The sequence below is a fragment of the Metopolophium dirhodum genome, chromosome 5 (genome assembly GCF_019925205.1).
Source record: "Metopolophium dirhodum isolate CAU chromosome 5, ASM1992520v1, whole genome shotgun sequence".
Classification (NCBI taxonomy): domain Eukaryota; kingdom Metazoa; phylum Arthropoda; class Insecta; order Hemiptera; family Aphididae; genus Metopolophium; species Metopolophium dirhodum.
In genome coordinates, this window is record NC_083564.1 from 494,465 (window position 1) to 638,643 (window position 144,179).

Sequence of the window (144,179 nt, forward strand, 5' to 3'; positions counted from 1 at the left end):
GTTTAAATTAAATTTAAATTGTGACGATAAAAACAAATACCCGAACAAAGCAATATTCGTATAGGAGCTCAAAAAAATATATTCTTTCAGTTTTTTTCATTTTATACTATAATGTTATTTCTTTTAGATTCTGATCGAAGCGATGAATGTATTGATTTTACAATGATGTGTGTTTTTTTTATTTTTTTTTTTGTGTCTATAATCACCTTTTAGGACAGTAAAAGGGCTTGGATTTTGGATTTTGCTCCTGGGTTATAGTTTCAAAGGCAGATGAAAAAAATTAAAAATCCTTAGTCATAGTTTTTATTTATAAGCATTTAAAGTTCAAATATTGACAAAAATACGGAAAAATCACGAAAATTAGCAAATTATTTTGAGTTGAGAATTCATAAAAATTTTTCTTTTTAAATCTAAGATTTTAAAATGTAATACAAGATTATCCATAAGTTTGTCTACAAAAAAAAAATGTCCACAAGAAAGTCAAATTAAATTTTTATGAGCGTTTGAAATTCATATTTTTACAACATTTTATATTCACTCGATATCTCATGTAACGATTTTCTTATTTTGTTGTAATTAAAAAACATATTACTGTAGATACTTGAAACCTTCACTGAATGTTTGTATTAGAATTTTCTAGGCCAAGAACCAAGCCACTCCAGGCACCCATAAAATTATTTCTGATGGACAAGTTCATCCGAATAACAACACTATACCAAACTGATTCAAATATTACTATAGGTATACGAATACATGGTAATGTACACCACAATGTTTTCTTTTAAAATTCAATACTTCGTGTATATGTAGTTTTTTACAGATTTTTGTTTAGGTTTGTATATCAATACATCGTTCTATTATAATGTCAATTTTTCAATTTTTCACTCTAATTTTTTCCAGAAATATTAAGTTTTTTGTCTCTGCCGAACGATTTATGAAATGTGGACATGTGCCCTTTTAGCATTTAGTGATTCAAATATAGAACGCGAAGGGACAGATAAACTTAATATACCACACTATCGTACAACGAAATATCAATCCCGTTTTCATAACTATATTATAGTATAATAAAACATAACACATAGATGCATTATTACTATAGACTGTATATTTTTTTGTTGATAATATGATCCCAATGAAAACAACATATCTATGATGGAAACAAAATGGAGGCCTAAAATAAAGGGACACTTATCAATGCACGAATTAAATATAGGTAGGAATAGGTACAACGCACGTTTCAAATTTACAGTTTGGTGGTCAGAGTATTATATATGGCTGATAAATGGTGGCAAATGTTGTCAACTGTTTCGTTGAATTATAGTTTCACAGTAAATCCACATTTTTATAGCGTTCGTCCTTCGTTTTACAGAACATATCATAATATTATAACAATAATATTGAATGCGAAACGGCAGTGGTTATAGTTGTAACGTTTTTGCAACCAATATTAGTGTACCTACATTAAAATCATACGCGCATATACTGCGTTCACATTTCAATTTAGTTTTACTACGGAAACCACCAAAAGTCAACAACTAATACTTAACAATAAAGGCGTAATGCGACCGAATAAATAAATTCAAAAAGTAAAGTACTTGAGAATTTAAATTCTTTATAAGTTCCAAATGCGTAAGTATTAAATTACATAGAATATAGACGTTTTTAGTGAACTTTTCACAAAATTGTTCATATTTTTGAGTTATGTTCCAAAAACGCAATTATTTGTTCATACTATTAATCTATATTCATATAATCATGACATATTATATTATTGTTAAATTCACCATATCAAACTTTAAAGACACTTATAAATTATAATATATGTAGGGTTTTAAATGAAGTAACAAACAAACAAGTCTAAGTGTAGGAAAATTCATGGTTTATTTTGCGGTGTCAATTACGTTCATTATATGTATAAATTATATATTTGTTACACATTATAATTTGCGTATTGTTTGGACTATGGCATTTTTGAGTTTGAGATCAATGGACTACATGGACTAACAGTTCTGAAACAAAACAAAGAAACAAGTCAATATAAGTAAATATATATTATTTGTAATGCAAACAATCGTATACAATTGTATTTCTAGCTTAATTAGTTTAGTGAGTATGTCTAGCTAAAGTCAATACTATATTTTTTATAATGGCAATCACGTAATTCGATAGTTATCCGTGGGTTATACCTATATTTATTTGTTTCTCAACTCTTGGCTTCGATTGCCGAAGTAATATTAATAGTGAACAATTAAATTGAATAAAAAATGCACTACCCTCACATTAAGGTCGTACAAAGAACAACAATTTTGAGTGATAAATATAGTTGAAATAAATGGCGTAAAACGCATGCGTACTGTTTTTACATAAAAAAAAAAGAAACCATTCGACAACGGAACGCGACCGGGATAGATTATAACGTTATTTACTCACCATCAATTGGCTGGTGGCTGGGGCGGCCTTGGCGACGGTCTTGATGGCTTTGGCAGACTGGACTTGTCCGACGACGACGATGTTCATGGATACCTTTTCAGCGCCCATTTTTGGTTTTTGGTTGGTTTTTGAGGAATAAAGTAGAGAACTGCAAACGAAAAAAAAAAACATCAGTCTCGACCGTTGAGAGGATAAAAAGCCTTTCACGTGTAGGTGTACTCACCGAAGAATAGATTTGCACAAAAAGATGTGTTATGCCGGAATCGAGATCTCCGACGTCTTATATACGCGCCGATCGTCCCGCGAAAATCGACAAAAGTGGGAGCGGAAGTGGCGTGATCGTCAGAAACTGCGCATTTTATCATCGGGCGATGCTAATGCAATGACTGTGTGTGTAATCGAACCGCATAATGGTATTATTGTTTTACTTTTTGTCGTTTTGTCTGTCATACACACAAGACGCATCATAAACCAATCGATATTAAGCGACGTTATTCACTATTTTTCGTCGAGGTATACGAAATCGGTTATTGTTTTCGATTTTTTGGATTTGGCGTGTACGTCTTATGATTAACCATCGGGTTCCGGGAGACAAATAAATCATGTTATCGAACACAATATTAATATTAGGTATTTCTGGTCAGATTCGTAAAATTATGTTTAAATGGTTGCATTTGAGAATAATATTATATTCCAACAAACCACGTACCTGCTTAAAACGCTTTATTGTTGGTATTTGAAAAGTTTTTATTTAAATGCTATTGGTTCCCATTGATGGCTAAATATACACGTCTTACGATCATTTTGTTGTATCGTTTATTGTATGATCATTGATCACACTCGTACAAAAATGTGTGTATAACTTTTAATTACCTACAATTAGCACATGTTATTAGCGGTGTATAATAATGGTGAATAATATAGTAAATAACACTTTGTTAATAACGACCATGATCTAATATATAATATATTATAATAATAATATCTAATAATAATATCGATCAAAACTAAGCATTATAAATAGGTAAATCCTATTACTTCGAGACCTTCTCTAGTAATAATAGGTCCTTTTAGACTTTTATACGCTTACAGTATATTATATTTTTTACTTGTGCGTAAATCTATCGGTAAATTATAATATTTTAACGATATTAGAAAAATTTCGTTTGCGTAGAAAGTTGTCTTCTTTTCCCTGCGGTCTACCCAACAGAAAACAAAACAAAACTATATCAATTATATCATTGTTCCTGTCGATTATTAGTAGTTATTGCCTACGTGTATTCCCAAACTAGCTTCTATTGTAATACCAGTAATCAATTTAAAGAAAATACACTCGAAATATTTTTTCTCGAATTTACGAACATTTGCACTTGACGATTAGTTTAAAACGATACAGACTTCAAACCATCGGTGTACCTAATCCCATTAAAATTTCAGCGCGGGTTTAAGACTTTCAGTAGGTATATTCCAAAAATTAAATGATATTTGAAGCCAATCGCTTTGCCCTCGTACACTATCATTTTATACTTGATTAGTGATTATATACAAATAATATCAAAACGGCTGTATAATTTATTATTATAATACAATATTTACAATATTTATATCAAATAAAAAATATTATTTTGTTAAAATTTATTCTATGGTCTATATTATGATAATGACACTGATATAATTGATAAGTAATGACAAAGTTATTACATAACTTTATTTTATTATTTTTTCAGTTGTGTATCAACACTTAACAAAAAATTCCGCAAAACCAACCAAATAGTATTATATTTTAATAGGGTTAAAGTTCAGCATCAGAAGGTGAAAAATAATATCTTTGTACTATATACTCTGTTTCAATAATCTATACTTTAATTTAGAAATTAATTAATATATTTTTCACTGTTAATAGTTAAATTCGTGTTAAAATTAATTACTATTATCAAATAATTCTATTTAATCTTCAAATTATACCAGTATATTATAATCAACAGAATATGCTATATTAACATTTTATTTACTTACGATTATATATATATATTATATAGGCTATAGCCTTTATAATGCAACTACTAATTGTTCTTTATCCTTTCTTTTATTGTCTTTCTTGTGCATACTCTACCTATTTATTTTGTTCTATTTTTTGCTTTATTAATTGTCAATAACGATCATAATCAATAATATCTAAATCTGTATCACAACTTCCTCTTTTCAGCACAAGCTCAGCTTTTGAAAAGAGAACCAATATATTTTAATGTAATTTTTTTTTTTTTTGTTTTGTTTTGTTACTTATAAATTGTTTGTAATTGTTATAATTTGGTGACAATAAATATTATTATTATTATTATTATTATACCTACTACCAGGGGGTGCAAGTATACCATCGAGCACCCTCGCAATTAAGTCACTGCTTCAAACACTAGAACATAATATTTATGTATACTATAACCACTATAATCTAATCTAACATATTATGTCGATTAGCTATAATTTCGCATATTATTTTAGAAGGCATTTAAACTTTCCTGTCAATAGTATTGTGTCATTTTTGGCAGTCCCGTCTGTGGCGTGCACATTATTGTGTACCTAATTATTATTTAGCGGGTCTACTTAATCATCGACTTTGGCCGTTTGCGCCTGTTGTTACCCATCATAAGACTTAATGACGATAACAAAACACCGTTTGTCGGCTGCGCAGCACAAATTCATAATAATATTTATTGTTTATCATGTCGGGCGGCGTGGCGTGATCGCAGGTGCCTCGGCGTCTGCTACCGTATTGGTCGACGCCAGAGTGGTGCCACCAGCTGATTACGCTCGTCGTACAGTACCATAACATGTTATTATTTTGATAGTGATTTGTTTTCGCCGAGACTCGAATAACAATAAAAATGATATAATCCAACTTGAAAGTTAATTTTTCTTATCTCGCCGGGCACACAATAATCATATAATTACCATTGTAAGCCATCATAATATTATACCTATACACGAATGATAATATTGTACACCGTGTGGAGTGTTGTGTTTGTTTTTGTCGAATATTTCACAAATGTATATTATTTGCCGTTTTAGATCCATTCGAATAGTATTCATGTTCTTGATTCGGTGAATAATCGAAAATTTACTTTCATTCCGCCCATAATAGGTATAGTTTTAACAGTGCCTCAAATGCAAAATAAAAATAATAAAATATAGTAATTTTATTTTTCAAATCATACAGCGTGATTGATTTAAGACGTCAACAAAACACATAATCACCGATATACACGCGGACGAAAAATAAAAATAAATAGGCTCTCGTAAACTCTTATAAAATATCAAATTAAAACATAAAATACATTTATTGTTTTTTTTTTGTTTTACAAAGGCTGTAATGTATTATATAATACCTATAATAGGTACCTATATATATATTTATATATTGAATATAAATCCTTAGCCGGTACCTGTACAAAAATGAAACATACTTACATATTATACTACACAGAATACGGATTTCTAGTGAATCGCTTATGCATCAATTCGTAAATGTAATAATATCTTATTAAAGACACATTTCCTAGTATTTTTTTTATTCAAAATATATTACAAATATTATTACAATTTTAAACAACCGTTTTACTCAATACTTCGTATGACTAGATTATTTTTTTATTAGACGATATATCAGTGTTTGGAAGGAACGAGTTCCAAAAGGAACGGATTCCTGGAACGAATTCCTTTTTATAAAAAAAGAACGATGAAATGAACTAGTTCTTTTTTTCAAGGAAAAATAACAAAATTATTCGTTTCTTTCTAGTTCCAATAATTTACACAGATAATTATGTGAATAATTGAAATTAAGATTTTTTTTTAATGTGTATAATGTACCTATATTGCTAATTAGTGATGGTTATCGAGTATCGACGTTAAGACAATCGACATACGTTAGCCAACGATTTAATTTTGGAGAAAATCTCAAAATAGAATTATAAAATATGTACCTACCTATACTTGCAGTTATATATTATAATTAAAAATTAAAGAAGTATGCATAATATGAAAAAAAAAACATAAGTGGTTAATTAATAAGAATTTTTATTTTATTTGGAACTAAAAAAGGAACTCGTTAATTGTCCAAAGGAACGACAAAGGAACGAATTCTTTTTTTTTTTAAGGAACAAGGAACGGGACGGATTCCTTTTTATAAGGAACTTGCCAAACACTGCGATATATTATATAATATACAATCGTGATATGGTTCTCCGGAATTTTCGAAATGTTTATTTATTGTATAAATCTGTCCGCTGTGGCGCTATTTACACATAATATGAGTTATAAAATATGAAATATTTGTGCGTTTTAAGCAGTTTTTTAATATTATACGTTCAGTTCAGAAGAAGTGTAGCTGTCATAACAGTTTAGTCGTTCACTTGTACTACACACTACAATAATACATTTACTGAATACATAAACTATATAGTACTTATTTTTCGGTTCGGTTTCCAATGTAAATATGATGTAACAGAAAAAGCAGACGAATATAAAATTAACTAAACATGTAATAACTAATAACTAATACATTTTGTTCTTATGAATATCAGAGTGTGTTAATATATTTTAAGTATATATAACTAACTTAATAATTTAGACCATACGCCGTATAAATAACTAAATAACTTAAATGATTGATTATTAAGAAAATAATTTAGATTCTGAGCGAAGCGATGAATGCATTGATTTTACAATAATGTGTGTTTTTTTTTTAATTTTTAATTTTTTTTTTTTTTTAATTTTTTAATTTTTGTGTCTGTCATCACCTTTAAGGACAGTAAAAGTGCTTGGATTTTCTTTGACAGTAACTTTTCTGATAGGAAAGTGAATCTAGTTGGTACTTTGGGGGGGGTCAAAAGTAAAAAATTTCCAGTAGTTTTCAAAAGCGACGTGAAAAACAAAAGAAAAATTAAGATAAAACGGGAATTTTTACGCAAAATCTGTTTTCGAGTAAATCGATTTTGGTTTTTGTTGTAACTCTAAAACAAATGACCGTAGGGACATGAAATTTTGATTGAATGTTTATATTAGCATTTTCTATACACCATAACATTTTTAAAATAATTTGACTCTTTTTGAACTGTTTACAGACATAGTCAGTTTTCAATTTTTTTAGTTTTTTTTTCTATAAATATAAATAAAATTTTATTTGTTCTGTAAAAAAGCGTGAAAGTTTAATGAAAGGCTCCTGATATAAAATTTCAATTGCAGTTGAAAAATATTAAAAATACATATGCACAATTTTTTTTTATAAGCATTTAAATTTTAAATTTTGACAACATTTATCAAATTTATAATTTATTAATTATTTTGTAGTTAAACATGTATAAAATGTTTAACTTTTATGGCTAAGGATTGAAAATTTAAAACAAGGCTCCACGTAAATAGGTTATAATATATAAATTACTTTATTCACAATAATATCATCAAATATACTTGGCAATATCATAGGCTGACTGACCGTTTTCGCTCAGAATCGTTTTTCTTATACAATGATATTATATCATTGAATTCAAATTTAACACCATCCATTACAGTGACCCACTTGTAACCTACTGTACAGCAGAGCGACATCCACTTATCCACCTTTTTTTAATCGATAATACTAAAAGTCATGGCATATAATCTAGTTAAATATAATTTACATCTATCATGTCTTTCTGTCAGACAATGTGGACCTATGTCATTATAATATGTACGTCAAGTCCGGAAAAAAAACACTGGCTTTAGTGTTAGGCAAAAACTAGTGTACAACGGTCGTACATCTATCTATACGACCAGGATTAATCATAATAACCAAAATAATTATTAATCAAATATGAAATCAAATAAAACCCTAGTAGTAAAATTTGGGTCTTAAAAGTCAAAACTCATTGTACACATAAATTCTTAAAAAAATTCTATTGTCACGAATAATAATTAATACATTTGTTTTTTAAAATAATATTATATGTTATTAATTCATAACGATGGTTTGCTTGCTTATTATAGTAGTTGGCATTAAATCATATCAAATCGTAATAATTAATTCTGTACCTGAGAGGCTAAAGGGTCTAAGTCCATTATTGTACATTTTCAGGAGAGCCAAAAAACCGTTTTTCAACTATTTTTATTTTACTTAAATGGCTGGTGTAAATTCAATTTAATGATTATACCAACAAGGTTTGTTTTAAATAATAAGCTGTAATATTCTCAATAAGATGAATATTTTTTCTTTTAATTATAACTTACCTATAATTGTTTATTTTACGATTTAAATGAAATGTTTTGGACTTAGATCATTTTGCTCAATCACACAGTGGACTCTATTAATCTCCATGTTAATTTTGATAATTTTGAAAATATTATATCATTGAGTGTAGTAAATACTAAATTTTAATATAGATAAAAATATTATAATACAATATTGAATAATTTACAATTTTTATGAATTTTATTAAGGTATTAGTAAAGTTATATTGTATTCCAGTTAAATATAAAAATATTTTATCCCTATAAAAGGTCTTATTAGACCAATAAACAAAATTTAATTAAACAGTGTTGATAAAATTCAAAATAAGAACAAAACATATTATAAAAACAAATCTTTATTAATCAAAACATAATAAATAAAAATGCATAACCATCTTGGTTTGATATTATAATCCAGGTTAGGTTATTATTAACTAGGTACCTAACTACATACAATATTAGAATACAATATAAACTAAAATATAATATAACTTATATCATAATATCTATAATACCTATTATATTACATATTTTAATATAATTTTAAATCCATAATACTATCTAATTATAATATTATTTGGACTAACCTTTGTTAGAATTTGCAAGTGTTGAATTGCCATTTGCAAGGCTTACAAGTTTTCTCCCTCTGTTCATATTATTTAGTATATATTTTATATAATTTTTATAATATTATATTCTACACCTTGTGTATCACGTCATTATATTTTATAACATTCAAATTAATATGCTAATTTACTAACAAGTAACAATTAACAACTTTGGTTCTCTTCATAAAACAATAAAATAAAATAAATGATGATGATAATAATAACGTTATCAATTAGATCTAAGTCACTGCAAATCCTAGCAAGAAGAGCCAAGTCCAAAAATAAAATGTTATCAATTGGGTCCAAGTCCTTACAAGAATTTTCCAAAATGATCCAAGTCCTAATCATGGACTTGGATCATAATTCATATATCAAAATAAATATTTGGACTTAGTTCTTTTTGTTATTTCCCAATATCTCGGTAAATATTCGTTATTGGACTAAAATGAAGATAGCTAAAATGACGCGCGTCAAAATTTCACATAAGAAAAAACCATAACCTCAATTTTGATAAAAGTGGACTTGGACCCTTTAGCCTCTCAGGTACAGAATTATTCACATGTGTGCGTAAGGAGGACGTGCGTGGAGGTGTGTGTAGGTGTAAAGGTGTTGATAGGTGTAAGTATGAGGTACCTACCTAAGTTCATTAGGTATTCCAAACAGAAATGACCCGGTAACTATTCATTGTTGATAACGATTGTCTCTGAAATACAATAATGTTGATCAAACGAAACCAAAATTAAATCTAACACAGTACACGTAAAACCGTAATATTTTTCCATACCTACTCATATTATATTATAATAATAATTTATTATCATCGTAGTTGGAAACTTTTAACTCCCCTTGCGGCCCCTGGCATTGTCTTTAATAAATACTTAGATATCTATGCTATGCTAGATAGCGAACATTTTTAAATTTTACATGAAAAAAGTGAAGCCAGTTTGAATCTCATAGTATGGATATCTGTGAATAAATGTAATAAAGTTTTTTAATATATCAGTTATCATGGACCAAATGATTTATTATTATCAAACAATACTGTACGTCTCTACTATCCACTATATTAGCTAGTAGACTATTTTTTTTTTTTATCACAGTGTAATCTATCAACTACTTTATTTATATACTTACGTTATTTCACGGTTGTAACTTGTAGATAATATTACATACCACATAGATTAGTTAAAATAATAATTACAAATAACGAATATTTTAGACCTAAAAAAACAGAATATTCTTATTTAGTAGGTATCTACATTAAACTTTTACATATTATACATAACTTGTAAATAAAATACTATTATAGTGAGTGAAAAGAAGATCATATAGCAGAAGAATAATCATTAAGGTCATTAAAGTTCACCCTTTTTTTTAAAAGTTGAATTTTGTCCGGAGTGACCCGTAAAATGGAGTGACTTCGGACACGTACCTATTAGATTTCATTAAAAACTAATGTTATAATTACAATGGGTTAGATTTAATGAATTGAAATAAACCCATACATTTATCGTAAATACAAAATAATTTATTAAATATTCTAAAAAAAAAATTATTTACTTTTCTATAAACATGTCAACTTAAAATGTATTTTTTACTTTTCTGTTTTTACTTATTGTGATGTCACTTTTTTGTAACTAACACCATCAACGACATTTTAAATAACATTAGGATTATAATTCTTATATACGGACGACCTCCTACATGATCTGGACATAGTTAATGTGTTGTCCGAAGTCATCCACGTTTGGTAATAATTAAGACGATTTAACACTACAGTGTGAGATCAAGTTACTTAACAATTTGCACATATAGATTACCATTGATTTTATAGTATATTATAAAATCAATGCAATTTCCAATTAACACAGACAAGTGAACAGGTATAGGTAACCGAAAACTGCAATCAAATATTTCTATTTGCTGTTGTGCTACAATGTAGTTATGTAATTTAAAAATACAAAAATATACTACTTTGTATTTACCTCCATAACATGTACTATATGTCATCAATAAATATTATTTTCTATGGAGGTTATAATAGATATTGACATTTGACGTAGAGTATCAGTTTTCAACTTTTATTAAGCGTGTATTCTAAAAATATAAGATAACTAAAAAAATATGGTGTTGTCCGAATTCACCCCACATGTCCGAAGTCACCCCTTTTTACGGTAGTCATTAGTACAAGAATCTTTGGTTCGGACATTTTTAAGGGGCCCCCTCTGCGGACAAAGTCTGTGCACGCCTATGTTACAGATGTAGGTGAATATAGTATCAATTTACAAATTATTTGTTTACAGTAATTAATAATTTAATAGAAATAAAAATTGAATTGATATTCGATTGAAATATTCGAGAAACTAACAGTTTAATATAGATTGAGGTGTATATAAGCTTCAATAATATACAATTTGCTTTAGGCTTGAAAATAGTACCAATGTTAAGTTATAAAATAGGTTTTTACATTTCCAAAATTAAAACTTTTGTGGTCCTATTCTAGGAAAATGTCTTAAGTTTTTTTTAAAACTATTTTATTAAATGTATAATAATAAGATATTATGATGATAATATTATGCAACTAAAACTGATTTTGACATAAATATTCAAAATTTAACTGAAGCATTAGAATCTACATATAATTATGGAACGAAAAAGATTTTATAAAAATTATATTGTAAAGTATATAAAAATATGTATTTACGATATGCGTAGAAATCCATACTCGATATTATAATAATAATAATAATAATAACATATAATTTCCCTTTTGTAAATTTAATATGAATTCATAACAATATAGTTTCACTCACATTATATTATATTATTATAACATGTTTGATGCTTCTAATTATTTTAAAGGTAAACGATAGACTAATACTTTCTCCGAGAGTATTATTAATTTTAGAAATATTTTTTTGGTGAAATTTGAATGAATTCATTACCAAAGAAAGTATATTTATCGTTATAGTTTTTCAAGATTTTTATTTTTTTTATTTAAAATTCAGCATGCAAACATTTCTAACTTCATATTACAAATATTTATGTCAAATAATAATGATTTTCTGAGAATTTTGATACATGTAAATCAAATTTCAAACGAGAAGTTAATTAGTTATAACGTCTCATAAGTTATAATTATTCAAAATATAGGTGAGCACGGTGAAGTGGCACAGGAGTTGTACGCAAAATGTTGGTACACCACTTCGCTCGTCTAAACTTTAATTATTAATATTATGTACTTAGAAAGTTAGAACTAATCAACTACTAGTTTGAAATTTGATTTTCAAACAAAGTAAAAAAAAATGTCCGTAAGCGTAGTCATTAGTCAATGCTTAGCGACGAAATGAGTGCAACTCAAATGTATGTGATTTAAAACAATCACATTTCATATTATATAAAATTTAATATTTATATACGAACACGCATTAAGTGCGTTAGATGATTTCCGAATTATTTTTTTGTATTTTATACACCTCGGTCAAAAAAACTTATAATTATTCGACATGGTGTGATAAAATACTATGGTTTTCAACAAAATATGAGCGTTGTCTAACGAAATAAAATCGACGATAATAAAAATAATAATAATAACACGATCACGCCACCGCCCCACTCCAATCTGGCCAACGGTAGTGTACCTAGGTATATAAAGACGTCCGAGATCTCGATTCCGGCATAACACATCTTTTTGTGCCGATCTATTCTTTGGTGAGTACGAAACAATAAGACTAATACATTTCTATTTGTTTCAAATAGATAAAACATTTTTTTTTTCTATACTTTCAGTTTTCACTCTAACCCTCAAAAACCAACCAACAAAACAAAAATGGGCGCTGAAAAGGTATCCATGAACATCGTTGTCGTCGGACAAGTCCAATCTGCCAAGGCCATCAAGACCGTCGCCAAGGCCACGCCAGCCACCAGCCAACTGATTGTGAGTATATTATTATAAATGCTCTCTATATATTTTTATAGTTTTAAAATACAGTTTGATATGTATTTTTACTACTTCGGTATGTCAATCTTTTTTTACCAAAATCCCTTTTGAATTATAAAGACAATAATCATATTCTGTCTTTTCATAACATTCAAATGAAGTTAGATAGGTGATTTTGTTCAATTTAAATTATACTTATATGTTTCAAATAACTTTCGGGGAAATAAAAACAATACGCCACATATATAATTTGTTTTATATAAAAATCTTACTATACAATTTATCGTTTAAATCTTACAAATATTATAAACATTATTACTCTATAATTTATATTAGCTATACATACTCTAAAGACGATGACCAAAAAATAATACATAATATAAACATTTTAATAACAGTTTTTTTTTTTTTTGACGACTGTCGTTTTTTATTTTCTAATCTTTAATATTTTAAGTTTTTAACCTTGGGTGAGGTAATGCCCATTGATTATAATATAGGGTTCAATACATCTTGTATTTGCATGTTTTGATTTGTAGTGTTTGTGCAATAAATATTCTAGTTAGTATAATATTTTTTCTTGTGAAACTAAATATGAAATTTGACTTGTAAAATAATATTTTTCAATATTTTGATTGGTAACAATCGTTATATTTGACAAAATAGTCGTGTCAAAACATATTCTGGACAATTATTCATAATATCATTCAAGTGATTGTGTTTTCATATAAATACAACTTTTTACAATTTTTTTTCTCTATACTTCTCTATATTTTAGCTATACATATTAGAATATTTTTCAACATAACATTATGCACCTAATTTATATTTGAAACCTTTGTACATACGAAATTTCTTCATGGATACCAATACTGTAGTATTTTGCATATAGCATTTTGTACACTTATATATTAAAATAAGCTATAAGCCTATAACTCATGATAAACCATACATTATTTTTATTAATATCCATTTTAATCTAATTGTTTATTTTTTTTTTTGTTTCAGAACTGTTAATTCATGTAGTCCATGCATTGCAAAACTCAAAAATGCCATAGTCCAAACAGTACAATAATATGTAATTCATAATATTAGTATTGACACCGAAAAATAAATCAGTAATTTCCGATGTACATATAATTATTTGGTCTTATTTATTCATTATTACCTGTTCCGATGTACATATTAACATTCTGTAATATTTTAATTACGAGGTACTGTCATATAATTTATTTAAAATAATTTTTCATAATACTTAGTATTATGTTACCACGTGATCACAAATATTACTTAAATATATCACACAGTAACATATTTAAATATTTTGTTGTAGAAATATTATTATATAGTCATACAAAAAGTGCCTATAGTAATAAATATAACAATTTTAAATTTTTCTATTATAGCGTATAACTGCAGTGTTGGGAATTATCTAGATAAAATTATCTTTTAAAGTATCTAAATAATTATAGTTACGATTTATCTAATGTTTAGCTTAGATAAAAAATGGGCTTATCTAGATAAATATTATAGTGCCCCTGCAAAATTATAAAACCAATGTTACTAAAATTCTAATATAATATAAATTATTCATAAAATTAGAAGAATATATTTCATTTTATTATTGCCAACGACAATATTACGATAATACGAGAACCTGCATGCGGGCTTGCACAATACATCGTTCTCTAATAGCCATAGGTAATAAGCATATTAAAATTAATTAGGTAAAGGTTTATTTCCCAATCCATTTTAAAAATAAATTAAAATTAACTTCGTAGAACTGTATTTTAAAGGCTCAATTCTATAATAAATACAAAAAATGTATTGTTGTATTTATCTTTATCTAGATAAATTACATTTATGTTATCTTTATTTTTATCTAGATAATATTTTGTTAAAATTATCTTATCTTATCTAGATAATTTTTTAGTTATCTGTTCCCAACACTTCGTATAAGTAACCTAAATGTTAAAAGGTAATATTATGAAGGACTTCAACTATAGGTTAAATTATTATTACGTATAATATTACAGGATCGAGATCGATGAACTAAATTATCTTGCTAATTAGACTTAGTAAGTTAGTCAGTGTTGAAATGTGAAAAAACATGGCATCTTGATTTTCGTTATCATGCCAATCATTATTATTGTAATAATTTCTTTGGACATTGTTTTCTACTGAGATTGATGATTGAACTTGAGTTATATTCTAAGATTAACAATGTGTTATTTTTCTTTGAAACATACAAATTTGGTACCTAACATAAGGCATCTATTTTGGTTACAGTAATTTTGGTCTGATTAACAGAATGTTAACAAACTACAAGTAATTCAATAAGACATTTTGATTTTTTCAATGATGATTCAATGATGATGATGATTGCTCTACATCATGAATCGACAAAAATAACATATTTTATATTGTATTATTATTAATTGTATATATTAATTATATATAATAATATTAGCTAATAAGTATTACACTGTATGGACTGTACTGAGCCGTAATAAAGCTTATAATCTATTATTAGGTATCAATAAATAAATAAATAATACAGTTTTGGACGTATTTAAATATTCGTTATCTTAACATGAGTGATGGTTAACTAAAAAAAATTCTAAAATATTTACATACTTTTCTTTATTAATAGAGTTGATCTATACAATTGTTTTCATATGGGTATTATAATGTTGCAATTATTGCAAAATAAAAAAATCGTATTATTACAAATTAGTTTGCAGGTTTCGTGTAAAAATTACCATTTTTTCGTAATTTGTTTTTTTTTCCTGATGCTTTTGAGAACTACTGGACAATTTTAGTTTTGACCCCCAATTTACTAAAACAACATATTATTGCTAAATCAATAATCGCTCCGTTCAGAAGCAAAATTGTTTAAATGTACAAACTCAAAATCATCTACAACTTGCTAAAAAAAAAAGCAAAAAAAAGTGTACGGTACATTTTTCAGTATCTACCACATAAATCGAACTAACCACGTGGATTTCACTGATCAAGAACACTAAAAAAAATTACAAATTGCATCTGGGACGCATCTATATTATTCATAAGTAGGTACCTATTTATGATTAATTATTGATAATGTATTTATTCATTAGCTTAATTCATGGTAAAATCATTGAACCGGTATTGTTGTAATAAAAATCACAATATTAATTTAAACTAAACTTTAGTTCTTTGAAATTTAAGCATTAAGATCTACACATTTTAAAACGTATATAATATTCTATAAGTCTTATATTATTTAGAAAAAAAATTATGTATTTTTATTAACATTCGTAATTTATTAACTAAACCAGATTGATGAGTGTTCCACAAAACCGATCTATATTCAAGCAAAGATCTTACCAGTGCATAGTACAAAACATTCATACAAAGTGCATCATTGAAATAATTAGAGCTGGTGCGTTTAATGAACCCTAAAACACGAAGACTTTTACCATAAATTGAATTAAAATGGGCATTAAAGGACAAATCGGCTGATAGGATTATGCCGAGTTCCCGAACTTAATTGACAGAGTTGAGAGCCGTACCATTAATAAAATATTGACAATTTATATGAGATTTAGAACGGTTAAAAGAAATGCAAACACATTTAGAGGTATTCAAAGCCATGCCATTCAATGAGCACCAACAAGAAAACAGATGCAAATCATGTTGTAGGGAAGTCGTATCATTGGGGGAAAGGATTGGCATGTATAATTTCATATCGTCTGCAAATAGCAAAAATCTTACATGATTTAAAACATTTATTTAGGTAATTAATGAACAAAATAAAAAGCAATGGAGATAAATGAACGCCTTGTGGAACTCCCGATATGAATTTAATTGTTTTTGAAAAGGTGTTGTGGATCTTCACTAGTTGAGAGCGACCACTTAAATATGATGAAAACTATGATAAAAGTGGATGTCTTACACCTAATTTGCCTAATTTTGTTGCATTAAACTATTATTATTATTTATTATCAGATATTAATCTCATGTCCCTATCCTAGAAATAAACGTAAACAATGCATATTTTGAATAATATGTTATAAAATATTACTTGTAGTGTTATAAATATTCACGACTTTTTTATACTGGATGTTTGTCATACACTCGACGTCCATATTTTTGAGGAAAATATACATTTTTGCAACAGTATTGAGGAAATATAAAACCATTTTCACGTTAATATACAATGTATATGTATAACTTAAGCTGGCTGGTATAATTGTGGTTAAATTATTGAAATATGTACATACCAATTATAGCGCAATAAGTTTAAGAAATACTTCACACTTACCGCGACATATGAACTATGTGGAGAACTTAGAAAGGCATAAATAAATAATATAAACAAGTAGATTGACGGAAGATACTGATTTATTTTTAAATGTCAATACACATTTTTATAATTAGGAACAAATTATAATATTATTGTACTGTTTGGGCTATGGCATTTTTCGGTTTGAGATTGATGTGAACATCATGTATTAACATTTCTGGAACAAAACAAAAAAATATTCGATTAACACAATACACTATAGTATGAAAGTAAAGAATATTGGTAAAATAAAATAAGAAACCATGATAACATGGTTTTGAATACAATTATTAAAGCTTTTTATTAGCTATAATTAAAAAAAAAAAAAAATGAGAAATTTTTTAATTGTTTAGATAACAAGTTAGTAGGTGCTATTATAGCCAGTAGTATGAACAAAAAATTAATAATATAGCTGGATTAAAAAATTGTATTTCTTTAGACAAATAATTAGTCCGTCTAAAATGTTTTTAATGTAGGTATTCTGGACAATTTTGAAAATTCCAACAGAGAAAAAAATGTATATTTGTAATATAGGTTATCTTTGCATCAGGATTTTTTTTTAAATAAAGGTTATCTGCAATATCGAATCGACCTACATGTTATTTTACAAATAATGAAAAAATAACATTTTCAAAAAAGATATATACTTATATTATTAAGACGAAAACATTGAAATATTGTACACTATATATTAATTTTACGATACACGTGAACCAATAAAATTATGATGCATAGTATTATTGTACTAATTATTTCATTCATCGACCTTGCAAAAACCAAATAAATATTAAACATCGGTCTACGCAACAAGAAAATAAAATCGAAACATAACAACAATACGAATTATTAAAGACCATCCCGCATTCAATTCAAATTCAAATCATTGAACAATTATTATGAAACTCGCCATCAATATTGGCTTATTGTTCAACTGAATGATCGGGATAGACTAACTCGTGTTATATTATAATGTTATTAACTCACCATCAATTGGCTGGTGGCTGGGGTGGCTTTGGCGACCGATTTGACGACCTTGGCAGATTGGACTTGTCCGACGACGACGATGTTCATGTTTACTTTTTCGGCGCCCATTTTTGGTTTTTGCAGGTTGGTTTTTCGAGGAATGAAGACGTGAAAACTGCAAGTAGACAAAAAAAAAAAAAAAAATATAAAAAATGAATAATTTAAACCGAGTCAAAGAAATATTGTGTCCCGCCAGGTAAATACTCACTGAAGTTTGGATTTGCACAAAAATTGCGTTATGCCCGAACGAAGCACCGGCACGTTATTTTATACACTTTGGCGATTTTCGCTTAACGTGGAGCGGCGTGGTGGCGTGATTGTAACAAGTGTTCGTCGTTGGTTGTTCCCCGTTGGCCGATAGAGCGCTTAGTGTCCCTCGCGTTATCGTACGCCAGACGATTTCGAGATCGTAACAACTATAATATGATGATATTGTCACTTTTTGAATCCAAAAGACAATAATAATAATAATATGTTCCGATCGATCACTGCGTATATACAATCATAATAATACGTCTTCGAGTATAATATTATATCACGAAAACGACAGCTTAAATCCAACTCTAAAATATGATATAATATATTATACCAAATTCTTGATAAATATATTATAATCAATGACAATAATATTGAGTAGTGACTGTTCTAGCAAATAATTTCGGTTATTAATGCGACGTTTTATTAAATACCTGGTATTTTATCGTTTAATAATAAAGTTGTTAAAATTGTGATTTTTTTGTACCTATTTTAAGCAGGTATCTACTTATATTAATTAAAAGACTAAATTTCCAAAAACTTAGATGTTTATACTATTTAAAGAGTAGACACAAACTCCCTTTTTTAAATTCGAACCACCATTTTGTATCTTACATAATTAAGAACATGATTTTTTGATGATAAATGTCTATAAATTTGATCGTTAAGTTTAATTAAACATTTCGAAGATCAGAATTTGAACCTATGCATAATTACCTATATCATTGAGGTAATGTGGAGGGAGGAGTTCATATATAGTATATATATACAGTATATACCCTCCACTGGAAAGTCCTTTAACTAAATAGGAATCTAAGTATTTTATTAGGTATTGAATGTAATATTTTTGTATATAAATATAATTATAAGACTTATTATTCCTAGTAAAAAAATTTCATCAATTCAAATATACGTAAATCTGGTTGCTACACGATAAATTAATATTAATTAATTTTAATTATATAAATTCGATAAAGTTTGTATTTTAATCCAATTATTTTTGATGATAATTTATAGATCACATTTTGGGACCACTTTTATAATAGTCGTTACCGTTTTTAATATAAGTGGTGATAAAATATTGTCTAAACATTGACACCGCGAACCACAGATATTCTTCCCACTTAAAATCGACATTTGAAAACCACTAAATAATGACAAATTGGTTTTTACTAATATCAGATTGTTTTAGTATTTTCGTTATTTTCTTATGTAGGATACAAAAAATTTCTGTGGGTGAAATTAAGGTTACATAATATATCTAAAGATTTTGATACGACAGACATGTTCTATGATATACATGTCGTATCGACATAATTGACGTTTTAGTATATAATATGTTACCGGCAAAGACGTAAATGAAAGAATGAACGTTTATGACTAGTCAATAACGATATTTCAGATCAAATTAGACAGTGTACGATATTGACTAGGAAATAACGCGAATGTCCATTATTTTCAGGCAATGATGCATTTAGAAATATTTCCTAGGTAATGACGTTAACTCAGGGCTTTTTCAGACATAATTTATAAAAATGTTAAATCAATTCAAATCAAAAATCAATTGTAAACTGGTTGTTAGGTGAACTCTAATTTTAGGTATTTATTATAAGTTGTAAACAGTAGCTATGTATGTAAAAGTTTAAAAATGAATTATATATGTTGTTATAAATCTGTATATACCAACAACGATTTAAAGACACATATGATAATAATATAAGCCAAATAGGTATATTATATACAAATAAATAAAATTATTAGATTGACACACAAACTGACGTAATAAAATGTAAAAATATGTAAAAATATGTGGCAAAAGATTCAAAATTGTGTGTTTTTACAAAGTCTACTAATATTTTTTTTACCGTTCTACGCGTTGGGTACAATTTAATTATCCGATTATTTTTTTTTTTTTTGATATATAGTTCTTATAGTATAGTTTATATTACGTACCAGGGTAGACTACATATTTTGAAGTTTACAAAATGTCAATTCTACAAATTCTGTGAATTTTGATAACATAATATGTGCGTCATTATTTTTAAATAAACAGTTATCGCAATACCTATTACTGCAATGATCGATCACGCTATCACCCCTTCCCCTTCCACTTAATCAGTCAGCGGGAGTGTATATAAAGATGCCCGAGATCTCGATTCCGGCATAACACATTTTTTTGTGCAGATATATTCTTTGGTGAGTACGAAACAATACGACTAATACATTTCTATTTGTTTCAAATAGATAAAACATTTTTTTTTCTATACTTTCAGTTTTCACTCTAACCCTCAAAAACCAACCAACAAAACAAAAATGGGCGCTGAAAAGGTATCCATGAACATCGTTGTCGTCGGACAAGTCCAATCTGCCAAGGCCATCAAGACCGTCGCCAAGGCCACACCAGCAACTAGCCAACTGGTGGTAAGTACAGAACTCTTTACATAACTTTAAAATGCAGTTTGGTAGATTATCTTGTAAATTTTAATTTTTAATTCATATGTTTGGAAATATAATCGCGAAAATTTTTTTTTTAAACATTTAAAGTTTTTAGTTTGAATTTAAGGTCTGAAAATGTTTTCAAGATTATTATTATTATTTTTCTTATATTAATACTTATTAAATTCAAATGAAAAGAATAACATACACTTTTAATAACAATTTTCATACTGAAATTTTGTATTTTACCATTGAATATTTAACTTTAGATAACATACGACTATTGGTTAAATATGTCATAAGTTTTTATATATTCAATGGTAAAATGAATCAATTTTATATGAATATCATGATATCATATTTTTGGCACTTTATTTGTTAACAAAATATACTATTAATGATAAATTATTTGTAATATTATATATTAATTTTAATTGACTTGTTATTTTTTTTTTCAAGTCATGTTTTTTTGCTATTGCAATATAAAACATAATAATAGTTGTTTGAAATGTCTGAATCCAAATTAAATGTATGATCTATTTTTATATTTATTTTTATTTTTGTTTCAGAACTGCTAATTCGTGTGTTCCATAAATCTCAAAACTCAACAATGCCATAGCCCAAACAGTACAATAATATGTAATTCATATATCAGTATTGACACCGCCAAATAAATCAGTTATTTCCGATGAATATAATATAACTGTGTATTTTTTTTTTATTTTTACCTGTTTCACTGTCCAAAACACAGATCCGTGGTTTTTCAATCACGACGTGGTATCATGAATAATATGATTTATTTTAAATACCTATTATAGTTTTGGTTCGTGTTAATATGATCATGAATATATTATGTGTAACAAGTACCAGTTATAACATTCATGATAATATCACCCGATATCATAATAAAATACTATTAAATGTAGATTATTATAATACTATGATTGTCATTTAAAAAGGATTTATAGGCTGTTGACATACATTTGCAGTCATTGTGGATTTTACTTAAGTATGACAACATTTTGACATTATTATATTAAGCACTTCAACCATTATTAATTGTTGGCCGTAGGTAGTCGGAGTAATCAGACAATTTACTTTTCGAAGTATTCGGTCATTGACCTTGGTGAACAATTCTTGAGTGTTGTTATTAATAACAATATATAAGTAGAACAACAATAACGAATCGTTATCAATGAACTCTTAATTCTACAATTAATGAAAACATTATATTAATATGCAATGTTGCGATCAACATTTTGTTGGATATTGTAAGTAAGTGTCGAATAAAACTAAAATAGTCAAGTGGAATAAAACGTAATATTTAGCGTATAAAGCATTACAATTCTTGTAATAATTATTTTGTTTTTTTTTTTACCATTGTTTTCAATTGAGATTTATTTTTTGGCTTGAGTTTTATTTTGAGGTTAAATGTGTTATTCTTCTTTGAAAAATGGAATATTGGTAACATACGATATAATATATTTACTATTTAGGTTGGAACTTATTAAAATATTCATTCAACATAATATGATGGGTACCTAGTTACACTATACAATGTCCTAGTAATTTCACATAAGTAACTGTTTTTAATAATACAATTAACCTAAGTTTGTTTTTTTTTTCAAATAAATATTATAATATTACAATTAGTGTGAAAAGAATAAGGACGAACACTAAACGAAACAATTGTATTATTGCAACTGCATTTTAATAAAATAATTTAAATTACAAAAACAACCTGCAATTTTGTACAAGGATTTTACTTATATAATTAAGTGTTAAATACATTTTATTATATTAAATCATATTTATTGACAATGAGTATAGGTACTACTATACTTTTTTGAAAATGTGTTTAATAATTGGTAATTATTATTGATAGTAAAAAGAAAAACATTTCATTTGCAAAATAATTCGATGAAATAACATCATATATATATTTATATGCATATAAAAGAGGAATATTTTAATAATTAATAATAGTATATTATAAATCGGTATTGTATGATTAATATATTATATTATTCAATTTATTTTTTAATATGTCTTGGTATCAGAAAGATTTCTGGGGCTCGCTGAGTATTTATTATCTCGTTTACAACATTTTGTTGTTGATAAACACATAAGAACTCTAAAGCGTCAATTTAAACAAAAAATTAAGGTGGAGGTATTTAAACTTGATACCTACCTATTATTAGATTAGAATGTATTTTTTGATTGTAAGTAAGAAAATATTATTAGACATTTGGTCTATAATATATATACAAGTATAAGAGAGTTTTGAGAATAATATTAGTGTTCAAAATGTAATAATTGAGATGTTTTTGTGTTTACTTTTTTACATCTGATATTTACTATGATAAGCTATATATTACTTACGATATATTAACTAAATCGTTGAAATAAATCTGTGCCCTGACTATATTATTTATTTTAAGTAGGTAGATTTGATGATGGTTAATTAATTTATAAGCTTAGTTCAGGTAAAAGCATTAAACCTTAATTGCTAAAAAAAATCACAACTTTAATTGGAACTAAATTTTACTAATTTTAATAAATATAAAATATGCATTTATTCAGAAATATGCAAAAAAATATGGAAGTTCAAATATTAGCATAAGAATCTTTACACCATAATAATAGTATAATATTATACGTGCAAGCATACAAATAGCATGCAAATATTTTATTATATTATAGATATGTGCCTCCTACTACCTTTTGTTTAAATATTTATTATTCTCTGTAGCAATAAAACGGTATCAACAATTGTTTTTGGACTGAATACACGATTTTTCGTAAGGTTTTCGTTTCCATGGTTACATTTTAACAAAAAGTATTATGGTTTTTTTTATAGGTAGACATGCTGCAGAGGTAAATATTAAAGATGTACATTTTTATTTCTCCATAACTATTGAATTATTATAACCAATGTCCTAAAAACAATTAAAAAAAATTGCCATATAAAAGCCATTATTGCGTTGAAAATGCTTAAATTTAGCTTAGGTAGGTGCTATAATTGTAGTTAAACGATACAATTATGAAATGTGTAAGTACCAAATTTATAGTTAGTATACAGATTTTGAATTCCTGCACACTATTATATTTTTGAGATTCTATTAAAATAGCAACAGAGACACATAATCGATGAAGAGAACTTAGAATGAAACAAGTAAATAATAAACAAGTTGACTGACGGACGAGACTGATTTATTTTGCAATGTCAATACACATTATTATAATTAAAAATAAATTATAAAATTATGTACTGTTTGGGCTATGGCATTTTTGAGGTTGATTGATGTGGACTTGAATTAACAGTTCTGGAACAAATCAAAAAATAGTCGATTAATACAATATACTAAAAAATAATTTTGCTTCTTGGTTGAATTAAATAATAAATTCTAACAAGATTACAAAATTCGTTAAACTTTACGAAGTTTTACAGTGTTGAAAAAGAATTATTTAAATTATATTTAAATACAGATAAAAAATACATTGATTCAGAATGTATTTGAAATACATTTCAAATACTTTTAAATTTTGAGAAATAGTTTTTAAGAACTATTTATCCTAAACTTTGGCATATAATTTTAATTTAATTTATTTAATTGTACAAATAGAAAAAAATAATTTAAGTATCATTAAAACTGTATAGTAGGTAGGTGCCTACTTCATTTTGTACTGAAAAATAAAAATAAATGAAAATTTGTTATAGTTGAACTCTAAAATAATTTAATATTGGTTATTAATTAAACAATAAACAGATTTTAATAAAATATAAAAATAAAATGAATAAATATTTAATAATTTGATTTGAATTTATTATAAATAAAATAATATAAAAATTATCAAAAAACAATCTGAACTGTGACAATAATTCTTTTCAATTTTTAAAAATATTTACATAAAAATATAAAATTATTTAAAATATTATTAAAATAATAATCATAGTTAAGAAAGCCGTTTTAGCGTATTATCTCTTATACGCAAACAAATTTAACATTTTAAGTCAAAAGTTAGTACCATATATTAACCTGTAATAAGATATAAGTACTAAGTAAGCATAGTTTAAATTGTATGTAATATTATTATTGCAAATTATTTAATTTATCCATCTATATACATAGGTTAGTTATTTATGTAACACCGATCCTAATTAAATGTGACGAATAGAGTAACAATAAAGTACCTATTGAAAATAATATACATGTAATAAAAACAATGAATTGAATTTATTTGTACGATGCACGCAAAAAAAAAAATCAATTGTATTAATTATTTAATTTATCCATCAAAACGAAATAAATATACCGGTCTTCGTAGGTACAATAAAATAAAATTAAAACAAATTAATAACAACACAAATCGGAAAAAAAAATGCCATCCCACTATAATTATTCTAAATGTTTAAACAATCAAAGAATTATTAACTCACCATCAATTGGCTGGTGGCTGGGGTGGCTTTGGCAACCGATTTGATGGCCTTGGCAGATTGGACTTGTCCGACGACGACGATGTTCATGGTTACTTTTTCAGCGCCCATTTTTGGTTTTTGGTTGGTTTTTTGAGGAGTAAATAGAAAACTGCAAGTAGACAAAAAAAATATATATATATATAAAATATGAATAAGACGTATTAAATCAAGTCAAAGAAATATTAAGCCCCGTCGGGTAAAATTACTCACTGAAGATTGTATTTGCACAAAAATTGCGTTATGTCGGAACTAAGCATCAGTACGTCCTTTTATACAGTGGCGACTTTCGCTTAATGTGGAGTGGCGTGATGGTGTGATTAGAACTCTTAACGGTGATTCGTGTAGCTGATATGGTACGTCGGACGATGTCGTGATAATACATTTTACTGTTTTACTTTAAACACGTCCACGGAGTAATGTTTGATTGAAACAAAATATATAACTATAAAGACCACAAAACCGTCCATTTAAATTATGTTATTCTACTAAATGGTTGATAAATATTGATCATTACCTATGAGATTTTCTTATTTTCCAATTTTGGTTAAATCTACGGCAGACATATGAATTTGACTTGCATCATAGAAATATCTTTTGAACTATTAAAGCATAGTTTCCTTAACAAAAGAGTCCACTAACAATCAATACTTATTAAGCCACATTACAAAACATGAATGTATTATATCACTTTAGTAATGGAATAAATTTCTATTTTTACGATTATTATGACTGTACTTAAGTCCTATGACTACTCAGTTTATTGTTCTTTGAACATTTATTTATTTTATTGAATTTTCGAAATACTTATTCAGGGTAATTTACCAACCATGTTCACCTCATTTTTTCTTTCTCTGATTAATTTATTCAATTATTTATTTATGAAGTTTAAGTTTAAGTATCTTGTATCAATCATTATATTAAATACTAGTATTTAAAATCAATGCTTCTATTTAAACATCAACTTTACAAAAACTTAGATATTTATACTATTTAAATTATAATTTGTGCTCATATGAACTTCCTATTTTAAACACCACCCATAATTTTATATTTTATATTATTAAGAACATAGTTTTTAGATTCTGAGTGGAGCAATGGATGTATTGATTTTACACTAGTATTTGTTTTTTTATGTCTGTATCCATGATAAGTAGTCAAAATAATGCTTCGATTTTCAACTTCAGTAACTTTTCTAGAGGTGGAAAATTGAATCTATTTGGTACACTAAAATGGTCAAAATTGATAATCCCCAATAGTTTTCAAGCGTCGAGAAAGTTTTAGACAAAATTGATATGATTTGTTTGGTGTAACTCGAAAACTAATAACCGTCCTTAAAACTTTCACTATATATTTATATAATAATTTTCTATGCGTCAGAACATTTTCCAAATTATTTTGACTAATTTTTAGCTGTTTATAGCCATATGAAATTTCCTGCTTTTTAAGTTTTTCTTATAAATTACTGTCGATAAATAACTCTTTGTTCAGACAAAAGACTTGAAAATGTAATACAAGTTTCGTCATAAGTTTTTTAATAGCAGTTAAACACTATTAAAGGTAGTTTATGTATAAGGTTATTTTTATGAGCATTTAATTAGGTATTAAATTCATCAAAATCGAACATTTGTAAATTATTCTATAGTAAAAAATGTATAAAATATTAAAATATTTAAATGTTTATATTTTATTGATAAAATTTTAAAATGTAAAACAAGAATTATGATAAGTACCTAGTCTATATTGTAACTAAAATATCTAAAACATAAACAAATAAGCACAATTTTTTTTATAGACGTTTTAATTTCAAATTTAGACAAAATCAGATATTTTAAAAAAAGAATAACAATTTTAGTTATTTAGTTGTATAATTTATAAATAATATTTGTTGGTACTTAAAACTTTTAATGTGAATCGGTATATTATTATATTTTTTTATACACACAAAGATATTTTCAAATGCAATTTTTTCGACAAAAATTAATTCAACCTACTGTACCTTTAAGTTATTGCTAAAAGTAAAACAAATTACTTTAATAGCAATAATAGAATAAAAAATACTTAGTGATATAAATTTACTGACAGTCATCGCTCATAGTCGTTATTCATATACATTGATTTGATATCATTGAATTCAAATTTTACACATCCATTACAGTAACCCCTTTAGGCACCTACCGGAGTGGTACCCATTTACCCATATTTTAATTTCTAATAATTTACAATGCGTCAACATTAAAAATTATAATTTTACTCCACGCACAAATGCCCTAGCAATAAGTTCGAAATTGATCTATACAAAACTTAACGAGTAAAATAAAACAAGTCAAATTAAATTGTAAATTATTAAGTTTATATTAATAATCAATTTGGTAAGGCATAATAATAAACAAGTAAAATATTAAATTATATTATATTTCATAGTATTCCACTGACCATTTCAAATCGATTTTTGAAAACCACTAATTAATAGTAAATAGGTACTCACAAATTTAGATTTGTTAAGATCGGATAGTTTTAAGTATTTTTGTTTAATATTATTATAGTAACCTGAGATACGTAAAATGTTATTGGATAGGATTACGGTTCTGGCTAACATTGTACCTAGGTATTGTTATTTTTTTTTTTTTTAACGATTTAAATGAAAAGATAATATGATCAATAATCATTCCTGGCAGGTACGTATAGGTATAGCTAATTGTCTACAAATACGTGAATGAACATAAAAGATATATTTATATTAATATATCGTGTAAAAACGTAAACAATTAAAAATCTTATTTTTACAAGTTTTACTAATCTCATTTTGTACGTGCGTTGTTTACAATATACGAATTTCGCTTATTATTTACTTTGAGAAATAATCCTGATGATAATTTATATAAATATTCACCATAGCGGAACTACATTTGAAATTAAAAATGTTTAATTTGACAGTTTCTGTGAATTTTGAAAGCTATGCATGATATTCATGGTTTGATCTGTACATCATAATTTGTAAACAAAAAATTGTATAAATATTATGATGATCACGCCACGCCACCGCCCCACTTTAAACCACTCGGCGGTAGTGTATATAAATGCGTCCCAGATCTTGATTCCGGCATAACACATATTTTTTTACAGATTAATTCTTTGGTGAGTACAAATAAGGACGGTAATAGTTTTATTTCAAATTAATAATTATTTTTTTCCCACTTGCAGTTTTCACTTTAATCCTCAAAAACCAACCAAAAAATCAAAAAATGGGCGCTGAAAAGGTATCCATGAACATCGTTGTCGTTGGACAAGTCCAATCTGCCAAAGCCATCAAGACCGTCGCCAAGGCCACACCAGCCACCAGCCAACTGATGGTGAGTTTGGACATTTTAGATTTTATTCAATTTTTAAATCCAAATTATTATGAAAGATTTTATAATCAGAATTCATAATATGTTTGAAAATATAATCACAACAATACATTAATTATACCAACTATAAACATAATATTATGTATAGTTTAATTATAGTTTTAATCTGATGAATTTAATGACTAAAAACATTTTCATGATTATTATTATTATTTTTTTTTCATTGTATTATGGTTGAAAAAAAAAAATAATTAAATTAACTATTTAAAAACATATTTCATACGAAAATCTCGTTTCAATATCAATCAATTCAACTTAAGATAACATAAAACCAATATTATATTATAATATATATTTTATGTTTAATGGTACAACTAATCGGGTTAATATTATGAATTAGGTACGTGATTCTAAATTATTACAAAAAACTTTGAACGTACATTATTTTATTCAAAAAATATTAAATCAACAATAATATTGTGAACAATATTAATTTTAAATTTAAACGTTTTGTTGACTTGATAACGTGACATAATAGGTAATAGAAGTTTGACTATCAATTATTCTTATTAGGATGATTTACTGTAGTATTATTACACAATTAAACTCATTTATACTCTACAATAATATTATGCTACTACTTAGGTACAGCGGGTACCTTGTAGTTAGTAATTCAGTGGTGATGTTAATTAAAAAAACAACATATTTTAATATACAGATAATTAAATATTAGTGCCTTTATTAGTATTTTTATTGCGCTTTAAACATGATAATAGCTGTTTGAAATGTTTGAATACGAATAATTCTTCTTCATATGTAGCAACATTATAGTATTGTATGTTCTCGTACTATTATATTTACTCTATTATATGATACAATTCATGTTAAATGACTTTTATCATTAAAATATACATTTTGTCATTTTGATTTACATCGTATTTTTGTTTTGTTTCAGAACTGTTAATTCATGTAATCCATACATTGCAAAGCTCAAAAATGCCATAGCCCAAACAGTACAATAATATGTAATTTATATCAGTATTGACACCGCAAAATAAATCAGTCGTTTCCGATGAACATAATTTTTTGGTGTGCTTTTTTTATCTCTTCCATTGTCCATTATTATCATATCCGTGATTATTTAGTCACGAGGTGGTGCCATGTACCATATATTATTCATATCACATCATATTTAAGAAACATATTATAAATTTGTATTATGTTAATATGATCATGAATCTTGTGTAGCAAGTACCAGTAATAACATAATTGATAATGTCTAATACGATATTATATTTAAATATCATTAAAGGTCGATTATTATAATAATATAATTAGTCATTCAAAAAGGTTTTATAGATTTATTGACAAATTTATAGTAATCTTAGATTTAACCAAATTGTGTTCAATCAAAATGTTGACATTTTAATGTTAAGGACTTAAACTTTTATTGGTTGCCGAAATCAGAATACCTGATCAGATAGAATTAATCTTTCGTTGTACCTACATATTCGGTCATTGACATATAAGTGAACCCAACGTCTTGTCGAGTACTTTTAATTATTAAAATATAATATTCGAGTAATAATGGACTGATATCGAAGAGTATTGATTTGGATTTGCGATTAACTGTGGATTATACCATCTGCGAAGTCTACGTGTTTTTCAGGTCAAAAATACATACCGTTGGGATTTACATTTTTTTTCCAGGTAAAATTTAAAGTACCGGTGGAATTTACATGTTATAAATCCAACCTAAAAATCGACTGCCTACCAATAAATCGGTGGAATTTACGATCACTCGGTTGGGGAGTATACACACACTGATTCTCATTAAATTACTATACACCCAAAGACGAGCAGTAAGTAATGAAAGAATTGCCTAATTACAACTCCTTAAAACTGACACGTCCTTGCAAGGGCTCTAAGAATAAAAATAAGTATTTGTTCTTCGAAACATAACATTTTGCTAACATGATATAGTTTGGAATGTATTATGATATTTGTTTAGCACAATAATATGTATATTAGTTAAATTATCGATGTACTTATATTTTAACGTGGGCTATAAATGTGTTGTTTTCAGCGAGTTTTGAGAATTCGAGATCAAATTATAATAATTAATTTGTTTTTGTATTGACTTTTTGACATCTGATATTATTTATTACGTTGTCAAACTATTATAATTTGTTAATTTAATGTATTGTAATGTTGCACAAAATTCGCAATAACTAATTGCCTTAGCAACTAAAAATTGGTAAAAAAAAAATTGCGCTATATAAAGAAATAAACATTTCTACTTAAATGTATTGTTGTTGAGGGATTTTTGAACATTATAGGTTAAAATTTGAAAATTGAATTGTTTACAAGTGAAATTTATTACGTTGTCAACTTGTTATGTGAAAACTATTTCATTAAATAATGATTTTATTAAGTAATTTAATACAAAATTAAACCTAGGTTTGAAAACACAATATTATACAAGAATTATGGCTGTTATAAATTTAAAACACTAATAAAATGTGACAGTAGTATAAAAATATCGTATCCAATATAATAATGAATAATATTGAATATAGGTACTATCAAATATAATTTTAGCAACATCGAATTCTGAATTGCCAATAATTTACGATGATGATCTGGAGGACTTCATCAATGTGGCCCCTAAGTGAGTGGCCTGGTTAGATTCTTTAGATGTAGATACCTATTTAAACTAATTTAGTTTAACTTAACTTAATATGATACTTTTTATGATATTTGTTCTTTTTTGCTTTGTTTACACTTTAAAATGTTTATCTATATTAGTTATTAAGGATTAGTTATTTAGGATCAAAACGCCGAAAAAATCGGAAAATGTCGGAAAATCCCGTCTTTTCCCCAGAGCTTTTGAAAGTATGGAAAAATCGGAGAATATTAAGATAAATCACTTCCGAAAAAAAAAATGAAATTGTCGGAAAATTTTAAAAATAGTATTTTTTGGTAAAAATCGCTTTTACGCTTCGACATTACAATAATCTAAGTAAGTGTAAAAAAAACCCAGTTAAAAAAAATAGATTAAGAAACTTCTCATTTTCGTTTCACATTAATTGTTAATTCGGCATATGTATATATTATCATTGTATTAAAAATTTAAACTATTAACCATTAATACTGGCTACTAGTAAGTATTTGAAAGTTTTAATATTTTAGATTCTGAGTATAGCGATACAATTTTCAAAATTTGTTTACTAGTTTTGAGCTGTTAACGGACATTTACAATTTGTTTGGTTTTTTTTTATAGATGTTAATAAAATTGTATTTGTTGGGTCAAAAAGCTTGAAAACGTAATACAAAGCTCCTGATAACAGTAACTTTCTAATTACTGTTACAACAGTAATTAGAAAATATTAAAAATGCATAGACATGTTTTTGTATAATTATTTAAAGTTCTTCTGTTGACGAAATTTATCAAATTTAAAATTTAAAATTATTTAGTAGTTAACAATTTATAAAATGTTCAACTTTTATAGCTGAGGATTAAACATTTAAAACAAGGTTCCACAAAAGTAGTTCATATATCATATTGCAATCATATTGCAACTCCGTTTGTTTTTATAGTTATTTTAAGTTAAAATTTGGACGAAATTACATATTAAATAACCAAGAATAACGATTTTAGTTATTTTGTTGTAATATACAAATATTGTTCGTGGGTACTTGAAACTTCTCAAGTAGGTACTATATACAAATTTATTTTAAATGTAATAATATTCAAATAATATTAATTGAACTAACCGGCTACCGTATTGATAATAACAATATCAATTTAATATAAAATAACATTGGCTGACAAACAGTCTCCGCTCAGAATCGTTTTTCGTTTACAATGATAATATTATATCATTGAATTTCAATTTTTACTCTATCTATTACAATGACCCACTTTAAACCTACTTGTACAACAGAGCGCGACATACTTACCCGCTTTTTAAATTTAGTAAGTAGGTAAAAAGTAAATAGTATTACTAACTACATAGTAAATACATATATAATAGTTAATAATAACAAATATAATTATTTATATCTAAATGAAGTATAGGATCCGCAAAATGCATCCGCTACAGACTTTAAGTGACTGTAGGTATATTAACATATTATGTATTATGATTGTTGATTATTAACCATCATTATTTATTGGATTGTTTCCACTTAACATTACTTTTTCAATTTTTTAGGAAAAAAAACATTTTTTTTTTTTAGAAATTTCGATCCCTATTAGTTATAATAATAATAACAATAATTTAATTTAACCTATCATCTAATGAGGAAATATTTTAGTGCTACCCCTCATTGTAAAGTCATACGTATAAATAAATAAATACATTTATACAAAATGTGACCTGTCTATTTCTTAGTTTATTGTTGTTAATAAATAACGTTTATCTTAGAGTTTATATTTTTTTATATATAAATAAATATAATATTATTTTGTACTTTGGGCCACTGCCCATTTTGTTATGAGAATACATTGAAATATGACTACAAATAGTACAATTATAAGTATTTATACAACTACTGCGCACTATTATATTATGTATTTATAAAATTAAGAACAATGAATGATGTTCTGAACACACAATGGTACAAATAAATAATAACAAAGAGTTGTTTGACGGAAGTGACTGATTTATTTTGCAATGTCAATACACATTATTACAATTAAGAACAAATTATAAAATCATGTACTGTTTGGGCTATGGCATTTTTTAGTTTGAGGTTGATGTGGACTTCATGAATTAACAGTTCTGAAACAAAATAAATAATAGTCGATTTATACGATATCTATTATACTATAATAATACAAAATTAATAAAACTCGGTTAAATAAAATAATTGATTCTAATGTACATAGTAATATATAGTATGGTTATATTATTGTCATTATTGATTTTTCTCTATATTATTGATCATATTATACATGTATACAATATAATTCGAAAATATAGCCATCAGTAATATTGAACATTCGTAGATATACGTTTATAACATTATTTTTTTATATTCTATTATAATATAATTTCGATTTTTTATAAATTAAATTAAGTTTGCAGATGTATAATTGAATTATTAAAGTTAATGTTTATTATTATGACTTGAATGCAAGAAAAACATAAACATTTGAAGTAAAAAATAGTACCTACTATGTGTCTTAAATAAATAGAAATGAAATATATTGTAAATGCCAAAATATGGTAATCTGACAATATTATTGTTTTTTATTAAAGTTTTATTCGTTCTTTTCGAGTTGTTTCACCAAAAAAATATTTTCAAAAGTTATGATTACCAATAGTAAACATTTTATGGTAAGTATAGATATTCTACAAGCATGTGTTTTTTACAAACTTTATTCCAACACAAAATTAAAAATAATAAATAATTTTTTTTATAATACCTACAAACAAAAAACAATTAAATGTATTATTTAATAGACTTATCTAACTTGTCAAAAATGTGACAAATACTAGATTGAGCATTTAATAATTAGTACAGTACAAAATTATGTTTGATACAAAATAATGAAATAATTTTTTAAAATGGAACCAAAATATAATAATTATGCACTCGCCATCAATAAACTGTATATATTTTAATGATGTACTCCATATCACTCATTGTAATACTGTTAATTTATATACCTAGTCAAAAATCAAATAAACATACCAATGTAGTAGTGTACGCATGTACACAAAAATCAAATAAAATTGTAACGAAATAACAATACGAATTGGAAAAAAATACGATCGCCACTATTATTTGAAATTAAAAAAATCACAGAATTGTTAACTCACCATCAATTGGCTGGTGGCTAGGGTGGCTTTGGCGACCGATTTGATGGCCTTGGCAGATTGGACTTGTCCAACGACAACGATGTTCATGGTTACTTTTTCTGCGCCCATTTTGGTTTTTGGTTGGTTTTTTGAGGAGTAAAGTGAAAACTGCAAGTAGACAAAACAAAATAAATAAAAAAAAATTGAAAACACGAATAATTTAAAATAATGTAAAGATCAAAGAAATTTTATTTTCCGTCAGCTATATAGGTACTCACAGAAGATTATGTTTGCACAAAAATTGCGTTATGCCGGAATGAAGCATCAGTACGTCCTTTTATACAGTGGCGGCTTTCGTCTATAGTGTGGAGCACGCAGGCGTGGTGGCGTGACCACAGCTCTTGAAGGTGATTCGTGTAACTGATATCGTACGTTGGACGATGTCAAATCTTGTATGTTACTATTACATTTTGAAAACATATCCTAAAATATTTATTAAACTCTAAAAATATAGATTTATTTAGAAGAAAGTCCACCAAAAATAATTACTTTATATGTTCCAGGGCTTGAAATTAATTACAAAATCCGGTTTTAAATATCAATAAACATTGTTAAAAATCAATTACATCAAAAAAACTATCGTGGTTAAGTGCAATATTGGTAAGTGTTATCTACTATTTATTAAAACATACTCGCTTATACCTAGTTGTTTTAATTACATTATACTAATCGAAATTATTCGTCTTCAAGTTTATATGCGTTATAACAAGTATACGTTTACTGTGGTATCATTGGTTCTCTTTGTTGCTATACTGTAACGGATAATATAAAAGATTATATAAGCAAGTACATATTAATTGGTATTTCGTGTATATTGAAATATAGGGAAACGGCGATATGGCTCTTTACCCGACCAGGCGTGCAGGATACAGATAATGGCATTCTGCATTTCGGTATGCACAGCGGATAAGTCCATGGACCAGGGGGACGGTATGATAATATGGGGTCTTATATAACCAGACCTGAAACGGCCTGGATTCGGACGTGATTTACCATCGTACATACGAGCACCTTCGCGAGAGACAGTAAAACGATTTTGTCATTTTGGACTTAGTCAATTTTCTGAAGAATATTTACAATAAACAACTTTAACCTTTCAACGAGTCTATGTTTTATCAATTTGTAATGACACAATTAATATAAATTATTATATATTATGCACCATTCTATAAATTGTTTTATAAATATTCTCTAGTCTTAACTGGAACGATATCGGTAGTCAAAAGGTTACATTTTTAGAGTTAGTGAAAAACAAACATTTAGAGCGACAGAAAAGTAGATTCATTTTACGATGTCAACACACAATAAATAATAATATATTATCATTATACATATGACGTGCTGCTTGAATTTTTGGACTATGGCATTTTTGAATTTGAGATTTATGGAGACTTGATGAATTATTAACAGTTCTGAAACAATACAAAACATAATAAATTAATACAATAATATAATATTATGATATATAACATTGTGCGTATGATCGTAAAATAACGTTTGCAGATAAACGAGTTAATTCAATAATTTACATAAGAACTACATTATATTTAATTATTTTTTTTTTTTTTTTTTTTATTTAAAATATAATTACAATCTATACAATTTGGTACAATAAGTAATTTAGATAAAGGTATTTACATGTCGAGAATAACAGATAGGGGAGGGCACTCAGTAGTGCCACCCGACAGATTAAATTAGAAGGTCTCTAGGCCAGGAGCGTTTTAAACGTCTCTGGGGGGATATTTAATTATTAAAAATCAATTTTTACTATATTATGAACAAAAACATTATTTATCGCGTCGTGACCTACATCCACTGTACGTGGCTTATAAAAATATTTTAGATACAATATTATATTTACGTACGAATAATTAATTTTATTTAGTCTTTTATTTAGTCTCACGCTGAGATATAATAGGTATGTTTTCTTCATTGACGTCACTTTTAATTTTATATTTAATTTGGTTTTGTTAAACGCATATGAATAGTAATGGCACGACTAACGTTCATAAAACATCTAAATCGAAGAATAGTATTATTTATGAATATAATAAGATTAATACATTTCTTAATTGATTTAAATATCTAAAAATTATAAGCTTACGCAGTCATGAAACAATCAATCAAATACGTTATACTATTGATTATAAATACTAATAGTGTTATGTAGTATGCATAATAAACGGTTAAACGTACAAATTACATATAGTATATAGGCATATATTATATATAAACCGACGGTACAAAATAAAATAATTACCGAAATGGTAAATACCATATGAACTTATATAATATTAGTTTGAATAAATATTAAGAAATATTATCATAACAATTTGAAAAGCAATAAAATTATCTAACGATATTGGAAAGTCAATGGATTCAGCTTATGTAATTACTAATTACCATCAATTGGCTGGTTGCTGGGGTGGTTTTGACGAACGATTTGATGGCCTTGGCAGATTGGACTTGTCCGACGACGACGACGATGTCCATGGTTACTTTTTCAGCGCCCATTTTTGGTTTTTGGAAATGTGGAGACCGATCAAAATATGCATTGCTGGCTCTATTCAATCAGAAAATTATGGTACAATTTTATAAATATATTTATATTTTTATTGCATAGTGTTTGTATTGAGCACTGGTTATAAACAAAATATACAAATCAGACAACGCACGCTTTGCTCAAAACCAATAAAAGAAAGTTTTTGATTTTACGCGTGTAAAATTTTAAAAGGATAATAATTAACACAGATGAAATAATAATAATCATAATAACGAGGACTGAGGAGTAACTAATATTAAACCGGTCTTTTCATAGATGAGAGATTTTCAATATCCCCCACAATATTATGTAATATCACATTTTATTATATTGTAACAATCGGAACAGATATCACAAACGAAAAAACAATATAGAATTTAACGTAATAGTAATAACACTATTGAACACTATTTGCATACATTTATTCCATTTTTTTTAGTACTCACTAATAGTGTTAGATACGCAGAATAGAATATATTCTGAAAATCAGAACAGTTTCTGCCATATGTGAACCATTACAATTTTGACAATTATAGTTTTTGTCACTCTCAATTAATAAAACGGTAATATTGTATTGTGCAATTACCTTAGACGTAAAGAGTACCGAGTTGTTCCAATATTTTTTATTAATTTAAATGTGTATGTACCTAAATTTAAAATAGCCAACCTTAAAAATGTCCAGTGTAAAAATATACAAATGCAATAAAAAAAAAAGCGGGTAAGTGGATGTCACTCTGCTGTACAGTAGATTTCAAGTGAGACAATTTTTAATGGATTGTATTAAACTTGAATTCAATGATATAATATGATTGTATAAGAAAAACGATTCTGAGCGGAGACGGGTTATCAGTCTGGATTTTTTAAATTTTTATTATTTATCATAGCCTTTAAGTAGAATTAATATTATATTATAATTTTTTATTCGTTGCTACAGTGATAACCAAATCGTTAGAAATTAAAATCCCATTTTAAGTGGTTTTTCGTAATTTGTCAGTAGTTTTTCCCATGGCATTAAATAACTATTGAGAAAATCAAATGACTTCTCAAATGACCTCTAAAATGACCACTCTAAAGTACCATCTTGATCCAGTTTGCTAAAAGATAAGGTACTATATGTTTAAATCGAAGCACTTCTTCTGGTAGGAATTTTGTATACAGGATATAAAAAAAAATAAACACCATTGTAAAACCACTAGCTTCCTCGCTCCGCTCAGAATCTAATAATCCCTAATAATAAGTGCTTATTTTTTATTTTTTTTTTTATGCATATAATATTTAGGTACAATTTTAGATTATTTAAATTAGAGCTCTAACAATGATGCAGACAACATACAATAACTGTATCCTGTACATGTAATATGCTATATTTTGGTGTTGATGAATTGAACTTTAAAAATAATTTTGAAACATTTTACGCCGGTGTTTATAATGGGTAATCATAATCATAATAATTATAATGATATAAAATTCTGAAGAAACAAATTTTTTTTTTATTAAAATGTAGAACTAACAAGCAATAAATATGTATAAACAATCTGTAATGTATGCAATAGGTGATTTATGGGGGAGGAGGGTACAAGTATACAGGAATTAACAGCTTGATGGAAACCCCCTCCCCTTCCATCAAGCAGCCCAGTGACCAAAGACGTTACTTCATGAAAGAAACGTCTTATAAATAAAATTGGTTCTTATTACTTATATTATAATACTAACTATTATTACATTTTTATTATTTCACACAAAATAAACATTTATATTATATTGTAATTATGTATGAATATATTTATTTAAACGTTATTGAATAGATTATATATATAAGGTCATAATATGTAATTAACCTTCATTATTTTAAATAATAAAAGAAATTCATAAAAACAGATACGTGTTGTCACGGTAGATAAGGTAGATAACATTATTTTTAACTGTAGAAATATTACATAATATAATACATCACGCCACGCAGCAGACCTATACATTAAACCAATTTACTGTTGTGTGTATTTGTACTAAATTGTTCTTAATCTAATACTTAATTGTATATTTTAATATAGGTACATAATTAAATTTAAAACTGAATACAATGTACTTATATCTATTTTTTTTTTTGATATTATTCTATTGAACATATTATTATAAATATAGAAAATCTACAATACAAATTAATTTATCTATTATTAAAAAGGTTGTATTTTTACTTCAGTAAAAAACTTTTTTTTTTTTTATTGAATTTAAGCCCGGCGACTATGGCCATTAGCTGTTGTAGGGGTTATGAACTGTGGTAGGGGTAAGGTTGGTACAGTAGGTTGATTTTACGATTGTTTTTTTAACGGTTGTTACGGTAGGTAGCAAACACGTGTATGTGTGACAAGGTTTTCAACTACTATGAACCCGGGTGGTCACCCATCCGGGAGCTAGTAGCTGTGGCCGCCACTTACTTCCAGTCGCATTCCGCGACTGGTAGCAGCCAACGCGCCACGCCAAGCCACAAAAAAAAAAAAAATTATATAATAAACTAGCTGATCCTGTGCACTTCGTTGCCCGTTAAATGTACCAACATCTCTATGACTCAAACTTTGTTCAATAATTCGTTATTTAATATTCGGTGTACGGTGTTCAAAATTTATCTTGGCTTTTCTGTTGCCTGGAATAAAAATTCTGATTCGCAGCAGTATATTATCAGGTAGGCAATCTACCTGCGGTAAATCGCGGGCCCAGTGCGGTTGGTACGTAAGTGTATGGTTTAACTCTAAAGTATCAAAGTTATACCAAGTTTATTTTGATATAATACGGTGTATTAATGTAATCAGTTAATACATAATCCTAACCTAACCTAACCGTACTAAATTCCGATAAATAAAAAAACCAAATTTAACCCTTTTTAAATTAGCCTATCTTCTTTCCAGAGATCTGCACACAAACATTGCACTTTGTGGCCCGTAAAAAATGACAACTCTTAAACAAATTGTGATTGTTCAACTCCTTTTTGGTGTAACTCACTGCAGTAAGTGCAACTCAGCCACCCTGGTTGGCAATGTGTGAAAATTCGATTTGATGCATGCTTGTACCTGATCTGCCCGATTAATCAATAGCAACCAATAATAAATAAATACTATTTCTATTAATTATTTCTCCTATAACCAATAGCAACCAATTATAAACAAATATTTCCATTGTAAATCTCAAAATCCCTGTTTGAGCACTTCTATTAATTGATCGTAACGTGATGTTATATAGCCTATAGCCTTCCTCGATGAATGGACTATCCAACAAAAAAATAATTTTTCAATTCGAACCAGTATAGCCCCTTACAGCCTTTTTTAGTATTAAAAAGTATCCTACGTTTTTTCTCAGTGTCCAAACTAGCTATGTACCAAATTTCATTTAAATCGGTTCAGTAGTTTCGGAGCCTGTTCAATACAAACAATCAACTCTTTCCTCTTTGTAATATTAGTATAGATTGATAAATGTGTTTTATTTAACATTAAGGTACCTATAATATTATAAATATTTTATTTTTAGTTCATATTCACAGTCGTTTAATTCCCAATTAAATAAAGTACATTGTACTATAATATATAAACCGTACAATTTCAAATATTAAGTGTTAAGAAAATACATTAGTCAAATTATGTGTTATGATTTAAATTAACGTTGTAGGAGTATACACGTCTGTTGACCAATTTAAATTTGGACATGATACATTGGAAATGATGAATGTTTTTTCGTTGTATCATTTTATGTATTACCTTATGAAACTACTAAAATAAAATTAACTTACAGTTACTCATACTTTGCGTATGTTAAACTATTAACAATACGATTGTAGTAAATAATCAAGGTATATATTGTTATGTCAAACGATAAAATTGTATATACATTTAAAATGTTTATGTTTCTGCAAATTGCAATAAAAACAAGTAACAGCTATGGTCACAAACTATGATATTATCATATAAGGCTCGTAATTTTATGTAAATGCATATTCTTCTACATTTAACTTATAATAATTCAGATTAAATATCTTGACGTATACGTACGAATACGTAGATTCTGCTATTAACTTTTTTATTTGCATATTTTTGCATATTTGCATTAAAATACATAATAATTGTATATTTTATAATTACTAAATATACTAGGTAAATATTTTTAATTTTACTCAAAGTTTGATATATTCGTAAATGCTGACATTTCTGACCGAATTTTGATGCAAATTAACATTTTTCTACAATTCACCAAGAATTATTTTGATTCGAAATGTTGACGTTTTTTAGTTTAAATAGATTTTATGATTTTATGATTAAATTATTATTTTGAAAAATTTTGCATATTTGAGTAAAATGACTACAAATTGCATATTTCTATATAATTGCATAAAAGTTGAATTTTTTATAGATGGTCAGTGAATTTTTTTTTATTTCTTGCTTTAAGTAACAAAATATATTTTTATTTTAAATTGAATTTCCCACTCTGATCACGGAAGAGGCAAAGTGACTGTGCTGCTTGTCTCGAAATATAAATCTATGCTACGCGACAATCACAAAAATTTCCAATTTGAAAATATAAAACCACATTTTGTAACGTCATATTGGTACTTGTTGCAAAAATAATATTACATTTTCTATTAGTTTTTTAAATACACATTTGTAAGCAGAAGTGTACTAATATTTAATTTGTATTTTTAAAAATATTACTTCAATTTCTTACAAAATTGGATATTATTCAAATAAATGAGGACAGTTTTAGTTATTTCGTTGTAATTAAAAAATATTTGCGAAGGCTTGAAAGTATTCAGTAAATTACCATCTTCTATTACTCTATATCCATAATATTATATTATTTTACCTGCACAGTAAATAAATATGGTCGTTTCGACCCCCGAGCCGTAAGTGTGTTGCTTGTGCGATGATATCATTATTTCATAGTAGGTATCTGTACAACGCATGGATGGTATGGATAGGTTATAGCATAAATACCACGAAGTTGAAACTGTGCTCTGATGCCTGTTATTAACATATTTTTTCATTTCGACTGTAAAATTATTGTTTTTAGTACCACGGCGATATAGATAGGCAATTCAGGTACACTATTTTGTTTTGGTGTTTCCGGTCGTAGTCTTACCGATATTTTTTTATTTTTTTTTTATTGATCGTGTAGCCCGGCAACTATGGCCATTAGCTGTTTGTTTTTGTTTGTAGGGGAGGGAACTGTAGGTGTAACACGTGTGTGGAGTTCTGGCAGATTTTTTAGTGGGCACCCGTGGGTATCTGCCATGCCCGGATGGGGGATGGCGGCACTTATCTCCGGACACCGTGACTTGCCCGAAGAAAAATGCCGCCCATGAACCGAGGTTTGAACCAGCGTCGGTGTGCGTCGCAACCGACGCCGTAGTCCGCTCGGCCACTCCGTCCCCCTTACCGATATTTTATAAGAATGGCAAAGTACTGATAGTTGTTATTGTGCTAATGATCAACAATTATCGGGCGACATAATATTTAACACGCAAGAATATAATGATTCTACAACAGTTATGATAATATTATAAATCTATATATAAAAGGCTTGAGGATCTTAAGGGCCTGTGTGTGTGTGTGTGTGTGTGTGTGTGGATATTTATGCCATCTCCGAGATCTAGGTATCGGCAACGTCGCATTAATTAATCCGGATCTAATATAATCGATTCAAAACCATATTGTTACAATATCGTTTAAACTAACACATCATTTACATCGGCTTCGTAGTAGACTCGAGAACGCACAACTGGAGCCATGCAAATGTTTAATAATTTTTAAACCACGTGAGAGTTGTCTATTTTACAATTTTTACAATAAATATTATGTACAATATTTTGGATAGTTTATGATAATATGAAGTACATACTAACAATAGTATAATACAGTCTGGATTTTCATCATGACATCATGCCCTCGAAATACTCAAATCGGCCGTATGATATACATTAATATTATAATACATATCACTTCCTGTTCATTTCCACTCTGCCAGTTGTAGTAAGATGTCCTCGTAGTCAACACATGTATCTGTATACTTGAAACTATCTAAGGTTGAGATGGATATCAAAAGTGGCATCGATCGCCTAATTTATCCATGACATCTGCCATAGAAGATTTTTTAGATGGGGGGGGGGTGTCTACTTAGGGTACTGCATGGGTCCGCGGCTGTGGATCTAGAGTAATACGGACTAGTTAAATTTTTTTATATTATAATTATATTTAAATCGATCTCGTAACGAAATCTAACACAACATTTTTATAAAATTGAATGTAATACGTAAAGTGTATTATGCATTTATACTCCTACGGATCTCGTAACGTTCTTATTAATATTTTGGTATTTGGTGTACGGTGATTTTAAAAATAAATCAATTAATATAATGTCAATCTCACAGAGTACATTAGCTACCTTATGTATGGTGAGACTTTTAATATGATAATTATCATATTTAAACAGTTCTCTTAACGAATTGTTAAAATAAAACACAATCTTACTATACTATACCTACTGGCTACTGTGGTCAACAGATCTCGTAACGTTCTTATATATATTTTATATTTTGGTGTATAGTGATTTTAAAAATAAATATGTGGATCTCGCAGAGTACTTTAGATACCTTGTTTTTGTGAGACTTTTAATATGATAATTATTATATAGAAACAGATCTCTTAACGAATTGTAATACAATCTTCAAACATAATAATACAATACACAAGGTTTATGCTACTGTGATCAACGGATCTTGTAACGTTCGGTGTAGCGATTTTAAAAATAAATCAATTTCTATAATGTGGATCTCGCAGAATACTTTAGCTTCCTTGTGTGTGTGAGACTTAAAATGATAATTATTATATTTAAACAGATCTCTTAACGAATTGTAATACAATCTTCTTACATATTAATACACAAAGTTTATACTACCGTGGTCAGCAGAACTCGTAATGTTCTTATTTATGTTGTATGTATAGGTAACGTAAAAGTGAGTAACTTGACCATAGTTGACCACTTGGAACTGTTTTCGAAAACATGGATTTCCTGTATAATTTATTTTGTGTATAGCGTGTACCTACCACTACATGTTTATTATTAAATAATTGTATATTCGATATTTTTGAATTATTGCTAACACCTTCCACAAATAAGTATCTACTGTCAACATTACACTTCGGAGCCACTGAATCAACGTACAAATTAGCTTCGTTATAAGTTAGCAATTTAGTATGTGGAAACAACACGTCATGTGGGTACGATACTACAACGTAACTCTTAATACGAAATGAGATCCAACGTATTAACTAAAACGAGCAACAATATACGATACGAGATCCAATATTGTTTAATAAGTATGAAAAATATAATATTATAATAAAATAAAAATACAAAATAATATTGGACGGTTCTATTAATAAATCACATTTTAAATAATTTTAAAAATAGTAATATTTTCTTGGTAAACAACAACTACCCGCAGGGTTATTGAGACGTGATTGGTCGGGCGGTGGTAGTCGTATGGCCGGCCAGTGTTTGGACGACCGAGATCATTATCAATATTACGTTCGCGTAATTTTAGCAATGGTAATCATTGAAATAATGACTAATGAGTAATGGACATCGACGTCGTTTTTACTAATATTATCGAGAGTTAATCATCATGTTACTCTTTTCCATGTACTCATCCCAGTCCAAGCCGTCTGTACAATTCAGTAGAGTGGGAAGTTCCTAGAATACAATGTGGCATGCGCGTAACCGCATATTATAATATTCTCATGGATTCTTTCAAAATCAATCATAAGTATTTTTATCAGTTTGCATTATTATTGTACTAACTACCAGTTTCACGTAACATAATATGTAGGTAAAATGTTCTACTTTATTGTATTTGTTATTAGAACTACATTATAAATAACAATGTTTTCTGTATTAATAACTAAACTATGTGCAAGTTGCTTATATATTATATCTCTAACTTTTTGTTAGTTGTACTTGAACGACAAGTGATCGCGGAATGTCCAAATTTATTGCATAATTGACATATTATATTAAGTTTGTTTTTAAAGTAACATTCATATTCAGTGTGGTTATTCTTCGAGCATATCGAGCATTGTATTGTGTGTGCTGAATTATTATTATTATTGTTATAATTACTGTTATTTTCGTTATATCTAAAAATTGGGTCGTATTTAGTAAAATTGTTTTGATAATTGTTATCATTGTTTATCTGAGATAATTTTAACTGACCTATAGTTTCTTTTAAATTTTCTATTTCCTCTCGTAATTTACTATTTTCGTTGGTTTTTAGTTTGTAGTTTGTATTTATTTGCTGGATTTTATTTTCAATTATCTCTGTTTCAATTTCATATGGGTTTTTATCTATACTATCTGCTGTCATAAACTCTATAAGTTCATATTTGCGAACGTTTTTTTTAAGTTCATTAAGTGTTTCATTTCCTAATATTCCTATACATCTCAATATTGTGGGTTTTAAGCCTTTCATTATACTTCGTACCATTTCTCCTTGTGACATATCTTTGTCAATTCGCTTACACAATGACTATACTTCATTAATGTAAGACACACTTTGTTCATCAGGTTTCTGTTTGCGTTTTTCAAGCATTATTCGAAGCATATGATTTTGGGAAATGGGTTCAAATTCTAGTATAAATTTTTTTTTTAGATCGGACCAATTAATGTTTTCAACGGCATCCATAATATTTTCATAAAATATGAGAGCAGTGCCTTCTAAAAATACGGGAATATATAGACTTTTTTCAGATTCGGACCATCCGTTAATAAGTGCAGCTTTTTGATAATTTTTTAAGAAAGAATCGACGTTTTCAGAATTATTTCCCGTGAATTTTCCGGGTTCAAAGTAAGGTTTTTTATTGTCTCCCATATTTTATTACCTATTTGTATTATTTTTAAAAAATAGTTTTATAATAAGTAATGTACAATTATTTAATTGTAATATTTTTGCAACTAATTTAATAGATTTAATTAATATATTTTTTACTAAATAAGTAAATTTTTTATTTTAATGAGTATAAAATTAATTGGTTTTGTTTTTATAATAAATGATGATACCTATGTTAAATCGTAAATCGTTAAATTAGTATGTTTTATTAATAAATAAATCACTTTTTGTTATGATTGTTTTTCTAAGTTTTATTTTTAATATTTTTTTGTATTGATAATTTATTTTTTTATTAATAAATTCTTAAAATTAATATTGAAATATTATAATCTTATATAACGAATATAATTTTGTAAAATGTATTTGATCAATTCTCAGTTTATTTATCTGAATAAACTGAACTTGTGTTGGGCGCCACTTTGCAATAACTTAGAAATAAGATAAATATAAAAAATACGAATATAAATACGACTCCTGTCGATATTTATATTAAAATCAGAGGTTAAAATAGTAAAATTAAGCTATTACCTTCCTCCAGGTGTTTTAATAGAATTGTTCTATTGAAAAAATCCATGTAAATATTATTATATTTACAATCTAAATTATTTTGATTTCTAATTAATGAATTGAGATGTTTTACAAAATCATTTCTATCTATATTTATTTTAAAATGTCCCCAAGATAATATAAGATAATGGTATCAATACCATTTTCCTAAATAAATCTTTTATCATCATATCACTTAATACTTTTTTATTTTGTTCTACAGTAAAAATATCATGTTTCTTAGTTTTAAATAAATTTTGTTTAACATATTTTGGTTTTTTAGTTAATAAACAATTTTTAAAATCATTAAAACATAGTTTATTTTCCACTACTTGATGATAACGATAACAACAGGATGTGGTTCACCTCAAAAAAGCTATATACATTTTCGGAACCTAAAATTAAGGTTATAAACCACCCCTGCCATAAACTACATAGATAAATAAAAAATTTAAAATGTTGATACCACATATTATAATATAATTATTTTCAAAACTCTACGAAATTTTCAAAATATTTAAACTATATATAATTAACAATTTACTATATAATTATAAGATCCATCAATAAGTCGGTGAGCTAAAAACAATAATACATTATGATAATATAAAATAACAATAATTATCAATGAAACATGATCGTAGTTCGAGTGTCTTACGTTAAACAAATATCACGGGATGCCAATTAATATCTCTGTTTATTATTTATTCAATCTGAACAGAATTTGAATTACTAAATAACCAATTGCACTGTTTGTTAGGATAAGTAGTTGTCTTATATTGATATAAAATATTCCATACAACTGAAAATGGAAGTGCTCGTGCAATCTTCGTAGTAAAAAAAACTTGATCTAAATAGAATTAAAAATAATTTAAATTTGAAATGAATCAAATGTAGTAGTATAGTTATATATTTATACCTGACGTTTAATCCTAGGGTTTCTTTCGATTACGGATCGTTGATGTAATACAAGACTCATCCGATTTATCTGAAAATTCAAAAATTAAGTTTTAAATATTTTGAATATACTCAATAAACACAATGTTGACTATTTAAATCCCTACAAATAGATAATCAATTAATTTTCTTGATTATGTTTATACAAGATAAACATTAATGGACAATGGTGGGGGGCTACATAAAGTTGCCCCCCCACAAAAATACTAAAACGGAAATTACGAACAACGATTGATTCGCAAATTATTACAAATTATTACGTGAAGTTGGCACCAAAAATGTTAAAATAACTCCCACAGCTAAATTCGAAGTTTGCTAATTCTAAAAATTGATTTGCAAAATATTTGTGCAGGTTTGAAATTGATCGAAAAAAGTTGAGGAGCTAACTTCACTGATATCATTATAATATAGATTGTGTCTTAGAAATTTTATTTATTGGTATCTACGGGAAAAAAATGAAATTTTAGTTTGTTTTTAATTACTGGCGTTGCTAAGTATTGATAGGAGATATAAAATAACTAGCTGAATTACCCGGCGTTGCCCGGAAAAACTCCTATGAGGTGTAAAACACTCTGGTAGCGTTGAAAAAAAAGCAAAAACAATTGACTAAGCATAACAAATATATAGCACTCAACAATTTGTGGCTACAAATTTAAATATTATATAATTTACATTTAAAAATACATTCTTCTTTTCGATTGTTTTCGTATTTTTTATAGTACCTCCTTGTATACAATATTTTTGGTTCTTCCTTCGGGAAGCAGTATTACCAGACTATCAGGAGAGCTTACACGTGAACAGGCTACGTATAATTGGCCATGGGAGAAACAGTCATTCCTTAAATCCACTCCAGCCACTTTCAAAGACTGTCCTTGAGCTTTATTAATTGTCATGGCAAAACATACCTCGATGGGAAACTGTAGCCGTTTGAATTGAAAGTGGTAGTCAGATGGAATTAAAGGTATTCTTGGTAGAAAAACTGTTTCTCCCCTACCGCAGCCTGTAAAGATAGTTGCTTCAATTACATGTTTATGTAAGGTCTTTACCCGAAGTCGTGTGCCATTACAAAGTTTTGGAGGTATAAGGTTACGCAATAGCATTATTGGAGCTCCAATTTTTAAACATAGATTGTGAGGTGGAATTCCTGGTGGATTTAAAGTGTGAAGGAACTCTACAGGGTAATTAACTACATCATTTAACTCCACAACAGAGTCCACAGATGAATATTTCGCCATTTCAGTAGGAAGCTGGTCCAATAAGGAGTCGTTGATGCTTGCTGCAGTGTCATTCTTTGGTGTAAGAATGGCTCTTTCATTCAGCCAAGTCAGGTTTTCTGAATGTAAAATATTTAAATTCGGATATATTTGCTCACTCAAACTTTTTAGATCCTTGACGACTGAACACAAATTGTTTGGAATGTTCACTTTCCTACCATCATCTTCTTGTAAATCTCCATTTCCTATTTGAAGGAGTAAGTTGGAAAAATCCTCTGCCTCAGGATCGCCTCTAAGGTACACTCTCATGTTGACTCGTAAGGATTTGACTTGGATCTTAGGCCATAGGTAGGATGATTTAAGGCAGGTCCTTACCTCATCAGCACGAGTTCCTCGAGGAACAACAGGTAGTGTTTGCCTGAAGTCCCCAGCCAGTAAGACGGTCATCCCACCCATTAGGCGATTACTACTCCTGATGTCCTGGAGAGTTCTATCCAATGCTTCTACTCCTCCCTTGTGAGCCATTGTAGCTTCATCCCAAACAATTAACTTGCATTCCTTAAGTACATGTGCTGCATCACTTTGCTTTGAAATGTTGCATAAAGGAGTTTCAGAAAAATTTAAGTTGATAGGAAGTTTAAAAGCAGAGTGAGCGGTCTTTCCACCATCCAACAAAGTAGCTGCTATTCCAGAGGAAGCGACAGAAATCGCTATTTTTTTGTGCATTCTTACGCTAGCTAGCAACAGATTCATTAAAAACGTTTTTCCTGTTCCACCAGGAGCATCCAAGAAAAAAACACGTCCAGAATCTGAATCAACACTTCTTATAACTTCGTAATAAACTTGACTTTGTTCAGGATTAAGCTTTGTTATGTTGTGATAAACTAATTTAGAAAGCTGTTCTACGTCATAAGACAGTTCTCTCAGATAATCACGATTAACAATTAATTCACTCGCATCGTGAGATGGTGAAGGAAGTCCAAACTGATGAAGTGAATGGTTACCCATCGAAAAGACGACCTGTTCTAGCAGCACTAAGCATTTGTTATGAACAACGTCCACAATGGTTTCAATATCAATCTCTGGGTAATCATTTACCAATTGTCTTTTCACATCTTCCGACATACTGTCCTTATGTTTTTCCCAAAGTTTTAACGGGTCAGCTAACTGATAAGACACTAATAAAACAGCAAATAGTTGACGGATTTTTTGTGGAGAATCAATAATAGTGGCTTCTTCTAGAGTTCGGTCCCAATGAGTGTCATCTTCCAACAACCCAAGAGCTTGGCAGGCTGATTGATAAGATGGATGAACTACTCCAGACACTGTTTTGAGATCATTAAAGCAAGTCGGTCCACGTACTTCATGAAGTAATAGTCGCAAGTAATAGCATTCGGCATTGTTAGGGTGTATAGTATAGACTCTACCAATCACATGATCTTGTTTGACTCCTGGATGACCTGAGACACCCTTTCCTTGCTTTCTTCGGCTAAACTTGTTATTTTTCCAAATAAAATAAGCTGGAACTTCACTATACAAAAGCGTTCTTGCAAAAGAATCATTTTTACATAGCTCAAAGAATCCCAAAAGTGTAGTACTATTAGGGTTCTGAACTTTTTCTGAGGCATTATCAGTTGTGAAGTAAATTCTTTGACCATTCTCTAGATGAACAGAAAGATGCAAAACAGGAAGAAATCTCTCATGGATGGGGATACGTAAGATTCTCCAAGCAGCTTCAGAACTGCTAATATAGCGCCCTGCTTCATACTTGGATATTTCATCCTGCTCGTTTTCTAAACAAAACGCTGCTTGGTCACTTCCTTTATTTACATACTTGCATATGTACTTTATGGACTTCACAGAGTTGCACAGTTCAACGTTAATATGAGCCATAAATGTACGGGACAAAACAGGATTATACGGCAACACCCATTGGTTATCAATTTTTACTCCATTAATTTCAAGCGAAAATCCGCCATCAGATGGAGCCCGCCTTCGATACTGGGGATATCCGTCATCTGCAGTGTGCGTATCCTTGGAAAATGGACGTGGATATCTCTTGCTACATGAACCATTGAGCATGCATGGTGATTTTCTATTCAAATGTCCACATGGCCCGTGAATCATAGTAGATTTTACGATGTCATAAAGGAGAGGGTCAAGTTCGGGATCAGGAATTTCTGCACTTATAACACTGTCAATGTCAGAAGGCATAATTCTATCATGTAGCCATAGAAGTATATGCACATGTGGCAGACCCCGTTTCTGCCATTCTACTGTGAACATGTAACACCTACAGGAACCGAAAATAGAACCTTTAGTTAGAAGATGAATGATTTTTTTAACTTTTAAGTGAAAAACCCTAGCTATTATGTCATGCCTATCTTGAGGCTTTTGTCCATCGTGTAAGGAAGATTCAATTTCAATCCACTTAGTATTACATGTGAACGTAATGAACAAATCAGGACGGCCATAGTGGCGAACATATGTCATGGCGTCCTGAGTTCTCTCGTGCATATAACGGGGTCCTCCTGTGAAACTGGAAGGTAACACAACTATTTTGCCAATCTCTGAAACTTGTCCATCTCCTTTACACATTGCGTCTTTGAGATGCACATAATTTTCAGCTCTCAGTTTACTTTGGTTGTGTCTAATGAAATTAAGCCTTTCTGTTTCTATCTTAGCGTACATATCAACCAAAAACTGATTGAGAAGACTACGGTATAGTAACATGTAGTTATTTTGCCCTTGTCTTTCCATAATTCGATAAGAGTAAAATTCGGAAGCAGAAACTGTTTTTTTAAGAGATATCTTAGAACTTGGGTCACGCTGAGGTATTTTGATGGAATACCCATCTTCACCACGACAGAACATAAGAGGGTACTGAAAAGCGTCGTAAGCACGATGGGTTTCATTTATTCTCACTAACTTGGTGTCTCTACTTTGAAGAATTATATCTCTTTTTTCAAAATCCTGTCCCACAATAACTAAAGCAACCTCGCTTGTTGACGGTGCATTATACCGACCCCTGTGTTGATTTACAGGTTTTCTATCGGCATGAATCACAACTTTAAATTCCTGTCCTTTAGGAACACATTCAATAGCTGTTTTAAAATCTCGTACGTACTGGTTGTGGTTGTGCAGCATTTTTTGAAGTTGGCCAACCAACCAAGGCTTTACGGCAGGAAAAAGATTAGACCGAAGTTCCGTTTCTTTTTCATCGTTACCAACAAAATATATTTGTACAAATGATGGTTCATTTGCATGCGAAGGTAAAACACTTCCTATTCTATGGTAAATTTTGAAGGTTGGCATAAAGCCACCTACATTGCCACCTACATTTACCGTTTTAGCCCCAAACGACGTCATCTGGAAACAGCCGTTGTATTTTCTAATGTTCGTTAAAAAATGTTGAGATTCAGGATGATTATTTAAAAGTAGGCTGTGTAGTGGATCAGGAAGTGTTTCAGTTGGAGGAAGAACAACTTTACCATTACTACAACAAATACCGGGGCTTTCTTCCTTCCATTTCTTTGCATGACACCACTTGCATTCTGTTGGCTGTCCTATAGAAACAACTTTGTCATTACAGTAGTCTATTGTGCTGCTGTATTTAAAACCTGATAAACACTTTGATTTCCATGGAATCGTCGGTCTTTTTTTACTGTACATTTGTACAGCATCCCGATTAATCATAGGATTGTTTTTTGAATACTTAGAAACAGAAGCTCTATTTATATCAGGATTTGCGTTGTTATATCTTTTAACAGCCTTCCTATTAACTTCAGGATTTTTATGTGTATACTTTTTCACGGCTTCTCTATGTTTTTGTGTCTTAATTCTGTCATTTACCCTTGGGCGGCATTTTCTTTTTCTACTTTTTTCATTAATTACTATAGAACTGTTGTCTGATGACAACTGAGGAGTAGGGGCAAATAGAGGAATAAGTGGTTCAAAATGTGCGTTCATCATAGGACCAGTACACTTAAAATGAAATATTAACTTTTCTTCCAAGTACTCGTCCGGCTGTAAAATAACATCGCCATCTCTGTATATCACTAAATGGTACGGGTATATTTCAGAAGCAGCGTGAATTTCACAAGGGGTGGCATAAGTGGTAGGAAGGGACATGTGAGCATGATATTCGTTAATATTTCTGTAAATATTACCACACGGCATCATTCTGTACAGTTCAAACCGTTGCCAATTGTTACAAACGTATTGTACGACACTTGACCGTAAATTATTCGCATGAGAGACGGTGCTATACATGTGATACGAAAGTGAATAAAAGAAACATGAACCGTCTCCCTCCACATGCAGAGCACGGTGAGGTACCATGACACCGCGAACGTCGATGAGCTCCATGTGTTTACGGGCACCGTAAATATTTTACGACTGCGAACGATATCCGCGTAAGACTACGCGACTCACCAAAATAAAATAATACTATCGTTACCTTAGGTTGCAGGTAGCTGGAAACCCGCGGGCCGCCGTGCGCACAATACGTATTGGCGGTGAATAACTATAATTGTTAATTACTCCACTAAAACGCAACATTTTTGAAAATCCTTTCTTATTACACGGTGAAAATATGAGAAGAACCCCTATTCCAAATTTCAAGTCTGTACGTTGAGTAGTTTTTGAGATACAGTGATCAGTGAGTGAGTGGTATTTGGATTTTATAAGTATAGAAATATTAATTAAAAAAGATCTTTGACTTTACTTAAATATTAACTATAATAAATAATATATAAATACCTCTTTTTCCGTGGCTTGACCAGTCATGTATAATGTCAGAATATTAAATACTCTCATTGATAATCTTATGACTGGAAATGCAGAAAACTGGTTTCTAGGAAATAATATATGGTTGTATATTATATAAATTATTTCGGCGACATTTGTTGCAATAAAAGAAACTATGGCCGGTAAACCATATATTGATTTGTTGACATCGTTCAAGCATTCTAAAACTTCCAAATACATATCTCTGAATGTACTTAAGCACGACCTTATTTCAGGAATTTGTTCATTTATCTTGTACACTATCCACTGTGTGTATAATATTAGTAGTATATATTCATAAAATACTACTAATTGACAAGTATTCATAACCGTCAAATTAATCTGAAAATAAGTGATATTCAGACGTCACAACTGCTTATATTGTATCCATGTACAAATACAATATAAAACACTATTTTAATATTAGGTTAAGTTAGGAATGAATTGATATACAATTATCAAACAAGAATATCTGTTATTCCTCCACCGATAATGTATTTAAATTTATGTTTCAAAATGGGGTAACTGTTTTTTATAGCTTTGAACAGAAAATTAGCCAGGTTTTGTTGTACACGTGTAACATGGGAACAACCAAAGTGGGTATGACGTACTCTTAAAAGATGGACGGTAGTGAATTACAGAATGTCCAATGAATGTGCTGTAAAATGTAAACTACATATAATACAAATATTATACTCAAGTTTTTTAAAATTAATAGTGTGTGGGGACAACATGGTTTGAGCAGCGGTGCAATTTGACGGCGTAAATTGTCGTCAGGTAACCCTGGCAATGTACGGGCACTAGCCGTGCGATGAGAGTGGACTGTGTAAAAATGTAAAAGGTGGGAACGGAAAAAATATATAGGAATGTGAGAACCTTACAAAACAATAATAATTAGATAAAGAAATAATTATAACACCAAATGTTGATTGTAAAAAAATTATATGCTTTTAATTCAAATTATGTAAATAATAATAATAATGACAACAAAATAGTGCTTATGGTGTAGTGTTAGTCGTAGTGATAATAAATAAACATATATCGCTAATCAGGTGAACAAAAAACTATTGATAATAGGTACAAATTATATAATACGGCGGCGATGACGATATTACATAATCGTGCGAACATTTATTCGATAACGGACGTCGAACATAAATATTATAATATTATCACCTAACCTTTATGCAGTGGCGCTGAACTACTTTTTAGTAGATGGTGCAAACTCAAATTTTAAACACCCACCCACCGATGTCTACCTAGACACCCACAAAAATATTATTTCCAATTAGGTTCAAAGTCAACAATATTATTTTATACATAAATCGATACATCTATGATCTATATATATAATACATGTATATGTATATCGTATAGGTATATAATTAATTATTACATTTTAAGTTTCAACCATTAAATGCTTAGTACTAAACTGTATTTTGCAAATACATCGACCACTTCATCATTATCTATGTGCACATCGGACTCGCATGATTTTATTAATAATGACTCAAGACGATCTTGTTTCATAGTGCTCCTTAACCGGTTTTTGATCATTTTTAATTTAGAAAAAGTTCTTTCAGTGGTTACACCACATACTGGTAATGCACAAGCAATACGAAGGGCCATAAATAATGTAGGGAATACACAATAGTCAATACGACATATTACGTTTGTAGTTGATAACAAGTATTTATAAACATGTATGGTGAACGGTCGTACAGAATTTATTGGTTTATTGGTTTATATTATTATCAAAATAAAATTGTCATCATCCGTTATCGAAAACACGGTACGTTAGCACATTGGGCAAGCCGCAAGGGCAATAGCACGTTTATCAGAGGCGTATTCACGATTTTGGCACCCCTTTTTTTTCTCAGTTTCCTATTACTCGTTGTCACAAAAAACTTTTAAGACCCCACTACTTCAATAACAAAATCAAAACCAAAACCGGTAAAAATTGGACAGCGGTATTATAATAAAAAAACAAAGACGTAAATATAATTTAAAAAACGATATTTTTGTGAAAATCTTTGTATCTTGACATTTTGGAAAGTTTATTTTACACAAATGGCGATACGCGAACGCTCGATCCAGTTTTTCAAAGTAATTAATAAACTAAGAATGAACGTAAATAGTCCAGACCTTGAAACCGATTTTAGAAACTTGTATAAACCGTTTAAAAACCAAAACCAAAAAAAATTGGAAACTTCCAAATCAGTATACAAAATCGAAACCAAAACCGAAATTTCCTAATACCAGTATTGAAAAATTGAAACTAAAATCGAAAAAAATAAAAACATGTATGCAAAGTCGAAACCGAAATCGAAATTTTTTCAATCTGTTTCAAGCCCTGTAAAATGTGATTACTCAAAATGTATATTTTCCCCTTATTGCATTTATGCCTCAACTAATTTAGAGAACACTTTTATTTCACCATTACCACTCCATTTATTCCTAATAAAAAATCAACCTTTATAATCAAATAAAACAAATTATAATTTTAGATTTTAGCCTTTTTTTTCTAAATTTTACCTATCTACGTATGACAATATAATAAAATACATTACATATATTGATATATATTATATATAGAGAAATATGTTTAGAAATGTAAAAGATATTATAAGAAAGATACAGGTCATCACGTCTTATCGTTAATATAATTTCTCAACAAATCCAATAAAATAAAAATTTTTTTTTTTGTTATAACCTTTAGCGACGTCACCCCTTTGAGGAATCCGAATTTGGCACCCCGGAACAATAGCCCCCCATCGCCGCCCTACTCCCTTAAATACGCCACTGACGTTTATATAAATAAAATATAAATAGTTTTAATTTGTATACATTAGTACATTACACGGTTTGTGAACTAATTTTATCTACTATAATCACAGTCTTCTATTTATTTGCATAGTATATATTATTATTTTAATCTATGCCATTTGTTTCAACTTTCTACAATTACTTGGCCATCAATTATCGAAGTAATAACAAGTTCATATTAAGTAGGCACCTACTACCTAATACCTACTGGCTACTAAGTGTCAGTTTTTCAAAACTTTATGGACCCAGACACCCAGTGGTCAGTACCCACCCACCAGTTGTAGGTGGTGCAAATGCTAACTACGTGTTCGGCACCACTGCGGCTTTATGCTGAGACTCGGGCTGGTATGATGACAATTGGCTGGAACTTTGGCTGGTAAAATGGTGACTGGACCACGATGAGGCCCAAGAACGGTACACGACATTAGGTAACGCACTGTTTTGTCGGGTTTGGTGCTCAAGTTTCGCTGGCAGAGCACGTTTAACCGGATTGTATCAAATGTCGTCGTCACAAGAGTAAATACGACGACACGGACGGCTCGCAAATCGGACCGGACTAAATGTCGCGGGGGACTCGGCCGTATGATGCACGGCGAGCGGTAGGGCAAGCAGACGCGCGGGAGAGCGATATTCGCAGCAACGAGACTTTGACTCCTGCTCGGCCAAAAACCACGTATTCCAGCCATGATAGCTTATCGGGCACCAACAAATAGTTTTAACATGCATTAGATAAATGAGTAGACTAGGATACCCAGAAAGGCACAACAGTTAAATTATCTATATTAACTGTTAATAAATAAAATTAAAAGTTAGTTATAAACTTATAAGATATTTGTAGATAATAATGTTACCATTTCTTGTGTTTTAAGATTTTCGACAATATTTAGCACTCTGACGGTTTGAGTTACAACTCCCATGACATTTCCAATAAATCCAATAATGTAAATCCAATACATTTTTATATTTATCGGACCGACCACATTCAGGCGTATCAATTTTTCGTGAATTGTTTCAAGTTTTGTCAATACAATGGATAATGTACTATCAAAAAGTATGCGCCAGATAAGAGGTACGAATTTTCCAATGTAAATTAATTCAAAACAACTGATCATTATTATAGACGTTAGTTCAGACATTTCTGGATTAATTTTCTTGGCCTATAAAATAAAGTATCATCTGTACAATTTACAATTATTACATCATATTATTATATATATATTTATTATTTGTATTTCTCCTTCGATAAAGAAAATGGGTCCACTTAACATGTTCATTTAAGTTAGTTCTTACAATTTAAGAATTTATAAAGTGTACTCGAAAATAATATATATTAATAATAATATCGTGACATTAAAGTGATCGTATAGTTCCCCGTCATGAATTTTCAATTTATCACTTATGTTTTATCATACGAAACTCTCAAAAAATAAATTCTAAAAAAGTTTTTACCTACCCATAGGTTGGCCTTGTACATGTTACGCAAACCAGCATAAATGAATAAACATCGCCACATGTAAAACAACACTGAAGTCTTAAAATTGCCCTGGTTGAATTTTATACTACCAAAACCACAAATCAAAAAACCTTTGTTAAATTTATTAAATACTGATCTTACATTCATTATTACATTTATTTACAAATTTTGTAAAAAAAAAAAAGTGATAATTTAGTTAGTTTCTTAGGATTTGTGGAGTGTACAATGAATACAATGAATTAAAAATTATTACTACGAAAAATGGTTGAAGTCAAAAACAAATATAATTTAGTTAAATGTATGCTTAATACTTAATTTATATATTATTCAACGCAATTTGAATTCTATAGTACTGATATTTGATTATATTTGGTGAAGGTTGAGCCTAAATCAACATGTAGACTTAAGTGTTATTTATAATTTATCGGTAGTCACGTCATACTATTTACTTATTAATACATTTCTAATTTCTATGTTAAATAAATAATTAAAAAATGTAATGAGATGGCAATAATATTAAACCTTAAGTCAAACTTTTTAGGTTTATGAGAGTATTTTATAATAATTAAGAAAGTAATAGTGTATAACTAAATCTAAACTCACCAAATTATCCAACCTCTTATTCCAATCCCTTATTCAACCATGAAAAAAATACACCAAATTACATCCCTACCATATATATTTAAAAAAAAAAAAATGAAACTACAACACAACAATATGATACAATGGAATTTCAACGAGTTCTACAAAAACATCAACGAAATCAAATTAATCATCAATCTTCACCGGAACCACTCACCTTATAAGAGACAAATTTCAAGTCGGACGACCTATTTAAATAATTACGATCTCTTAAAAAAAAAACCTTATCAACTGCCTTAGAGCTTTTTTTATTATTATTATTAAGTTAATAAGATATTCTTAGCCTATGTAGACTATCTATATCTACATATTTTACAGAATCACAATTTTTTTCTTGACAATTTTAACATGCTACTAATTAAATAATAATAACACTAGTAGTGATACCTATACTTAATTAAGGTTGGTTAACATTAATGTATAGCATGAATTTTGATTATAAGGTCGGGACACTTTGCTTATAATTGTGCACGCAATCAGAAGACATTTTAGTACTTATTTAATCCAATAATATGATAGTTCTTCTGTTCCAACTTTCTATATTTTACTTATTACTAGTGTTGGCCAACGATATAATTTTCAATATCGATATCGTATTTTTTTCCCCGATATCGTATTGCGATATCGGAAAAATACCGATATCGATATCGAAGCATATTAAAAATTTAAAACATTAAAAGTATAGAATGCATATTATATTATGAGTGTAAATTAATTATTAATTAACAATTATATATTATTTTGTATAAACTGAAAAGTATCCAATGTATTTAATCAAAAAATTTCTTCTTCGAGTAGTTTTTCCATCAATGTTTCAGAACTTGGGTTCGATTTGAAATATGAATTCAAAAATAACAGTTGATTGAGTCGTTCAGGAGATAATCTATTTCTTTTCTTGGAAATGATTGTTCCAGCTTCGCTAAATAACCGTTCACAGGGAACACTAGTGGCCACTATACTTAAGTATTTTTTGGCTAGTAATGATACAGCTGAGTATTTAGATTCGTTTTCTTTCCACCAATTTAAAGGATCTTGATTGTAGGGAACTTTGATTTTCAAATTTTTATACTCTTCAAGTTGTTTCATCGTAGGACTTTGAGTTACCGAATAATCGTCTTCGTCATCATCATCGCTATCTATGATTTAATGATCGTAATTTCTTACGAGGAGGAGAGTGTGTTTTAAAATGTTCTTCATTTTCTAATATCGCCTCGTATCATAATCTACGTTTTTATCTTTATTATATCTGACAGATATTTTTTTTAAATTTAATTTTATACTGTTTACTCAGTTTAGTGTTTAATCACACCGATATTGCGATATTTTCGATAATTATTTTTAGATATCAATATCGAAATCATTGAAAAATACCCACGATATCGATATCGTATCGAATTATCGATATCGTTGGCCAACACTACTTATTACCGACTTACCATCGGGCATCGCCACATCGGTAGTAGTAAGTTCCAAACTACGGCAGTGGTGGTGAGGACGTGAGGTGGCAAAGTGCATCAAAAAATTAAAATTGGTCACCAATTATTATTAATTAGGTAACTAACTAAACTAAGCTAATAATAAAAAAAATAAATTGATGATAAATAATAATAATTATTATGAAGTTTTTACTTTGATAATTAATCATATATTTTATAATTTTAATATTTACAGTACAAGTTGGTTGAGTTTGGGTCGTTTAATATTTTTCCAATCTTGTACACAATTAACATCACAAATAATATTCTAAAATATTACAATATATTAAATGCACTTGTCATTAATTAACTTTATATTTATTAGAAAATACGGATTCTACAAAAACATCAATGAAATCAAATTAAGCATCAATCATCACCAACCACACACCTTATGTTTATAAGAGACAAAGGTGTGCTTCTATTTCCACATTATATAGTATATTATATTTTAGCAAATTGGATCAAGATAGTACTTTAGAGAAGTAATTTTTCAAATTTCTCAATTAATATTTAATGCTACGGGAAAAACCACCGACAAATTACGAAAAAACACTAAAAAGCGGAAGTTAATTTCTAACGCTTTGTTTATCACCATAGGAACAAACAGAAAATTATAATATTATGATATGAATTCAACTTACAAACTATAATAAATAATAATAATATAAAATATCTAGACTGACAAACCGTCTCCGCTTAGAAACGTTTTTCTTATACCTACAATGATATTATATCATTGAATTCAAGTTTAATACAATCCATTATAATATAATATATACATACACATTATATATATACATTATATTATATTAACCCACTTGTAACCTACTGTAATGGAAAGCGACATCCATTTGCCCGCTTTTTTTATTGCACTTCAATTTCTTTTAATTTTTTTATTTATTTAATATTAAATTACACTAAAAGGTACGTCTAAACATACCATTTTGAATTCAACATCATATTTTTGATCATCAAAAAATATTAATTTACGTCGTTTAATACAATCATAAGACATAAGCTACTGTGTAACTTTAAATAAATAATAGTTTTATTTAAATGTATTTTAATCTCACATTTCATTTTCAGTACTTTTGTTTTTGTAGTACATATTACCCAAATTATCACATATTACTTCTGTGTTCCTTTGCGTACCATGAACTATGGTGTAACTATGTGGCTGGACATTGGGCATAGGAAGAACAGAGAGTACTTGTTCTTGAGGTTCTACTATCATATACATATACAGATGAACAATTGAATACATACCTTACAAGTACACAGTTATTATTGGGTGGACACAAATCACAATAATGTGTTATGTGAGTTTGGTTCAATACATGCAATTAACTATATAATCAACTTACCAGCTTCATCTTGAATTCTACAGTAATCGTGATCATGATTTACAATATCTAAATAAACATATCACTTTTAGTATGTCCATAGGCGCAATTTAGGGGGGAGGGCTTGGGTGTGATGAAACGTTTGTGTATGTAGTGTAGACGGGTAATATATATGTAAGACGTGTAATAAAAACATAAAATCATAGTGAATATTTTAAATTTAGATTATTTGTAAATACCGTTCTATGGTAGCAGTGTCGATAACACCCGTTCGTACAGCAATTCGGCGAAAACGCATCGCTGGACACATTTTCAGTGTGACAAAATATATTACTCAGATTATTCCATGTTTCTATGGACAAACCCCAATCCACTATTGCCACTGTTATAATTTTATTATTGAGAATGATAGTAAATAATTCAATTTATATATACTAGTGAGTAGTGACCAATGTTTTCGAATTGCTATTTGCTTGTATTTATCGTCTACATAACTGTATAAGTCTACATATGATAATATGACAAAAAAAAAATAGAGGGGCTTCAGCACCCCTAGTTTTTTAATTGAAATTGCGCCCCAGAGTACGTTGTGGACTCAAAGTTAATGGATTAGATATTGAAAATTGATTTGGAATTTGGAATGAAGTACATATCAAAGATGGGCAAGTTAATGAAAATAATTTACTCAAGTTAAGTTAAGAGAACACAAAATCGATAAGTTAAAAGTTAATATGGAAAAAAATTACGATTTATCTATTTTTTTCAATTAGTATGTGGATCACGCGTTTTTCTTATTTCCTAAATTATAAAAAAAAACAATTATATTTAACCATAATTGTAATATCTATTGTGCAATGTATATATCTATTTTACTTCACTATACACATCTCAATTAATAATTTAACAAATATTAATTTTTTTATGAATACAAAATTATTTTATAAAGAAAAATAACAGACATTTTTGTATTGGGTTGTTTTGACTCGACCTTTTTAACTTTTGGACTTAATACTTGAACTACTTTAATAAATATTAATTCTCATGGGATTTCAGCAATCAAAGGAAGTTGTTAAATACATAACACATTCCACAGTAATGACTTGTTCTAGAGACATGGTTCAAAATTAAAATCAATCAACGTTGTAAAATCTAGAAAAGTACAGAAAATGAAAATTATTCAACTAGTATAATCCAGAAAAGAACAGTAAATGTTCTTAAGAGGACGTTCGTTATACCCGCATGTGATGTGTTATGAGTTATGAGTATTTTAAAATTGTAAATTTTTTATACATCTTAAAATACTCATAACTCGCTTTAAAATTAAAATATACTAAAAATCCCATGCGTTGCCTAGATAATAATCTTACCTTTAGATTTAATAAGAGGTAAATTCACTCTAATTTTTAAATTAACGGAGCTACACGTGTTTTTCTGAGCGTAAAATTCGCTATGTTACGCACTTTTAAGACGGAGACAACACATGCGAGTATAACGTCCTCTTAATTTAACCTTAATTTAATAAAATGCCTGTATTATATTATATGATATATATATATAAATATTTATATGTCTATATAACAATTAAAATGTATACCGACTTTTGTATGTAATAGTTGGCAACACTTTTTGATTTTCGAACTGTTATCAGTCGTCAGCTCCTTATCATTTTTCGGACAACTACTAATCTCCCAAATACAATGTTTATGTATATAAAAATAGGTGCATTATAAATTTAACCATCCGGTTGCTTAAAAATAATATTTTTAATTTTTGACATACATTATTTGAGAAAAGTGAAGCCAAGGCAGGCAACGAAAAATGTACTTCAAATCATCTATAAATTAGTTTTAATTTTTTGTTAGATACTAATAGTTAATGATTACGATTGTAAAAAGGTGGCGATTATCTCTGAAACTAATAATATACCATGTTATCAGAAATATATGATATGCCATAAAGTGTACGATAATTCCAATAATGAAAGACAAATTCATTTTTATTTTCATCGGTCTGACCACATTCAGACGTATCAATTTTTCGTGAATTCGTTCTAATTTAGTCAATACTATAAAATTGTACTAAAAATTGTAAACAAATTATAAATTAACCGTACGAAACCTAGTTAAAAGTTGACTTTTAAGTTATAGAAGTTTTAAAATTTAAAAAAAAAATATGGTTATAAAACATTGTAATTAAATTATACAGACTATATATAACTAACGTAGTAGGAGCTCTACGTATGTAGTAGACCCAATCATATTTAAACCTCTATTAGAAAACAATTTTTCAGGCGTAGGGAAAGTGGAGTGCCCATCGCCCAGTGTACTTAGTAAGTACACTGCAATAGCCCTACTCTGACCTTAATTGGTTGGAGTAGACTGGTCCTCCAGGTTGGGGGTTTAGCGCTGGGCTAACAACCCTGCCTTAGAAAAAAAAAATATTGTTCAGGAACTAACAACAAACTTGCCTCGGAACCGTGGAGCTTTGGAAAAAAAGAATGGAAAATGGAAAAATGGATTATCTTTTGGAACATGGAACGTTCGCACACTTTTTAAACCTGGAGCAGTAAAATGCTTAGTTGAGGAGATAGAAAAATATAAACTAGGAGTGGTAGCCCTACAAGAGATAAGGTGGGATGGTAATGGAACGATAGAGATCCAGGATACAACGATTTTCTACGGCGAATGTAATAAACATCGTCAATTTGGAACGGGCTTCGCAATACATAAAAACTTAGTGCCTTCAGTAAGAGAATTCAAAAGCATTAATCCAAGAATATCAGTATTAACAATAGAAGCACTATATTTCAACATCTCATTCGTGAATGGGTATGCACCCACGGAAGAAAAACCGCAAGAGGAGAAGGATGAGTTCTATGATAACCTGGAGCACACACTAAACGAAATTCCACGAAATATAATTAGAATTGTTTTAAGGGACTTCAATGCCAAACTAGGGAAGGAGATCATATTTCGGTCAACGGTTGGTATCCATAGCCTTCACGATGTAACTAGTGAGAATGGAGTCAGGCTTATAGATTTTGCAAGTGGTGGAGGGCTTATTGTAAAGAGTACGATGTTCCCGCATAAAGATATTTATAAGGGTACATGGAAGGCACCAAATGGTAGATATGTCAGTCAGATAGACCATGTTCTGATAAATACTAGGTTCAAAAATTGTATACATGATATTAAAACCGTAAGAGGTGCCGACTGTGACTCAGACCATTATCTAATTAAAGGGAAGCCGAAAGTCAAACTCAAGAAACTAGTACATAGTAAAGGAACGTTAGTGGATAGAATTGATGTGAATAAGTTAAAGAACACCAATATATGTGAATTTTTCAAGCAACAATTACATGAAACAATGAACAGCTTAAGCTTAAACATAAATCAAGAAGAGACAATTGATACCAAATGGAAAATGTTAAAGGATACTATAAAAACGGTTACAGACATGGTAATAGGAAAACAAAAGAGAACAAGGAAACCGTGGTTCAACAACTCCTGTAGGAAAGCATTTAATAGAAGAAAAGAAGCCAGGACTCAATTGCTCAACGATCCTACTAATAGAGAGAAAGCCATGGTATACAAAGAACGCCAAAAAGAAGCTAGTAATATATTTAGATATGAAAAACGGAAATATACAAAAGATGTACTAGAAGAAGCCGAGATTGATCATAGAGGAAATAAGACTAGACAACTATACCAGAAGATAAATTCAATTAGAGGAAAATACAAAAAACATAATAAGTTCCTAAAAAATGACGATGGTTCCCTAGTAACAGAACAGGACAAAATACTTGAAAAATGGAAACACTATTTTGGACAACTACTTAACTGTGAAAACCCAGTGGAGACATTTGCATGGATGCCAACGGAACCTAATGACACTGAATGCCCGCCTCCAAGCAGAGATGAAATATTACAACAACTCAACAGGCTAAAAAACTATAAGACTCCTGGGGAGGACGGAATCCAAGGAGAAGTGCTAAAAAACCTAGATGAATTAACGATAAATAAAATACATAGTATTATAGAGAGCGTTTGGCATGAAGAAAGACTTCCTAAAGACTGGGGCACCGCATTAATCTGCCCTATTCATAAAAAAAATGATCCACAAGAGTGTAGTAATTATAGGGGTATAGCATTACTAGATACAACGTACAAAGTTCTAGCATATTGTATACTGGATAGAGTAAGACCTATAGCAGAGAATTTACTAGGTGACTACCAGGGAGGATTTAGGCCGAATAGATCCACAACAGATCAGATTTTCGTTATAAGATAGATCCTCCAAAAAAGCTGGGAATATAACATATTGTTTGTGGACTTTAAAAAAGCTTATGATTCTATTCATAGGCAAAGCCTAGTAAATATACTCAAAGAATTCAGATTTCCAAGTAAAATCGTAAACCTCATTGGAGCTACCATCAGCCAGACAGATATAAAAGTCAAGATAGCAAACACAATGTCACAGCCCATGGGAGTGACAACAGGTCTCCGACAAGGCGATGCACTATCTCCAGTGCTGTTTAACTTGGTACTGGAAAAAATAGTTCGAGAAATGAACATCTCGGAAGGAATTGAACTAGGTCAGGTAAAAATAGGGCTCATAGCATACGCAGACGATATTGCTCTCTTAGGAGATAATATTGAGGTGATAAAAAGTCTGGGAAAGAAACTTATAAAGACCGCGGAGAAAGTAGGCTTAACTATTAATGATGATAAGACAGAATATTTGGTTGTCAGTCGAAGTAACAGAAATTATAGACTAGAACAACATGTTGAGCTAGAAGGACATAAATTTAAGAAAGTATCACAATTCAAATATCTAGGATCGATTATCACCCAAGATAATGAACTTAAGACAGAGGTGTCGTCAAGAATACAATTAGCTAACAAGGGATATTATGGATTAGAAAAATACTAAAATCGAGGACACTCTCTAAAAATTTAAAAATAAGAATGTATATGACATTATTACGACCTATTGTCCTGTATGGCTCTGAGACGTGGGCATTGAGGAAAGCTGAAGAACAGAAACTAGGGGTTTTCGAGAGGAAAGTTTTAAGAAAAATTTATGGACCGGTCTTTGACAGTGGAACAAATGAATGGAGAAAGTTACATAATGATGAACTAAAAAGACAGTTTCAGAGACCTGACATAGTTAAGGAGATCACAAAAAGAAGACTCAGTTGGGGGGGGCCATGCCTGGCGTAAACAAGGATCCCTAGTTAGACAGGTAATAGAGAATGAACCAATAGGTAAAAGACCTCTAGGAAGACCCAGACTGAGGTGGGAAGACTGTGTTAAAAAGGACTTAAAAATGATAGATCCAGGAATCAGATGGAGAGAAACTGCAGAGGATAGGGACAGATGGCAAGATTTGTATTTAGCGGTATGGTCTTAAAGGCCGAAACCAGGAAAAAAAAAAAAAAAAAAATTAGAAAACAATTTTATTATTGTAATAATAAAGAATAAACTATGTATTTAAATAATTTTAAATATATCGTTTACCCATATGTTGGCATCGTATATTGTTATAGAAGGCCAACTAAAATTATTGAATATCTCAAGACATAAAATATCACCTTCGTCTAAAAATTATTGCTATATCTGGTTGTAGTCTATACTACCTATACCGAAAATTAAAAAAAACTTGGTTAAAAGCATTTAATATTGATCTCACACTCATAATTATTTTTATTCCTTTTATTTATACATTTAGTATTCAATTAGATGTTAACTATTAGTTTATTAGGATTCTTGTGAATATGAACCCTCGCTGGTTTTTACCAGATTAACATTAGGTACTCATTATTTTTTATGTTTAAACGATTAGATTTACATAATTTTACTTGGAATTAAAAATGTATAATAAATACTAAGAACAAAATCATTGTTGAAGTGAATAACAAATACTACCGTTGATTGAAATTTATGTTTAGTTATTACAGTTATTAAATTATGCTTCGCATAATAAATAATATACCATATATACCAAATATTTTTTAGTAGGTGATATTTAAAATGTGTATTATGTATATCGATATGATATCGTAAGTGATACAATATCTGAAAAATCGGAACGATATCGATACACAAAATTACATCATTGTCCATCACTAGTAGCCAGTAGGTAATAATATAGATAGGTACAAGTGGCTTGGCGTGGCGCGTTGGCTGCTACCAGTCGCGGAATGCGACTGGGAGTAAGTAACGGCCACAGCTACTAGCTCCCGGATGGGTGACCACCCGGGTTCATAATAGTTAAAAACCTTGCCACACATACACGTGTTTGCTACCTACCGTAACAATCGTTAAAAAACAATCGTAAAACCAAACCTACCATACCAACCTTACCCCTACCACAGTTCATAACCCCTACAACAGCTAATGGCCATAGTCGCCGGGCATAAGTTCAATAAAAAAAAAGAAAAAAAAAAGATAGGTACGAATGTACGATCTTTACATTTTTTTATACAATAGTTACGCATTATTTTTTGATTGTTGATTTGTACATATCGTAGTCATTGGAAAATTGTATATTATATAATAAACAGAAATGGTATAATATGTCTAACCACAAAGTAATTTTTATATAACCTATTTACGTGGAGCCTTGTTTTAAATTTTCAATCCTTGGCCATAAAAGTTAAACATTTTATACATTTTGAACTACAAAATAATTATTAAATTTTAAATTTGATAAATTTTGTCAAAATGTGAACTCTAAATGCTTATAAAAAAAAATTATGCCTATGTATTTTTAATATTTTTCAACTGCTATTGTAACAATACATCAGGAGCCTTGCATTAAATTTTCACGCTTTTTTACCCGACAAATAAAATTGTATTGATATTTAAAGAAAAAAAACTAAAAATATTGAAAACTGACAATGTCCGTAAAGAATCAAATTATTTTCAAAATTTTATCGTGTATAGAAAATGCTAATACAAACATTCAGTGAAATTTTCAAGTATCTACAGTCATTTGTTTTTTAATTACAACAAAATAAGAAAATCGTTAAATGAGAAATCGAGTGAATATCAAATGTTGTAAAAATATGAATTTCAAACGCTCATAAAAATTTAATTTGACTTTCTTGTAGACATTTTTTTTTTTTGATAAAGGTAGATAAACTTATGGATAATCTTGTATTACATTTTCAAATCTTAGATTGAAAAGAAAATTTTTTATGAATTCTCAACTCAAAATAGTTTGCTGATTTTCGTGATTTTTTCGTATTTTGTCAATATTTGAACTTCAAATGCTTATAAATAAAAACTGTGACTAAGGATTTTTAATATTTTTCAAATGTCATTGTAACAATATAGTAGGAGCCTTGTATTAAATTATCAAGCTTTTTTACCCAACAAATAAAATTTTATTGATATTTGTAGAAAAAAAACTAAAAAAAATGAAAACTGAAAATGTCCGCATATTGATGCGAGAATCACGCATTATTATAATACTAACACTTCGTTGCCTGTAAAAAAAAATAACTCTTAATTTTAAAAACAATTTGATTGTTCAACTACTTATGTGTGAAAATTCGATTTTATACATGTTTAATAACAAATAACTTAATGACCAATGGCATCCAACAATAAATAAATACTAATTTCTACTAATTATTTCTCCTATAACCAATAACAATTAACAACCATTTATAAACAAAAAGTTCCATCGTAAATCTCAAAATCTCTGTTTGAGCACCTCCCCGGGTTAGGCTTACCGGGTCCAATTGTGAATCCAAACCATTCAAGGACCCACTCAAGCACACTCAAAAAATGGGGCGCTTGTTAATTGCGCCCACATTAAGTAGGTAATAAAAATACTATAATAAAATGCGCCCGGGATTTTTCGGGGTCTAAAATGGATATAGTAAATTGCGCCCATAGCATTGATTAAATATACTTAATCAATGCCCATAGTATCTAAGTATCTAAGTGACCTTAAATTCATTGTTACCTATTATGTGTATTTCAAAAATACTGTTGTTCATTTATTGGTGGATAAGCCAAACGTTTATCGCTATAATCCTTATGAGTTATGATATTAGCGATATCAATGTCTTTACGCGTATACAACGGCTTAACGTATAGCCGTATAGGTAATATTTTAGTAGGTAAGCCGTTTGCGCTCAACAGTGAAAAATGGATAATATTATACATACTGGATTTAGCCAGAAAGAAAATGATGTTATAATCTACCAAACTTAAACATTTTCAAAATTAAAACATGAGTTGTCTCCGGGTGAAATAAAGTGGTGATATAGTGTAAACACGTATATTGAGTCGCTAAATGACAATCATAAAAATAATATTTCTATTGGGCGCAATTTACTACACAGAAATTTGTACCTGAAAAATATCGGGCGCAATTTACATTTGTTTCTCTTCGTTGGGCGCAATTTACGTTTACCCAAAGAATGTCATCAAAATCGGTGCAGTAATTTATATAGGAGGAATACTTACCCACGGACAGAAGAAATATATAATATACTTAGATAATATAATAATTTAGTTTCAATTTTTACATACCAAACGATTAGTTAACATGTATTGTCTTTATGACTTTTTTTATTATATCGAGATATGCCGATATACGTAGCACCGCATTTTGGGTGTGTTAATTTTGTTTTCGGGCAAAGTCAGGTGATCAGGTTAGTTCTAACATAATTTTCTCAATATTCAAATACCTACATCAAGTGGAATCCTTGAAATTGTCCCACAAAACACCAGAATCGCTGGTTTATATCATAGTACAGCTATAGCGAAGTGTAAATAAAAACAATTTAAGAGGTTCCGACCCAGTGATAGACATTACGCAAACAGTGCCGGATCTTGAACTCTGAGGGCCCCAGTGCAAAAAAAATATATAGCGTGGTGCTTTGAAAATAAAATGTACTTAATAATCCAGTTTTATGTAGTAGATATCGGTCAATTAATATTGATGTTTTACCTGGTATTACATGCCACGTGTATGGTGTACCTATGGCATACTAACTTCTATATTTACAATCGTGGTATAAGTTTTAAATTTTAAATTTTGATGTAAATGTAAAACGAATTCATATTCATAAAATATATTATGTTATCTTTACTTTAATTTCAATGTATTCTGTATACCTATACATATAATATGGTATGAATTTGCAATGATTGCGTGGTAGGGTATTTCATGAGACTATTGGCTGATTGCCGATCACTTTACTGGTATACCTATAGTACCTACTATTCGACTATAAAATATGACATATTCTTACATACAACATACGGTTTTATATTATAAATGTAAAATATAAGTGGTGGTGGCATAGATATATAATGGATAAGGCCATTTATCTTTAATATAATATATTAATATATATATGGGTCAATGGGTGGTGGTCGACCTCTAGGCTCTAGCAGTCATAGATCTAGAATATTGGCCTCATGAAATAAAAAAAAACACCCGAAAAACCCCCTGACTATACCATTGCCGTTCACCAGTCACTACAACTTATAAAAAATATAATATTGTTCACTTGAATCATCCAATCACAAATTATATATAGAAGTTAATATAGATTAAACCTACATAAAGCAAAAGAAATTAATCCTGAGATAATAACACTAACAGATATTCTATCTAAGCTCTCATATTCTTTTGTAGAAACAATAAAAATACTAACATTAAATTTAACATTGCCTGTTAATACAGCTTTCAATTAACGCTTTTTTTTGGGACTTTTTAACTATGCGGGAGATAACCAGTGTTGTAAAGAAATTTATAAAGAATACTTTTATTCAAATACTTATATTTTTATTTTATACACCATAGAAAAGATTTTATTCGTTTTAAGTTGGTTATGGACAATTTAAAATTTCAATTTTAGATTCTGAGTGGAACGATGAATGTATTGATTTTACAATGATCCATTTTTTTATTTTTTTTTCTGTCTGTCATCACGGTTTGGGAAGGCAGTAGAAGTGCTTCTATTTTCTTCAACAGTATCTTGTTCGATGGGAAAGTGAATCTAGTTGGTGCATTCGGGATGTCAAATTTTAAAATTCCCAATAGTTTTCAAAAACGACGTGAAAAACAACATAAATTTAAGGAAAAACGGAAATTTTTACGGAAAATCTGTTTTTCACAAAATCGATTTTGGTTTTTGGTGTAACTCTAAAACAAATGACCGTAGGTACATGAAATTTTGACTGAATGTTTATATTAGCATTTTCTATACACCATAACATTTTCCAAATATTTTGAGCTGTTTACGGACATTGTCAGTTTTCAGTTTTTTTAGTTTTTTTTCTATGAATATCAATAAAATTTTATTTGTTATGTAAAAAAGCGTGAAAATTTAATGCAAGGCTCTTGATATATTGTTACAATACTACAATAGCACTTGAAAAATATTATAAATACATAGGCACAATTTTTTTTATAAGCATTTAAAGTTCGAATTTTGACAAAGTTTATTAATTTTAAAACTTAATAATTATTTTGTAGTTAAAAATTTATAAGATGTTCAACTTTAATAGCTAAGGATTGAAAATTTAAAACAAGCTTCCACGTAAATAGATTATATATAAATTACTTTATTCACAATAATATTGTCAAATATATTTGGTAATATCATAGGCTGACTGACCGTTTTCGCTCAGAATCGTTTTTCTTATACAATAATATTATATCATTGAATTCAAATTGAACACCATCCATTACAGTGACCCACTGTAACCTACTGTACAGCAGAGCGACATCCACTTACCCACTTTTTTGTTTTTTTTTCCATAAAATTGTATTTGTTGGGTCAAAAAGCGTGAAAAATTAATACAAGACGCCTGAAAAATTTACTAATTATTTAGTAGTTGAAAATGTATATAAAGTTCAACTTTTATAGTTAAGGATTAACAATTTAAAACAAACTCCCACGTAAATAGGTTAAGTATAAATTTATTACTTTATTCACAATAATATCATCACATTTAAGTAATATCGTAGTCTCCAGATTTACCGTCTTCGCCCAGAATCGTTTTTCTTATACAATGATGTTATATCATTGAATTCAAATTTAACACAATTCATTACAGTGACCCATTTGTACTTATACAAAATTATGACATACTGTCCAGCAGAGGGACACCCACTTGCCCCCCTTTTTTCCCATTATTTTGATTTTGAGTTTTTAAATTTATATATTAATTGATAAATTATTCATACTATTCATACTATTATTTTTATATAGGCACATTTCTATTTGAATTAGTTTAAGTATATATTATGTGAGTGCAAAAACTGAAAATGAGTATTATTAAAACTTGAATGCTAATAATAAAAAAAAGTTTTATATCCAATGATGGTTTGATATCAGTTTTTAGCAGCCATACCTGGATAAAAGGTTATTTCTTGACTAATATAATTTTATTAATTAGATAATTGTAGTGTCACTTTATGAACATGCATATACTAAGATAGTAATTAATCAAACGACAATCCATCAATTCGAATATTTGGCAAAACATATTTTGATTGCACTTCTATTAGCTTTTTCAAAATCAATGAATTTTGATATTTTATGTTTTCGAACTATTTATTATTAATCAGATCATTATGTAGGTGTATAAATAAACCACAATATTATCAATAATATTAAAATATCATAACATTTTATTAGAAGTTCTATTTTCCTAAATCGAATTTATAATTTGTGTGGTACTTACATTTTACACTCACTTAAATTGTACCTACAAAATGTCTCGACAGAATTTATCATGGACTCTTTTGTAACAATTAACTTTTTTTGAGCGGAATTTACACGTACCCATTTATTGTATTTCCCAAAACAGTAGTTATGAAGTAATTTATTTTGACCAACGTAATTATTTCGATCGTAGAATCTAAATATGGTACGACCTTATAACAAATGTGCTTTTAGAATATTTGATCAGTAGATACCTATAGGTTATAACCCGATTCTGTATTAATATTCAGTATCCATACATATCTTGGCGACTGGCGTAGTCCGGATTATATAATATTGGGTAGGTACCTAATACCTATATGTCTATACGTTTTGTTGTAACTCTGTTTGCATCAATGCCAAATTACTTAATTTTAAAATACGAAATTCAATGTAGGTATTATATGGACGATTTAATAATACGGTCACCTGCAAAACTTGATAGGTGGGACACTTAAGTGTCATCGGTCCGTATATAAGCGCAAGTCCGTCTCGATACAAATATCATTCGCATAACAGCTTGTAAAACAATATCGACTTCCTTCAACTCATCAACCTACCAAACCAAATAAAAACCAAAAATGAACGCCATCATGAAAATCGTAAGTACAAGTATTTATCAGCTGCAATTATTTATTTATAATCCTATAGCACAGTGGCGTCCACAGGGGGGGGGCTAACCGGCTGAAGCCCCCCCCCCCCATTGCCCGTATTATTATTACTTTAAAAAAAAATATTTATCAAGTTTCAACTGTCAACTATAGTAAACAAGACGTAAATTGCATATACGTCTTACCACAATGAATTCATTTTTGAAAAAAACATTGTATTTGCATACCAATTTTCCTAAAATTATCTGTAATTTTTCAGTAAAAGTATGAACTACTTGTATGAAAGACCTTGTATTAAATTTTCTAGTCTTAGCTTATACAAATTTTATTAGTTTTGAACTACAAATTAACTGTGGTTTTGACGAAATTTGAATTTAAATTTGCTTATAAAAATAACCATGATGCCTATGTATTGTTATTTTTTTAGCTATAATAAAAACTTACGAATTACATTTTTAAGCTTTTTGACCGGATAAATAATTTTTATTGACATTTATAGAAAAAAAAAATTTTTAATTCAAATACAATCCAAGTGAGGACGATATTATAACCAAGCGGTTACCAAACAATTTTAATAAATTTTCATTTTTTTCTCCAATTATTTTAAAAAGCACTGAGCATTTTCAATTTTGACCTCTTAACCAACTGTATCTAATTTGCTTCCAAAAACATACATCGGACAGCAAAGTTTATGATCAGCGCATTTCTTCTACCAGAAAAGTTGAGAAGTTACAAACATTTTAAAATACCTCAAATAAACGTCTGAAATTATTAAACTGGACAAAATAAAAATCAAATTGTAACTAATTTTCAAGTTCCCCCATTGAAAAATCCTGCGTACGCCACTGCTATAATATTCAGATACTAAAACACTATTGATTTGATGATCAAACTTGTATTGTGAAGTAATTACTTTTTAAGACATGTTTGCGTGTATGACATTTATAATTTAATACTAAATCCAATGGCGGTTGGTTAAATAACTTGCACATCACAATTCATTTTTACTAAGCAATTAATAATAAAAATCGGTTAGGAAGCCTGTTGATTCATTACAGTTTTTACACATTTTGTGAATTTAATTCGCTTCTTATATTATCAAAGGAAAAAATTCATTTACGATGAGTGGTGCTTTTCAAACACATATTAAATCAATAATTGTATCTGGAAACTAAATAATCAATTTATAGGAACAACATTTTAAATTTCATGAGCGTTAAATTATGCCGTTTTTGAGAAAATAATAATACAATTTGATGACGTTAGAAATATGATGCATTTGTGCGGGTGTGCAGAGCTTATCTTTTGTTCCTTGTGAGGTGTGACAAACTCGAGTATAAATATTTTTTTGAATTGTGACCGTTACAAAATAGTAGCAATCCACTCGATCGTTACACGGTATAATAGGCACACACATCATATTATCATGTGTTTAAATGACAAACATTTCTGCCTTAATAAATAATAATATTGTTCTGTTGTTCGGAGGTTCTACATTCTTCGATTTCCTAGTTTTTCTTACGCAATTCGCGTAAAAGTTGCCTATACCGAATCCCTTAAACAAACCACGGCGAATCGGACGACAATGTCATAATAAATAATAATATTGTTGAATTTACAAACCACGTTATTATACATATTTACACGTTCTCTTAGAACACAAATGAACACTTATGATGTTTGTACTTTGTGTTTGGCGCAGACATTAGCCGCCGTTGCAGTTTTCGCGTCCGCCATGATGACCGCTTCTGCCAAACCAACTGAACTCGTGCCCGCCGCCGCCATCGCTCCAGTGGCCGTTGCTACGCCATACGCTAGCTCGTTCACGTCACACAGCGTGGCCCACAGCGTAGCCACCCCGGTCGTACCGGCCGCTCCGTACGTGGCCGCCGCTCCATACGCCGCGGCACCATACGTCGCTTCGCCTTACGCGGCCGCACCTTACGTCGCCGCGGCTCCTTACGTGGCCTCTCCTTACGCCGCGTCGCCATACGGGGCCTCTCCTTACGGTTACTACCCGTACGCCGCTCCGGCTTACCTGTAAAGGACGTTCCGAACTAAGATGACCACCGCACAGCAGTCTCCACGCGACAACGGACGAGAGACGACCGCAACAACAACTGCTAACGCCACTGATTCTTTTCATTTTTATAATATTTAGATCGCATTTTTTATACAAATATCGTACAGACGATATATTATATCATTTGTAAACATAAAAAACCGTAAATGTCACGGCGACACGAACATAATGTGTATCGTGTGTGTATATACATGCAAAAATATAATGTATCAATATTATAATATAATAATATACCTATAATATGTACATACTATGAAATGAATATTTGTTTGTTTGTCCTCTGTAATATATTACACCTTTTTTATATTCATTTGTTTATTTGAATTAATTTGATCGGTTATGAACCAATGCAAATTAGGGTGCAAGTATAGACACGTACGAGGCAGTTATACACGTGGCTTATATTTAAATAATATTAATCTTACTATGTAAGACTTACCGATGTTTCAAGAATTTTTTTCATCGGTTAGGTATAAGTAACCAATGTTTTTGTCGTCTTCCGTACTCTAAAATTTTAATTGATTCAACAACAATTAATATTGAACACATAATTTATGCTTTTAAACTATCATAATAATTTACGGGGGACGGAGTGGCCGAGCGGACTAAGGGGTCGGCTGCGACGCAGTCAACCTGAGTTCGATTCCTAGGCCATGGGCGGCGTTTTTCTTCGGACAAGTCACGGTGTCCGGAGAACAATAAAATTGTCGCCATCCCACACCCGGGCATGGCAGATACCTACGGGTGCCCAATCAAAAATTCTGCCAAACTAAACACATACGTGTTCCTCCCCCCATCGACTTAATATCCTACAGTAAAAACTAAAAAATAGCTAATGGCCTCAGCTATCGGGCTCAAGATCAATAAAAAAAAAATAATTTACATTTTCGCTGAACTGCACAAATTAATAGTCCATCATGATGCCAATAGAAAATAGTCTTATCTGAACTTTCAAGTGCTTATAAGGCTAGGTATTTAATTCAGATATATACTTCAGTTTAAATTGTGTAAAAAAATATACTACAACATTTTTAAATAAAACCGCAAAAGTTACAGAAAACTTATGTCTTAATATTATATAATATATATATTATATGTTAAAACAATTTAATTAAATGCTGCTGTGCCTATATAATACATTCAATATTATAGAATTATACGCATATTACGTTGTGTACAGTCAGTGGCGTGGCGAAGTGAAATATTTTATCATTTTAATTTCATTTTTTGAACGACCTACCTACCTAACCTTGACTACTTGATATAATACTAATTTTTGGTTTTATTATTATTATTATTATTAAATAGGTACCCATCATATTCAGATGAAGTTATAATCTTGTACTACAATTAACTTAACAATTCACACCAAACATTAGTCATTACCTGAAATATTTTTCGATCGATGTGAATGCACGGTGTGCGTGTGTATATCCAGCAGGCATCTCACCGTCGGCTCGGCGAAGGTGTTATTAAATATACAAAAATAAATGATAATAAAATTACAGTAGGTTGCTACCTACCACTACATACAGTAGGTACGCTTTGAATTCAACGTTTATTTAACGGCGGTGAAATCCATCGTTCACTGTAGATTGACTTTCTGCTGGAATTTTGGAGTTCTCACGTGGGCGTCCAGTTCAGTCATATAATAATATACGAATAATGAACTTACTGTTTTATTTACTTTAATTATTGCATATCGATGTGAGCGCACACATAATGTGTTGTTTCTTTATTGAACAAAATAATAAGCCCATCGGGGAAGTAAGATAATTTAATATTAAAGTGGAATATACAAAAACGAGTTTTGGACAAAAGTTTGTTAACTATCTGGGCCCTGTTAATTTTAAATCTTTGCTAATAGATGTGAAAAGAAATATTTTTATACCAACATCAAGAAATGTTTTATTTAGTGAAATAAGTCAGTGATTATGTTTATGATTCGGTATTACAAAATCTAGTATAAGAAACATTTGTATATTTTTTCTTTTGTTCTTATTATTCGTATTATCATTTATTTAATTGTGTAGTTTAATTCAATCACGTGACTCGCTTCATCCACCACAAGCTTAGCTTAAAGGTGTAGGTAATTTTTATTATTTCCCTTAATACTTTGTATCATTTTTTGTTAATAACATAATATAATAAAAATCTTCTTTAATAAAAAAAAAAAACAAATCAATAAAAAGTCAATGCCAGTACTTATACCGTGGTATAATAATATGATGTACCCGCTAGGGCGCTAGCTACACAAAACGAAATACAAAACTTTGTGCGTATTACCATAAACAAATAAACAATAATAAATTCATGGCTAAATATATATTTACAACAGTTTCATACAATGATACATAATTTTAGACAACAGTCTCATTTAATAATACATAATGTGTAGAAAAATAATGCACAGTCTCATATAATACATGGTTTTTAGACAGCAGTCTCATAATATAACAATACATAATTTTTAGACAACAGTCTCATTTAATAATACATAATGTGAAGAATCATAATGCGCAGTTTCATATAATACATGGTTTTTAGACAGCAGTCTCATATAGCAATACATAATTTTTAGACAGCAGTCCCATAATATAACAATACACAATAAAACATAATTTCCCATGGACCGTGATAATAATATAAACCAAGGGCTCGTCGTCCAGAATAAACATGAATAATTGATCGACTTACACGACAGTCGAACTACACATTTAGTTTTGAACTCACGCTACCGCACCAGGGTCCGTAAGTATAATACATCTTATACAAAATAAGACAAGTTGACCCTGCATACGGGCGAATGTGTATTCAAAATTTTTAATGAAGATTCCACTCATAAATCAAAAGACTGATTGCAGCCGGGACAGGAACACTGTCTCCAAAGTACATTAAAACAAGTTGATTCACAAAAACAATATCGCCGGTAATTTTGACCGCCCTATTAACTGGAGAAAAGACAAATTTAATGAGGGCAAACTATAATGCAATATTGCAATGAACGATAATTACTAAACGATATTCACTAAATCACATAGGTATACAAGGTGATTTGAGAGGGCTGCAACAGGAACATAAAGACGCTGACTCAGCTGCAAGAAAAAACGAAGCGAAAAGGAGCCGAAAGCTGTACAAAACTAACATATAAAAAAAATCAGGCGCCGAGAAGTAATACAATTTAATATTTATTCGAAGAACTGACGGAGCCCGACAAACTAAACACGCGGCGGAGAACGGCAGAGTACCTACAATGTAATACAAAGTACGTATGCGAAAAACAGCGTGCACGAACGGACCTAAAAGCGGGGGCGAAAAACGTCGGACGGACTGGCGAACGCGCACAATAATAAATTACTAGTTTTAACGGTGTCGGACGAATTGTCCGGCGGAAACAACAGGTGGTGCGTTTTGACCGGCCTGGCACCATCATGTGGTACGCCAAAAACTGCAGGTTGACGGGCGGCTGACGGCGGAAACTGCTGCAGGTACCACTGTGGCGTACAACGGTGATGGTAGGGGAAAACTTGGCGAACATTATTCTATGTCCACGAAGGTTTGACAAAAGCAAACCCTGCGTGCCACGTTCACCAAGGATTTCCAAACGAATTTTTTCGTTCTCTTCCAGGCAGACTTCCGCCGACCAACAGACCGCGCTGCAGGGTTTTCCGGGAATTCCGCGGGTACCGGCGGGTCAGACTTCACGCCACCGTACACGGGCGACTGGATTTGCAGCTCAGTAGACGACCGGAAATTTTCGCGCCGCCGTATCGGTAGCTGCAGGACAGGCGTGGGAGTGATCCTACGATCGACGGCCAGGTCCAGCGCGTCAATCAATGAGATTTCCCCGGGTGCGTCCGTCTTTGATGTCACACAAAAAGTTGCAGCAGGCTCCGATGATGGTGCAATTATAACTACGTCCTGCTGGTATACGGGTGACTTTATTATTCGCAATTCCGGTGACGACCGCGTTCTCTTCTCTGCGGCGTGTCCGCTGTGCAGTAACGATGTCTCGACCGCGGCTGTGTTCTTCAGGTCAACTGCCAAATCCAGAACATCTACTATGGACCGACCCTCGTTATTTGCATACGACTGTTGGCATACGACAGTTCTCGATGTGGCGTCCATCTCTGTATCGTCCTCCTGGTATACGGTTGAGTTAATTATTCTCAATTCCGGTGACGACCGCGTTCTCTTCTCTGCGGCGTGTCCGCTGTGCAGTAACGATGTCTCGACCGCGGCTGTGTTCTTGAGGTCAACTGCCAAATCCAGAACATCTACTATGGATCGACCCTCGTTATTGGCATACGACTGTTGGCATATGATAGTTCTCGATGTGGCGTCCATCTCTGTATATTATATTATATGACGTGTAAACGGACGGGCGAAAAGGATGAGAGCCAAACACTTAATGACGGTTTTCAAAAAACTATTTGTTACCGAAAAAAATAAACTATAGTAGTAGACAGTAGTATTATATTGTGGCCAGTATAGTTTGCTTGTGGCCAGCTAGTAAGTAGCAAATAGTTACAATTAAATCATATACTCAAACAATATAGTTTTATCAAGTAAAACCTACGAATGTTTTAAAAATGCTACCGGTTTCGGCGTAATCGGAATCGTATTACATTTTTACATGTACCTATAATACGGCTATGCATGATTTAGATTAATGAAGTCTAGATTTAATATCTACAAACTTTTTTTAAACAATTATATTTATTAATTGTAGATATTTTAGAAGCATAATATTATGTACGAGATATTTTAATACAATTGCAAGTACGCGCCTATCAAATAATGTTGACGTGGAATGGTAATTTCTTCTCAGTAATAATACAAATATGTTGATACTTCAAAAGTATGTATCATGATACTGACCAACTCTGAAAATTAGTAGGTAATTACTAATCGTGAGTACGCGACAAGCAGAAAATTAATTAATATCTAGTTGAATCTATATTATACATATATGTTTACCTTATATTATATACCTATTACCTAGGTAAAATTATTGAACTCTATATACTACTCTATGTACTATATACATTGTCAACTAAATAATGTGCAGTTAATTTTTTAAACATTTGACAATTTTGCAATACATTTTGATAGATTTGCCAAAACTCAAAAGTCAAAAGTTATGAAATCTAAATCAATTGTTTTTATATTATTTCTAGCTTACCTATAATTATTTAATTTGTGTGTTATCAAGTATGTGATTGAAATACGCATAGACGTAGAACCAAAATTCAATTTTAATAAAATATCTGAAGATTGTAATTCCATCAAGAATGTAGCAATTCAGTTAGCTAAGTAAAATTGCATTAAATTATATAAAATAAATATAGTTTATTTTATACATATTGTGTACATTGTACGTATAGGCAAAAGTTTATTTAAACGTTGAAATTTCAATTGTATGAAAAAAAAGTAAATACGTTTGTTCTAATTATATGTTAATAGAAAATATATTAATACCAATATTATGATAGTGGTTTAGGTAGGTTCATTGACCAGCATTTTTGTTGGTTGCAATAAATTAATACATTTATACATATATATAAGTAATGTTATCTGAATTAGATTTCTACTAAGATTTGCACGTTGATCGGTTAATTGTTTTTATCTTATATACTTAGTATGTACCTATACTATTTACGTTTAATGTTTCATTTCAAGTCATATTAAATATTTTGACATTCGTCCATACTCCACTGAACAAGTGTTTCATTCAAGAATCCAGATACTTCGATTCATAATTAATTTTTGTATTTCTTATTTCTTTGGGTTCTGTACAATTAAGGTAAGTACATAAACTGGTGGTCGGCAGAGTATAATATGCGTATTATAATAACATAACAATATGTAAACATCACACGTGACGGGCTGCGTTAATGGGTGTTACTCCGGATTTATTATCGACTGAAAACATGTCAAGGCATCGTAATAATAATATGTATGTCGGATGCGTGTTCGCGAATGGCGTTTAAAAATATCTCAATTATTATTAATTATAATTTTTTTATTCGAAACCGGAAGTTAAGACTTTTTTTTAGAACGAATGATGTCTTAGTTGTTGTGATGTGTTTCAATAATATAAGAATCTAATAATAATAATAATAATAATAATACGACTAATTTTGTACGATTAATTTATAATTAATTTCATTTTTATAGATCACTTGCATTTTTTAGGTAATTTTTTTGTAGTTTTGCGAGTTTATCTTTTTTTGTTATAACTTACATGCTGCAGCCAGTTCCTATTGGGGAATAGTTACTTCTTTTTGGTAATTATTACATTAAGCTACGAATTACCTTTAAAATTTGTAATTAAATTAGTCTTTAAAGTTACTTTTTTCGAAGTAAAACTTCTTTCTTGAGGTCTGGGTGGAAAAAAAGTCGTAACGAAAAATGAAACGACACGTTTGTTTATATATTTATTTTGCAATTTTATTTGGTCTAGTTACATTAATTTTGTGTTTAAAAAGTAACAATTAAAGTTACCAACTTAATTTAAATCCCTTACAATAAAATGTAATTAAATTACTATCAAATGACTTAAAAAGTGATTTCGTTATAGAAACAAGTGACTTGTAAAGTTGTAACTCCCTTAACACTGCTGCTTAGTAATGCCTATAGCCTATAGATATAGTCAAAATCTTATAGGTAGGCACGACAATTGTCACGATGAAACGAGAAAAGTTTCGTTTTACTAATAATATTTTACTGATTTCGTCATCTCAGCGATATACGAGCGGCAACGATTCTGTCTACCACTGTATCGCGGCGTAACCGCGGCTCTATATATTATATAATCTAAGAATATTTCTTGTGTACGCTATATGCGAATAGGCCATATAAGGATGACACACATATTCCTAATGGCCAAGAAGGAACCTTTCGAGTCCCTACGAATATAACATTTTGTAATAAACAAAAACAAAATTTAAATCGTTATTTGTACATAGATCAAAAATCCAATTTTATCAAAGTTTGAACTTTAAAATGTCTAAAAAAAATTATATGTACCTACCTATGTATATTTTTTTATTTTTTATAATACTACATATGAGAAACCTTGAAATACATTTTCAAGCTTAAGGTATTAAAGTTGAAAATGGATACGATACATTTTTAACTGCAGCAAAATTATTTGCGAATTTCGTGAGTTGTCAAATGTTCAAATTTAAACAATTAAAAAATATAAATGTTATCATTCGGAAAAAAAGTGGAAAATTTTAAATAGAATTTAATAGAATTGATGGAACAACATATTTTTAAAATTGCATAATTTCTAGCAAGTGTTTTATACATATTCGGTGAACATTTCTTATTAGCTGCGTTTTCTGATTTAGTAATGTTCTCATAAAGTCTAGATTTATTAGTTGTATTAGTTTTTTTTTACTGCTGTAAAATGTGCCTTTGGACAAAAAATTTAAAAAACACACAGGTATCATTATAAACCAAATGCATTTGTTGCTCCGCTCAAAATATAAAATATTGTGTACAAATAATGTGAAACCGTTTACTATAAGAATAATTTATTAAACTAATAGTAGGACTTATACATAATATATTAACTATAATACATATATATATATGACATATTTGACCTATATGACCTACATAAACAAACTTATTTGATTTCGATTTTTTTTTTTCAAATGCCTATTTAAAAGGATGGGGAATCATGATTACTCGTCACTGCAGCGTATCAATAAACTTGTATAATAGTTTTTGACATCCGAAAGTAGTAAACTTTTTATTACATTTCCCAACGAAAATAGCTATAAACGTGTGTACGGCAAATTTACATACAACCATCTATAACTATACGATAGTTTATTTTCTACGATTATTTAATTAGTTTAGATTTCTCTACATTTAATTTGTAGTTGTAATAAACTATTTTTAACAAAATATGTTCAATATTTAACCTTTGATTAAATTATTCAACAATCAAAATCATAAATATTTGATTTACTATATTTACATAGAATTAGAATAGGACATTAAGATCCAATATGATTATATAATTACAGTTATGATTCTTAACTATATCTATATATACAATTATTGAACATTGTTACAGTTATCAGTTTGGTATGCTGTAATCGATAGTAAAGCCATAAGTGAAGTTATAAACATTTGAAGTTAGTTGTTCTTACAGTATACTAAAGTTAGGTAAATAGTTTCATATAGAAATAAATGTTTCATTGCATAATACTTTTTCAAATTTTTGTTTTATGCTTTTATGGAATAATCAGTACAGAAGTGTACTTTTAGTGCTTATTGCTAAAATGTCTGTCATTACCTTTTAGAACAGTAAAAGTGCTTGGATTTTCTTCAACAGTAACTTTTCTGATAGGAAAGTGAACCTAGTTGTTACTTTGTGGGGTCAAAAGTAAAAATTTCTCAGTAGTTTTCAAACGCGACGTGAAAAACCAAAGAAAAATTAAGGAAAAACGGGAATTTTTACACAAAATCTGTTTTTGAGAAAATCGATTTTGGTGTTTGGTGCAACTCTAAAACAAATGGCCACAAATTTTGAGTGAATGTGTATATTAGAATTTTCTATACACCATAACATTTCCGAATATTTTAACATATTTTGAGCTCTTTACGGACATTTTCAGTTTCTATTTTTTTTAGTTTTTTTTTCTATAAATATCAATAACATTTTATCTGTTGGTTAAAAAAGCTTCAAAATTTAATAGAAGGATCCTAGGTTATTGTTTCAAAGGCAGATGAAAAAAATTTAAAATCGTTAGTCACAGTTTTTATTTATAAGCATTTAGAGTTCAAATCTTGACAAAATACGGTAAAATCAAGAAAATTGGCAAATTATTTTGAGTTGAGAATACAAGAAAGTCAAATTAAATTTTTATGAGCGTTTGAAATTCATATTTTTACAACATTTGATATTCACTCAATTTATCATGTAACGATTTTGCTATTTTGTTGATATTCAAAAACAAATAACTGTAGATACATGAAAATTTTACTGAATTTATATTTTCATTTTCTATACACCATACAATTTTGAAATTATTTTGACTCTTTTTGAGCTGTTTACGGACATTGTCAGTTTTCAATTTTGTTAATTTTTTTTCTATAAATATCAATAACATTTTATTTGTTGGGTAAAAATGCGTGAAAATTGTATGCAGGCTCCTTATATATTGTTACAATAGCAGTTGAAACATATTAAAAATACATAGGCACAATTTTTTTTTATAAGCATTTAAAGTTCAAATTTTGACAAAATGTATCAAATTTAAAATGTAATAATTATTTTGTAGTTAAAAATGTATAAAATGTTCAACTTTTATAGCTAATGATTGAAAATTTAAAACAAGGCTCCACGTAAATTGATTATGTATAAATAACTTTATTCACAATAATATCCTCAAATATACTTTGTAATATCATAGGCTGACTGACTGTTTTCGCTCAGAATCGTTTTTCTTATACAATGATATTATACCATTGAATTCAAATTTAACACCATCCATTACAGTGACCCACTTGTCACCTACTGTACAGCAGAGCGACATCCACTTACCCACCTTTTTTTAAATTTATAAATGTAGTTATAGGTAAGTTATTAAAATGATTCTAAAAAAATCTTTCCACCCCCTCCACCTATCGTGATAAAAATTATCCAAGGGTAAGATTTAACTGCGACAACCGCACCACTGTTATTATTCATGTAAATATAACATTAAAGATTTCATAATATAGTATAATTTATAATGTCAATGTTTACACAATATTTTAAACAACATTGTGTATTTGTTGCAAATTCCTGGTTCGTTTCATACTCGTCAAAAAATTGATTTGTGAAAAAACCGTGTTGTGCTGAGCCGAATTTTCCAAATGTAATTTATTCACTAGTGGCTGCTGTAGGAGTAGGAGGGCTTAATGTTTACACAGTGCTCGAATTATAATGGTATTTATGTCCTACTCCTAAGATGCCGTAAATGAAACTTGGTCGTACAAAATACCATAATATTAAATTATTAAATTCAATATAATATGAGTGGAACGGCACAATGTAAAAAAATATTATTAATATCTCAGAATAGTTCTGTTATTATGATTAAAAACACAAACAAACAAAATAGAGTTTATTACGACGTACCATTGTATAATAAAATTATAGATTTGGCAGAATTTCAAGTTGGGCACCCGTAGGTTTCTGCCATACCGGCTAAACCTAACCTAACCTTTTATTGTGTGTCGTAATCGTGGCGCTGTAGAGAGGAACTTTGCCTTGTAGGTCATCCTTCCCTCTACATCCACATCATTGATTAAAATTAAATAACAACTTGGCAATATTTTACAAGAGTTGGAGGTCTCTATCCCTCCTGCTGTGGCCTTCGGCCTATAACTGATTTCTAACTATGGTAATATCATGTATCTTTCTGTCCTTTGACGTGGTCTTTCCTCTTCTTCCCTCTTTGAAAATATGCCACTGACAAATTCTCCGACCACATTCCAGTTGTCTCAGTTCTTTAGCATCAAGTCCACCATCACTTCTGGCTCCAGCGCCTTTTCCATCTTGGCCTCTAGGTCCGTCTCTGCCTCCACCATCGATCGCAATGGAAGATTGCGTGCTCAGCATCGTCTCTCGGAGCAAAGCAGTCCACGCACATAGGGTCCGCCGTTCTCTTGAACCTGTGTAAATACTCCCAGAAGCAACCATGCCCGGTGAGCATTTGCGTCAGGTGAAAGTTAAACTCTCCATGTTTCCTTTTTGACAATTTTTTCACGTCTGGTATCATCCTTCTGGTCCATCTGCCCGCCTCCGCTTCATTTCACTCGTCTTGCCACTTTGTGAACGATTCTTCTCGTGATGTATTTTTTCTAGTCCTATCCTTGTGTGATTTCAGTCTTTCCATTGCCATCAGATGTGCAGGAATGATATCGGCGACCACTAATATGGCTTGTGTGGAAACCGTTCTATACCCATAGCGATTCTTAGAGCTATTAATCTTTGTGGTTTCAGAAGTGTCGATTTGTTTATGTCAAATTCAAGTGCATGGGCCTATATAGGGGCAACCTAACTTAACCTTTTTTTTCTTTTTTTTTTTTTCACTGTGGTATCGAAAATCTGGAGGGAACTGCGTTATCAATGCTTCCTCCTGGCCCCCATCGTTTATTTACATAACAACAACTTGTAACACTACGATAAATTCTCACATTATAGTGGAGAGCTCTATCTCTCCTATTTTTTACCGGATTGGTCTATAGTACATAAAACTTAACTAATTTTAATAAATATATTTGTTAATTCAGCCTGTGTGCGGCATCTTCGCGACCCGGTATCCAGTACCAGCTGGTCTGGTATCACATGCCTTGGATCGTTCACCATTGCTTCTGCTTCAAGGCAGCGACTTCACGACCCGGTATCCAGAACCAGCCGGTCTGGACTCTCGTTACTTGTCATCGGTCTGCAGCAATTCCACCGTGCTGCACCCGTCTCTCCTCCTCCTCTCAGCACATCATTATTTTTGTGAGAAGTTGCTTTACTCTGATGCCGAACATATTATCTGGAGTTATCTGGTCTACCCCCAGGTAGATGCACGCTTCACGTCACCAATGGAACCACGCATCGCACGAAAAAACTTCATGCTCGGCGCTGTCGGGGCTTGCCCCTCAGTGTGCGCACTCGTCCGTTTCTCACTTGCCGTACTTGCACAGGTAATGGTTGAAACACCCGTGATTTGTTAGCACTTGGCACAGGTGGAATGACACTTCACCGTGTTTCCTCTGAAAACCTAACCTAACCTTTTTTTTCAGTTTGAACCGACGGCGCCGCGGGAATTGCTTTCATATTACTTCCGCGACGCCGCCATCGTTTATTAATAAAAAATAACCTAACCTAACCTAACCTAACCTAACCTAAACCCAACCTGAGGAGGAACCGCGTTAGCACTACTTCTCCCACGGCCCCCATCGTTTATTCAATTAACAATTACAACAACATTTAGCAGAGGTGGGCCAGTCTCCCACTCCCTTGCTATTACAAGCAATATATAATACAATTATAAGCAATACAAAATAGGAGACTCTAATCTCCAAAGTTGCCTTCCACTACATTTGAAAATGACTTAACTAAGGTGCGGTTTTTCGGCTGGCGGACTCCTGCTCAGCTGATTGGGCTTTTGGTGATAATCGGTGGCGTGTTCGGTCTGGCCTCCTGTTTCCTGGCAGCGCAGGCACCTGACCCTGGCTCCACTCTCGGCAATCCTGCGGTCACGCACGCCACGCACCGGTCGACAGCTTCTGAATAATCCTTCATGGCGTGGTCTGTCACGATAATCCAGATAACTTTTTAATTTTTATACATCTATTATTCATGCATATGATGTGGGGTAGACTGGGTCATGACAATATTATTTTCATGGTAATGATGATTTGTGTGAAAATATACTATACACTTTAATCGATAATATTTGTTAAATTATAGGATGATATTATTTTTTGACCAATTTTGAATTTGAATCTGTGCCTTTGAGATTTTATTTAAGGCATCTTATTCTATTGGTTTTTAATGTGATATTTTCACTCATATAAAAATGCATTATTATTATTATACTTGTATTACTGCAATAAGTTATAACAGTGATAACTGTCAGGAACAACTTTCACCCGTTTTTGCAGATATTAAAAAATCATATTTAATTTTCTGCACCGACAATTTCCATTATATATAAGACAGGATTCATTTTTTATTCAGAACGCGTTCTTGACATTTCCCATTGTAATATCAATTTTATTCATTTTCATTAAATTATAATAAATTAATTTTCGACGATGAAATAACTTATGACAAAAATATGCATTGTATATTTGTATGTATAGTTGCACGATGTTTGTTATAATGTCCAAATTATCTGAAATTTCTGTAGTTGTGTTATTATGTATTAATGAAAATTCATAATAATATTATTTATAAAAATATAGATCATTAAATTATGAATGAATTAATGTGTTCAAATTTCAATTCGGCACGGGTTAATCTTAATAGATCGACGTTTATTAATTATTTACATACACACAAATTCTGTGCGTCGGACTAACAAAAATGCGAAAAAAAAATGCTTATAGTTAAATAAGGGACACCCTAATATATAATATAGTTTATAATTGTAATGAATTATGAATTACATTTTTATACTTATGCGTATTTTGTATAATATAGTATAATAATAGTTATGGCGCATCAAGCGCTTTTAAGTTTATGAAAAATAAAAAAGTTACGAACATAAAATAATATGTCTAAATCATAACATAATATTTTCAAAAAATAATAATAGGTACCTATATACTGCCGCCCTCAGAAAAAACGTCGTAATTTCCCTCCATGCCATTTTGAGAAAAATTACATTTTATGTTTAGTAGTTTTTGGTAGTTTTATTTTCATAAATATAATATTTTTCAAAGTAAAATACATAATTTCTTATGGAAATATACCTGATGAATGCAATGGAACTATTCAATTTAATTTTCAATTTTTCTTTTACTAAAATATCATTGTTTTGATATTTATACTAAGTAAGCTATTAATTATTCAGAATTTTTTACTTGGCAAAAATGACGTAATTCTGATTACAGCTTTTGATTACGGCAAAAATTAAAACTGTGCGTAAAATATTCGCGACGAGGTACATCGATAACTGAACGAAAAATAATATGTGTCCGATGTATAATGACATCAAAATTTCCAAACATTATCAGTAATTTAAAATTGTATATTATAAGATACGGGCGATACGGCTTAATGGAAACCGGTTTCCTAAACAACAACGCCGCAAATATAGATTATGCGGAAGTGCTAAGTAAAAACGCCGTATTTTAAGCAAAACTTACGGCAATCTTTCTAAGCAAACTGTGGATACGGCGTTTTTGCTGAGCACCGATTATATTTTATTACTATTGCGGCAATATTGTTTTCTTATGAACATAAAATTCTGAATAAATAATCATAGTTACGGCATTTTTGTTTAAGAAAAACATGTAAAACTATAATATTAAAGGTAATGCAGTATAGGTATACCCTATTACACAGTCATTCGTTATTTAACACGTTGAACGCCATGCCAACACGTGGTTGACACTAGTAATAAATTGGCTGCCCATGGCCGGTGTCAATGTTGGAACATAATTTTTGGGGAAATGTTCGGAACAATCGATTTAGGACAATATTAGTCAGGAACGTTTTTATGTTGGATATTAATTGATTTGTTTTTTTCAAAAGGCACTTATTCCAGTGTTTTATTAAAAAGGATTCCTGGAAAAGGAACGCTTTGTCCAAAATCACTTTCTTTAAACTTAAATATTATATACTGTTAACATTTTAAGAAGAAAACTTTTAATATCAGAAATTTAGAGAAAGAAAAAAGAAGTTGTCCTGAAAAATTAAAAAAAATAAAAAGATTTGTTTTTAATTGAAATCCCTCAATTTCTTTTCAAAAACAGAAACCAATGGTTAGCAAATTAAAGTATATATTTTTATTTAAATTTAATTGTGGTTGGGATATTTAAAACATTTTGTTTTGAACTATCGAGTTGATATTATTAAAAGGTTATTACTTATTTTTTAAATGTTTGGTTAGTCACTGCCCAGACAGCAATTCCATAACTTTGATGTTCTGATAAAGTTATATTCTAACTTTTCTTGAAATATTTTATACATAAACTTGGATCATCGTTTTAAGAACATTCCATGATAAATAGTATATTATCAACGTTTTGATTAGTTTAAGAAAACGTTATTACAATAACATTGAGTATTTAATTTAATATTAAAGTTCTGAAAATATTTTGAATTCAATACTAGTAAAACGTTATAATTATATAATTCCACTAATTTTATTTTTTTAATGTTATCAATTAAACTTCTACTTAACATTTTGATAATTTTATTTGTAATAAGTTTAAAGACAATTATGAATTGTATGTTTTACCAACTCAATATTATCAACATTCAGAAAAAATAATGATTTAAAATTTGTATGAATGTTAAATTTTAACTTTTGAATTTACTGGTAAAGTATCAAAATCATGATGATTACTCCACCCATTGGCGTAGTTAAGGGTGGGGGGGCGTGGGGGGTCAGATCCCTTCCATTGGCTTAGTAAAAAGTTTTGAGATGGTGGGGGATTTTCCATTTTTCCCCTCCCATTTAGCTATAATATATTATATCGTTTTTTTTTACCCCCCCCCCCCCCCCTCTTTCTGAAGTCACGTCAACGCCACTGACTCCACTCATGTACACGTCCCCCCCACCTTAAACCGTTAACAAAACCACTCTAAGACGGTCGCAATGGCGGTAAACATTTTTCTCGAACAAAGTTGCGCTGCACCACTACGTATACTACTGTCGCTTTAAACACACCGTATAGGCAAACACGGTTTTCGTAATTAAAATTTCGCGCCATTTGAAACCCGGGTAGCGATAATTGAGAGATATAACTGACGACAACCTTTTATCACGGAACAATCGCCAATAATCAACTGCTTATCAAACATCGGATTTCCGTTACAGGGGACCGCATGTTATTATATTAAAAAATTTAAAAATACCAAATACGAGTTAAGACTTACATGTTAGCAACAAACAGCAAATAATGGTACTGGGCTGGGGGACAGACGACGGAGTTCGTAAACGTAAAGAGGTCAAATACCAATTGATTGTGGAAGGAAAGTAAAGCCATATAGATATATCATATTATATATAACAACTAAAATAATAGCCGTCTCCTTCTTTTCATCGAAGTCGGCAACATTTACAAAGCAGGCTATGTTTACAAAATAATATTACCATAGAATATATGTATATAAATAAATGTAAACATTGCCTGCTTTATAAATGGCGGCCGATTTCAACATTGGCCACAACTGTAGTATAAAGACGGCTATCTAGTTGTTGTGTATATCTATGAGTATAGCATAACAACAATCATATCAATCATAAACAAAATAAATACGTAGGTAATTGGTTTTAGAATTTTTTTCGTAATCAAAATGTTGGCACCAAAAGACAACACATACTAAAAGCACGAACGTACAAGTAAAAGTACAACCTACAATACCTACCTGATGCACCTGCAAGAGTAAATTCTCTAATAAATGCGCAAAAAAAGTTCAAAATAAATTACGAAAAAACAAATTAACAGAGGCATACTATAAAGATACGTTAGGATATGCCAAAAGACACGTAATCCGTTTTTAAACTATTTAGCACCTTGATTATGGGGTAAATAATGGTCCTACGCATTTCGACCATAGACCGCGTTTGATTCGTTTTGCATTAAAAGACTATGATTTCGAATTTCAAAGATACGGAACAAAAACTCAAATTCCAAAAATTACGTAAATCCAAAAAAAATGTGATATATACAAGTCCAAATAACACACGGACAATCATGAATCCCGAATCAAAAGTCGGATATTTTCCAAAGCGGTACCAATCGAACCGGGACGTCGAGCCCCATAAGATGGTATACTAAAAAAAACAAATACACTAAAACCCTGGGTCTATGAGGAGGGAACACGAAAACGGGGAGTTTTCGAACATTGGAAGCCGCAATAGAGGGGTGAACACTGCTCCTACGGTCTCGACACAAGACGACGCTTTTTATCAGCGACCTCCAAAATCCCAGAATCTCGAGTTTCAGAAACGTCGAACAATACCTAAAGGTTTTTCCAAAATATCTTTGAGGGGGAGGGGTCACAGGTACCCTGATAATGGGAGGACTTTTTGGAGGGTCTTTAAACGCAACGTTTGGTTAAAAAACGCGGCACCTAAATTAAAATCCGGCCGAGATATACTTAACTCAAAAACAGGGGGGGGGAGGGGAAAATTCTAGTATGTTATGCACTTGGCCACCCTCACCCATAAGCCTTTAACAAAATAGCTTAAAGACGGTTTGCAGCCGCGGAATCGAGGCAATTATTTTTCGTCGCTAACCTGGGCTAAATAGAAAAAGATTAATTTTAAGTACAAAAAAAAACCACAGTGAAAAAACTAATATAAGTATAATTAATAAGAATCATAACTCCTAATCCCTGATCCATAATTCGGATAACCTCGGTATTGGTGCCAATCGATTCGGGAGCACATCCCCGGAAGAAAAAAAGCCAATAGTACAGAAAACTCTGGCGGTATAGTGGAAAAACCAACGAAAAAACGTAAAAAACCCAATTTTCAACGAATTTTGTGCCTCCCCGATCCCGAGCCAATTGACCTACCGGTTATGTTAGGTTAGGTCTGGAATATTACATTATTAATATGTACGTATATTTGAAACAAAAAGTTTTATAATAATATCATAAATTATTGACTGTGTATAATATATTATATCTGTATATAATACAGCATACATGAAATTTGCTTTAAGCCTTCAAAAATAACAACATCGACGCAACTTCACAGTAATATTATGTGTATTGTGTATATAACAACTAACCAGGTATCTTATCATGATTCGCGGCTCATACCGTTTATAAATAGTTTATAGTAAACATTGGATTCTGAGATACCGGCAATAAAAATAATAGTCAGTACAAAAATAATATTATTTAATAATAAACCAGTGTTCCGTATGTCAACGATTACGAACAGTAATGTACTATTATCGATTATCATATTTTATCATAGTGAATTAGTGAGCGATTCGTCTACAACATCTATGAACAGCCTACATTCTACAAGCCGCCATTCACCGTTCGCCTTTCAGCAACTGAGCAGCGTGTGTAACGCCGTGTGGTACGCTTGTTTTTATTTTATTGTTTGCCGTTGACTCTTGACCGTTCGGTTTCTGTGTTTTTTTTTAAATTTTGTGCAATAAGAAGCAATCTAGGTAAGTTGGAACTTGGAAGTACTCAATATAAATCATAAATATTACGTTAAAATATTTTGTTGGAGGACTGTATAGGTACCTAATGGCTAATCCTTATAGTTTAATATTTTAACTTAAGTAGTTAAAGAATCTTAATACATGTCTATAATATCTATAGTCCGCGACATGAAATGTGGCCGATGACCGTCGCGAACCTAGCGGCCGTTTCGCCTAAGTGGTTCATAATCTAATTAAATAAATTGCCGCGTTTTTTTAAATTAACCATTTCAACGCGTAATCAACACGGTAACTCCTAAACTCCAAAACTCCTATACAAATGATTTTATATTTCAATTTTAATAGTGTTAACAAAGACGTTATACACCATAACCATTATTTATTATTATTTTATCATTATATTATCTATTTATAATTACTTTTTTTACACCATTATGAATTTTTAGATAGAAATCAGGACCGAAAGAGTTAAACATAATTTACTAAAATTACTATAATTAATTTTTTTATTCAAACCAAACAACAAAAAAAATTTAAAAAAAAATACAAATACAAAAAATTTTTAATTTAATATTATTTAAGACATATGTTATCCGTGGTTTTCTTCGTCAATATCTTCTTCATCATCACTCCAGTCACTGTCATCTGGTAATATTGTCATAATTATTGGTTCTATCATGGTGTCCCTCATTATTTCATTTTTGTTGTCCTCGTCCTGAATTTCTTCTGCATGACGAACGCATTTCGTCCAGTCGTCTATTGTTACTGCATCTAATGCCTCGTGTGTTAACCGCTCAATATCAACCATTTTAAAAGTATTGTTAAATTTCGCTACTTGGCCCTTAACTTGAGCCCAAATTAACTCAATTGGGTTATACTTACAGTGGTATGGTGGAAGACGGATTACCTCATGACCCATTTCAATTGCAATGTCATCCAGCTCATATTTTTTTTCACGTGGCAATAGGTTTTTAACTTTTTGCCGAAGTTCAGGTAATGTTTCCAATGGATGGAACTCAATATTTTTTTCATTTAACCATTGTTGTACTTCGGTTTTTCTCCAATTACTTTTCGGATATTTGTCTCTGAGGATTGAATGGTAAGGCGCATTGTCCATGACTATAACTGATGGCTCTTCTAGATTTTTAAGCAGTTGAATAAACCACTCTTTGAATACTTCACCATTCATCTGATTATGATAATCCGTGGTATTTCCGGTATTGCTTCGAAATACCAATTTTGACCCTTCTATAAACCCGTAGCGACTACATCCTGCATGGCATACAATAAGTCGGCCTCCTTTACCCGTCGGCACCTTCAGACCACCAGAATTATTTTCATTTTGCCAAATAAGGGTGCGTGAATGGTTTTGGTTTACCCACGTTTCATCGAGATAAACCACTGGACGATCGTCTTTATTTTTTCGCAGCGTACACATTTGTCGTAAAAATTTACACCGAAGTGCGACGATATCATTCCTCTCCATTAAAAACATACGACCATCGTTACATCTTTTGTAAGTAAATTTTAAATTTTTTAGGAGCCTTTGCATTGATCGAACGCACCCATTGTAATTTGTTTTTTTTTTTACGACATTTAATATTAATTGAGCCGTTGGGTACTCACCCCGGTCGTAAAACTCGTGGACAGTTCTCCTCACAACATCGGAATCGAAATCATCCAGCTCCGAAACAGTTTTTGCTCGTTTATACCCTTTACGTGGAGAAACAAATGTAGGTTCCGCACCTGGTGTTTCTGGATTAATATTATTTTTTCCTTCAGCACAAATCCGTCTTACAGTACGATAACCCACACCACAAGCTTCGGCAGTAACAACTTGCGCATTTTTAAAAAAATCAGCAGTTAAATCTGACTTCTTTGATAATTGTTTTAAAAATAAATACACACTATGAATAATTTTTTTACTCTGACTGTGAGTATCTGAATCGGAAAACGACATTTTTAAATGGATTAACACGGTAACGCAGGAGAAAAAACAGTGTAAAAAAATAGTTGTTTACGAGCGCACAGTACACAACATACAAAAAGATAAAACACGAGTGCCATAAAACGTGTTTGTATTATGTGCATTACTGTATCCCCTACCACAGCACATTCTGCAGCTGCCCTCCAGGCATTCCAGAAGATCAGCTAAGGGTGCACAAAAAAAACCAGTCTACTATAATGTATGGAATACACATTGCGCGCAGATGCATGGCACTGCGACCGCCGTGCGCCGGGCAGGAGGTGGTATAGGTTGAGAACCAATGGCTAACAGGTAGGGAAGCCGCAACGGGTCGCGGTACAAATCGGCCACTTTTCGTGTCGCGGACTATAGTATCTACATACACTTTGTACACTAGCACACGTCCTAGCTGGCTAGTCCGCCCTGACTTAAAAATAATATAGTTTATGTTTGAAAATCGTCCCGAATTATTATAAAAAATAGATTCTATTCTGTGGTTCTATCATGAATTCGGTGAGATTTAAAAAAAAACACATGAACGAACTCTAATAATGTTTTCTGAGATATAACACATACACCTCGTAGTTGAATACATTTAAATTAATTCTAATACATCTTTTTCCATAGGCATCTGTAGTAACTATCTACATATTGATAAACATTTTCACTGATTCTGTTAAAAAAATGGGTACCTATAAAGTATAAACTCTCAATGTAATTCAATATAATTTATTACAGGTCAAATAAGTAGGTACTACTAATAATTTTAATTTTTTTGTGATTTTTTGTTAGATTTATGTCAGCTTATCAATTTCATTAGCGCCCAGCAGTATCTATAAATCAGAGCTTTGTTGCATGCCTTTTGTATTTTAGTATATCGTAAGTATTAAGTATACAATACATTTATTATAATAGGTAGCTATTTTATTATTATTAATTATTATTATTATTATAAATTTGAATACTATAGTTAATTGTTTATACAGTAAAATATACTATTTTTGATACAAATGTATACATAAATAGATATTATAGACTATCTAATATAATATAATACTAATACTCAACAATAAAGTTGACCGAAAAATTAATCAATTTAGTAATATATTATTATCTACCTATAGGTATAATATTTAAATGTTTAATCATGTTTTCATAAAAAAACGAACAAGAGTATAAGTATTATCATCAACTTTCCTAGTAAAATTATATTTTGGTTCAAATTTATATTTTATAATTTAAAAACAAAAAAAAGATACATATACATCAGACAATTAAAATTAAACTTACTTATTATTATAAGTAAGTATTTATTTATAATGTATTTTCATTTATTACTTTGATTTAATTAAACTAAAAATGTTCATTATATATTTATTTCCCTGTATTGCAGGGTACATATTTTTTTTAATTTATTTGTACATTTATTATGTCTTAAATACGTATATAGACCCAAATTAAAGATACCTAGGTATTTACAGTTAACGATTTTGTAATTTATTTTAGCAGTTATTGTATATATTATTAATATTTAGTAAACATTTAATCTAGTTAGTTGACAATAAATATAAACTTTCAATTCTATTTAGTATTTATTACTAGTATAATAACCTCCTTTATAAGTTTTTGTATGACAATTTAAAATAATTACTGTTTATTGTACAATTTTATTAAGAGTGGATAATAGGTATTAATTTTATACGTGTATATTATATTATTAAATAGACATTTTCCCCCTTTTTAATATTAATTTTCTACTTCAATAACTTTTTTTAGTAAATATGATAAAAAGTCAACGGACCAAAAGGCGTAAAATCAGGAATGAGCTTATGCCATTCAACAATAACCCATCTGAAAATGATCCACGTATAAATTCGATCACCACTGAAGACGAGTTAACAACCAGAGAACTTTTACCATGTCAATCTATTCAAAATAACAATATATTAGTTTTAAGACCAGAAGTTGAGCCCGAGATTGAGTCAGTAAGGTTATCAAATGATCTGCCTATGCCTACTTCTACTACATTGCCTGAAATTGTTGAAGAATCAGATAACATTAAGGATTTTATTGCATCTTGGGCTATTCAATATAAAATTCCACATAATGCGCTTAATGGCCTTTTATCTGGCTTAAAAAAACATGAATGTTTCCAAAGTCTCCCACTTGATGCAAGAACTGTTTTATGTACACCAAGACAAATATCCAAAACTATCAAAACTATGAATCCTGGGATTTATCACCATTTTGGTTTAGCCTCGGGTATTAAAAAATATGCACCAGAAAACTTATTAGAGTTGAAAATCGCTGTTGGAATCGATGGTTTGCCCTTGAGTAAAAGTAGTGGAAATCAGTTTTGGCCAATATTGGCCTATATTATTACACAATGTTCAACCAAAAAAGTTTTTCCGATAGGAATTTACTATGGCCAAAGTAAACCAGAAGACAGCAATGAATTTCTTTCTGAATTTGTCACAGAAGCTGAAGATTTGATAACAAATGGAATTAGAATAAATAATGTTATTAAAAAAATATCTATAAGTTTCATTTGTTGTGATTCTCCAGCTAAAGCATTTGTTTTACGTGTTAAAACCCATTCAGGATTTCATTCATGTACCCGTTGTTTCATTGATGGTGATTATCAAAAAAACAGAGTTTGTTTTCCATACTCTAACAGGAAATTTCCCTTAAGGGATCATAGTTCAGTTATAAATATGGTGGATGAAGATTATCATACATCAGAATTACCTTCAGTTTTAACAAAATTAAATGATTTTGATTTAGTAAAATCATTACCACTTGATTATATGCATTTAGTCTGTTTGGGAATAACAAAAAAGTTATTGTTGCTTTGGAAATCTGGGCCTTTAAAAACACGTTTACCCTCTAAAGATATTAAAAGTTTGTCAAAATCATTATTGGCATTAAATACTGATATTTCATCTGATTTTGTTAGAAAGAGTAGAAGTCTCCTTGAAGTTGGACGCTGGAAAGCTGTTGAGCTACGATTTTTTTTACTTTATTCAGGGCCAGTTGTTTTAAAATCTATATTAAATAATGAGTGTTATTCTCATTTTATGTCATTAAATATTGCGATGATCATACTTCTTAGCCCAAATCACAAATCATTAGTGGATTATGCAAGACATCTACTAGATTACTTTGTAAAACAATTTCAACATTTATATGGAGAACACCTTGTATCACATAATGTCCACGGTTTATTACATCTATGTGATGATTATGATCAATTCGGACCACTTGACCAATGCAGTGCATTTGTTTTTGAAAATCATATGAAAGAACTAAAATCTTTTATAAGAAAACATGAAAAGCCACTGGAACAGATTATAAATAGATATTCTGAAATAAACTCGATTAATTTAAATACTTTCAAAAGAACACAATTATATTATGAAAAACCTATTCTTAAAAGACCTCACACAAATGGTCCTTTAATAGATAATATCGTCGGAGTTCAATATAACAGTTTATTATTCAGAAATGTTCATATTTCTATTAAAAAACAAAAAGATTCGGATTGTTTTATTTTAACAAACAGTGGAGAAGTAGTTAAATGTGTTAATTTTATAGAAATGAATAACAATATTTTAATAATTGGAAAACAATATAATAATGCATCACCTTTTTTCATTGAACCAATAAATTCCATTAAACTTGATATTTATTATGTAAACAATTTATCAGAAACATTAAATTGTTGGAACATCACAGACATAAAAAGAAAAATTATGATTTTCAATCATGATAAACTAATGATTGGAATGCCAATAATACATACAGGACAATAAATTACCTCTAGGTATATGATAATTTAATACATTTTGTTTAGAAGATACCATATCGGTTTACTTATATATGTTTAATAATTTTACTATCATGATTTAATTATAGATAAATATGGTGGTTTTAATATACAATATTAAAATCAAAAATAGATACATTTAACTTTTATTTAATTTTGTTATATTTTTTTAAAATTAAATATTTTTAATTAACAGATGGGTAGATGGGAAGTTGTCTATTTTCTTAAAGATAATAGTATTGAAGCAGTGCCTGATACATGGGTCAAAAAAGATCTTTGTGCTTGGCCGAAATCATCAAAAAATATAAAAAAGTTAATTAAAAACCGATACAAGCCAAATAAAACAGATTTTTTTTATTATCCAGCACGTATCTTGGGAACAAAAAACTATGGTACCTATTCTTTTAATTATTATTGCATATATTATTGTTATATATAGTATCATATTATTTGTATACATACTTATGATTGTTTTTTTATAGCAACATTAGCTGAAGCACAAGCCAAACTCTCAAGAGCAACTACAAATTCGGACTTGTCTACTACAACAGAAGATGAGGAAAAAAAAAAAAAAAAGAAAACATTTAATTCATCTGCAGGATTAGTTGACATGCATTTTCCACCACCTATGTATAAAGATTATTGCTCTAAAGGTTAGTTTTTAAATTAGGTACTATTAAAGTTTTGTTTTGTAATAATAATGTCAGTGTTTTAAGTATAATATATAAATACAAATTTAATGTTTAATTCCTATAGTAACAAAATCAAAACACGATGTTGAATCTATATTCAATGTTGACAATCGTGAATCACTGAGTGATAATAATGATGATAATATTGCTGATGATAATGATGATTCAGATTGTGATCCAACGTGGGGAAATGCAAGCATCATAAGCAATAAAGGTATACTATATAGTATTTAAATGTTATAATTATAACCAATTAAATTAAAATTAAATGCATTATTAATTCTATTTTAACTTAAATTACATTTTTTTTTTTTTGTCACATTTATATTAGGTAGTGATGATTCAAATTCAGAAGAAAATATTTTGATCCAATCTTCATCAAATGCTGTATTTTCACCAAACACCCAAGTTTGGAAGGTCAATCATTTAAATAGATATGAACAAACTGAAATAGCACCAAATTTTCAAGGAGTACACAAATCACCTGGAAAATGGAATATATCAAGTACTAACAACCAAACTGAAGATGCAGAAGCATTGAAACATGTAACAAAAACTTTGGTTTTGGATGCAAATAATAAAAACCTTAGTAAAAATGTGAATGATGGTAAATAATACATAAATCAAACGAAATCTTCTAAAAATAATTAATTAATATTATAAATCAACATTTGAAGCACCTTAATATTTTATTATATTTTTAATTAATTTCAGGAGATAGCGTTACAACAAAATCTGCAGATAATTTGCATTCAAGTATTAATTTTGATGGTGGTATGTTCATGTCTTCTCACGGTAATGTAAAATTAAATTCATTAATTACTGAATTATTTACTAATAATAATTATGATACTCATTAAAAATATTTTAATACCTAGCTATATGTTTAAATTAAACTACATATACTTAAAAATAAAAAATAAATCAAGATTAGTATGATACCGATGTTTATTAATAGGAATTAACTGGTAGTAACTGGAGGACTGTGAATAATTTTTTTCAATATGCTTATATATTTATATAATATAATAAACAGTCTATTTAAATTAAATACCTATGTCAAGAAAATAATATCTATTATAACTATAATAATTTGAAACCAATCATTTTATATTATTTATATTTGTTTTGTATATTTGTAGATTTTCAAAAGTTTACATTCACATCATTAACTCACTTAAAATATGACATGAGTGCTATGATGCATATTATTAAGGATACTAACGAAAAGGTGCAAGCACTAATGGCACAATCAAACAATAATTTTATATCCACAATTTCCCCAAAACAAAATTCAATTGATATGAACATATTCCCATTAACTAGTGATGATGGACTTATGGCAGAAGAAAAAAAATTAGATGATACTCATTATAGAAATGAATTGGTAATAATGAAAAAAAATAAAATGTATTTTTTTGTGTTGATTATTTTTAACTTACACTTCTATTGTGATATTGATACAATATAAGACATAAGTATATGTTTTTATAATATCCATAATAATATAATATATATTAACATATATTGAATTTTTAATATTTTATTTATTTATTTTAGATTTGTAAATTATCATTGTTGGTTGACAATAATAATTTAAACAATAGTGTGAGAAGAATTATTTCACGCTTGTGTGATGATACATTACTTCTAAGTTATTCGCTAACTGGTTTCAAACATAATAAGCCATTTGGAAGTCTTAAAATATACCAGGTTATTATTGGTAAGTACTCATCTGTATAACAAATGTTTATATATTTTAGTTTTTATAACTCTTATGATATCTATATGATGACCACCATTTTTACCAGCACATATAAGTTAAAACACTACATTCTTTTAAAATAAAATTAATACATTTTAATATGTTCAATACAGTAAACCATTTTGTTTTTTATTTATATAGGCCATACAATATAATATATAATTAGATTAGATTCAGAGCAATGAACAATAATATGTGTTTTAATTATTTTTGATATTTTTTCGTAAGCCTTTAAAGTTGCATTTATTATTATTACATTTTATATACTCAAAAACATTTCCAAATGTTATGTTTTCGGCAAAAATTAATTTAACTTACCATAATACTAATAATATACTAAAACTAAACTAAACTAACTTTAATAGCAATATAAACGTATGATAAAATATACTTATTAGTTATACTATAGTAATATTGGCTGACAAACCATATTCTCCCAATGTCGTTTTTTGTATGCATTGATATATCTTACTCAATGGTGAGGTACAAACACTCGACATCTATACTATACAGCAGAACAATTACCTACCTACTTTTTAGTATTATTGTATATTGATATTTTATATTAATAATAATATATATTTATTTAAAGGTAATTTTCATGGTTCCTCTATTTTAGTTTAACATTCTTGCCCACGTGGTTGTATATTTTGTTTTAAATCATTGTTTCTCTTACATCTATACATTTATTTTATTATATTTTGTATCATTTATTATAGCTTTTAAATATTCTTAGTGTATGCGCTTAAATAACCTATCATAAACTATTCTTTCTGAATAAATATTAGCTAGCAACTCTCATAGTTTATAATTATTTAATTACACCTATATAGTGTAATATATACAATAGCTACCAGACAAAAAAATCTTTACTTATATATAACCTTCAATGTGTTTGTCAATAATATTTCACCTGCTGATCATAAACAGCTATTGTTGCAATTTTACTTTATTTCTTTATATTTTTAATAAATCATTTAATTTGTTTTAGATGCTGTGAGATTAAATTTGCAATATGCTAAAGTACCTGATAAAAAAATTGATGTTCCACTTCGGGTCTGGTTGGATCATGCAAAATTCAGAATTAAGGAGAAAAATGAAAAAAAGAACAAAGATATTAAATTGATAAATTAAATAATTGTATTAATACAATTATTATAAAAAGTTATTATAATAATAAAGAGATCTTAAATAAATAGTTTGTTTTACATATTATCCTTTTTATTCCTAACTTTAATATAGGTGGAGGTAACTTTCGAGCTCTCTCAATTTAAAAGTGTGGAAGTTGTCATAATATTAATTTATAATAATATTTTACTAGTTTAAAAATGAAAAGTTATTTAGAATATTAACATAATATTCTAAAAGTAAATGTGACTGAAAATATTATAATACCTAATTTAAGAATATGTAGAAATATTGATTTAAGAATCTTTTAAAATAATGTTTACAGAATCTTTTGAATTAATGTTTTAAGAATCTTTTAAAATAATGTTAACAGAATCTTTCGACAAAATATTAGAAGATAGTTACTTTTGTGGCCAAATAATTTTGTTAGAAGATTATAGGAACTTTGAATAATTATGTGGAAATGACAATAAAACTTTCTCACAAGGTGATCATTTGACTAAAAACATTACTAGAAAGTTTTACTAATATTGGATTGCTGTCTGGGTGAGAAAACATTGAACTTTAACATAAACAACTTTCCGAAAACTCATTACCCAATACGTAAATACATTTGGGTTATTATATTATAATAATTATTATTATCCAGAAAATAATAATAATAAAGCTTGACAATTTTACCAATATGTTATTTACTCATGGTCATTTTATTGCAGATTTTGTAATATATTAATATACTTTTTGATTTGTATTTACACATTTTGTTTTGTGTTTGACACCCCGACACCCATCAAACCTGGTACCTCCACCCGCGTAAGGGCGCTACATTTTTATTAGGCCGGAGCGTCAAATTTCTAATAGCCGGCACTGGCGGCACTGACTATATACGCCCGTGGTTCTCAACCAACGTGTCACGACACATTAGCGTGTGTTGTAAATTACCATCATGCGTATCGTCAAAAAAATTACCAAAGTGTTCAAAGTTAGGTTATAAATAATATACTCTTATATACCTACTTAAATGAACGTATAGAATGAACATAACAAAACGAACATACTTGGGTGTTAAAACTCAAATAAAATGAAAATATACTACGCAATATAAAATAATATTAGGTAACCACTAACCATACATTCCTTAACGATTTCATCATCATTTAAAAAACAACACATCTCCACAATTTAACATTAACATAACGAGACGTACGTACACTAAAAAAATGTTCATATCTGGAAGTAAAGAAATAATAAAGATAAAAGAACATTACGCAACACCAATACAAAAAACAGCATAAAATATTTACACGCACGGTACGACATTTGGTCCAACAACCAAATATCAGTGCCAAAACTATGCGCAACAAGAAAAATACGATAGCTCCTCACATACAAAATACTTTTCTCGTACCAATATTACCAAAAAACAACGACAATGTGCAAAATACGATATAAAATGTACGCATATGCGCACTGTACGACATTCGGTTAAATAACCAGATATCAATGCCAAAAATTTGCGCAGAAGGAACAATACAAGAGTACGGTTCTTGTACAATTTCCCATACCCTTCGTAATTTGCCGCCTTACTCCGCACTTCCGTGACTTTCCTACCCTCTCCTTCGTTATTTTATCTCACTACAGGAACATAAATATATGATATTATCATGGCATTACGACGTAATGGTAAATACCGAAGACAATATAAAACAATTGTGATGTTCGTCTCATTCTGAACTTACAATTAGGTTTCTGACTTATGAGTGTTGCTATTTCAAAAATCTTTCAGTTATTTTGAGTGTGTCGCTTACATATAAAATTGTTATGGATCTAAATTAAGACGTCGTCGTCGTCGTCGTCAAAAAAAAAGGTTGATAAGCACTGATATACGCTATCCGACATAATATTAATAATAATTACACTACTGTACAAACGCCGCAGTTGTTTGCTTATAGGTAAAATAATACCAAGTTCATAATTATGGCTCAGCCGGCGAAAAGTTGTGCGATATTGTTGAGTATTAATATTCCATCGAACTTTAAGCAATAAACAAAACTTATTAATTGACTTTTAAATTGTTTCCATTCGCATTTTATTTATGTTGCGAACGGCGGCTCGTATCCGCGCATCGCCTTATTAAACACTCAAAAGTTTTCAACGGTTGTGTTCGTTTTGATTTATATATTGATAGTATATACTATATAACGAACGCGAGTTAACCCGGACCCAGCGTTCAACATTTACTATAAAACATCCACGGCTATTATAGTCGTGTACCACAATTTATGTTCAATACACTTACTATACTTAATATGGTTGTATGCAGTGGCGTATTCAAAGCAGAGTCCTTATTTTTAATGGTAATTTGTATTCCAAGAAAAAAATATGTTCACGGATGGGTATTTTAAGACAAGATTTCATCATTAATGCATTCGATTTCATACATTTATTTGATAAGCAGACAACATACGAGTTTGTAGTTGTAGTTGGGTTTCAAATGTTTTGACGACGAGTAATAAAATATTACATCCTTTAATAGTTAATATAATTAAGTGAACATCATAAATGTTTATAATATTATTATTGAAAATTAATGTTAGAAAATCCAAAATTTATCACGCCTATAAATAGCTCAAAAAGAGTCTAAATATTTTTTAAATTATAACATGTATAAAAATTGTCATTACCAATATTTGGTGAAAATGTAAAGTATTTAAGGTTATTCGTTACTTAATTTATGAATTAAAACAAAATAAAAAAATCAATTTTGTCAAAAACTACTTTTGTATACAATTTGCCGTTATTTCATATTTTTTTTCCAAATGATTATGAAAAGAACTAGGAATTTTGTACTTCTGACCTCTAGTGAAAGTACTAACTTGATTTCATTTCCTACCAGTAGTTAAAAATCGAAGAATATTTACTACTATATAAAAAATGATCTTCAGACACAAAAAAAAAACACTCATCATTTTAAAATGTCATTAGATAAAAAACATCGTTATATGTGTGCATATATTATAATATTATCACGAAGATCACGCAACGACGTCGCCTAAATTAGCTCGGCAGGCGTCCTAGACCTCAATTCCGGCATAACCCAAATTTTTGTGCAGATCTATTCTTTGCAGGTGAGAGCGAAAAGACAACCACTGTTTAATTTTGATTTAAAATTAATAATTATTTATTTTCCCAATTACAGTTTCCCACAAAAACCAATAACCATTAAATCAAAAATGGGGGCTGAAAAGGTATCCATGAACAATCGTTGTCGTCGGACAAATCCAATCTGTCAAGACCGTCGGCAAGGCCATACCAGCCTTCAGTCAACAGATGGTGATTTCACAGTATAAAAACTGACTTTTATCAACAAACTTTAGATAACGTACAACTATTGTTTATGACTTATAAATGTTAGAAGACGTATTTGTATTTTAACGGTAAGACTAATTTATTTTTGGTATTTTTATCGATTTTAATTACACCGGCCCAGTAGTTCACTAGTTTAAAGTATTTTTTACTATGAATTATTAAGTGGATTATTATTTTGAAAATGTTGATGTACCTAATTTAAAATTAGTTTTAGTAGTCTCTCTTATTATTAAAATATTTGTTTTAAGGATAATATTCCTTATTGAATCACCCTGTATTTACAACCGATTCACTGATAGGATTAGACAATCGTTTATGAGTCGAATCACCAATAAATCATTGTTTGAAAATAACAATTTGAATCAAAGTGATTCGTCCGGAAATCCATCGGAACCCTATTATAGGAACAACGGCTGCCGACGTACGCAACACTATATGCAGCGGCCGTACTACTGTCCTCAGTGTTGGACGATAAAATACTTGATTTTCCCGCGCTGATGATTGTGATGGTGTGTGTGTGTGTGTGTGTGTGTGTGTGTGTGTGTGTGTGTGTGTGTGTGTGTGTGTGTGTGTGTGTGTGTGTGTGTGTGTGTGTGTGTGTGTGTGTGTGTGTGTGTGTGTGTGTGTGTGTGTGTGTGTGTGTGTGTGTGTGTGTGTGTGTGTGTGTGTGTGTGTGTGTGTGTGTGTGTGTGTTATGTTCGGAATTATATTCCCGACCAGCCGGTGAGAAAGAGAGCAACCACCTGTCCACATCTACGCGTTATAGGGATGCACGCGTATGGCTGAACATGGACCGAAAGAGACTAGATACAGACAGACAGACTGCAGACAGACGAAGGGTATATATTATAGTATAAATTATTATTGTTACATACGCGTTGTTGTAATCCTCTAGTGCATTATAAATTATAATACACGTGGTACATATTACACCATAATATTATGTAATAATATTCAGTGTATAGGTTTTGCCGGGGGTTTACGCGGACTAATATTTTATCGTTTGTGAATATGTGGCGCGTGTGTGCAGCGAAACGCCACACGGGCGTACAATCGCGTAATAATATTCCTCAGCCGCCAAAATCGAGTAAATCGTTTATAATATACGAGCAAGTTCACACCCCCATTTCAACATGGATGTCATTATGTTTTCACTACTGGTAAACATCGTTAATTTCAACACGAATTTTTATGAACGATTTCGCGTAAAGGAGCCTATAAAAACACATTTAGAATTTTCTCCTTAGAGTAGGTGTGAAAATGCGAAAGCTTACGAGTTTGTCGAGAGCGAAGCTACGACAACGAAAGATTTCGTTGAAGCAGTGAGGAATGGCTTCGACGACGAGATTATAATAAACCAACGAAATTGATGGAAAATAATATGATGTCGAGAGTCATCGTATCTGTAGGCAGGACATAATTACGGACGAGTAGACGAGTAGGATACTGTACTCATTACGAATTCTATTGTATATTAAGCAGCTATCCACAAAAACATATCCATGATTCAACGTTTTTCCGTGAGTCGGAGAAAATACGCACAATATATTATATTTTATCATATATCACATCATTTATTTTTCCTTTAATAATTAGGCGATATAATACTCAAATTCTGATTTTTAGCATTTTTAAATACTACCCTAACCTCATTATTGATTTCGTTTATGTTGATTTTCTAATAAATATAAACTTAATTAATCACAATTGCATTTAATATATTGTAATATTTTAGAATATTATTTGTATTATTTATTTATTTTTTATTATTAGCTTAGTTTAGTTAGTTACCTACTTAAGAACTCGATGATAAATATAACAACAGGTGTGGTTCACCTCAAAAAAACTTTATACATTTTCGGAACCCAAAATTAATGTTATAAACCATCCCTGCAATAAGCTACAAAAATAAATAAATAATTGAAAATGTTGATATCACATACTATACATACCATTCCTGGCGCACCTTATTTTATCATCAATAAAAGATCACAAAGAAAACAATGTGTAAAAAGATCACAAAATTCAAATGCAATAATCATTAAAATATTTTTCACAAAATTGAAATTTATTAATAATTAAAATATTTTTTACACTCGCATAATAATAATATATTATTATTAATATATTCGTGAATTGTATTAATAATTAAAATATTTTTCACAAAATTGAATTGCAAAATGTTTTGAAAATTATTTGAAATTTATGAATCATTATCATTTTTTTAATAGAATTGTTCTATTGAAAAAATCCATGTAAATATTATTATATTTACAATCTAAATTATTTTGATTTCTAATTAATGAATTGAGATGTTTTACAAAATCATTTCTATCTATATTTATTTTAAAATGTCCCCAAGATAATATAAGATAATGGTATCAATACCATTTTCCTAAATAAATCTTTTATCATCATATCACTTAATACTTTTTTATTTTGTTCTACAGTAAAAATATCATGTTTCTTAGTTTTAAATAAATTTTGTTTAACATATTTTGGTTTTTTAGTTAATAAACAATTTTTAAAATCATTAAAACATAGTTTATTTTCCACTACTTGATGATAACGATAACAACAGGATGTGGTTCACCTCAAAAAAGCTATATACATTTTCGGAACCTAAAATTAAGGTTATAAACCACCCCTGCCATAAACTACATAGATAAATAAAAAATTTAAAATGTTGATACCACATATTATAATATAATTATTTTCAAAACTCTACGAAATTTTCAAAATATTTAAACTATATATAATTAACAATTTACTATATAATTATAAGATCCATCAATAAGTCGGTGAGCTAAAAACAATAATACATTATGATAATATAAAATAACAATAATTATCAATGAAACATGATCGTAGTTCGAGTGTCTTACGTTAAACAAATATCACGGGATGCCAATTAATATCTCTGTTTATTATTTATTCAATCTGAACAGAATTTGAATTACTAAATAACCAATTGCACTGTTTGTTAGGATAAGTAGTTGTCTTATATTGATATAAAATATTCCATACAACTGAAAATGGAAGTGCTCGTGCAATCTTCGTAGTAAAAAAAACTTGATCTAAATAGAATTAAAAATAATTTAAATTTGAAATGAATCAAATGTAGTAGTATAGTTATATATTTATACCTGACGTTTAATCCTAGGGTTTCTTTCGATTACGGATCGTTGATGTAATACAAGACTCATCCGATTTATCTGAAAATTCAAAAATTAAGTTTTAAATATTTTGAATATACTCAATAAACACAATGTTGACTATTTAAATCCCTACAAATAGATAATCACTTCATTTTCTTGATTATGTTTATACAAGATAAACATTAATGGACAATGGTTGGGGGCTACATAAAGTTGCCCCCCCCCCCCCCAACAACAATACTAAAACGGAAATTACGAGGCAACGATTGATTCGCAAATTATTACGTGAAGTTGGCACCAAAAATATTAAAATAACTGCCACAGCTAAAGTCGAAGTTCGCTAATTCTAAAAATTGATTTGCAAATGAATTCAAGTATGGTATTTGCAAAATATTTGTGTAGGTTTGAAATTGATCGAAAAAAGTTGAGGAGGTAACTTCACTGATATCATTATAATATAGATTGTGTCTTAGAAATTTTAATTATTGGTATCTACAGGAAAAAAATGAAATTTTAGTTTGTTTTTTATTACTGGCGTTGCTAAGTATTGATAGGAGATATAAAATAATTAATTAAAAAAGATCTTTGACTTTACTTAAATATTAACTATAATAAATAATATATAAATACCTCGTTTTCCGTGGCTTGACCAGTCATGTATAATGTCAGAATATTAAATGCTCTCACTAATAATCTTATGACTGGCAATACAGAAAACTGGTTTCTAGGAAATAATATATGGCTGTATATTACATTAATTATATCGGAAACGTTTGCTGCAATAAATATTATGACCGGTAAACCATATATTGATTTGTTGACATCGTTCAAGCATTCTAAAACTTCCAAATACATATCTCTGAATGTACTTAAGCACGACCTTATTTCAGGAATTTGTTCATTTATCTTGTACACTATCCACTGTGTGTATAATATTAGTAGTATATATTCATAAAATACTACTAATTGACAAGTATTCATAACCGTCACAATAATCTGAAAATAAGTGATATACAGACGTCACAACTGCTTATATTGTATCCATGTACAAATACAATATAAAACACTATTTTAATATTAGGTTAAGTTAGGAATGAATTGATATACAATTATCAAACAAGAATATCTGTAATCTGTTATTCCTCCACCGATAATGTATTTAAATTTATGTTTCAAAATGGGGTAACTGTTTTTTATAGCTTTGTACAGAAAATTAGCCAGGTTTTGTTGTACACGTGTAACATGGGAACAACCAAAGTGGGTATGACGTACTCTTAAAAGATGGACGGTAGTGAATTACAGAATGTCCAATGAATGTGCTGTAAAATGTAAACTACATATAATACAAATATTATACTCAAGTTTTTTAAAATTAATAGTGTGTGGGGACAACATGGTTTGAGCAGCGGTGCAATTTGACGGCGTAAATTGTCGTCAGGTAACCCTGGCAATGTACGGGCACTAGCCGTGCGATGAGAGTGGACTGTGTAAAAATGTAAAAGGTGGGAACGGAAAAAATATATAGGAATGTGAGAACCTTACAAAACAATAATAATTAAATAAAGAAATAATTATAACACCAAATTTTGATTGTAAAAAAAATATATGCTATTAATTGAAATTATGTAAATAATAATAATAATGACAACAAAATAGTGCTTATGGTGTAGTGTTAGTCGTAGTGATAATAAATAAACATATATCGCTAATCAGGTGAACAAAAAACTATTGATAATAGGTACAAATTATATAATACGGCGGCGATGACGATATTACATAATCGTGCGAACATTTATTCGATAACGGACGTCGAACATAAATATTATAATATTATCACCTAACCTTTATGCAGTGGCGTTAAACTACTTTTTAGTAGATGGTGCGAACCCAAATTTTAAACACCCACCCATCGATGTCTACCTAGACACCCACAAAAATATTATTTCCAATTAGGTTCAAAGTCAACAATATTATTTTATACATAAATCGATACATCTATGATCTATATATATAATACATGTATATGTATATCGTATAGGTATATAATTAATTATTACATTTTAAGTTTCAACCATTAAATGCTTAGTACTAAACTGTATTTACAAATACATCGACCACTTCATCATTATCTATGTGCACATCGGACTCGCATGATTTTATTAATAATGACTCAAGACGATCTTGTTTCATAGTGCTCCTTAACCGGTTTTTGATCATTTTTAATTTAGAAAAAGTTCTTTCAGTGCCCAGACAGCAATTTTTTGTTTAATAATATTATTATAACATTATACTAACGAATAATATTAGTATAACGTTATTAGGTTAGGTAATAATACTATTATAATATTATCATTACAAAATGTTGTCTGGGTGGTTACACTACATACTGGTAATGTACAAGCAAATAAGCAATACGAAGGGCCATAAATAACGTAGGGAATACACAATAGTCAATACGACATACGTTTGTAGTTGATAACAAGGAATCAGCAGTAATTCATATTTCCCACCTATTTATAAACATGTATGGTGAACGGTCGTACAGAATTTATTGGTTTATTGGTTTATATTATTATCAAAATAAAATTGTCATCATCCGTTATCGAAAACACGGTACGTTAGCACATTGGGCAAGCCGCAAGGGCAATAGCACGTTTATCAGAGGCGTATTCACGATTTTGGCACCCCTTTTTTTTCTCAGTTTCCTATTACTCGTTGTCACAAAAAACTTTTAAGACCCCACTACTTCAATAACAAAATCAAAACCAAAACCGGTAAAAATTGGATAGCGGTATTATAATAAAAAACCAAAGACGTAAATATAATTTAAAAAACGATATTTTTGTGAAAATCTTTGTATCTTGACATTTTGGAAAGTTTATTTTACACAAATGGCGATACGTGAACGCTCGATCCAGTTTTTCAAAGTAATTAATAAACTAAGAATGAACGTATATAGTCCAGACCTTGAAACCAATTTTAGAAACTTGTATAAACCGTTTAAAAACTAAAACCAAAAAAAATTGAAAACTTCCAAATCAGTATACAAAATCGAAACCAAAACCGAAATTTCCTAATACCAGTATTGAAAAATTGAAACTAAAATCGAAAAAAATAAAAACATGTATGCAAAGTCGAAACCGAAATCGAAATTTTTTCAATCAGTTTCAAGCCCTGTAAAATGTGATAACTTAAAATGTATATTTTTCCCTTATTGCATTTATGCCTCAACTAATTTAGAGAACACTTTTATTTCACCATTACCACTCCATTTATTCCTAATAAAAAATCAACCTTTATAATCAAATAAAACAAATTATAATTTTAAATTTTAGCCTTTTTTTTCTAAATTTTACCTATCTGCGTATGACAATATAATAAAATACATTACATATATTGATATATATTATATATGTATAGAAATATGTTTAGAAATGTAAAAGATATTAATGTAAGACTTATCATTAATATAATTTCTCAACAAATCCAATAAAATAAAAATTTTTTTTTTTGTTATAACCTTTAGCGACGTCACCCCTTTGAGGAATCCGAATTTGGCACCCCGAAGCAATAGCCCCCCATCGCCGCCCTACTCCCTTAAATACGCCACTGACGTTTATATAAATAAAATATAAATAGTTTTAATTTGTATACATTAGTACATTACACGGTTTGTGAACTAATTTTATCTACTATAATCATAGTCTTCTATTTATTTGCATAGTATATATTATTATTTTAATCTATGCCATTTGTTTCAACTTTCTACAATTACTTGGCCATCAATTATCAAAGTATTAACAAGTTCATATTAAGTAGGCACCTACTACCTAATACCTACTGGCTACTAAGTGTAATAAACTAAGAATGAACGTAAATAGTCCAGGCCTTGAAACAGATTTTAGAAACTTGTATAAACCGTTTAAAAACTTTCAAGTCAACCTTTATAATCAAAGAAAACAAATTATAATTTTAGATTTTAGCCTTTTTTTTTCTAAATTGTACCTATCTACGTATGACAATATAATAAAATATATTGATATATATTATTAAATATAAATATGTTTAGAAATGTAAGAGATATTATAAGAAAGATACAGGTTATCACTTGTATAAATATCACTAATATAATTTCTCAACAAATCCAATATAACAAAAAAATAAAAAATTTTTTTTTTTGATATAACCTTTAGCGACGTCACCCCTTTGAGGACTCCGAATTTGGCTTCCTGGGGAAATAGCCCCCCCCGTCGCCACCCTACTCCCCTAAATACGCCACTGATGTTTATATAAATAAAATATATTTTAATTTGCATACATTAGTACATTACACGATTTGTGAAGTTGTTGTAATTACTAATTTTATCTACTATAATCATAGTCTTCTATTTATTTGCATAGTATATATTATTATTTTAATCTATGCTATTTGTTTCTAATTTCTACAATTACTTGGCCATCAATTATCACAGTATTAACAAGTTCATATTAAGTAGGCCCCTACTACCTAATACCTACTGGCTACTAAGTGTCAGTTTATCAAAACTTTTTGGACCCAGACACCCAGTGGTCAGTACCCACCCACCAATTGTAGGTGGTGCAAATTCACCACCTCAAGTACGTGTTCGGCGCCACTGGGCCCTTTATGCTGTGACTCGGGCTGGTATGATGGCAATCGGCTGGAACTTTGGCTGGTAAAATGGTGACTGGACCACGATGAGGCCAAAGAACGGTACACTACAATAGGTAACACACTATTTTGTCGGGTTTGGTGCACGAGTTTCGCCGGTGGAGCACGTTCGACCGGATTGTATCAATTGTCGTCGTCACGAGAGTAAATACGACGACACGAACGGCTCGCAAAATCGGACCAGACTAAATGTCGCGGGGGACTCGGCCGTATAATGCACGGCGAGCGCGCGGGACAGCGATAGTTGCGGCAACGAGACTTTGACTCCTGCTCGGGCAAAAACCACGTATTCCAGCCATGATAGCTTATCGGGTACCAACAAATAGTTTTAACATGCATTAGATAAATGAGTAGACTAGGATACCCAGAAAGGCACAACAGTTAAATTATCTATATTAACTGTTAATAAATAAAATTAATAGTTAGTTATAAACTTATAAGATATTTGTAGATAATAATGTTACCATATCTTGTGTTTTAAAATTTTCGACAATATTTAGCACTCTGACGGTTTGAGTTATAACTCCCATGACATTTCCAATAAATCCAATAATGTAAATCCAATAAATTTTTATATTTATCGGACCGACCACATTCAAGTGTATCAATTTTTCGTGAATTGTTTCAAGTTTTGTCAATACAATGGATAGTTGACTATCAAAAAGTATGCGCCAGATATGAGATACAAATTTTCCAATGTAAATTAATTCAAAACAACTGATCATTATTATAGACGTTAGTTCAGACATTTCTGGATTAATTTTCTTGGCCTATAAAATAAAGTATCATCTGTACAATTTACAATTATTACATCATATTATTATATATATATTTATTATTTGTATTTCTTCTTCGATAAAGAAAATGGGTCCACTTAACATGTTCATTAGAAGTTAGTTCTTACAACTTAAGAATTTATAAAGTGTACTCGAAAATAATATATATTAATAATATTATAGTGACATTAAAGTGATAGTATAGTTCCGCGTCATGAATTTTCAATTTATCACTTATGTTTTATCATAACTATCAAAAAATAAATTCTAAAAAAGTTTTTACCTACCCATAGGTTGGCCTTGTACATGTTATACAAACCAGCATAAATTAATAAATATCGCCACACGTAAAACAACACTGAAGTCTTAAAATTGCCCTGGTTGAATTTTATACTGCCAAAACCACAAATCAAAAAACCTTTGTTAAATTTATTAAATACTGATCTTACATTCATTATAACATTTATTTACAAATTTTGTGAAAAAAAAAATGATAATTTAGTTAGTTTCTTAGGATTTATAGAGTGTGGCCTTAATTTATGTTAACTGAATTATAGTGATTGTTTTAAGCTTTTAATGCATCAACATTTGAGTACAATGAATTAAAAATTATTACTACGAAAAATGGTTGAAGTCAAAAACAAATATAATTTAGTTAAATGTATGCTTAATACTTAATTTATATATTATTCAATGCAATTTGTATTCTATAGTTCTGATATTTGATTATATTTGGTGAAGGTTGAACCTAAATCAACATGTAGACTTAAGTGTTATTTATAATTTATCGGTAGACACGTGAAACTATTTACTCATTAATACATTTCTAATTTCTATGTTAAATTGATAATTAAAAAATGTAATGAGATGGCAATAATATTAAACCTTAAGTCAAACTGTTTAGGTTTATGAGAGTATTTTATAATAATTAAGAAAGTAATAGTGTATAACTAAATCTAAACTCACCAAATTATTTAACCTCTTATTCCAATCCCTTATTCAACCATGAAACAAATACACCAAATCACATCCCTACCATAAATATTTTTTTTTAAAACATATGAAACTACAACACAACAAAATGATACAATGGAATCTCAACGAGTTCTACAAAAACATCAACGAAATCAAATTAATCATCAATCTTCACCGGAACCACTCACCTTATAAGAGACAAATTTGAAGTCGGACGACCTATTTAAATAATTACGATCTCTTAAAAATACCTTATCAACTGCCTTAGAGCTTTTTTTTTTTATTATTATATATAATAAGATTTTCATAGCCTATGTAGACTATCTATATCTACATATTTTACAGAATCACAATTTTTTTCTTGACAATTTTAACATGCTACTAATTAAATAATAATAACACTAGTAGTGATACCTATACCTAATTAAGGTTGGTTAATATTAATGTATAGCATGAACTTAGATGATAAGGTCGGAACTCTTTGCTTATAATTTTGCACGCAATCAGAAGACATTTTAGTACTTATTTAATCCACCAATTTGATAGTGCTTCTGTTCCAACTTTCTGTTTTTTACTTATTAGTTAATACCAACTTACCATCCGGCATCGCCGCATCGGTAGTAGTAAGTTCCAAACTACGGCAGTGGTGGTGAGGACGCAAGGTGGCAAAGTGCATCAAAAAATTAAAATTGGTAACCAATTATTAATTAGGTAACTAACTAAACTAAGCTAATAATAAAAAATAAATAAATTGATGATAAATAATAATAATTATTATAAAGTTACTACTTTGATAATTAACCATATATTTTATAATTTTAATATTTACAGTACAAGTTGGTTGAGTTTGGGTCGTTTAATATTTTTCCGATCTTGTACACAGTTAACATTACAAATAATATTCTAAAATATTACAATATATATTAAATGCAATTGTCATTAATTAACTTTATATTTATTAGAAAATACGGATTCTACAATAACATCAATGAAATCAAATTAATCATCAATCATCACCAACCACTCACCTTATGTTTATAAGAGACTAAGGTGTGCTTCGATTTCCAAATTATATAGTATATTATATTTTAGCAAATTGGATCAACATAGTACTTTAGAGAAGTAATTTTTCAAATTTCTCAATTAATATTTAATGCTACGGGAAAAACCACCGACAAATTACGAAAAAACGCTAAAAAGGGGAAGTTAATTTCTAACGCTTTGTTTATCACCATAGGAACAAACAGAAAATTATAATATTATGATATGAATTCAACTTACAAACTATAATAAATAATAATAATATAAAATATCTAGACTGACAAACCGTCTCCGCTTAGAAACGTTTTTCTTATACCTACAATGATATTATATCATTGAATTCAAGTTTAATACAATTCATTATACATTAACCCACTTGTAACCCACTGTAGAGGAAAGCGACATCCATTTACCCGCTTTTTTTATGGGCGGGACCATTTTCCTCCAAAAATGAGATACCGTTTTCCTCCACTGTCCATTTTCCGCCAAAAACAAAAAAAGGTTGGTTTCCATTTTCCTCCACATTATTTTCGACTAAAATTATGTCTATTTTCCTCCAATATTTTAGTCAGTGTTTTTATTATAAAAATAGAGTATGGATAGGATCACATTTTGCGCGTATCTGTTGATTAAATTCTAGTCGCGTTCTTATCGGCTAGGGAAATACGCTAGTCCAAGACGTGTCCGACAGCACACGCGGTTTATACCAGCCGATTGCAACTTTGATTAAGCCTAATAAAGATACGTACATACAACATACGGGTATATACGTATATACTTATATTGTTATATTGTGTATCATCAATAAAATTGTCACTGATTATTATGATTATACACATTGAGATAGACAGACACACGAATATACTAAATACTCGTATCAATAAGACTATATTTTTAGTAGCTTACCGTACGCCGAATAGTGCCTATAGTGTGTTTTATAGTTTAGCAAATTTTAATTTTTAAAATGTCTGAAAAAGCGACGTTTATTGAAAGTTCTCGAGGAAAACCTTTAATAATTCGTGATAGTTACAAGTATTTCTTAGCATATAAGTCAAAATCTGAATTATCACGTTGGCGATGTTGTTTAACGACTTGTCAAGCAGTTATATACACTAATAAAAATGTAGAAATAGTAGCCAATGAATTACACAAAAATGTACATAATCATTTGCCATCACCAAAAAAAGTAAATCGACAAATAGTAAAGAATGCATGTAAGCGAAAAGCAATTGACGATTTATTCTCACGACCGAAAAGGTGATACTTAAGGAATTAGGACAAAGTTCTGCCGACTGTTCAAATTTTGATGATACCGATATTCATAAAATCAGGAAAAATATTTATGCAGCCCGTCAATCTTTGCTGCCGAACCTACCGAAAAATATTGAAGAGGTACATTTAGCAATCAACAATATGGACATTAAAACTTCTTCCGAAGAACAATTTTTACTCGTTAATGATGATACTAAAAATATGTTAATATTTTCTTGTTACCAAAACTTGAAATTTTTATGTCAATCTGAAAATATTTATTGCGATGGTACATTTACATACAGTGCTAAACATTTTAACCAAATGTTTACAATACATGGCTTTAAAAACGGACATTATATACCTACCAGTTGTGTTTTGTCTTCTAGTTAATAAATCCACTGATACATATGTTAATACATTTAATCATATTTTACTTAAATGTATTGAATTAAAATTGACAATAAATCCAAAATCAATCACTATTGATTTCGAGCAAGCTACTCATGATGCTGTTTCTATAGTATGGCCTGATACACTAATAGTTGGCTGTAGGTTTCACCTGACACAATCATGGTTTCACAAAATCCAAAATCTCGGTTTAGTTCAATACTATAAAGAAAAAACTCTGAAATTGGGTCTTGGATAAGAAACACGTTTGGACTCACATTTCTAAGTCCACAAGAAGTTTCCAAATGTTTTATTGAAGACTTTATGAGTATTATACCAAACGGTCGAAGAGTGAGTCAGTACGCTGATTATTTAACCGATACGTATATTTCAGAAAATTCTATATTTCCACCAGTTATTTGGGCAGAATCGTCTTCTTCGTTATCAAGAACCACTAATGTATGCGAGTCTTTCCACTCTCATTTCAAAGAAAACTTTTATAAAGAAAAGCCTAGTATATTTATGTGGCTTAATATTATTAAGCAAACTCAAACTAATATTTATTGTAAAATAAGAAAAATACATGTACCAAAAAAATCAAAGGATTACCTAGCAAACAAGCGTCGTGGAGCAATTGACGATGCTATTATTAAATTACAAAATGGAGAAATGTCTCGGTATGTACTATGTGCCTAATTACAAAAAGTGAAATAATTATTCATTTTATATCTTTTTTTTTTAAATTTTTTATTAGATGATATACAATCTATACACAAAGGCATAATAAGAATATGTGCTATAATAAGTTTCAACATGAAAAGGGTGAGGGAAGAAGCCATCCAGTGATCGCACTTCCTAATATTATATCTAATTTCTATTTTCTTCCAACAGGTATTTATTTGTTGCTGAGATGTCTTATAATTATAAAAAAATTTAATATTATTTACTGCAGTGACTTTACTATATTTTATATCTTTGGAGGAAAATGGACAGTGGGGGAAAACGGTATCTCGTTATTGGGGGAAATTGGCTACGGCCTTTTTTATTACGATTCAATTTTTTTATTTTTATTATTTATTTAATATTAAATTATATTAATATTAAAAACATACCATTTTGAATTCAACATCATATTTTTGATCATCAAAAATATTAATTTACGTCGTTTAATACAATCATAAGACATAAGCTACTGTGTAACTTTAAATTAATAGTTTTATTTAAATGTATTTTAATCTCACATTTTATTTTCAGTACTTTTGTTTTTGTAGTACATATTACCCAAATTATCACAAATTACTTCTGTGTTCCTTTGTGTACCATGAACTATGGTGTAACTATGTGGCTGGACATTGGGCATAGGAAGAACAGAGAGTACTAATTGTTCTTGAGGTTCTACTATCATATATACAGATAAACAATTGAATACATACCGCACAAGTACACAGTTATTATTGGGTAGACACAAATCACAATAATGTGTTATGTGAGACGTGAGTTTGATTCAATACATGCAATTAACTATATAATCAACTTACCAGCATCATCTTGAATTCTACAGTAATCATGATCGTGATTTACAATATCTAAATAAACATATAACTTTTAGTATGTCCATAGGCGCAATTTAGGGGGGAGGGCTTGGGTGTGATGAAACGTTTGTGTATGCAGTGTAGACGGGTAATATACGTAAGACGTGTAATAAAAACATAAAACCATAGTGAATATTTTAAATTTAGTTTATTTGTAAACACCGTTCTATGGTAGCAGTGTCGAAAACACCAGTTCGTACAGCAATTCGGCGAAAACGCATCGCTGGACACATTTTCAGTGTGACAAAATATATATCAGATTATTCTATGTTATTTTTCGAGCGTTATTCGAGCGTTACCTTTTTTGCGTAATGGTAGCGCTGCTGACGTGCTGATTTGTGTGACGCAACAATAGGCCGACTTGAGCTCAGGGGGCGTGGCTTCATTATGATCACGGACAACAAACGTGGTGCCGGCGAGAGTGTCACATTAGTTCATCGTTGACAACAAACGTGAACAATTAACTTAAAATGTATTGATTTTTTTCCAAATTTTTCGAAAAACACCGAAAATTCTTTTGCCACTATTCACTTACAGTCTAATTTGATGTTGTTTTTAATTCAATTTGTTCATAACTTTTATAGAGGCACGGTCCTGATGCAGAGGTGCACCATATTGTACGTGGTTTATTTACGAATTAATTTATTGGAGATGTGACTATTATTTCATACGTGTATAATGTGTAAAAAAAATATTAAGTAAGTCATAACAATATAATCCCAATCAAGTTTTCTTTTAAATTATCAAAATCGATGTTCAAACAACATAGTTTGCAACATTTTTAATTAAAAGCAAAATTTCAAATGGTAACGCGGCGTCTTGGATAGGCAATTTAGCTACACATCAGTCAAGGTATTTCATAATAATATTGTAATAATAATATTATCTCACAAGTATATTGTATTGTTCCATGCATTTCCACACACTTGAAATATTAATATTATGATAATGTTTTTGATTTTTTTTTCAAACAATTAAAAAAATCGTCATTAAATCGTCTTTACAATGTTTCTGAAAATATACTTTTGGAACATAATATTATAATCTATGCTATAAAAGCGAAGTAGAAATTTTGTTACGGGTTGGCTCCGAAACGTCTTGATCGATTTTGTTTATTCTTTATTTGTTGTGTTCGTAATTGTCAGGACAAGGTTCTTATGAAAGAAAATTTTAGAAAAATCCACCGGAAAAGTAGGAACCTGGAAGTCAAAAATATAAAAGTGGCGCCATCTGTTCAGGAGAAAAATAAACATATTAATAATATATTTTTGTATATTGTAAGGTTGCTATTGGTTATGATTGTTATAGTTTTAGTTGTTCATTTTGATTAATTTTTGTTTATTGGTCAAAATGTATTGTTTTATAATGCCTATAAAGAGAAAATCAAACCTTGGCCACTTTAGAAATGGTGCCAAGAGGATGCGCTTATCTAGGAACAGTATAGTTGAAAGTGAAATTAATTACATGTATTTGCAGCGATGCCAACGAGGGGTTATTAATCTAGGGTCAGCTAAAGGCTAAGAAATAAAAAAATAAGTCTAAGTATTAAGGTTTTGATTGGAGATATGACCATTGTTTGTCCATTTTGTTCTGCGCTGAAATTCAAATCAGAAACTCCTTCAATGTGTTGGTCTAATTTATACAATAAAAGCAAGTCCCAATTTTTTGTAACACATACAAATCCACACCGTTCAACGTATCGTCACCAATTGTTTTACTGTTATACCTGATAGTCTGCTGAAGGTTTCATTACCACTTTTGTAAGTAAAAAATAAGTGTAAAGTTCTTGAAAAATTAAAAAATAAAGCTTATCTACTTACGTATAATTGCATGGGGGTATTTCGGGTATTTCAGGTATTCCCGTGACTGACCGCGATAGTATCTATAGAACCTGTGGATTTCAAGCTACCTGCAACCGGACTTTTTTATTTTGTGTGTGTTTTATCGGCGTGTACATATGAATTGTACCGAGAAGTAAAATTCAACAATCTATATATTATATTATATATATATATCTATACTTCTATATTCTAAGTTCAACGAGCCACGTACACAAGGCTGGGAATTAACGAGTTAAAAAGTTAATTTTATTTTAACTTTTTAACTTAACTAGTTACTTTTGGCTTTTCATTAACTTAACTATTAACTTACTAAATTTCTTTCTTAATTAACGTGAAATTAACGACTTAATTTTTCATTTTAAGAAGTAAGTTAAGTTAATTTATTTTGTTTTTAATTTTATAATATTTCACTATTTCAGTCTATTTTGTTTTCATAACAAAAAATATGTATCATAAATTGTTTAAAGTTAAAAATTGATATTATTCGAATCTAACTTATATGGAAATACTGTGTGAAGTATTAATACTATTTCCTATAATTTAGTTTTGGGTTGGAAAAAAATTAAGTACGCTAGCGTTGTAGGTATAAACAAATTAACTTTTTTTTAACTTAATAAAAAGTGTGTATTAGTTTTTAACTTAACTGAGTTAACCTAGAGTTAAATTAACTTTTAACTTTTAACTTTTTGTTATTGCCGGGATGCCAAAAACCGTCCACGATTTCTGTGACAAGTTCACCGATTGGGCAACAAAAGTCAATGTTTGATGGGCGACGTACGACGAGCCGCCAATAAAACTCTTATTTCACAGTGCCAAGTTCGATCAGCCGACAACGAAAGTATTCCGCGCAACATTCATCGAGCAACCAACGAAAGTCTCTACGTTTGACGCCGAAAGTTCATCGAGTGGCCACCGAAAGTTTACGCGTAATAATTTGGCAACGACAACGGCCAACCACACACCTGACCTCCACTACTTCTCGTACAGCGAAGAAAGGCGTTGATTTAATTGTGATAAACTTTTGACAGGTTTCGAGTCAGCTGTAACTCACGTGTTTAGTGCTACGTGTCGTTATAATATTATGTAATAATTTTTGAATTTGCAATAATAATTGAACTATTACCGATGCATGTTGCCAATATTTCAAGGAGACATAATATAATATAAGTATAACACCACATAACATTGACTAATATCATATCCTAATATTATTACGATAAAAATAAATGAAACTGTTAAAAAAAAAATCGTGATAACATATAATAATGCGTTATTGTCAATCCAACTCGGGGCCCCCAACTGACAGAGTTCAGATGTGCCAATGAGTGAATAACGAATGTACTAATAAAGACTGTGCTAAAAATAATGAAATAGAAAATAATATAGAAAAAACATTTTTAACAAACCTCGTATGATTCTTGTTCGTATACTTTTTAGGCTCCGATTTCCTAAACCGATTTTTGCATCAGACATTTGTAAAAGATCTGATGTCAGATAAAATGCTCTTTCGATTGTCAAACTGCAAGACATATCTTACTGCAAGTTGGAGTAATTAATGGTGTAGATAACAAGTATTTAATAACAAGTAAATAATAATATTAATGGATGGTGTCGACTATAAAATCGATTTTATATGATTAGAACTGCGCTTTTAATAACACAATATGGTGAACAACTATATAGATAGCTGTTTTAATCAGATGTATAATATTTTAATATTAAATATTTATAGTTTTCATATTTTCGGACGACTGCATATTTACTCCAAAATAATTACAGAATTATAAAATCGTATCAAAAAATATATATATTACCTGTAAAAAATTGTTTTAAAATTAAAATACATTTACATATTATCTAAATTGTGTTTTAGAAAATCGTATCTTCGTTGTTACTTAAAATATGTTTATATAATGAAAAAGTACTCAACGTACACTGTCTTGTCTTGTTATCGGTGAATGTAATTTGAACAATTTAAACAATTTGGCGTTTTATCTAAATTAACATTTTGATTTCCTGACATAACCTCTGAGTAAGTTTCAATAATTTTATATATTTTTGATATATTTAAATTGATCCTCCCAATGGGGCACTAGAATACATTGGGAAAATCATTTATTATTATCAATGTATCAATAATAATATCACGACACTATCATAATAATATAAACGTTTCTATAGAACGCGTCTCTAATATTAGGAAACACCATAATGTGAAAATTTACAACGTAGTTATGTTTTTATTGTAAAATTACCTGAGATGAAATAATTTGTTTATTTCATCTGTAGTATACAAAAATTGGAAAATCGTTGAAAATCACAAAAAAATTGCAAATATAAAATCAAATAGTAAGACTGCGGTAATTAGTCCTTTTCATGCAGCGTATATTATATTTTATCAGATTCGATTTACCCGATGTCAATAAAAACCTGCGACGTTAAATCCGGTCTTTAATCGTAATGAACGCGACTATTTCTCGAAAACATTTTGGTACACAAACACTTAAAAAATTAGGCCTAAATTAGGTGTCTATATAATATGTATACGTCGTTATGTTACGGACCGTATATCTGATAAATAATAATAATAATTGTTTTAGTTAAGTCGTGCACACAAAAATACACCATTTAATAAAACGTAAAATTTAAGAGACGCAAAAGTTAATTTTACCTATTTAATAATATCGTAGTAATAAAACTAGTCTTCTACGATTGGTCGTAAAAATATTATGCAGCTGAAACTTTGATCTTATTATATTTCCTAAAATCTGATTATATCAATAATACGATTAAAAAAAAAAAAAAATCAAAGTAATAATATATTGACATGCCCGTTAATTGATATATTATAATATAATATTAAGTCCGTTAATCGTACGATTCCATAACAGTGAATTGCCGTGATAATAATTGTGCCATCTCGTCAATTATGAGTACATTGTCCGCTAACCTCTCGTACAAAATATTATTATAAGTGTTGCGATGACTCAAAGTCCGTCGCAGCGGACGATAACAGTGTATATAAGTGTTTATCACGGTGTTATGTTAATTCATAACAACAATTTCAGGCATAGCATTTTACAGTTAGTTTTAACCGTATAATACACTAGTCATATCCGTGATATCCGTTCCTATAAATATAATAATATGTAGAGATTATAATAAGTCCAACTAATTTCGTTTCGCAATATTATCCAGGTAGACATTGATGATTAGTTTATACATGGTTTATTATAGAATTGTTGTAAAGCAAAACTTTAATAATTAAAAATAAAATAAAGGTCAAGTAGATTGCAATGCGCATGATATGACGTGCCGGAGTGGTACGAAAAGACTTGACCCGCTATAAGTTATAACCCCTCTCCCCGTTCACTGCATGATTTTCAACATGTCGCATTGTTCCTCGGCCAATTATATTTTATGGTAATTATGAGTTTTATTCACATAATATTATTACCGTGAAAATAAATAATATTATTTTCACAGTGTTATGTCGATAACATCTGTTTTAAAATTCCGATTGGATCCTTGACGGATGTATGCGCTTTAATTTTACAGGGGTGTTTTTTGTTATTTTGAACACTTTTTATACTTGTCATAGAATCTGAATGGATGGAGTGTTAAATTTTTATATCAACATTTTCAAAACTAGGAAAACTTGAAAAAAAGTAATACTAAGTGTTGAAAAAAAGGCCAAGTGTCATATAAAATATAATAGGCATATTTATATATAGATAGGTACCATCAGTGTATTATAATATACAATTATTGCAGGCAATTAAATGCATTTGAAATGCAGTTTGTATTTTGTATTTTAAATACATTGTTCAAGTATTTTGTATTCGTAAGATTAGTAAGTATACTCAAAATATAAAATAAATAATACAATTTTCATTGGAATTTGGCTCAGTTACGATAATTTGTGTGAACGACACTTATTAAAGAAATTATTTAGTCAAAAATAATTCATCAAGTATTTGAAGGAAAAAACCAAATAACATGTGAAATTTTTTTTAGTTCTTTTTTAATAATTGTAGATAAAAAATTTAATTTGGTAAAAATCTTAAAAAAAAAACAGTTTCTTTTTGTTTAGAACAGCATCATATATTATATTTAATTTCGCAATTTCTAATAATCTCAATAGCGTACATAAACGAATCGAAATGCATTAATTATTAGTTGTAAGTATTAAAAGTTTAGATTTTAGATGAGTGAATCCGTGAGGGAGTGGACCGATATTACCCCTATAGCTGTGGCCTTGTACCATGTCACTCTACTCGTCAATATTTTAAATACTTCTAAGTTATAACTCATAATAATACAATTTTCGTACATAATATAAATTATAATAGACCTATTCTGCTTCGGAAAATTACTGATACTGTTTAAATAGACACGGTGTATATTTTATTTATTAGTAAGGCCCGGATTTATATGCATTAGAATGTTTTTTCTGAACAGTCCAAAAAATAGCTAGGTAAGCTACAAGTTTGATTTGTAATCAATAGATCCGAAATATAAAGTTTTATTTTGCATATTTCTGTATTTTTCGATTTTCTTATTGCATATATACGGTTTTTTAATGCATAAAATGTAATATTCTGGTTTTTTTAATTAAAATAACGTATTTATAGTTATATTGACTATAGTCCATGTAATTGGACGAAGTCGTTTTCTTATATTATCTGAAGCCTATCGGGACAAGTATAATTTGTTATTGAGTAGGTTTTATTGAATCATACATTAGTCGTGTTTGTCGTGATCCGAGCGCGCGTAAAATTCATTCGATTTTATTTATTTATATTTAAAATGCCGAAAATCAGTGCAACTACATTTAGTAGGCAAAAAATGAATCAAAAAAATATTGCATAATTTTATGTAAACATAATATAAAAAATAATGAAAATAAAAGATTTTTTTGCATATTTTTTATTTTATAGGGTATATTTCTATAAAATAAGAGCACAAACGCATATTTTATAGTGCATATTTCTGAGGTTTTTAGAGCATATAAATCCGGGCCCTATTTATTAGGTTATAATACAGTGTAATTAAATAAGACTTTCATTAATTTGAATAGTATTTTCATTTCGTTTTACAAGCAGTACAAGTATTAGTACTTCTAATGTTTCCAAGTCAACAAATATTTTTGGCAGTGTTACTATTTAACACAATTTGTTGGACGGCGCAATGAGTAGGCAATATAGGTACATTACTCAATTACTGTGTAGAAAACATTTTTATGCATCAAATAATTCATATTATGACCGGTGAAATACAATAATGAAAGATACACATAATTAATTAGATGCGTTATCCAGATAAGGACCATTATCTAATCTAGATAAATTAAGGAATTGGAATCTAATTGCCATCTAGTTAAATGTTGAATTATTTAATATTTTACAATAGTTATTATGCCGGATTGCATGCAATATGTATTCATTTGATGGTCCAATACAACTGAATGGACCAATCATGGGCCAGTAAATCTCGTTAAAGGGACATTTAGGTCACTATTGATTCATTGCATGTTTAATGATTCTTGATGGACCCCAGAATTAGTAGTTTAAATTACACTAATATTAGTATTTATGTTTCCTATGTAGCAATACAAATATAAGTTACTAAATTATGTTTTTTTAAGGGGCATACTACAGGCCATATTACTAGATTCTAAGGAACGTTTTATAGGCAATTCGTTATACATTTGACAGTCCGCCTTGTCTTTTCATTGGTCGTAAATATTATCGTTAGTGGCAGTAACCCGCATCTAAATTTCTTAGAACGCGACGGCGTTTATATTTATGGTAGCGGTATACTGGAGGGAACTCACACGCACATGTCGGATAATAATTTTCTGATCGCGAAAAAAATGTTAATTTTTACTCAAACAACTCTAATTCCAGCATTACGTTGCAACGGTTGCCTCGATTTGCATTCCGAAAAAATATTTTAATTCTTCACAACATATAAGAGGCCTTGATCGAAGCACATTTTTATAATAATTGTATTTAGTAAATTAAATATTTAAGTTTGAAATTTTGCAAATAATTCATATTAATAGCATTTATGTTAATAACCTAACCTATATTAAAATATAAAAATTGTAATTAAATCTTTCATATTATTTCTTTTAAACATTACCTTTGTCAAGTTTAACTTAAGCTTAGCTGGTATACTTTTTTCGTATTGGTCAAGTTGTGAGCTTAACTAACAATCTGACGACTTTAACGGTCGGCGATACTGTTGGTTAGTAACTGCATTTGTTCAACTATTCGCCATGCACCCAGAATTGTATATTGGATACTCCAAATAACCTGTTCTTAAAGCCTTAACTAACAAGATGAGCTCAGAAGTAACTATAGTAAGGAACTTCCCACTTCTGTCTATATTTCTAATAAATATTTAATGGTTTTTCATAGTCATTTATGGTGGATATTTTGTATTCGTAATACGTATTCTAATAAATGTGTATTAAAGTATTCAAAATATATATTTGAATATATTTAAAAACATATATTTCATACACATTTATTTGAGCACTCGAAAAATAATCAAATACTGCCTAGTAGTAATGATATTAATTAAATTCTGAATTATTGAATCAAGTACATAAGGATTATACTTCCATACTTCTAAAAAAACTACACTTTACACCATTATATTAGTTTCCTGAGGCTATACAAACTTTTATTGTCAAATGATATAGATACAACCTTTATTTTATTCTGAAGTTTGGAGCAGCCGGTGAATTTTTTAAAAATGATGATGTACCTAAATCAAAAACCACAAGATACTGTAAAGAGAAAGGTTACTAAAATGTTAATACTAAGAATAGCAGACCTTAAAAATGGTTTTACAAGTCTATGTATAATATCAAAATATTTCTAAAAAATTGCATAAAAATAGTAGGTATTCCAAAATAAAGTCATAAAAACTACTTAAGGTTTAAAAATCAGAATTAAAATGAATTCAGTATTATAAAAAAAAAAATGGAAATTAACAAGCTTTATAACTCATCATTTATATAAATTTCTATTTTATTCCATGATAATAATATGTAAACATTACCAGAATGTTTATAATTTGGGTTACAGCGATTCCTCTGATAAAACGATATTAAGAATTAAGAAATCTCATAGTTGAAATGTTCAATAAACATGCTTAGGTACGCGTATAATATTTTGTTGATTATTATTTTTAAATAACAGTAGGTATCAGTCATTGTTACTTTTTATTATTGTTATCATTAAGATTGTATTTTTGGTATTATTTTGGACAGTTAATATTAATTAGAACTAATTCAATATCAAAAGTCAATAAATCTTAACGGTCTCTGGCACCGAAGCTTACGTTCAATTAATGAAATTGAAAGATTAATAATTGACAAATAAACTATTTTAATTTGTATTATTGTGTTATCCTGTCAACATATGGTTTGACGTTCCCGTGTATTAATTATGTATTCAATGTTTATAATCAATATCAATGTTACTATTACATATAAATGTTTTAAAAGAAGTCATTTTCGTTCAGTTGATATTAAAAACATTCACGGACGAAAAAATACTAGCTGTAAGCGTAGTAAATTTGTAAATAAAAAACACGTAATCGATTATTAATAATTATGAATGTACGATCGGCATTAATGCCTTTAATCGGTGTATTTTGATCTGCGGCGTAAGTAGTATAAACTATAGTCTTCTTTAACGATATCGATATCGCGAACTTTTTTTCAGAAATTTAGCCATCGATAATCGTAATATATCGTTATTAATCGTAATATATCGATAATCGACGTACATCAAGTTAAACTGATTTTCATGCCAAAGCCTCTTGAATAATATATTTCAAAATAATTAAGAGGACTTTATACCCGCATGTGTAGTCTTCGTCTTACAAGTGCGTAACATAATTTACAATTTTAAAATACTCATAACACGCGTTAAAATTAAAATATAATAAAAAGCCCATAAGGTTGGCTAGATAATAATCTTACCTTTAGATTTTATAAGAGATCAATTCGCTCTAATTTTTATACTATAACTTTTATATAACGGAGCTACACGTGTTCTGCTGAGCGTAAAATTTGCTATGTTACGCACTCGTAAGACGGAGACAATAAATACGGGTATCACGTCCTCTTAAGCAATTTATTATTTGGTAGGTACATAATATTAAAGAAAATGTTATATTTTTTTATATCTGGATAATAAATGTTGATTTTTATCTTTATCTAGATAATTAAATTATTATGTATCTTTTATCTCCATCTAGATAACTATTCTCGCAATTATCTTTTATCTTTATCTAAATATTTAAAAAATTATCTTTATACAACACTGATACAAGAGTCAAGCTTTTAGCATAACATGTATAAATCCAGCATACCCATTTGTACTTCAATTAGTGTCATATAATTTACGTATAATATATTTATAGAAACTATTTATTTTTCATTGATTTAAAGAGGGATGCTGTGTGAAGTTGTCGCCCACATCAGGAAATCATATTTTTCGGATAATGAGTGGTGTTGCCAACTGGTGTAAATCAATTTAAAAATATTAACACCGAAACCCAATTTGCAAAATATAGAGATCGGTTTGGAGTCGATCGGCCGAGTTGGTGGGGCTGACTAAATTTAACAAAAAAATTTACCAAAATTACAATTTTAATTTGCAAATTCTAAAAATCCAATTTACAATTAATTTGTAAAATATTGATACCGGTTTGGAGTCGATCAGACGAGTCGGTGGGGCTAACTTCACTATTGTCCTTTTGGCCCTTGTAGTCATAGTTTATAGGTCTATAATGATTGTAGTACTACCTTAGTAACGGTTGAATATTTTATCCGCTTTGAACGATGATTACAATTCAAAAATTTTGACCTGTAGGTCAGATTATCACTAATGGACATGCAATGGTACATCTTAAATTGTGGTTGATATCATACATAGTTTATTATATCATGCCACAGGCTAATATTATTGGCCATTATAAATCATTGAAAAATTAAAATTTGGGAATGGGATCAATAGAACACAAAATTATACCAAAACTAAGCCATATTATTTAAATTTAATTTAATCCTATTTATAATTATAATAATAAGTAATACTAATATTGTACATTAAAATTAAAAATTCACTACCCTTTCATATATTTGGTTTCTAATTTTTACATTTAATAAATATGTATACTTCATATTATGTTACATGCATAAACAATATAAAAAGGAAAATAATTATACATTAATAGATATATATATTTGATTTGTTTTTTGCTACTTTGATCTTACTTTAATACAATATATTCTTAATTAATTAAAAATTTGTTTCATCTTTTTCCTTACAAAATTATAAAACATAAAAATATATATGTCTTCATTATTCAACAAAATATATTCAATAAAAGTTGAATGTTTATAAATCCGGTAAATCTCCGCTATCTGTCGAGGTATTGGGTTGTTTGTGAACCATGCACGAACGGGCAACAGATTCAAAAAGCCTAAAAATTCATTTTTAAACAAACTATTAAATTAAGTTTAACAATAATATTGATATAAATAATTTAACTTCAAACAACAACAATATACCTCTCCCAACCGCCCAAAATGTTTGATACTTAGGTCTACATTTAGATCGCAAATTAACTTGGGAAACTCACACCCACAACAAGAGACTTGCCTTAAATAATCGCTCTCGCCAATTACGATATCCCCTACATCACAACACATCAATTTAAAAAACAAGCTACTATTATACAAACTCTTACTCAAACCGATCTGGACACACGGTATCCAACTCTGGGGTGCAGCCAAAAAGTCCAACTTAAACAAAATTCAAATCTTCCAATCAAAATGTCTCCGTCAAATAACTAAAGCTCCCTACTATGTATCTAACGACACTCTACATAAAGATCTAGCCATCCCAACAGTTCAAAATGTTGCAAAAACTTTCTACAAACGCACACACTCCAAGTTCCACAGCCATCATAATCTCCTGATTTTCCAGCTATCCACCAACGCTATTCCTGGTGACCCCAGAAGGCGTCTAAAACGTACCTGGTGTCGTGACTTACTAATTTAAAATTGTTCATACCTCTACCTCCCCTAATCTTATAATCCTACCCTATCTTACTAGCAAATTAAAATCCTAGCCTAAAATCCTAATCTTAAGTGCCTCCAATGGGTGGCTTCTTATCTCCAGCCACTCAAGCCATATCACCTCCATCACATGCACTTATTGTAAAACAACTTTAACAGATTGTGTATATTTAAATAAACGATAAAAAAAAAAAACAAAAAAAAACTTCAAACAGTATAATATAACAGCAGAGACCAATAATAATAAGGTATAAAATATAAAAATATTTTTTTCTAAAATTATTAGAGGCGTTATAAAAATATACAGTAGAACTTCAATTATCCGTGTTCGCAATTAACTGTGCTCACTCTTCCGAAAATTTAAAAATAAGTATGGACTGTATATATATATATGTAGTTATAATCGAACATTTTATATTACATAACACACAATATCGACAAACGTATTAATGAAATTTTTGACGATAACAATATGAAGATAAGCAATATTGTACATCGATTATTATATTTATCGAATCACCAGTTCGCTTTTGGCCTTCGCTATCGCCGAACGTAACGTGCGGTATAACTTCATTATTATAAAAAGTCTCGATTAACCGTGGTTTTCATTTATCCGAGTGACCCCCTCCCACCATTACCCCAGATAATCGAGGTTCCACTGTATATGAAATTCGGTAATACTATTATGTAATATTACATAATAATAACAAAGGACTGCTTACTTCTCAATTTCTGGTGCACAATGTACAAATTCATGGTTCCAAAACTTGTAGGCTGGATTTTTTATTAGCTCAATAAATGTGATCAATAAGCCCCAAGGATGAGGTCTGTTAACGATCAATCTCTCCAAAAGAACTCTGTAATAAAATTAAGCATAGTGGAAAAATTCCATTAACCCATTTAGCCAAACAAAATTCTTAAATAATATTTAAAATAGATACTAACCTTGTTATTTGTTCTTGAATAGCTTCACTATTAGCCTCAGCAAATAAATACAAAAGAGTACAGCTAAAGTAATGTGTATGACTATTGGGGAAACGTAATTGGTTTGCAATGGCATTTAAAAACAAATAGCGACCTAAAATAATATTAAAATCAATTTGTAGAAAATGTCATATATTATATACATAATATATATTAGGCTTCTTCAATGATATATTTTTGAATATTGATATATCGTTTTGAATTGTGTAATATTTAAACGCAATATCGAAAAAAAAATTTAGGTATCGATATTCTGATATCTATATGACTATCATAATTGCCAATACTCAATTGACTAGGTACTAGGTAGTAACTAGTAGATATTAGTTAACAATTAATTGTTTCAAAATATATTATTTAAGAGCTTTGGCATTAAAATCAGTTCAACTTACTGTACATCAATTATCGATATATTTCGATTATCAATACCTAAATTTCTGAAAAAAAAAGTTTGCGATATCGATATCGTTGAAGAAGCCTAATATATATAAATAAAACTAAAACTATAAGATATACCTTCTGTGTCAAGGTCTACGGATAAATTTTGAAAAATATCCATGTGCGCAGAATGAGCAATAGTAGAGGTATTCGGCACTAAGCCCTTGCTGCGAATGTGCTGTATGGCTTGAGTACCGACATACAGAACAATGGCATTTAAAAGTGAAAGGTTATATCGCATTCCTGGTTCACAACAACTCTGTTGCATTGTAGTACGGATCTCTGACAAGAATGTAACTGGAGCTCGAGTTTTCAAATACAAATCTAAATCCTAAACAAAAAAAAACATTTAAAACATTATTTTGTAATTAAACATTTATTATTAAATTACTTTTTTAAAGCTGGCTGGTTGGATATAACACTGGAAGTCCGGGCTAATTTTTGGAGCCAAAGATATTTCTTGAAGCACATCAACTTTCAAGTTTGGAGTAAATGGATCTGGTAAACGCATATTACGTGGGAATGCAGATAGTATCAAATTCCTCATCTAAAATCAAATTGATTAATACCAATATTACATTTACTATTTATTAATTAACAAGAACAAACCTGAATGCAATTTGGAGGTATCACATCACAAAAACCATAATGGAACTCGCACAAGAATTCAGGAAAATCGTGAAGTAAAATGAGGAGCACTCTCAATGTTCCCTTATATAACAAATGAACAGGCTTGGCAAGTTCAGCATTTCTTAAAAATGGAGCCAGGTATTTGAACAGATCAATGAGTAATTGAGCATAGAAATTCCAACCCTGAACATCAGTGACCGGAGTTTGATCGTAAGCACGCTGTCGCTAAATTTATGTAATTAATTTCATATAGAAAAGCGAATAATGGAAGGCTTTTAAAAAGCAATGCATAATTTACTAATTGCATAACTCTATTTTAGCCTTTTCTTAAATAGCTAATATATCATTAAAGCTTACCTTTTGTTGCGGAGTTAATCCCAAAAGACGACCGATGAATATCCTATGAGATATAAGTTCCAGCCAAGCATATGCAAAGCCTGGGACTTTTCTTGGCCGTAGCAGGTGAAAAGTATGACAAAAAGCAGCGAGTATCTAATATTAAATATAAGATTAAAATTTAAAAAATATATATGTTATATTCATGATTATGCATAGCTAAATTTGATTTAAAATCTTACGGGACAATTGATTGATTCGAGTACTGGATCAGGTGCATTCAAATCAAGGAAAAGAGTGATTAAAATTCTATGGTACGGTAGTTGGTGAAAGTCAGTGGCTTGGACATCATGATCTTGAAGCAAGACACCAACAACAATTCCAAGAACCTAAAAAATTTACATACACTTGGTTATAAAAAATACAATACTTTAAAAGCCAAAAAAGTTAATTACTTTATTCAAAAGATTTGTTTTGGTAGTTATGGCAGTTGCATCACCAGAATGTTTAACTAGTAATACAATGAGTTTAACATAGGCATCAATTGTATGGAAAAGTTTAGCACGTACAGTGGAAGGAGACTGTGTTTGATCAGGTATCTGTCTATAACATAGTTCAACCATCATTTGTGTACTGAGTCGGAAAAATCGAGTTATAATATCATCAGATTTTAAAATTCCTTGGACATTCATCTATATTTGCATAAAAAATTTAAACAAAATGGTTTAAAAAATGTATTAGTACAGCAAGTATATTACAACTAACTTGATGGATGTATACACTAAACGTTTTTCCTGGATCCCTATTGGGTGCAGCACTATAAATAGTCAACCATTCCTTAAGCAAATACTCAGTTTTTTCCAACAGTCCAGGAGGATCATCAAAGTCTCTACCCTAAAAATTTAGCAACATTAATATGTTTTACTCTTTATAATTTATTAATATTTTAAAGTTGATAAACCGCACCTGTAGCATTCCATGTTGAATATGTGCTGAAGAACTACTACTGCCACTAGCTATTCTTTCTGAAGCATTATTTTCTGCTTGTGGCGGTCTAATTACTTCCATAAGTGATGCCAACCTAACAGACAAATAAACAAGTTAAAAAATAATAGATTTCAAACAATATAATACCATTATATTGACAATATAATAATTTACCCATCAGGAACAGGGCGACCGCTAAGTACAATGCTATTTAATGCATCAATAGTTGCTTGGAGATGATGTTCAGTTATTGGTGAATTAGAACGATTATCTATTAAATAGTTTTGTAAAAATTGTTTAATGTATGCCATGGATACATAATTTGCACCATTATCCATAGACATAGCCAAGTGCATGTCGTACATGCTAATATTCACCATTCCGGCACGTATTAAAACATCAATTGCGTCAATATTAAAACGTAACTCGTCTCTAGATTCTATGAGAGCTCTAAGAATAATTAAACACAAATATTACTTTTATGCAAAACAAATGGATTTTAAATAACATACTTGGTTAGAGTTTTATTGGTCCATTGTAAATTGTAAGCGCGAGGATCTTGGAAAGCTCTAAATATACTGAGATGCATATCACGGTATCTGATGCTCATATCCAAATCGTGGTTGGCTGGTGAACTAAGCCCATCTAAATAACTTTCTACAGTCTAATAAAAAGTAAAAATTATTTAATTAAGTACATTTTCTTATAAGTAGGATATTTAATTAAGTGGATAATTTACTTTATTAACAACATTTGCTGCAGTAACAATATCACGTGATCTTCTTAATGTGGTCATTGCTTCCATAACACCATGTAAATTTGATGGTTGAGTTGTATTGGATAGAATTCGTTGGTTGGCCATATACAGCTGTAAAAGTGACTCAATTTCACTGATGAGTTTTTCGTATACTACTGTCATCTCATCAGGTGGAAAGCCCTAAAAAATCATCATAAACAACAGTTAAGCACAATAAAGTTAAATTAAATTTAAAATAATTACAGATTTAGGAATGAATAATGAAACAGCTTCCCGATCTAATGGTTGAAAACCAGGTATGTTTCTAGCAAATTCTTCATAAACTCCAATCATCTGAGGTGGTGGTAAGCCAACTTTATTACGAAGAGTTTCTGGCAGATATTCTGCTTGGCCACCTAGTACTAGGGGATCACAATAACGACGACCTTCCATTCTTGACATACTGCGCCTCTCATATTCCTAAATTTTTAAAATTATTTAACTTAAAATTTTTATATGATTTTACATCTACATGAATTTAATTTAGGCCACACTCTATTTACCAAGACCATAAATAATAAAAATTACTTACAATTTTTAAGTATTTATCAATTTCTATCACGGCTTTCTCAGTTGCGGTTTTTTGCACAAACGCACATGCTAATTCTAAATTATCATTTGCACACATGGTACAAGCTTGATCAATCATTTCCTTTTGAGATTGTGATGGAGACTAATTGGGAAATTAAAATATTATGAAACCTTCTCAATTATAGCACAATGTTAATGTTAATACATACAATCAAAACACTCATAAAATGTTGCTTCAAGTTAGTTGTCAATGTTTGAATGACTTGTTCTCGACATGTAATCATTGCCAAACCAGAAGTCAAGTTTCTTACCATACAATGCGCTGCTTTTCGCAAATGAGTGTCATCTGGGTCCATACCAAAATCCTAAATTTTCAAAGTTGTGAATAAAATTAACTACTCGTGTTAAATATTTAAAATAAATAATAAACTAACTTTTTTAACAATATGTTCTGTAGTAATAACTGCGATTTTTACCGACCTCTCAACAACAGGATTTATCCATTCTTGGATAGACCGTTCTATGGCATTACGTACATAAGTCTTTAGTGTTGGTTGGCTGTGAAACAGCGGAATCTAAAATAAAATATTTTTAAAAACAAAATTAGTATATAAATAATCAACATTATTCAGAAAATAATTTACTTGTGAATTAATAACAATCATAGACATTATCTGTGATGAATTAGTAGTGTTGAATGTGACATAGTTAAACTTAGGCTCAACCAAAGGTAATGGTGGAGACATGCCTGGTGTACCACTAATGCCCATGCTACCAGTAGATGTCAATGTTGTAACTCCACCAGCAGCCACTACATGGCCAACAAGTTCATCATTGAATCGAGTATTAGAACTTATTGATGGAATAGTTGAATTATTATTCTGTTGTTGCTGGGCTTGGGAAGAAACTATTGCTAAAAAAAAAAAAAACAATAATGTAGTGTTATACATTTTAAATTTAAATGATAAATATATTAAATACCTTTTGTAAACATTCACATGCAATTATAAAGACAATACCAAGTTTAAAACAAAGATAATATTTATATACTTAAAAAAGTAAGAGAAAGAAGTCCACAAAATCTATAAATAATTTAAGTCAACAAGAGTACTGTTAAATACTGTTACTTAAGATATAATATTGGTTGCTATTTAAAAAGTATTGTAATGTTGGAATTCTTTTTCTTAATTTAAACTAATAAAACAATTAATTGGACACTAATACCTCTAATATTTAAAAAAAAATTGGTGTATGTAACCAAATGTAAACACAGTAGATACCAAATCAAAACCACAATAATTATCATAAAATTACTCAATAACTATGATAGAAATATTTAAACATCAATCACAATATTATATATTTTTACCAAACCTAAAAGTACTTGTAAAAGAGAACTACAAAATATTTATCAAAAGTGTACCCGCCTACATCTTTAGTAGCTACTACTGTGCTATGAGAAAATATACTGGGAACCACTACTGTAGATGATTAAATAATTGGGTACCCATAAAGAAATTTGGTGTTTGACAGAAAAAGAGATGGATTGTTTATAATGATAAGTATAATAGCAACATGTTTTGTACATCAGCTATACTCTGACCCACAAGAAAACATTTGTTTCGCGCATTTATACTGACAACAGCAATAGGTCCGAGGCACAATATTCCCACTATAACAAACTAGGGATGGGCGAAATCAGACGCGTTTTGGTTGGAATACGGTAATATTCTATGGTAGACGGATAATAGCATGTAATTATTAAATTAAATCAAAATGTTGAAGCCAATTTACAACTCATGTATTAAGAGGATGTTACCCATGCATTTGTGGTCCCAGTGTTATACAAGAACGACTTAGCAATTTTTTATTCACTAGTTTAAATAGTGTGCTGTTAGTTTTTATATTAGAGTGAATTGACCTATTATCAATCTTTTAGGTAAGAACATTATCTGTGTTTCTGTGTTTAACACGTTGACTGTCATGTGACCGCCGGCCGTCACACAATATGTATCATCGGTACGCCCAGTATATTTTTCAATGTCATTCCAAATTTGTATTTACTATTTATATTTAAAATAAAATTTTAAAATAGGCTTATTACATTAAAAATTTTTTAATGATTCCTGCTACGCCATGGAGCTTTTTTTTAAAGCTTTATTGTAGCGCCATGGAAACGTTAATAACGTTAGTAATATAAAACAATATTAATTTACAGCCACCGGTGGTCATGTGGTGTAACTATTTACAAAAATAGTACAATGCACTTTCCTTTACTTCACAATTGTAGAAAGATGAAATATTAACTAATTGAGAATAATCTATTAACTGGCTAAAAATTTATCAGTTATGTATTTAAATGAGGTTTTTTTATCAACATTGATACAGCTTTGTTTATACCCTAAAATGTTTATCTATATTAGTTATAAAAATAATTAGAATAATTAAATTTAACCTGTTATCTAATAAGGAAATATTTTAGTGCTACCGCTCTTTTTAGTCGAACAAATAAAGAAATAAGTACAAATATTTTAACAATTTTAAAAATATAATTTGTTGCATCATTATAAAATGTTCAATTAAAAATATGTTTAAATAATAATTTTAACAACATTTTCCAATATATAATTACCCCTAATCACGGTAATTTTTAAATAATTCACAAACTCATACACTATTAAAAGATGAGTTCAGATAACATTTAAACTAACTATCTATGTATACTGTATTAATATTTTAAAATTTAATTAAAGAAAATTCACTTTTAATTTAAAAAACTTAGAATTAAATTTGGATTTATAACTTTATTGCTTTATACTTTAAAAAAATAGTTTTCAGTCTATAAATCAGATAAAAATTTAAATATATAAGCAACTTAAGATTCATTAGATATTGGGATATAGTTATAAAATAACTTTAACTTTTACAAAATATTCCATAATACCGTGGAATTAATTTAGTTGCTATTAATGATTTTTAAATAAAATTATCCAACTAGGTAAAACAAACATTAAGCAATGCTGATATTTATTCATTTAAAATATATATTACTTTGAATAATAGGTGTTTGACGTTGGGGCGTAGGAACAGAAACTTTTGGTGGCTCTGGAGCACTTTGTGGTTTAGATTTTTCAGTATTAGACAGCTGAGGTTCTAATTTTTTTGCTACTTCTGGATCTTTAAGAACATATCCGGCAGTCAAATCCTAAAATGTTAAATGTATTATTAGTTATATTAATGAATAAATAAACTGATATTATAAATACACATATTAGTTTCCTACATTTTAAGTTGGCAAATAGTCAAAAAAAATATATAATAAAAATTGTTACAAAGAGATTTTTTAAAGATAATAACATTCTTATATTATTAACACGTTCTCCGCTGATGCCGATCACGGGTCGGTGTTGGTAGTAGGCCCCGTCAGGCCGCCTCCGACCCGTGATCGTCACTAGTGCATATTGAAAATTTGCTTAAAAATAATTCGGCTATATAGGCGGCACCGCTATATAATTTATCACGGCCATACAAAAAGCAAAATCTTTGCAGTTGATTTCTGTTTCTTGCTTTTTTTATTTACTTTTATTGCTTATATTGTCCAGCGTATGTTATCAGCAGATACGCGGCTTGTGGCACCAGAATAGAAATGTACGTGTTAATTTGAAAAATATTTGGATAATACATACATTTTAAAATATAAGGAAATAAACAATTAGATGTCACTTTTATTGACAATCTATTACTAAAAACCAGGAAACTAGTTTCTATAGTCTGTTCTGTTCAAAATGAGATCAGTACCCAGTGGCTGTGTTGAGCCCCACGCCGGATTTGTTCCGTGGCAATGCCTGACGCGCCTGCCGCTGTTGTGATCGCCGCATTAGTCGACTTCCGATGTGCTCAAATAATTTAAAATGCATTTGAACGCACGACGCACATTCACCTGCACAATCATCTAGCGCAGCGATGCACAGGCGACTGGAGCCTTAGTCACATGATTGATGTTGAAGGCAGTGCCTAACCTCCGCCAGATGAAAACTGGTCGCCGCCAGGTACTGGTCTCAATTTGAACAGAGTATACTGTAGGGTATGTTTTGAATGTAATTTGCCATTGGGTAGAATAATGGATCCATTGCATTTCTTTTACAATATTGTAATTGATTTTTATTTCATTTCCTTTTATTCCTATACAATTACAACTGTCGAGTTTAAGATGAAAATATAAAAATATAAAAATTCAACAAAATCCATCAGAAATATGGATATCCGTCTGATGTTTATCCCGTCTAGCCTAAACCTATGCTTACATGCTTACCTATGCTTTAATCTTCCATAACTCATAAGATTACCTATAGGCTATAATCAATACTAATTATTATAACCACAATTTAAATCATAATTCCTTCTTTTTTGATTTTGACTTATACTTTTCATTAGACTAAATTTTTTAAGTTTTATACGGAACATTATGTATTATCTGTTAATTGTAGAAATAATAATCAAATATAATTATTGTATAAGAACATTTTATGTGAATTTAATAATTTATATATTTGAATTTTAAGTCAGGACTCCAAAAATGTGCTTGGATTTACAATAAATATTTGTTGAGTTACAAGAAAATAACTAAAACTTTTATTATTATTTTAAATGTTCTATGGTCAAAATTTTAACTGTATAACTATTTTTAGCCTGATCACCCCTCCCCACAAAAAGTAACAAACAGGTGAAAGAATACATATTGAAATACTGTGATGATACCTATATATTTTGTCATATTGACAAGTATATACATCTATAGCCTATAGCAATGAAAGGGCTAATTAATATAAAATTAACTCTGCATAAAATATATAGTAGAAATATTTAAAAGAACTCGCCTTAAGCTCTATGTTTAAAGCTTTACACAACACTTCAACTTCAAATTTCAAAGTTAATTTCAAATCTGGTTCTTCGTGAAGTTCAGCTAAACAGTTCATTACAGACATTGTCCATGGGTTTCTTGGTTTAAATACCTATAAATAATAAAAAATGTACATAAAATAATACTACAATTAGATTCTTAAAAAAATTATAATATAAGAACATACTTTGCTTTTAGCACATGATTCTAGTATCTTGGCAATAAATGGTACTGTAAATAGTAGTTCTTGGTGTCCCTTATTATATGCTTCTACCAATAACATTTTTAGGTCAATATCGTCTAATAGTATAGGTTTATTTTTTGCTAATGTGATCATTCCCAACCAATGACCTAAATTCTTCAACAGTGACCTATCAGAAAAATTGGCCATTCCTTTGTCACTTTTTAACAAAACCTAAAAATATTACACAAATATACATTAATTATCTTTTATGATCTCGTTGAATATTATTATACTTACTCTAATATTTCTGAAGGTTTCCAAAATTATTAAAGAATTCAAGGCTTCATTATTCAAGCAATCCAAAAAGTTTGAGTAAAGTGAATGGAAATTAAATTCAATACTGACACGTTTCATGACTAAATATTGTGATAGCCATGGTAAACATTCATGGGTGATAATTTCTCTAATTTCATCACACTGTAAAGCAAAAATATTACAAATACATTAAGGTAAAACAACCAGTTCAATCTGTAAATATTTTGAAAAAAATTATTGTTTTTTAACCTTAGTTTGCAGATTCACTTGACTTAGGTTGTTAAAGATAAAAGCAATCTTATCTTGAACATTTTCAGCTGGTGCAATCATTTTATCCTCTTGTTCTGTAGCTACCAACAAAGTATCAATATTTGTAGTGTTTGCAATTGATGGCTGAAAATGAAAAAAATTATTAATTATGTAACTTAATTAATAATAAGTATTTACTAACCCTGGATGGTAACACAGCATTGGTAGTAGTAAGTTTAGAAGATGAAGATGATACTGTGGTAGTAGTTGTAGTAGTAGTGATACTTTGAGCTTTGAAAGCATTATGTGGATTTGGCATGAATGATCCTTGTGAAATAGTATTACTACTTGCTCCAGCTAAATCTGACACTCTAGATGGTGGTTCTTGTGAATTTTTGCCATATTCAACATACTGTAAATAGTAATAAAATGTAGTTTAAGAAGTTCTCCATTTCTAAGGAATATTTCAACGATATTTTAGGACTAAATTAATACGAATAAAAATAGTTATAAAAATATTATTAAGATAATAAATTAATTTAGAGAATTAATAAAATTAAAATAATAATTTGATAAATGTCTAACTACCAGTTTTCATTATAAAATGTGTCCTGAAGTATTTTAAAAAATATGTCTACAAGTTTAGTCTTAATAAAAACTTTAAAAATTAACATACCTCAATAAGATGTTGTGGGAACTGTTGGAAATGAGGGATTGTAGAAATGTGAGAACAATATTGGTGGTAATCCTTTAAACGATGTTTAAAACGATCCAAAGCGGTTATACCAAAATTATACATTTTAGAATTTGGACTTTTCTTTAGCGCATCCAAAATAAAACGAAGCGCAAGACCTAAAGCTTTATAATTTCTAAAAAAAAATAATAATAATAGTAAATACTAAATACAAATATTGTTAGTTAATAGAACTAAGGAAATGTTACTTACGAAACAAGGCCATGCTCTATAATTCCACCAAAAAGATGAGCTGTTGTTATTAGCTCTTTTTCTGGATATGCTGGGAAAAATCTATACTCTTCAAACAAGTTTCTTAACATACAACAAAATACTTCCTATAAAATCAAAAATATTTTGAATTATTTTTCTATTTTCCTTTTTTTAAGACATCTCAGACATCACACATTATTTAAGTATTTAAGTTATTATTATAGTGCGTTTCAAAACAACTGCAACTCAACGTTAACGCGCCTCGTGGTGTTTTTTTCGATTCTAGTTGAAAACCCC

At 29.6% G+C, this 144,179-nt stretch overlaps 6 protein-coding genes, 7 long non-coding RNA genes and 1 pseudogene across 16 annotated transcripts in view; 6 read left to right on the forward strand and 8 right to left on the reverse strand.

Annotated features, from left to right (window-relative positions):
- Nucleotides 1-1,865: 1,865 nt before the first annotated feature.
- On the reverse strand, nucleotides 1,866-2,809 carry LOC132945145 (uncharacterized). The gene is made up of 3 exons (XR_009664516.1): nucleotides 2,657-2,809; nucleotides 2,434-2,581; nucleotides 1,866-2,012 (listed from the first exon to the last, which is right to left on the reverse strand). It is a non-coding gene; the product is annotated as an uncharacterized LOC132945145 (long non-coding RNA).
- A 10,080-nt stretch (nucleotides 2,810-12,889) lies between these two features.
- Nucleotides 12,890-14,376, forward strand: LOC132945375 (uncharacterized). Its single transcript, XR_009664558.1, has 3 exons — nucleotides 12,890-13,010; nucleotides 13,089-13,236; nucleotides 14,245-14,376. It is a non-coding gene; the product is annotated as an uncharacterized LOC132945375 (long non-coding RNA).
- A 3,224-nt stretch (nucleotides 14,377-17,600) lies between these two features.
- On the reverse strand, nucleotides 17,601-18,913 carry LOC132945971 (uncharacterized). The gene is made up of 3 exons (XR_009664622.1): nucleotides 18,795-18,913; nucleotides 18,548-18,701; nucleotides 17,601-17,741 (listed from the first exon to the last, which is right to left on the reverse strand). It is a non-coding gene; the product is annotated as an uncharacterized LOC132945971 (long non-coding RNA).
- A 2,125-nt stretch (nucleotides 18,914-21,038) lies between these two features.
- On the forward strand, nucleotides 21,039-21,980 carry LOC132945870 (uncharacterized). Its single transcript, XR_009664608.1, has 2 exons — nucleotides 21,039-21,262; nucleotides 21,847-21,980. It is a non-coding gene; the product is annotated as an uncharacterized LOC132945870 (long non-coding RNA).
- Nucleotides 21,981-24,473: 2,493 nt separating this feature from the next.
- LOC132945309 (uncharacterized) lies at nucleotides 24,474-26,108 on the reverse strand. The gene is made up of 3 exons (XR_009664538.1): nucleotides 25,968-26,108; nucleotides 25,719-25,866; nucleotides 24,474-24,603 (listed from the first exon to the last, which is right to left on the reverse strand). It is a non-coding gene; the product is annotated as an uncharacterized LOC132945309 (long non-coding RNA).
- Nucleotides 26,109-28,817: 2,709 nt separating this feature from the next.
- Nucleotides 28,818-30,186, forward strand: LOC132945786 (uncharacterized). Its single transcript, XR_009664598.1, has 3 exons — nucleotides 28,818-28,892; nucleotides 28,959-29,107; nucleotides 30,060-30,186. It is a non-coding gene; the product is annotated as an uncharacterized LOC132945786 (long non-coding RNA).
- A 3,565-nt stretch (nucleotides 30,187-33,751) lies between these two features.
- On the reverse strand, nucleotides 33,752-35,346 carry LOC132945785 (uncharacterized). The gene is made up of 3 exons (XR_009664597.1): nucleotides 35,193-35,346; nucleotides 34,936-35,082; nucleotides 33,752-33,891 (listed from the first exon to the last, which is right to left on the reverse strand). It is a non-coding gene; the product is annotated as an uncharacterized LOC132945785 (long non-coding RNA).
- A 12,111-nt stretch (nucleotides 35,347-47,457) lies between these two features.
- Nucleotides 47,458-57,909, reverse strand: LOC132945951 (uncharacterized). Its single transcript, XM_061015792.1, has 4 exons — nucleotides 57,625-57,909; nucleotides 53,921-54,289; nucleotides 47,908-47,976; nucleotides 47,458-47,838 (listed from the first exon to the last, which is right to left on the reverse strand). The coding sequence occupies exons 1-4, from the start codon at nucleotides 57,907-57,909 to the stop codon at nucleotides 47,689-47,691; spliced, it is 873 nt and encodes a 290-aa protein (XP_060871775.1). The 3' UTR covers nucleotides 47,458-47,688.
- Nucleotides 57,910-62,751: 4,842 nt separating this feature from the next.
- On the forward strand, nucleotides 62,752-65,470 carry LOC132944691 (craniofacial development protein 2-like; annotated as a pseudogene).
- An 8,424-nt stretch (nucleotides 65,471-73,894) lies between these two features.
- On the forward strand, nucleotides 73,895-76,454 carry LOC132945026 (cuticle protein 16.5-like). Its single transcript, XM_061014635.1, has 2 exons — nucleotides 73,895-74,052; nucleotides 75,764-76,454. Exons 1-2 carry the CDS (start codon nucleotides 74,032-74,034, stop codon nucleotides 76,103-76,105), a joined length of 363 nt encoding a protein of 120 aa, XP_060870618.1. The 5' UTR covers nucleotides 73,895-74,031; the 3' UTR covers nucleotides 76,106-76,454.
- Nucleotides 76,455-93,898: 17,444 nt separating this feature from the next.
- Nucleotides 93,899-103,448, forward strand: LOC132945211 (putative uncharacterized protein DDB_G0277255). 3 transcript variants are annotated; one of them, XM_061014884.1, is made up of 11 exons: nucleotides 96,418-96,497; nucleotides 96,612-96,698; nucleotides 96,777-96,863; nucleotides 100,007-100,202; nucleotides 100,293-100,463; nucleotides 100,567-100,716; nucleotides 100,834-101,109; nucleotides 101,217-101,297; nucleotides 101,645-101,889; nucleotides 102,063-102,225; nucleotides 103,259-103,448. In XM_061014884.1, exons 4-11 carry the CDS (start codon nucleotides 100,007-100,009, stop codon nucleotides 103,399-103,401), a joined length of 1,425 nt encoding a protein of 474 aa, XP_060870867.1. In that variant the 5' UTR covers nucleotides 96,418-96,497; nucleotides 96,612-96,698; nucleotides 96,777-96,863; the 3' UTR covers nucleotides 103,402-103,448. The 3 variants fall into 3 exon arrangements, with proteins under 3 accessions (XP_060870869.1, XP_060870867.1, XP_060870868.1); XM_061014886.1 differs by lacking the exons at nucleotides 96,418-96,497; nucleotides 96,612-96,698 and adding an exon at nucleotides 93,899-93,927; XM_061014885.1 differs by lacking the exon at nucleotides 96,418-96,497 and having other exon boundaries at nucleotides 96,537-96,863.
- Nucleotides 94,608-95,504, reverse strand: LOC132944696 (uncharacterized). Its single transcript, XM_061014176.1, has one exon. The coding sequence runs from the start codon at nucleotides 95,502-95,504 to the stop codon at nucleotides 94,608-94,610; it is 897 nt and encodes a 298-aa protein (XP_060870159.1).
- A 6,012-nt stretch (nucleotides 103,449-109,460) lies between the features above and the next one.
- On the reverse strand, nucleotides 109,461-115,361 carry LOC132945538 (uncharacterized). Its single transcript, XM_061015311.1, has 4 exons — nucleotides 115,077-115,361; nucleotides 110,553-110,918; nucleotides 109,911-109,979; nucleotides 109,461-109,841 (listed from the first exon to the last, which is right to left on the reverse strand). The coding sequence occupies exons 1-4, from the start codon at nucleotides 115,359-115,361 to the stop codon at nucleotides 109,692-109,694; spliced, it is 870 nt and encodes a 289-aa protein (XP_060871294.1). The 3' UTR covers nucleotides 109,461-109,691.
- A 16,360-nt stretch (nucleotides 115,362-131,721) lies between these two features.
- Nucleotides 131,722-144,179, reverse strand: part of LOC132944154 (CCR4-NOT transcription complex subunit 1-like) — a 24,908-nt gene continuing 12,450 nt past the window's right edge. The window contains exons 16-42 of one of the 2 annotated variants that reach the window (XM_061013353.1): nucleotides 143,883-144,007; nucleotides 143,613-143,805; nucleotides 143,139-143,348; nucleotides 142,937-143,080; nucleotides 142,670-142,849; nucleotides 142,376-142,603; nucleotides 142,166-142,300; nucleotides 140,340-140,493; nucleotides 137,933-138,201; nucleotides 137,723-137,863; nucleotides 137,498-137,653; nucleotides 137,290-137,430; nucleotides 136,962-137,177; nucleotides 136,701-136,898; nucleotides 136,474-136,625; nucleotides 136,136-136,411; nucleotides 135,941-136,055; nucleotides 135,740-135,868; nucleotides 135,430-135,666; nucleotides 135,217-135,363; nucleotides 134,996-135,130; nucleotides 134,618-134,857; nucleotides 134,400-134,555; nucleotides 134,087-134,339; nucleotides 133,532-133,664; nucleotides 133,309-133,443; nucleotides 131,722-131,988 (exon numbers count right to left, since the gene is read on the reverse strand). In XM_061013353.1, coding sequence (XP_060869336.1) covers nucleotides 131,904-131,988; nucleotides 133,309-133,443; nucleotides 133,532-133,664; nucleotides 134,087-134,339; nucleotides 134,400-134,555; nucleotides 134,618-134,857; nucleotides 134,996-135,130; nucleotides 135,217-135,363; nucleotides 135,430-135,666; nucleotides 135,740-135,868; nucleotides 135,941-136,055; nucleotides 136,136-136,411; nucleotides 136,474-136,625; nucleotides 136,701-136,898; nucleotides 136,962-137,177; nucleotides 137,290-137,430; nucleotides 137,498-137,653; nucleotides 137,723-137,863; nucleotides 137,933-138,201; nucleotides 140,340-140,493; nucleotides 142,166-142,300; nucleotides 142,376-142,603; nucleotides 142,670-142,849; nucleotides 142,937-143,080; nucleotides 143,139-143,348; nucleotides 143,613-143,805; nucleotides 143,883-144,007 — 4,683 coding nt within the window. In that variant the 3' untranslated portion in view covers nucleotides 131,722-131,903. Of the gene's footprint in view, nucleotides 131,989-133,308; nucleotides 133,444-133,531; nucleotides 133,665-134,086; nucleotides 134,340-134,399; nucleotides 134,556-134,617; nucleotides 134,864-134,995; nucleotides 135,131-135,216; nucleotides 135,364-135,429; nucleotides 135,667-135,739; nucleotides 135,869-135,940; nucleotides 136,056-136,135; nucleotides 136,412-136,473; nucleotides 136,626-136,700; nucleotides 136,899-136,961; nucleotides 137,178-137,289; nucleotides 137,431-137,497; nucleotides 137,654-137,722; nucleotides 137,864-137,932; nucleotides 138,202-140,339; nucleotides 140,494-142,165; nucleotides 142,301-142,375; nucleotides 142,604-142,669; nucleotides 142,850-142,936; nucleotides 143,081-143,138; nucleotides 143,349-143,612; nucleotides 143,806-143,882; nucleotides 144,008-144,179 lie in introns of both variants that reach the window. The other variant, XM_061013352.1, reaches the window with a different exon arrangement.

Coding starts and splice junctions, on each gene's coding strand:
- LOC132945951 (XM_061015792.1), bottom strand. CDS start 57,909: ATGTCTGAACTAACGTCTATAATAATGATCAGTTGTTTTGAATTAATT. Junction 54,290..57,624: donor ATCTTAAAACACAAGAAATG/GTAACATTATTA, acceptor ACTTATTTTCAG/ATTAATTTGACGGTTATGAA. Junction 47,839..47,907: donor ACCCTAGGATTAAACGTCAG/GTATAAATATAT, acceptor AATTCTATTTAG/ATCAAGTTTTTTTTACTACG.
- LOC132945026 (XM_061014635.1), top strand. CDS start 74,032: ATGAACGCCATCATGAAAATC. Junction 74,053..75,763: donor TGAACGCCATCATGAAAATC/GTAAGTACAAGT, acceptor TGTTTGGCGCAG/ACATTAGCCGCCGTTGCAGT.
- LOC132944696 (XM_061014176.1), bottom strand. CDS start 95,504: ATGGAGAGGAATGATATCGTCGCACTTCGGTGTAAATTTTTACGACAA.
- LOC132945211 (XM_061014886.1), top strand. CDS start 100,007: ATGGGTAGATGGGAAGTTGTCTATTTTCTTAAAGATAATAGTATTGAA. Junction 100,203..100,292: donor CTTGGGAACAAAAAACTATG/GTACCTATTCTT, acceptor GTTTTTTTATAG/CAACATTAGCTGAAGCACAA. Junction 100,464..100,566: donor TAAAGATTATTGCTCTAAAG/GTTAGTTTTTAA, acceptor TAATTCCTATAG/TAACAAAATCAAAACACGAT.
- LOC132945538 (XM_061015311.1), bottom strand. CDS start 115,361: ATGTCTGAACTAACGTCTATAATAATGATCAGTTGTTTTGAATTAATT. Junction 109,980..110,552: donor GTCAAGCCACGGAAAACGAG/GTATTTATATAT, acceptor TTGAATTTTCAG/ATAAATCGGATGAGTCTTGT. Junction 109,842..109,910: donor ACCCTAGGATTAAACGTCAG/GTATAAATATAT, acceptor AATTCTATTTAG/ATCAAGTTTTTTTTACTACG.